Below are 109,729 nucleotides of genomic sequence, written 5' to 3'. Positions count from 1 at the left end.
AGAAAGAGAGAGAGAGCGAGAGAGCGGGCTTGTCTTAGGGATTGAACTCAGGGCCTGGATGTCCTTTAGTCTGTCTGCTACCTCTCTCTGCTAATTCGTGGTGGTCAGCTGATAGGGTTTCTAGGAAGTGACTGGACCCTGAAGTATATCTAGTGAATGTATTAATTCTTTGATGGGTACAACTTTGTACAGATTTGAGAGGTGGTGGAACTGAGGTAGGTGGGACCCGGCTGGAGGAAGTGGGTCTCTGGAAGCCTGCCTTTGAAGGCTATATCTCTCCTCTGCTGTCCTTATTTGCCGCTTGCCCATCTTGAAGTGAGAAACTCTGGTCCTCAACAGCCTCCCCTACCAAGGTGTTCTGCCTCACCTCAGAAGGTGCTAGGCACAATGGAGCCAACTGATCATGGACAGAAATCTCTGAAAGCCTGAGCCAAAGTAAATACTTCCTCCATTAAGTTGCTTACTCAGGTATTTTGTCACAACAATGAAAAATGATTTACACAGTACTTGGAATGTTTTGTTGCTCTCTCCCCCCAATGCTTAGAGAATTAAACCCAGCATCTTGCATTTTGTACATTCTACCACTGAGTCATTTCTCTTGCTTTCATCCAATTTTTCTGCTACTAAAAACCTGGTAAATAATAGCTATCCACTCATCTAAATAGCTGCGTGTGCGAGCATACACACATGTAAAAACACATATACAAGCATTCAGAAAACAGTGCTGTAACTGTGTATGTGTGTGAGAGAAAGAGGGGAAAGTATGATTCAAAATATTTTAAATACACCAGCAAAAATACACCTTATAGCATACATTCTTTAGAAAAAAGAAAGCCCTTCTGGTTTGCTCAGAAAGCCTTAGAATAGTAACAATTGAAACAAACACTTCTGATTATGAAGTACTAGCATGTATTTTGTCACCTTGAACAAACGTGAAACTAAATATGACCCCCAAAACCTATACATGCAAAAGGCACAATGAAAATGAGAACAATAATAAAAACAAGTAGCATGGTAGCACACCTGTAGTCCCAGGCACACAGGAAGATGGGTAAGGTGCAAGGATCACTTGAACCTAGGAGTTTAAGACCAGCCTGGACAATTTAATGGGACATTTTTTTTCTTACCCCAAAGAAAGTAATACTTCATTTAGCCTTCCCTAGATTTATAATTGCTTTTCCAATAACATAGAAGTATGGTTCTTCTGGATTCCCCATTCATTATACTTATTCCAAATTCCCTTGTAATGTTCACCAAATGCAGAATACTTTTTTACATTCTCAATCTTTTATATACTTGACTTTGTCACTGGATGAAGTGAAGGTTTGTGAAGTTTCCGTTGAAATTAGGGATTCTTCACATACAGTCCTTGACTTCTGGACCAGCTGGGCACTCGTAACTCATGCCTATAATTATAGCTACTCAAGAGGCTGAGATCTGAGGATTGCTATTCAAAACCAGCTAAGGCAGAAAGTCCATGAGACTCTAATCTCCAACTAAACATCAGAAAATCGAAATGGAACTGTGGCTGGCACTCCAGCTCGTCTGCCCCAGTGTGCACCTGGTCGCCTCTCCACTCCTGCCGCAGCCCTGGGTGGGGGGGAGGGGCCTCACCACCGCCACCATGGACGCCATCAAGAAGAAAATGCAGATGCTGAAGCTCGACAAGGAGAATGCCTTAGATCAAGCCCAGCATGCTGAGGCCAACAAAAAGGCGGTGGAAAACCGCAGTAAACAGCTGGAAGATGAGCTGGTGTGGTTACAAAAGAAACTCAAGGGCATTGAAGATGAACTGGATAAATACTCTGAGTCTCTCGAAGATGCCCAGGAGAAATTGGAGCTGGCAGAGAAAAAGGCCACTGATGCTGAGGCCAATGTGGCTTCTCTGAACAGACACATCCAGCTAGTTGAGGAGGAGCTGGATCGTGCTCAAGAGCGACTAGTAACGGCTCTGCAGAAGCTGGAGGAGGCCAAGAAGGCAGCAGATGAGAGCTAGAGATGCATTGAAGGTCATTGAAAGTCGAGCCCATAAAGATGAAGAAAAAATGGAAATTCAGGAGATCCAGCTCAAAGAGGCGAAGCACATTGCTGAAGATGCCAACTGCAAATATGGAGAGGTGGCCCGTAAGCTGGTCATCATTGAGAGTGAGCTGGAACGTGCAGAGGAGTGGCTAAGCCACTCACAAAAGGAAGATAAATATGAAGAAGAAATCAAGGTCCTTTCTGACAAGCTGAAGGAGGCTGAGGCTCGGGCTGAATTTGCAGAGAGGGCTGTAACTAAGTTGGAGAAAAGCATTGATGACTTAGAAGAGAAAGTGGCTCATGCCAAAGAAGAGAACCTTAGTATGCATCAGATGCTGGATCAGACTTTACTGGAGCTAAACAACATGTGAGAACTTCCCTAGCCACAGCCACATCGCTCTATTTTGTTCTTGTGTTGTGTTTGGGGGTTTTGTTTTGTTTTTAAGCATCTGCTTAGTGCAAAAGTCCCTGAATGCATCTTAATTTAATTTACTGTACACCCATGTCCTCCAAGAGCCTTCTAGGGTGGTGGGGAACCACTGGCAGGAGTCATGGTAGGTGAGGAGGCCTCCATGTGCCATTGCCCAAGTCCATTTTGCCACACTTTGTAGACTACAGACATGCAGGGTGCTTAAGTCAGTACCAGAGTCCTCACTAATGCACAAAGACTTTATTTAAGTGCCAACCATCTGGTCAGCTGGAGGGTGGAGACCATCAGGTGTGGATTGGTGCCACTTTCAATGAAGGTCCCCTGTGGGCCTTCTGTTGAATATTGTACAATTTTGAGTTGTGTCCAACACTAATTTATTGAAGGTTTTACTCCAAGATGAGACTACGGATCCCAAATGCCTGTGGCACTAAGGCCATAGGTTTGAAACACATGCCCGCTCTCTACTCTTCTGTGTTTAAGGACTCCGTTCCTTTCTGACTGGCCCACACTTGGCCCTGCACCACTCTTAAGTTAGCCCTGAATTGGGTTCACATGCTTCCAGTTCTCCCTGCTAAAGTGAAAAGTCTTAGGCACTCACACAAATGGATCAAGAAAATCATGTTTTCGAAGGGTTGTAACTGTATGTAAACATTGTATAATGGAATGGAATAAAATGCACATTGTAAGACATTTTCTTAAAAAAAATGGTAGAGTACTAGACTTGAGTGAAAAAGTTCAGGGACAGTGTCCAGGCCCTAAGTTCAAGCCCCACAACCAACAAAAAGAAAAGAAAATATTTCCTGAAATAGAAGCAGAGGGATTGATACCAAGCTCTTTCTTTGAAGTCATTCCAAAAACAGAGATACAACAAAAAAAAAAAAGAAAGAAAGAATTACAAACCAATAGCGGGTATTCATACAAAAATAGAATGCAATGATGTAGAAGAAAAATAGATGCAATTGGAGAACAAATAAAATATATCTAGTTTCACTTCTAGACATATATATTCATGGCATGTACATATACATTCATTTACATAACTATTTACGGATAATTACAGACATAAATCTAACTAGGGGATTCTGTAGGAAGAGATAGGGAAGGGAGAAACGGGAAAGAAAAATCATGAGCAGTTTTGAAATGCATTTTTGAAAGATTAATTTGGTCAAATAGATCATTTGTAAACTGGCACTGGTGGCTCATGCTTGTAATTCTAAATTAGTCAGGAGGCTGAGATCTGAGGCTCACAGTTGGTAGCCAGCTGGGGCAAAGTAGTTCATAGGACTTTTATCTCCCATGAACTACCACAAAGATCTATTCAGCAAGCTGAACAAAGCTGTGACTTGAGTGATAGAGTGTTAGCCTTGAACAAAAGAAGCTCAAGGATAGTGCCCCAGCCCTGAATTCAAACACACACACACAAAGATAGTTTGTAACTATAAACATTGAATAAAGAAACTTGTTAAAATTGTTTTGGGAAGGGAGTAGAGTGACAGAGGGGTAAGATTGATTGCAATCCTATATGGAAATGTGATAAATCCTTTTCTTTAGAACTAAAGTAAGCTAATTAAAACACAAAAACAACAGACAAGCTGGGAACGGTGGTGCACACCTGTAATCCTAGCCAGTCAGGAGGCTGAGATCTCAGGATCAGGGTTCAAAGCCAGCCCAGGCACAAAAGGACCTATTTCCAATTAACCTCTAGAAAAAGGGAAGTAGGACTTAGCTCAAGAGTAGGGTGGGAACCTTGAGCTGAAGAGCTAGGGAACAGCACCCAGGTGGAGTTCAAGCCCCATATTCCACCCACAAAAGCAAATACCCCCCCCAAACAAAAACAAACAAAAAGCATGCAAAACAGGATAAAGTATGAAAAAGAAAGGGAAAAAAGGGGCCGGGAGTTTGGCCTAGTGGTTAAAGTGCTTGCTTAGCATGCATGAAGACCCAGGTTCGATTCCTCGGTACCACACCGGAAGTGGTGCTGAGGCTCAAGTGGTAGAGCTCTAGCCTTGAGAAAGTCCAAGGACAGTGCTCAGGCCCTGAGCTCAAGCCCAGGACTGGCAAAAAAAAAAAAAAAAAGAAAAGAAAGGGAAACAAAAAAGGAGATTTCCTTGTATGATCGTCCAGTGTGAGCTAAAGAGGCATCACGTTGCACTCTTTGTCAAGGTGTATTTATGCTTTCTGGACTGAATTTTAGGTGGGCTTAGAATCCCATCTCCATGTTTTAGAATAATGAGTAACACTCATGTAGCTACCCACAACTGTTTAAGGATTAGGAATGCCAAATACAATGATCATGTATATTTCCCCAGCTCAGAAAGCATCAAGACCACACATAAGAGCCAGCATTTGGAGCCTCTGCTCACCTTTTCTGCTCAGGGAAATGTTTCTGTTTGGGCTCTATTCTATTAAATTAAAATAAATCCTTACTAAAACTTCTACCTTGTGGTCCTCTCCTTGTGAGACCCCTTGAAATTATTTGCATGTGTGAAACTCAAGTAATTTTTATGTGTGTTTTGTAGAAAACGGATAGCTGAGTGAACCTGCTAATATCTCTGAATGAAGGAGAGACAGACAGAGACAGAGCAACAGACAGACAAACAGAGGGTAGAAAGGAAAGAAAGAGAGAAAGAAAGAAAGGAAAACAAGCAAACAAGCTTAGGGAATTAGTCCTCAGGTATTTGGGTATCAAATTACCACATATTTTTTTCTATCCTATTATAGTTCTCAAAACTATTGAATTGAAATTATACCTCAGGAGCAGGAAAAACTAGTTTCATGTCCCAAGAGCCAAGTTATTGAATCTGTCTTGCTCTGGTTAGGTTGGTTTTGTTTCTGCTTTTTTTTTTTTAATGAGAAAAGAAACAATTTGTAAATACACCTGAAAAATATGGCCCCAAATTATCTATCTGAACATCATTTTCCTCTACAAAGATTTGCATCAGGTCCCTTCAGTATCTGTCCATTATATTATCCTTCAATTTTTGTGAGGTTCTGTAGTGTTTGAAATGGATTTGATTTTCATTTCCTCGCTTGACTATGTGGAAACACACTGACCAGTCCAAGCTGTAAGAATGTATACTTTAGAAATGCGGCAAAAGTGAAACATTATTGGTTACTGTTAGGAAAATGGAGAAGAAATGAAAGAATAGGACAGACTCAATCTCAACAGGCTAGGACTATTTATTGCCAGGGACACAAACCTTCTCATTGGTATGGAGGTTTGTGTCAGGAAATGGGCTCAGGATGGAGGGGTTTTATGAGGTCTAGCAGGGAAGCAGAGGTCAATGCGGAAACACTACATTAAGGGAGGTGGAGGGCTTCTCTGCTGGATTCACGATGTACTATTTACAGCTGAGGGGAGGGAGGAATGGGGGGGGAGCATCAATCCTTCCATTACCTTGCAAGATCAAGTGTCTGGTGGTAGTTAGGCAAGTATTTTATCCTTCATGTACACAGGTTCTTCCCCCAGGTTCCTCACTGGCTAAGTACTGTGGTGTGAATTGAAGAAAAGCACATACTATGTACTTGCACTGTTATAGCAGATTAGAGGCCTTTTGAGCCCAGGGAAGGGATGGATGAGTTTCAGCTTTAGCCAGTGTAGCCTACTACACATTAGACTCAAGGTGCCTCTGGCTTCGATGACTTGGTCAGTGCCTCCAAGATGGCAGGGTTGGCATCACATTCAAGGAATATTTCCTATACCCAGGATACCAGGACAGTGGAACCTTGCATTATCTTGCTATTGACCAATATCTGGTCTGTTCATTTGTTTCCCTCCATTATTTTCAATGGCTCCCACTTATCCCTTTGTCCCTGTAATCATTTCTTTCTTTTTCTTTTTTCTTCTCAAGGAGCTTGGATCAAGGGTCTGGGCACTGTCCAGATTTTTTTGCTCAAGACTAGTGTTTTGCCACTTCAAGCCACAGCTCCACTTCTGGTTTTCTGGTGATTGATTAGAAATAAGAGTGTCATAGTTTCTTACCCACGCTGACTTTGAACCATGATCCACAGATTTGAACCTCCTGAGTGCTAGGATAACAGGCGTGAGCCAACATTGCCAGGCTGCCTTATAATCATTTTGGGGGCTGATTAATATTTCATGTATGTAACATTTATTTATCCATCTATTTGGCAATAGAAATTTGAGTTGCTTTCAACTTCTGACCACTTGGAATAATGCTGCTGTCAAATTTATGGGCTAATATCTGTTTGAGTCTTCATATTTAATTTTTCTGAACGTATTTCTAGGAGTAGAATTATTGAGCCATATCAAAAAAAAACTCTAATTTTCTAACAATTTCCAAACTATCTCCCAAAATGAATACATTATTTTACAGTTTCATTGTGAGAAAAGCTTCTTTTCTATCAAATTGGTCCATTTGGTGAGGATTGTTTTTCTGAAAAGTTCCTGCTTTGGCCAGGTGGTTTGGCCCAACATTTTAGTTGGATACTTTTGCTATGATTCTTTAATTGAGGCATCCTTTAACAAGCTCATTGAATTTTAGTTACATCCTATTAATTTTGCAGATTATGAATCTGAGCTCAGCCATTCTGCTCAGTGGGTTAGGTATGAAGAAGGAGCAGCCTCTGCCTGCTCTGTGTGCTTGCTTGCCGGATGGTGACAACACTCTTCTGCAAGAGTACAAGTGAGCCTTGTCAGATTCCTTTCGAATGATGTCCTTATTCCCATGTGACACTCTGCATCCAGATGGCATATCTATTGCCATCAACAATGGACAAAACTTTCAATTTCTCTGTACCCTCAACACCTCTTATTTTATCTTTTTTTTATGCTGTGTTTTCATGCCAATACTGGGGCTTGAACTCAGGTCTCACACTCTTGCTTAGGTTTTTTGCTCTAAGCAGTCATGCCACTTGAGCCACACCTCCACTTCAGCTTTTTTTTTTGCCAGTCCTGGGCTTGAACTCAGGGCCTGAGCATTGTCCTTGGGTTTTTTTTTCAAGGTTAGAGCTCTACCACTTGAACCACAGTACCACTTCTGGCTTTTTTTTAATGTATGTGGTACCAAAGAATCGAACCTGGGTCTTCGTGTATGCTAGGCAAACACTCTACCACTAGGTCAAACTCCAACCCCCCACTTCTGTCTTTTTGTTGTTTAATTGGTGGTAAGAATCTCATAGGCTTTTCTGCCCAGTCTGGCTTTGAAGCATAACCCTCAGATCTCAGCCTCCTGAGTAGGTAAGATTACAGACATGAACCACCAGCACCCAGCTTCTAAAAAATTATCTCGAACTTATCTTTAAATAGCTATTTTCAATTATAGGTACATAGTACACGGTTTTAATTCAATAGGTCCATGGGTGTGTACAGTACTTGCTTGCCAGTATTTTTCTTTGTGTTAACACCATCTAGTAAGTATGGTGTAGATATCTCATGGTTTGATCTGGTCTGGGAGAAAGGAGGGGAGTCCATAATATCACCTGTGCTAAACATGTGCTCAGTCACTGACCCACACTCCAGCCCTTTGGTAAAGCTGAATGCTTTTCATGTGCTTATTGATTACCTTTCATCATCTCTGGAAGATTTATTCAAAGCCTTTGCTCATTCTTGAGGTGGGTTGTCTTTTTGTTGTTGATTTGTACATGTTCCCTATTTATTCTAGATAATCTTGGAAAGCCTTATGGTAAAATCCAGAATCATGATTATCCTTTGCTCTTAAACTAGGCTAATTTTCATGGCATCATTCCACCTACACAAAGGTTTATGAACTCTTTAATATCAATAGTTGGCCTCACTAGTGTTTAGAATCAAAGAGAATTATTTATTACTCAATTAACTAGACTGGCTTGAAAGCTACCCAAATACTTGCACAGAATTTCAATAAACAGAAATTTAGAATACAGTTAAGACTTTCATTTTTTTTTCTTTACCAGTCCTAGGGCTTAAAATTGGGGCCTGCACACTGTCCTTGGGCTTTCTCAAGGCAAGAGCACTACCACTTGAGCCACACCACACTTCCGGCCTTTTCTATGTATGTGGTACCAAGGAATTGAACCCAGGTCTTCATGCACACTAAGCAAGCACTCTACCACTAGATCAAATTCCTGGCCCTACAGTTAAGGTTTTAAATATTCTTCCTTTCTTCTCTCTGTTAATGTTAGCAAGTGGAGGGAAGTAAAGTCAGTGAAAGTTAGTTTTATATAAAGCTTGCTAAATTTCAAGTGAGACCAAACCAAAATACAAAGAATCCTATTTTGTAGCATATGTGTAAAAGGTTTTAGTCTAGGAGGAAGTGCTGAAATCTGAACTCAGGGCTTCATGCTAGGTACTCTGCCACACTTGAGACATGCTTCCAGCTCAGAACTCTCAATCACAAATCCACATAATGAAGGTGATAAAAGATGTAATTGAGCTAAGACTGGTGGCCTGTGCTGATGTCCCAACTACTTGGAAGGCTGAGGCAGGAGGATTGCTTGATCCCAGGAGTTTAAGGCCAGGATGAGTAAAATAGCAAAATTATGTCAAAAAGAAAATTAAAAACAAAATCGGGGGCCCGGAGTTTGGCCTAGTGGTAGAGTGCTTGCCTAGCATGCACGAAGACCCCAGTTCGATAACTTGGTACCACATACATAGAAAAAAGCCAAAAGTGGTGCTGAGGCTCAAGTGGTAGAGCTCTACCTTTGAGAAAACCCAAGGACAGTGCTCAGGCCTTGAGTTAAAGCCCAGGACTGGCAAAAAAAAAAAAAAAAAATCAGGCACTGATGGCTCATACCTATAAATCCTAGCTACTCAGAAGGCTGAGATTGGAAGATTGAAGGTCAACGCCAGCCCAGACAGGAAAGTCTATGAAACTTGAACTCTGGGGCCTGGGTGTTGTCCCTGAACTCTTCAGCTCAAGGCTACTGCCCTGCCAGTTTTCTAGTGGCTAATTGGAGATAAGAATCTCACAGTCTTTAATGCCTGGCTGGCTTTGAACTGTGATCTTCAGATCTCAGCCTCCTGAGTAGTTAGGGTTACAGGTGTGAGCCACCATACCCACCTTAAGTACGTGAGACTCTTATCATCAATTAACCACCTAAAAACTGGAAGTGGAGCTGTGGCTCAAGTGACAGAGAGCTAACCTTGAGCATAAAAGCCCAGGTACCTTGCCCAGGCCCTGAATTCAAGACCCAGAACTGGCACCGTGTGTGTGTGTGTGTGTGTGTACATATATGGCAAGATTGGAGTTGTTGTTCAATGCTAGAGCATTTGCTTAACATGCTCAAGGTCCTGGGTTTGATCCTTTGTACTGCAAAAAGAAAAGAATGATAAAAATAGATATATATCAGCATCCAAATTGAAATAGTGATATATTACAATGCTCAGTGTGTTCTCTGCTCTTCCTGGAAACTTAAAACACCACCTCTCTCTATCCATCATCCTTGTCAGGCAATGCAGTTAAACGTATTTACATAGAGAAACAATACTTTATACTCCTAAGGTTAAGGTCAGCTATTTTTTTTTTATTGTTGGGATAATGTATAGAAGAGTTACAGTTACATTCATCAAGTAGTAGGCGTATTACTTCTCGAACATTGATACCCCTTTTCATGTATTTGTCTCCTTTTTCCTTTCTCCACCCCCAAGGTCAGCTATTTTGAACTGAAGAACAGGATGATTTTTTTTTTCTGCTGCTTTGTACCTCAACTTCAATCTACAGTAGAAAGCAGAGAGGGGAAGAACTATTCCTTTGACAGTAAGCATTGCCATAATTTGTGGAGACTCTAAGTTGTTTTTCAAAAGTCTGAGAATAAAGGAAGTGCCTATTAGCAGAGGCTATTTACTCTAAGCTAAGCGAACGCTGACTCAGATAAAGCCTACAGAACATAAAACCTGCAGTACAGTTTCAGTAAGTCACACCCATGGGGTAAGGTTTCTTTATTGCAGGGTGTGGTGGCTTTCACCTGTGGTGCTAGCTGTTCCAGAGGCCAGCAGGGAGGAACAGCTTTAGCCTAGCCTTGTGAGAGGAGCCTGAGACACATAGTGAGAACTTCCCCGGCTCCAAGCACAGAACCAGTCAAATCAAAACAGAAGCCTAGTAGTTTCTACCTCTAGCTAAGAGAATCTTTTTGTGGCTACAACAATAATGACAAAACAAAACAAAATGGGCAGAATACATTAAACAAATAACCCAGGACTGTGAAAAAGCAAACATTGTCAAACAAATTAAAGAGAGGAAATCAGAGCTTACAGAAAGGCCAACAGAGTGCTATTGCATCATATCTTTGTTCTCTGTTATTTCCTGGTTTATTCTCAAGGCAGCTCAAACTCTGGAACATTACAAAAAGCACAACCGAGAAAAAACTTCTCTCCTCTCTACTAAGAAGTTTGACACGACCTGAAGAATGGAGAGAATGGAGCTGGGCAAAATCCTGTAACTGCAGCATTTGGAAGCCTAGGCAAAAAGATTATGAACTGGAGGTCAACCCAAGTTACATAATGAGAACTGTCCTCTTCCCTGGTTGGGTTGTTCTACCTTTCCCTTTACTCTTAGGTTTGCCCGCTAGGCCTACAAAATAAATAAGCAGGCAACGTAACAGAAGAAAACATACACAGACTTGTTATATTCATGAGGGCATTATAGCGAAAAGTAGAAGTGAATACAAAAATGTATGGTAATGGAGAGTTTTGAAATCATCTTTACAGGGGAAAGAGATGTACGGATATAGGCAACTTAGGAAAGCCAGAAAACAGTTTGAACTATGGCTTAGATTTTTGGCTGGAACCTTACTGGGAGAATTATCAGCTAAAACAGGAGAAAAGAGAATAAAAGAAAAGAAGTGAGGGCCGGGAGTTTGGCCTAGTGGTAGAGTGCTTGCCTAGCATGCATGAAGACCCAGGTTCGATTCCTCGGTACCACATACATAGAAAAAAGCTGGAAGTGGTGCTGAGGCTCAAGTGGTAGAGCTCTAGCCTTGAGAAAGTCCAAGGACAGTGCTCAGGCCCTGAGCTCAAGCCCAGGACTGGCAAAAAAAAAAAAAAGAAAAGAAGTGAAAGAAAGAAAAAGAGGGAGAAGGAGGGGAGGAAGGAAGGAAGACAGAGAGGGAGGGAGGAAGGGAGAAAAGAAGGAGGGAGGAAAGGAAGAAAGGAAAAGGAAAGGAAAAAAGAAAGGAAGGAAAGAGGTCCTGGGGCTTGACCTCTGGGCCTGAGCACTGTTCCTGAGTTTCTTTGGACACTTTTTGAACAAGGCTAGTGCTCTAGCACTTGAGCCACAGCACCACTACCAGCCTTTTTTTGAGTAGTTAATTGGAGATAAGAGTTTTGTGGAAGGCCAGGAGTGTGGTCTAGTGGTAGAGTGCTTGCCTAGCATGCACAAAGTCCTGGGTTCCATTCCTTGGTACCACATACACAGAAAAAGAAATGGCGCTGTGTCTCAAGTGGCAGAGCACTAGCCTTGTGCAAAAAGTGTCCAAATACAAGCCCCAGAATTGGTAAACTACACACACACGCACGTGCACACACGTCTCATGGAGTTTCTTGCTCAGTTCACTTCATACCACAATTCTCAGGTCTCAGCCTCCTGAGTAGCTAGGACTATGGGTGTGAGTCACCAGTAACCGGCTATGTGAAAATCTTATTTATTTATTTATTTATTTTTTGTGGGGGTCATGGGGCTTGAACTCAGCCTGGGCACTGTCCCTGAGCTTTTCAGCTCAAGGATACCACCCTACCCTGGGCTGGGTGTTGTCCCTGAGCTCTTCAGCTAAGGGTACCACCCTACCCTTGAGCCAAGCCCCACTTTCCATTTTCTAAGGGTTAATTGGAGATAAGAATCTCAGGTCCTTTTGTGCCTGGGCTGGCTTTGAACCTAGGATTCCAGGCTTGAGCCACTGTGCCCGACTACTTTAAAATTTTCTGAGTGGCCACTCTGGATCATGACCGGGTGTATGCATCTCCTTATGTAGCTAGAATTACAGGTAAGCATGACTGTATCCAGCTATTGACTGAGGTAAGGTCTCTTGTGTATGCCAAGGCTGGTCTGACCTTCAGTTTTCCTGAACTCTGCCTCATAAGTAGCTATTTATGAACCACATGGTTTTAACTGAACTTTATAGCCTCATAAAATAGCAATGAAAACATCTAGGATAGCTGGGTTCCAGTGGCTCACACCTGCAATCCTAGTTACTCAAGAGGCTGAGATATGAGGATTGCCTTTCAAAGCCAGACCAGGCTAGAAACTCCATGAGCCACAGTGGCAGGGATTAAGGTTTTTGTAAGCAAGGTCTGCAAGATGGAGTTTTGTTAAAGAAGAAGTATCTCTGTGTTAAAATAAGAAGAGCTTTTGCTTCCCTACGGGGCAAGAAATTATAAGGAAAATGTGGGTGGACACAGAAAGCTGTAGAAGATTCATAAAAATGAAATTTTGTGATAGGTTAGAAATGACTCATTTATTATTATTATTATTATTATTATTATTATTATTATTATTATATCATTCGAAGGAGATTTAAAGGCCAAGTGTGATGGTAATCCCAGCTATTCAGGAGATGGAAATAGGAAGACCAAGGCTTAAAATCCAGCCCAAGTAAAAAGTTGATCTCTCAGCGGGCCAGGTATGGTGGCAGGTGCTGTTGATTCCAGCAACTTGGGAGGTGAAGACAGGAGGATCTAAGTTCACTGTCAGCCTGGGAAGAGTTAGGAGGACACTAACTAATAGACAAAGTAAAAACAAAATGGATTGGAGACTTGGCTTCAATTGCAGACTGCTTGTTGAGTCAGAGTGAGGTCCTGAGATGAATTCCCAGTGCCAAAGGAAAAGCAAATAGTTTTAGCATTTAGTATTATACTGATAGAAAACTAGAATTCAGTTTGTCCTTGTTAAAATGATGAAATCTAGGCTCGATGTGCATCTCAAGTGGGAAAGCCAGAGACCCTGAATACAAGTACTGTCAAAACAAGTTTTTAAAAAGTCACAAGATTGGGGGCCGGGAGTTTGGCCTAGTGGTAGAGTGCTTGCCTAGCATGCACGAAGACCCGGGTTCGATTCCTCGGTACCCCACATACATAGCAAGAAGCCGGAAGTGGTGCTGAGGCTCAAGTGGTAGAGTGCTAGCCTTGAGAAAGTCCAAGGACAGTGCTCAGGCCCTGAGTTCAAGCCCAGGACTGGCAAAAAAAAAAAAAAGTCACAAGATCTTGGTTAGTTTTTTTGTAAGTTTATAAGCAATCTTTTCTCCTCATAAGTAATATGTCTACATAACAAAGGTGCTTTGTGTATACTTTGCTGTGCTTTCTGTTGACTTTCTTATGTCCTTAGCTATTTACGAGGACAAAGCCTTCTTACTTCTGAAAGAATCAAGGCTCTTTACAGTTCTGTGACTACCTGGTTATACCTTTATCTTTATTTTTATTGGCACCTGATTAAATAAGTACCTGAATGTAGTTTTCTGGGAACCCAGGGCCCTTTAAAAACTGTTGGACATCTTTGGATAACTGCCTTTCCAACCTCAAGTCCTACATGAAGCTTTGCCCCTAAAACAGATCTTCTAAAAAGCCTAGAAAAAAAAAACAAAGAAATTGTGTTCTTTCATATATGTGTGTATGTATGGTATATTTATATACTATAAACATATATGCGTGTACATGTAAGTAAATTGTATGTGTACACATATGCACACACATATGGATATACATATGAACACACACATACACATACACACTTATATCCATATCATATCCATATATACATGTATTGTATACTTACATGCACGTATATGATATACATATAGAGCATATAGATATCACTAAGATGAGTTTTACATGTAATTGTAAAAAATATTTATGGAAATGAATTCCAGTAAAATTCTTTGTTGGTTTTGTTTTGTTTTGGACTTGTTTGCCTATCTGTCTTTGGGGGGTAAGGAGGGACAGAGGTGAACAAATGCTCACTAGACACTGTGTTGAAAATGAGCTCTATACCCTGTGGGTGGGGACAGGAGGGAAAAGCTGGGAGAGAGTGAGGGAAGGCATAACATAGTCCAGAAAAGAAAGAAATGTACTAATTTCTCCTGATTTATGCAACTATAACCCCTCTGCAATTACCTTTTTTTTTTTTTGCCAGTCCTGGGCTTGAGCTCAGGGCCTGAGCACTGTCCTTGGACTTTCTCAAGGCTAGAGCTCTACCACTTGGGCCTCAGCACCACTTCCGGCTTTTTTCTATGTATGTGGTACCGAGGAATCGAACCCGGGTCTTCGTGCATGCTAGGCAAGCTCTTTAACCACTAGGCCAAACTCCCGGCCCTGCAATTACTTTTTTTAAATATATTTTTTATTGTAATTAATAGAAGGGTTACATGATATTTGCCAGATCCTTTTTTTTTTTTTTTTGCCAGTCCTGGGCTTGAGCTCAAGGCCTGAGCACTGTCCTTGGACTTTTTCAAGGCTACAGCTCTACCACTTGAGCCTCAGCACCACTTCTGGCTTTTTTCTATGTATGTGGTACTGAGGAATCAAACCTGGGTCTTCATGCATGCTAGGCAAACACTCTACCAGTAGGCCAAACTCCCTGCCCTGTAATTACCTTTATAGTAACAATACAGCTTTTTAAAAAAGAATTTATTAACATTGATTTTTACATCATATTTCAAATGACATGTTTAACAAGTATTCAAGAAGGGAATCTCTATATACAATCACTGGCACTTAGTTTTTAGAACATAATCAAAATTAGACTAAGGGTTTGTATATCATAGATATATATTAATCTATGTAATAAAACATTGTGTCTAAAGAGTCATAGTTTTTATGTCTATGTAGTTGTGCCAGGTCCATAGCATTGGGTGTGCAAATATTGAGTCCTCGCTCTAAGACTTTAAAAAAAAGTCTTCTTTCATGCTGGCATTCGTGAATTTTGTATTTAATCAGAATGGGTGTGCATGGGTACAATGATATTAATATAAATATCTCAGAAATTATAGACTGTATGAAAAGTTCCTAGAGATTTGTCAGCATCCTCCAAGGCATGGTTCATACCTTATGATTGCAATTCCATGTTGCTTTGCCTGATAACAACAGCAAATGTTTAATGGTATGAGTCACAATTTCAGGAATATTTGTTCATTTGGTTTGTTTTGTAATGCTGAGAATCAAACCCAAGGCCTTGCACATGCCGAGCAAGTCCTCTACTACCCAGCCCTTACCTGTTTTAAAGAACGGTAAATTGGCAGGTGCTGGTGGCTCACACCTGTAATCCTAGGTACTCAGGAAGCTCATATCCAAGGATTGTGGTTCCTGGGTCTTGAACTCAGAGCCTGAGTGCTGTCCCTGAGTTAACTTTGCTCAAGGCTAGTGCCCTACCACTTGAGTATCAGCTCCAGTTCTGGCTTTCTTTTTTGGAGGATGGTTAGTTTATTGGGGATAGGAGTCTCATTGACTTTCCTGCCCAGGCTGGCTTTGAATTGTGATCTTCAGATCTCAGTCTCCTAAATATGAAGGATTACAGGTGTGAGCTACCAGTGTCCATTGGAGAGTAGAATATTTGTATGTAGACAATAGTGGGGATTGTTTTACACAAAAGAAATTCGATCGTTGTAAATGGATCTGATTATTGGGTCATTGTTTTGGCCAAGGTCTTTTTTTTAATTAAAGAATTATTAACATTGATTTTTACATCATATTTCAAATGACATGTTTAACAAACAAGTGTTCAATAAGGGAATCTCTATATACAATCACTGATATATAGATTTTAGAACATAATTAAAATTAAGCTGAAGATTTATATGTCATAGATATATATTGATATATGTAATAAAACATTATGTCTATAGAGCATGTAGCCCATCATAGATTGGCCAAGAGGTCTTATGGGATGGTGTTGACATGTGAGTCATCAGTGATTTTACATGCAGAAACAGAGAGCTGTGACACTGGCTGAACAGATCTTTCTAAGGATGGGATTCAGATAAGGAGAAGCCAGAAAAGGCAAGGAAGAAGAGAAGCAGGAAGTCATGTTAAAGATTAATAGAGGGGCTGGGTGCTGGTGGCTTACACCTGTAATCCTAATTCCTCAGAAGGCTGAGTTCTGAGGATCATGGTTTGAAGCCAGCCTGGGCAAAAAGTCTCCAAAATGCTTATCTTCAATTAGCCAGCAATAAGTCAGAAGTGGAAGTATGGTTGGAGTAATAGAGTGCCAGAGTGAAAAAGCCAAGGAAGAGAGACCCTGAGCTCAAGTTGCAGTACTGGTGCATACACACATACACACACCCCCCCCCTTCATTTGAAGGATATATGTTGGCCTAATCTAGGTTCTTGAGGCAATAATCCACCTCAGATCTTGTCTGCTTCTCTTCCTTGTAGTTAGATTCTGGTTAACTTGGTCTAAGTATTATAAGCCAATCCCCTTAGCAGGCAAGTCAGGAGCTGGTCATAAAGAACTGTGAATCCACTAGTCCACACCCCTTCATTTAGCTGCATGTGGGTTGTTAGTTAAGGACACATACTAATGTCCTTTCCAGCAGGGCTAGAGGGAGTTTTTGAGCTGTCCTCTTCAGTAATAGTCACCATCTCCAGGCTTTACATTATGAGAGTGGTCCAGAGCACGTTGCCAAAGGTGCCTTTAACAGAAGAAATACACTAGTGTGGGAAGTGAATGAGCATCTTCTTAAGTGGAAGGAGGTCTTTTTATGTTAACACAGCTAGCTGAAGTCTTATTTTTTTCCCCAGTTGTGGGGCTTGAACTCAGGACCTGGGCCCTATCCCTAAGCTTCTGTGCTCAAGGCTAGCACTCTACCGCTTGAGCCACAGCACTATTTCCAGCTTTTTCTGTTTATGTGGTATTGAGGAATCGAACCCAAGGCTTCATGCATGCTAGGCAAGCACTCTACCACTAAGCCACATTCCCAGCCTCTGAAGTCTAGTGTATGTGTGCATGGACCAGTCCTACGATTTGAACTCAGGTCCTGGGTGCTATCCATTAGCTTTAACTCTTGAGCCACAGCTTCACTTCTGGCTCTTTGGTGTTTAATTAGACACGTCTCATGGACTTTTGGGCCTGGGCTGGATTTGAAATGTGATCCTCAGATCTCAGCCTCCTAAGTAGTTAGAATTACAGGCATGAGCCCCAGTGCTTGGCTTTGCCTTGGTTCTGGATGAACAGGGGAGTACCTAATCAGCCTCAGATCACACATCCTGTTTCCCCATCTAAAATAGTCCACTGTGATTTGTGTTCTAACATAGCTAAACTCTAATATATCATGACTGAATAAGTCGAATATGTCATTATTCATGGAGACCTTTCATGAATTCTTACTATGCAAGAGAGATATCGCTATTATCCTTGTTCCTACAGATGTAAAAATAAAGGTTCAGAGCAGCAGGTAATCAGCATTGATGGGAGAAAACGAACCACTTGCAGCAATCAGACTGGAAAGAGATTCAGGCCAGGATTGAAGTCCTTTCAGCAGTGATGTGTATAGTCAGTGTTCTAGAAAGGCTCTCCTCATAGTTTTGTCTGTGAGCAATGACATACATTTAATCCCTACTGTGAGGTATAAAAAGGGTGGAAACTTAACTGATATTTAGACAGTAGCAGGGACCTTTAATATCTTGGTTTTCACAGAGATGCCAGATAGACTGTGGTAGTTGTGTGCCCAGGTATGTCTGAGGATAAATACACAGATCTGTGTAAGGTAAAATCTAAATAGATCAACTTTAGTCTTTAACTATTATTCTATATGTGATATCTGGCTACTTTCCAGGAGGTGTGTGAACACATTTAATCTATCCTGGTCTGTAGAGTTTGCCTTGTTAAGTACATGAAAGGGAAAAATTTAAAAACCATGCTGTGTAACAGACGTATTTATAGATCAAAAGCTTATTTTGCCTTCCCTACGATCCCGCCATACCAATTCTGGGCATCTATACTAAACAGCATGACCCAAGATATGATAAGGACACCTGCTCAGCTATGTTCATCTCTGCACTATTCACAATAGCCAGGTGATGGAAACAATCCAGATGCCCTACTGCAGATGAATGGATACAGAAAATGTGGTATATATACACAATGGAATTCTACATAGTCAACAGACAAGATAAAATAATGGCATTCACAGGGAAATGGATGAATCTAGAGCGAATCATGTTGAGTGAGACAAGTCAAGACCTAAGGAACAAAAGGCACATGGTATCCTTAATATGTGGCTATTAAATCCAAAGAGTACAAGAGCGAGAACTCAGTAACTGCATACCCAAAGCTATGGACATGGTAATGAAAATATAAACATTACTATATAGACATAAAAACCTATGACTCTATAGACATAATGTTTTATTTCATAAATTAATGTTTCTATGACATACAAACCCTTAGCCTAATTTTGATTAAGTTCTAAATACTAAGTCCCAGTGATTGTAAATAGAGATTCCCACCTTGAACACTTGTTAAAATTGTCATTTAAAATATGATGTAAAAATCAACATTAATAAACTCTTTTAAAAAAGCTTATTTTGATTTAATTTTAATATGGCTAATAACAGCCTAAGAGTCTTCCTCCTCTCTTTCCCTCCCCCAACCATCCTGCAAAAATAACTTAATAAATGGTAAACTAATTGGTAAGTAGGTAAATAAAATGAACAGTAAGCAATGAATGAAAGAAAAGTAAAGTCCTTTAGAAAAGATTTTTATTGTTTTACACACAGATATATAAAGGACATATGCTCGCCAGAGAACAGTTTAGGATAGATGAGAAGTGGATTCCAATAAACATGTTTATGAGAGGTTTCATGTTTCTTCAATTATTTTTGAAAATTACAGCATACAGGTTAAATTGGCAAGTGGCTTCCTCATTTTCAAGAGTAAGACTGAGCTGGATAGTGAAACACACAGGCACACATAACCACTGCCGAAATGTCATAATGTAACGAATACAACTGGCATCACTCAGAAAGGAAGCATTCTACCTACACAAAATTCCTTGGTCTAATGGCCTTTATCCTTTAATGACCATGGACGGGGAAACACATGACATGCCTCTTACACTTTACTTTTTTTTTTTTTTTGCCAGTCCTGGGCCTTGAACTCAGGGCCTGGGCACTGTCCTTGGGCTTTCTCAAAGCTAGAGCTCTACCACTTGAGCCACAGTGTCACCTCTGGCTTTTTCAGTGTATGTGGTACCGAGGAATTGAACCCGGGTCCTGGCGCATGTAGGCAAGTACTCTACCACTAGGCTAAACTCTTACACTTTAAAACAGACCATGCAGAGATCAGCAGTTTCCTTTCATTATGGTCCTCAGTAGGAACCGGATATCCTCAAGATACAGACAGGTATTGTGTGTGTGCTGGTCCTGAGGCTTTGAACTAAGGCCTGGCTACTATCTTTCCAGCTTTTGTGGTGCTTAGAGAAAAAGACTCTCAACAACTTTCATTGCTGGGCTGGCTTCAAACTGCAATCCTCAGATTTCTTCCTCCTGAATAGCTAGGATCACGCACATGTAGTCTACATGATAGCCTACAATGGCTATTGCTTTAAAAATTATGATTATGAATTATTTATTAAATTAAAAGTAATTTAGTCACTTTATCCATAAGCTTTGTTTAAATACACTGGTTTTCTGTGACCATTCTTTTCTTCTTGTCATACAGAAGTTAAGGAAGAGTAACAAAACTACACAAAGTTTTGATCAAGTATTAGTATCCTCATGGAAGATTTTTCCTTTTACCTGCAGTTTAGAGGAAGTCATTTACTACTGAAAGAAGGAACTGAAGAAGGGAGCAACATCTGGAAATCTGTGTTTAAAAATCTTTGTCTGATAGTTTTCATACTGTCCTTGAAGCTCTATGACATAATCTGCTCTAGGTGAGGAAACTAGAAAATGAAGCTAGTCAAGGCGATTTTTAAAATGGGGTTTTAAAGAAGGATACTGCTCTTGAGACTGTACTATTATTCATTAATGATATGTACCTTAAAACTAAATAGAAATGGGTTTTTGCAATTACTTTCTTCTATACTGAAAAGTAATTATTAAACTCTCTTGAAACAAAAACAATAAAATAGTTGTAAAAATCCCATCTAGGAAATAAGTACTATTCAAAATTGTGAACTCATATAATTGTTCACAAGTTTTCCTTTCATAACTTTAAAGTATCTGTTAAAACTATTTTTTAAATTTTTAAAAATTTCAATTGGTTCTTGAACACTCGTTTGTTAAACATGTCATTTGAAATATGATGTAAAAATCAATGTTAATAAATTCTTGAATAAAAAAATTTCAATCGGTTGTGCAAAGGGATTATAATTTAACATATCCAGTTATATGTGTAGTGCTTACTGATCATCAGAGGAAATTTAGAGAATCTTAACATCAAAATCTTTTCAAATTATTTTATTGAATTCAAGATAATAACAAATTCATATCTAAAACTTTATGTTAACACTGTTGTCAATATTGCACTATTGTAGGTTTAAAAAACAAAATCAGTATCTACTATGACCTAAAAGCTTTCTGCACTAAAGAAAGACGTTTTTAGAAAACTCTCTGTGTGTGTGTGTGTGTGTGTGTGTGTGTGTGTGTGTATTTGTAGAGATTGAATCTGAGCTTTGCATATACTAGGCAAGTGCTTTACAGTGAGCACTTTTCCTTTTTTTCTGCTAGCCTTCTATTTTTTATTTTTTTTGCCAGCCCTGGGGTTTGAACTCAGGGGCTGAGCACTTGCCTTGGTCTTTCTCAAGGCTAGCACTCTATCACTTGAGCCACAGCACCACTTCTGGCATTTTCTATGTATGTAGTACCAAGGAATTGAACCTGGGTCTTCCTGCATGCTAGGCAAGCACTCAACACTAGGCCAGATTCCCAGGCCCTCTATTTTTAAATTTTATTTTAATTAATTAATTAATTGTTGCTAGTCCTAATACTTTGTTTTTTAAAAAATGTATCAGATACATCTTCAGTCTGTTATATTGTCATCCATTATATGAAAAATATCACTGTATCAGTGAAAAAGTGCATTTTTGAACATCTGGGTTCTCTTTAGGAACTTATTCTGTAGGTGCAAGCCTTATCTTTATTCAAGAAATACTAATGAAATGTGCAGAAAATGCACTGCCAGGTATCAAGAATGCTATAGTAAAAGGTGAGGGCATTCACAAACCACAGCCTGTTTAGTATACATATTCTTGAACAGAATACACATTACAATTTAAAGATGGCTTCCTACTTTTTCCATTTTATTTTCACATACGTGTAACTTAAGTATCTTTAAGTTACACATTTTTCTTTCAATGGATTCTGGATTTCTAGGCGAGCACTCTACCACTAGGCTATGCTGCCCAGCCCTTGATTCTGTATTTCTATGCATTTAAAGAACATTTACTGAACTCAAGGAATCTTTCTGATTCAAACTGAGAGGTATGTTAAAAAAAGAAAAGAAAAGAAAGAAAAACAGGAGCTGGGCTTGGTGGTGCATTTCTATAATCCGAGCACTCAGATCCTAAGGCAGGAGGAGGATCATGACCTCAAGATCAGACTGGGCTACATAGTGAGACTATTTCAGAAAGAAAGAAAGAAAGAAAGAAAGAAAGGAAGGAAGGAAGGAAGGAAGGAAGGAAGGAAGGAAGGAAGGAAGGAAGGAAGGAACAAAGAGAAAAGAAAGAAGGAAATAAAAAAACAAAGGGAGGGAGAAAGAGAGAAAGAAAGAGAGAAAGAAAGAAAGAACAATGTGTTTGTAATTTACCTAACAGGGTATCAAAATTATATTTGTGAGACTTGAAGAAAGTATGACAAGCTTGTGCACGTAAGGCATTCATATTGTATGTTGACCTTAATTCATTATTCCATAAGTGGTAACATACTTATTAAATCTTTTCATATTAACTATAAATCATAAAGTGTTTCAAGAACAGTAGCAATTGACCAGGCTTGTGTCTCACAACTGAAAGGACAGTACTGGCCATTCTCATTGGTTAGTTCTGGAAGTCCTTTCCAAGGGGATCTATAAAAAAAGAGAACATTTTAAGAGACATAATCTCACACACACACGCATACACTTAAACAGACAAGAACCAGTTGTATCTGTCCTCTATTACAAGAAACAACAATCATTTGTAGTCATATGATACAGACTGAAACGATGTCCTGCACTGATCAAGAGGCATTGTATTTATAAACTGACATGCTGAATTGAAACCCCTTTGTACAAATACTTAAAGATAATAATAATACAAAAAAGAACATATATCACTGTTATCTGCTATTAAGACAAAAGAGGTAAGAGTTTGTGAAGTAACAGTTAAAACATCAACTCGATTATTTTTTAAGTATAATCAAAACATTTCCAAAAAATTAGTTTGTTTGTTTGATTGACTGATTGATTTATGCCAGTCTTGGGGCTTGAAATCAGGGCCTAGGCACTGCCCTTGGGCTTTCTTAAGGCTAGAGAGTTCTACCACTTGAGTACTAGCACTATTCCTGATGTTTTCTGTGAATGTGGTACCAAGGAATTAAACCCAGGGCTTTCAAGCACTCTATCATTAGGCCACACTCTGTGGTTTTTGTTTTTTGTTTTTTTGTTTTTTTTTTTTTGCCAGTCCTGGAGCTTGAACTCAGGGCCTGAGCACAGTGCTTGGGCTTTCTCAAGTTTAGCACTCTACCATTTGAGCCAAAGTGCCACTCCCGCCTTTTTCTGTGTATCTGGCACAGAGGAACTGAACCTGGGTCTTCATGCAAGCTAGGCAAGCACTCTACCACTAGGCCAAACTCCTGGCCCCCAGACTCTCAGTTCTTGATTATTATTAAATCAGTTAACTCTGGCCGGGAGTTTGGCCTAGTGGTTAAAGTGCTTGCCTAGCATGCACGAAGACCCGGGTTCGATTCCTCGGTACCACATACATAGAAAAAAGCCAGAAGTGGTGCTGAGGCTCAAGTGGTAGAGCTCTAACCTTGAGAAAGTCCAAGGACAGTGCTTAGGCCCTGAGCTGAAGCCCAGGACTGGCAAAAAAAAAAAAAAAAAAGAAAGAAAGAAAGAAAGAAAAAGGAAACTAAGAAAGAAAATCCCCCAAGGGGCCGGGAGTTTGGCCTAGTGGTAGAGTGCTTGCCTAGCATGCACGAAGGCCCAGGTTCGATTCCTCAGTACCACATACATAGAAAAAAAAATAAATCAGTTAACTCAAAAGACAGAGGCTTAATACCTTAATTAATTAATTAATTTATAGGTTGGAACTAATGAATGCTTAGAATGCTTGCTTGCTTGGCAGGCATTCTACTTACTTGAGCCATGCCTCTAGCCTTTTAAAACTATAATTATTTTTGAGATAGGGTCTTGCTTTTTTCCCTAGCCCTGCCTGGGACTAGGGAAGTTCAGGGACAGAGCTGAGACTGAGTTCAAGACAAAGAAGAAGAAGAAAAAGGAGTAAAAATTTTAAGCTACATTGCGATACTTCAGGCATATAAAAATATTAGATAGTAGTCACCTACTATTTAACAAACTGAGCAGACATTAGTTGTGGAAATTACATGCTTACCTCTCTAGGTGAACATAATGTCGAGAAAGAACATTTTTAACCAAATACATAGTTTTTGCGGTAGTCTCTGGACCCAACAACTTGGAAAAATGTAACTTTGCACGAAGAAAGTACCCAATAGGCCAAAGCCACTCCTAAAAAAAGGTATGATACAAATATATGATTTAAATAACTGAAATAACTGAATACCTAACATTACTTGAAAAATAACTCAAATAGAATTCAGAGAAGAGAAACAAAATCCTTACAGGTCCTTGGTGATAATTGAAACCTCGAGCAAGATTGTAGTTATCATTGTCTAAGGCATTGTCATAAGTTCCGCAGTAGACCATATCACTGAAAAACAATTGACATTGAGTTATGTAAGTGGTCAGGTATGATGGAGGAAGCATAAGAGAAATTGCAACTCCAAAAGAACTGGAGGGGGCCGGGAGTTTTGCCTAGTGGTTAAAGTGCTTGCTTAGCATGCATGAAGACCCGGGTTCGATTCCTTGGTACCACATACATACAAAAAAGCTGGAAGTGATGCTGAGGCTCACGTGGTAGAGCTCTAGCCTTGAGAAAGTCCAAGGACAGTGCTCAGGCCCTGAGCTCAAGCCCAGGACCGGCAAAAAAAAAAAAAAAAAAAAAACAACAAGCAAAAAAAAAAAACCGAGAGAACTGAAGAACTAGTTAAATAAGACATAAGAGAAATAGATAAAAGTCCTTGCTTACAAGGATTGAACTGAGTTTAATATGAACTATTTTACTAGGTCTCTGATCTACGTAGAATCATTAAAAAAATTCAGACAGTAATTTAAGTTAGTAAAAATTAAAGTGCTGGGCAGTGGTGGCTCATGCTTATAATCCTAGCTTCTTTATGGGGTTAGGATCTGAAGATCACAGTTCAAAGCCGGCTCAAGCAGGAATGTCTGTGAGACTCTTATCATCTCTAAACTACCAAAAAACCAGAAGTGCCTTTTGGCTGAAGAGGTAGAACAAGGAAGGAAAAAGTTAAGGGATAAAGTCCAGAACTTGAGTTTAAGTCCTAAGAACAACACACACATACAAAAAATTTTACAGTAAAGCTAAAAAGATTTTAAAAATTTAAAGGTTTTATTGGTAACAGAGAAGTTATTATAATAATATTTATTATTATTTCTTTTTGTGTGCTGGTACTGGGTGTGACTCAGAGTTCATGTTCTCCAATGGCTGTTTTGCTCATGTGGATGCTATAACAGTTGAGCCGCATCTCCACAGTCAGCCTTTTGCTGTCTAATTGTAGGTGAGTCTGCCTAGGCTGGCTTTGAACTTGGATCCTTAGATCTTAACCTCTTGAGTAGTTAGGATTATAGGCATGAGCCACTGGAGCCAGATAGTTCTTTTTTAATTTTATTATCAGAGTGACGTACAGAAGGGTTACAGTTACACTCGGAAGGTAGTGAGTACATTACTTCTTGAACAGTTGTTACCAGTTCCTATGTTTTGCTCCCACTTTCCCTACCCATACTCCCTTTCCAAGTTGTAGAGTACATTTCCAACATACTATCTTGTGAAAATCGCTGTTACACTGTTTCATCCTTTGTCCTTTGTCTCATCATCTTGTTTTCCCCCATTTCCTTCCCTGATTCAAATAAACAAAGAATACACCTAGGGCTTTCGTAGCCCTACTTTCAGCTTTTTTTTAGTTAATTGGAGAAAGAGTTTCACTGACTTTATCTGTTCAGGCTGGCTTCAAACTGCAGTCCTCAGATCTCAGACTCTTGATTAGGTAGGCATGTGCCACAGACATGAAAAAGCTAAGGGCTAACACCTATGACCCGAGTTCAAGCCTGAGTACTGGCATATACAGGGGAAAAAAAAAACGATAGGAATTACTAAAAACTCTTTAACTGAGGAATGAATATAGGATAAGCATTACATCCCTGATGCTCAATAAAGACATCCAAACACATTTTCACAAACTCAGCTTGAATGTAACTTCAGAGATGTTCTTGGTAAGAAAAGGTGAATCGCTAAAGTCCATGCTTTCAGATTAGATACAATATCAATAACTTACCTTTCTTTCTCTCTCTCCCCTTCCTTCCTTCCTTCCTTCCTTCCTTCCTTCCTTCCTTCCTTCCTTCCTTCCTTCCTTCCTTCCTTCCTTCCTTCTTCTCCTTCCATTTCCCTTTTCCTTTCCCTTTCTCTTTCTCTTTCTTTCTTTGCCAGTCCTGGGGCTTGCACTCAGGACATGGACACTGTCCTGGGTTTTCTCAAGGCTGGCGCTCTATTATTACTCGAGCCACAGCACCAGTTTTGGCTTTTTCTGTGTATCTGAGGAATTGAATCCAGGGCTTCATGTGTGCTAGGCAAGCACTCTACTACTAGGCCACACTCCTGGCCCTCAATAGCATTTTTTTTTTTTGCCAGTTCTGGGGCTTGAACTTAGGGGCTGGGCACTGTCTTTGAACTTCTTTTGCTGAAGGCTGGCATTCTACCACATGAACCACAGCACACCTGGCATTTTCTGTGTATGTGGTGCTGAGGAATCAAACCCAGGGCTTCATGTACACTAGGCAAGCACTCCACCACTAAGCTACATTCCCAGCCCTAAACATTCTTAATACTAATATTCCAACTTACTCTGGATCTAAAGTTTTCATGCCAAGGGGACCAAGTAACTTCTTTTCTGCAATTTCCAAAGCTTTCCATGCTTTTTCTGTAGTGAAGAGCTCAGGGGCCTAAAGGAGGTCAGAAATAAATATGCAAACACTTTAAGATCACAGAAGAATTAGCTCTCACCCATATAAGCCAAGAATAAACTTAGAAAAGAATACTTATGGGGCTGGGAGTTTGGCCTAGTGGTTAAAGTGCTTGCCTAGCATGCATGAAGACCCGGGTTTGATTCCTCGGTACCACATACATAGAAAAAAAAGCCGGAAGTGGTGCTGAGGCTCAAGTGGTAGAGCTCTAGCCTTGAGAAAGTCCAAGGACAGTGCTCAGGCCCTGAGCTCAAGCCCAGGACTGGCAAAAAAAAAAAAAAAAAAAGAATACACTTATTTGAACATGCAGTGTGGGTCAGACTTTGTACGGGACACTTATGCAGGTCAAATCCTTGGGTCTGACATGGAGGTCAAAGTGCGTGGAAATGATTATGATCTCTCAGCACTCAGGTGTCAAAGAAGTTACAGTGAAGGCAAAACTCACACCCATCTAATTTATTCTTCAATAGATTGATGAGAGTTTCCAGCAATCCATCTCTTCTAGTTCTGGGGTCATATGAAAATACAGAACAATGTGTCCTCAAACAGCATGAATAAAATCACTTGTGATATGCACAAGGAAGAGAGAGAAGTCTGCATCAATTTCAATGATCAACTTTAGTTAAATGCAACTGAACAAAGCTGCCTTGTGTATCTTTAAGCATTCCACTCTATACTACATTTAGTAATCTTTTTCTTTTTTTCCAGTATTGAAGATTCCCACCCCTCTCCCCCACCCCATGGGGCTTAAACTCTGGGCCTAGGCACTGTCTCTGGGCTTTTTGCTCAAGACTAATGCTCTACTACCTGAGCAATAGCACCATTTCTGGCCTTTTCTGAATAGTTTATTAGAGATAAAAGTTTCATGAATTTTCCTGCCCCAATTGGCTTCAAACAGTGATCCTGAGATCTCAGCCTCCTGAACAGCTAGGATTATAGGTGTGAGCCACCAGTGCTCAGCAGTACTGAAGACTGACGGACTGCTAAGTAAACATTCTACCACTTGAGCTACACCCTAAACCCTTTGCTTTGGGTTGGTTTTTCATATTGGGTCTTTGTAAGGGTAGGCTTCAGATCAAAATCCTCTTGTCCAAGCCACATGAATACCTGGCCTGAGAAGTTGGGATTGCAGGCATATACTACCGTACCAGGTCAAGACATCTTTTTTGCCAAAGCAGACATAGCTAACTAAGCAGGCCTAGACAAACATAAACCTCTATTTTAGTGCTCCTTATAGCTTATAGTTGATCTTTACGGTATTTAAAGAATAGGAGGATTGTGGATTTTTGATAAGAGTAAACTAATTAGAACAATACAACAATAAGAACAAAAAAGAATGTGAGTTTAAACTTTATATGGCTATTCACTAATTAAGAGCTTTCCATACAGTGCTCTGAGGTTGTACACTGTGTGTAGAAGTACAGATCCCTCAACTTTCAGGGCAGAGGGGCAGAGTGAGTCTGGGCTCACTAAATGGTTCAGGTTAAAGTGACATGCATGTTTTATGTTTTGCTAATTATAGAAGACTATATAAAACTAGTAAGGAGCTGTTTTTTTTTTTTTTCTTTCCAGTCCTGGGGGCTCAGGGCCTGGCCCTGTCCTTGGGCTTTCTCAAGGCTAATAATGCTCTACCACTTGAGCCACAGCACCACTTCCAGCATTTTCTATGTATGTGGTATTGAGGAATCAACCTGGGTCTTTGTGCATGTCATGGGGCTTGAACTCGGCCTGGGTGCTGTTCCCTGAGCTCTTCAGCTCAAGGCTACGGCCCTACCCTTCAGCCAAATCCTACTTCCCATTTTCTAGAGGTTAATTGGAGATAAGAATCTCAGGTTCTTTTGTGCCTGGGCTGGCTTTGAACCTTGATCTGTTTTTTTGTGTGTTTTTTTTTAAACAGCTAAATGAAACTGAAAACAAATAGGGAAAATTTGATCACCACAATGCTTGAGGTTTGAAAGTAACCAGGAAATCACTGACCACGACCATGGCTATGGTGAAATTTGGCCTGAGCTGGTAGTCACACCAGGGGCTTGATGCGCCATAGCTGTCTTTGTATATACCACGCTTGTGAACTAGGTTTGGATGCTTCTCATTAGGATCTGAGGGGTCTTCTGAAACATGAAACAGCTTTTCAAAGTTGTTTTGTATTTTTCTGTTCCATTCATCATAGGAGACTGTTATAAATTTCCCTGGAAGAGGATAAAAGACATAGTTTTAGACATTCAGAGCATTTTTTTTTTTTTTTGCCAGTCCTGGGCTTGGACTTTCTCAAGGCTAGAGCTCTACCACTTGAGCCTTAGCACCACTTCTGGCTTTTTTCTATGTATGTGATACCAAGGAATTGAACCCAGGTCTTCGTGCATGCTAGGCAAGCACTCTACCACTAGGCCAAACTCCTGGCACACATTCAGAGCATTTTAAGCATCTAGTCATATTTAGTTTATTTATAGATGTCTACTTTTTAAAGATCTATCTGACTGGTCTAAGTTTGAGATGTGCTATGTATGTAATATAGTCATGGAATTTCAAAGATTTAGTACATCCCAGAAAAGAGTGAAAAATAATTTTCATGCAATGATTTTACGTTGATTATATATCAAACAATATTTTACCCACACTGAGTTAAAGGTCTTATAATTACTTTCATCTTTTTCTTTTTACTTTTTCCAAATGTGAGTTCTAGAAAATTTCATATTACATATGTGATTTATAAAAACATATGAAGACTTCAGAAGTTCATATACACTTTGCCTTGTAATTGAAAGAAGAAAGAAAAGCACAATATGGAAATACTAACTACATTGTTTCTCTTATCTGAATTGAGAGGTACTATAAAAAGTTTGTGGTGGAAGTGGCACTGTGGTTCAAGTGGTGGAGCACTAGCTTTGAGCTGAAGAGCTCAGGGACAGCATCCAGGTCCAAAGTTCAAGCCCTACAACAGACCAAAAAAAAAAAAAAAAGTGTGTGGCTGCTGGGTGCTGGTGGCTCACTGGCTCACACCTGCAATCCTAGTTAAACAAGAGGCTGAGGTTTGATGATTGTGGTTTGAAACAAGCCTGGACAACAAAGTCTGTGAGACTCCTATCTCCAAATAACTACCAAAAGGCTCAAGTGGATCTGTGGCTCAAGTGGTAGAGTGAGTGCTAGCTTTGAGCACAAAAGCTCAGAGAAGAGTGCCCAGACCCTGAGTTGAAGATCCAGCACACGCACACACACATACATACACACACACATACACACGCATGCGTGTGTACGCAATGTAGTTAGTAATCAGGTTTGTTACAATTTCTATACTAGGAAATTGGTGATTTTTATTTTCTCTTGAGGAAACAAAATAGTTAACTGGATCAAATGGTAGTTATACAGTACATTAGAAGTTTCTTGGTAAACAAGATAAATGGCTTACCATGTCTTTTTATTCTGACTTCATGATAAGGGAAAATATTCTTTTTGGATAATTCCAGCAACCAACGAACAGTAGATTTACACAGGCCAACTATTTCCACAGCAGACCCATCTCTAAATTGAAAATGAATTTTATTTTTCTAAGTTGGATTCATTAAAACACTATTTAGAAGAGCATTTGAGAAATAGAATGAGCTGAATGTGTGTCTCAATGGTAGAGTTTGAGCTGCAACACTAAAACAAACCCAACCAACCAGCATGTCAAGTAAAGACTCCCAAACAAGAAAATAATTAATATTATGACTAATAATCAATACTGATTTTTATAAAATTATGACATTAATAAAATCAAGTATTTTATATTAATTATTACACATGTCATATTTAATATTGTGACTAATGTGCAACTATGTACTAAAAATGTCCTCATTAGTAATTTGCATTACATCATGATTACTATTTTGACATTATTTTTGTAACATGTATAAATAATCATTCCAAGGAAATAACAAAGAAAATATAAGATCTAATAATGTTGGTCTGGGTTGGGAGAGGTGGGGTGGAGAAGTATGGAAATGGGGACATTCATCAAGATGCATTATACTCATAAATTGACATGTTGGATTGACATTTTTTGTACAACTACTGGAAGATAAGTTTTTTTTTGTTTTGTTTTGTTTTTGTTTTTGTTTTTTTTTGCCAGTCCTGGGCTTGAGCTCAGGGCTTAAGCACTGTCCGTGGACTTTCTCAAGGCTAGCACTCTACCACTTGAGCCTCAGCACCACTTCCGGCTTTTTGCTATGTATGTGGGGTACCGAGGAATCGAACCCGGGTCTTCGTGCATGCTAGGCAAGCACTCTACCACTAGGCCAAACTCCCCGCCCCAAGTTGTTGTTTTTTTTTTTTTTTTTTTTTAAAGACAATACAAATAATAGGATTTTAAAAGAACTTGTAAGCATGTAAAGACAGAAATTTTCTTTTTTCTATTTTCTTGTGCTAGAAATTAAACCCAAGGCCTCCGGCTAAGGAAATGCTTTACCTTTAAGTAATCCAGTTCAAAAGAAGCTAGTAGATGATTAGTTTTGGGGATAGCTCTGATGAAAGATAGAATCTTGAGTAAGAAAACAAATTCTCAATTTTATATAGTATCAGGAGCTATTTGCTAAATAGCTATAGATACCACACTATAGACTATATAAAACATAAAAAAGAAAAATTCTTAAATGACCAATTCTAGGATAAAAGGAAAAAAATTAGAGAAGAAAGAAAAAGATTCAGAAAAAAGTTTCCTGAAAATGAACGGCTTGTTACTTTCTATATTTTCAGTAGATAAAATAGTTACACTGATGGCAGTTTAGGTACAAAAAATGTTTTAACCATGTGAGAACGCAACATGAAAGTTTTCCTTGGAATTGCTTGCAGGGATGCACACCAGCACACCATGAAAGCTTCCAGAGAGAAAAGATAGCTCTGTGAAATGACTTACTCTAAGGAGATTGTATACTTCAGCAAAGGACAAAGGGATGAGTGGCAAAGGAAGGGCAGGAGAGGGATACTGACTGATGAAATGGGAAGACTGAATTTGATATAATCTTGAATTTCCTGTATGTGTTAGTAGCATTAAAAAAAAAGGAAATGGTAGATTAAAGGGCATACTCAAGCCAGGTGATGATGGCTTGTGCCTGTAATACTAGATTTCAGGAGGCTGAGATCTGAGGATTGTGCTTTGAAGCCAGCCAGGGCAGAAAAATTTCTGAGACTCTCATTTCTAATTAACCTTCAAAAGACTAGAAGTGGAGCTATGGCTCAAGTGGGAGAATGCCAACCTTTACTGAAAAAGTTAAGGCCCTGAGTTCAAAACAGCATAATCACATAGCAGTATAAACAACACTACCGTGGTGTGGCTGGGATTCCTCTGTTTCTAGCTCTGTCACTTTCTCCCATTTTATCCATCCATGTGCCACAATTTAAGCGATTTCCTCCATAAACAAACCCTGTTTCTTCATCAATCCCGGCAGTTATATTAAAACCTCAAAAAGCAAAATAGAACATTTATAAAATAAGATAATTTAAAACAATTATACATTATGAATAGCATTTGGACATAAACATTTAAAACACCTGTAAAATTTTAAAGGAATAAACTAGGACAATTACTCTGAAGATCAATTTGGTATTATCACACAAGTTCAAGATATGCATAGCCAACCACATCGAACATTCAGTTCTCTCTCTATATATACTCTAGAGAGTCTTAACCATGTGCATATAGAAATGTATATCAGGATATTAAGTATAACAATGGTTGAATTAGCAAATACATAAACTATCACTCAGCAGGGGAATAGCTAGACTTTGTTGCATATATAGTGGGATACATGACTGGATTTACACTTATGCAAGAGGATAAGTTCCCAAGATAAAAGTGATTGAACAAACAGGGTGCAAAAAGATATACATAGTAAGAAAGTTTTCTGTTAAAGTGCATAATACAGATACCACTAACATATATAACTTTGTATGTCTAGTGCAATGCTCACGTAAAACTTAAAACAAAGTTGTATATAGTATATACTATAGCATATTGAATGTATACTACATGAAAGGGACTTCCCCAATTCTTCCCCACCTTACCCCCCTTGGCCTGCCAGGAAACTCTCTCCCTTTCCTTGTCAGAGCAGTGTGCCAGAAGCCCACCAAGATGATAGGCCCCTTCAAACAGCAAAGGTGTCAGTGGTTGCCCAGCCATCAATCAACTATGTTGAATTCCATTGGCCACCTGTATATGGCCAGCCCAGCCACATGGCTGGAGGTCTATAAAGGTGGCCTGTAAGATTAGGCGGGGTCGCTCTCTCACATCTTAAGAGATGGCCCTGACCGGTCAGAATGATTCTCAATGCTGGGCGTGGAATAAAACTGTTTAATTTAACTTCCAACTTCCGCTTTTGTGTCAGACTCATTCCTTTGATCACGGACCCTAACATTTGGGGGCTCGTCCGGAATCAAAAGATGAGGACTGAGCCAGCATCAGAATTTTGAACAAAACCTCCGGAGGTAAGAACTTGAGCGCTAGTTTTGTCTTTCGTCTTTATGTTTTGTCCTTTCTGTTGGGGAGCTTCAGGGGAGTGGCCCACCGGGGAGAAACTGGACGCAGTATAGCTCCCGAGGGCCAGAGTGGATGTGGGGATGCCTCATCACTGACCACCTTGTTGCTTCTAATTGGAGTAAAGTAGCCTTTTGTAGGACTCATTGATCTGAAAGCCGCAGTTTTGAGACAGTCCGGGCAAAGCAAAGTCCCTGTGAGACTGTGGTGTCTAATCTGGGAGCAGAGTGCTATTGAGGCAGAGTTGCTTTGGAGCTCAAAGTGGCAGAGGGATAGCCTTGAGCTGGAGAGCTGAGGGACAGTGCCCAGGCCCTGAGTTCAAGCCCAGCAACCAACAGAGTGAAATGCCAATGGGATGCTTATCCTTGTGTGGAGAGACACTACTGGGACAAAAGAAATAAAGCATCCAGATGCAGTAAGCCACTGCTTGGATGGCAGAGATGGTGACAGACCCTAGAGTCATTTGTGCTTGGCCATTCAAAATTATTCAGAGCCAGGAGGTCTTAGAATAGTTTGTAAGCATGCCTTACTAATGTCCATGTTCATTTACTCCATAACTGGGCAGGAACTTGTCAGTCATCTGTAATAGTGGGTAGTTTACAATCCTGAACCCCATGGTTGCTCAAAGCCCTAACTGAGCGAATTTTGAATTGATACCAGCCACAAATTCAGGAAAGAAGTTTGTGGACCTGAGGCTGTGTCCCTATTGATCTGTCTAGGCCTACAGTGGCAACTGAAGCATAGCTAAGCTCCCCAGAAAATCAGGAAAATGCCTTTGCAAATGGGTGCTAAGTAAGCTAAACTATTGTAGCCAAAGAAGATTTGTGCTGTTGTTAAATGTCAAATATGATCTCTAGTTTGGAGTAAATCGTTGTTCCTGATAGCTAATCCTGGCAACCCCTTGGTAAAATAAAATAGGCTAAGCTTTTTTTTTTTTTTTTTTTTTGCCAGTCCTGGGCTTAAGCTCAGGGCCTGAGCACTGTGCTTGGACTTTCTCAAGGCTAGAGCTCTACCACTTGAGCCTCAGCACCACTTCTGGCTTTTTTCTATGTATGTGGTACCGAGGAATTGAACCCGAGTCTTCGTGCATGCTAGGCAAGCACTCTACCAGTAGGCCAAACTCCCAGCCCCTAGGCTAAGCTTTTTAAGGTCCCTAGTCAAGTACAGAGACAACGCCCCTGAGTCAGCTTGAAGAAGTTATAGAAGATGGATCTTCACCCATCAACTCCCCTTAAGATGAAGGGACCAGAGTCATTTTTTGGAAAGTCAGACAGGATAAATTAGAGGTTTGGGAAAGAGTAGTAACAGATGTGCAAGAGTGGAGACTGCACTTATGGGGAATGGCAATGACCACAGGTTCAAGTCTTCTATACCTGTCTAGAGAATCCTAGCCTCATTTAAAGGAAATCTGGTTACTAAAAGTTGTCACCCTGGTATTACTTTGAAATCTCAACCTTATACTGCCCTGAAAACCAATGGGGTGCCAGCCTGCAAAAACAAGTGTGCTCAGGAAAAGCAACTAGGAAACCATAGGGAGAATTCACCAAAGTCAGGCCTTAGGTTAAGCTTCTTTATCCAGCATGCAGGAATGTGGAGGCAACTCAGCAGGAGGTGTGACTTTCCATTGGGGCTGCAGAAAGACAAGGCTGCTGCTATACCTGTCCAGCCTGACTCCACAACTCTACAGCCGCTTCCTGACTGGAACTAAACCCTTGGTGGTGGGACACTGTATCTGTGCTAAGTTCAAAGTCCCCTAGGTCATGGGAGAGAAAATGAAGTGAGGCTGCACCTAGCCTTCTGCAGCCATAGCCATCTTGGTGCCTATGGCTTCGTGAGGGAAATTCTCCACCCAGTGATGAGAAGTCTAGGGGTGAGAGGTGTTAAATGTGAATGAGGGCTATGGTCAAATGAAAAGAGAGAAAGGACAGTAAAGAAACCTTGGGAAAGGAATTTTTAAAGAAATGGTTTATTCTAGAAAAGAAAGGATCTGAAAGGAATTGTCTTAAATGTTCTAAAAAGGGAGGACGACAGAGCCCAGAGAGTATGAGTATGTAGCAGATGGTATGAAGCATGTCCTAATAATGGGAACTCTCCACATGTAAAGTTCTCCCCATTGGAGGGAGACCTTCCCCTAAAACTTGAGGAAGTTGAACTAGCTGATAGTGTTAACCATGATTCAACCCAGTTCTTACAGGCCTTACAAGTTGATTGGGGGACATGTTCATCCACTGGTTTCTAACATCAAGTGTACCTGCACCGTGATACCCAGGACTCCAACCACTGTGAAAGGAGCAGGAAAGAGCTACTGGATTCATCACTCCCAGATGGAGACAGCATGAGAATGTCACTTTGGACAAACCATGATGGAGTGATGAAAGATAACCTGGCAGATATAAAAAGGAGACTTGAGCACGAGGGAAGCAGGGGTCCCAAGGATGGTGTATAAAAGCTTATCCAGCTGGTCTCCATGAAGACATCCCGAATATCTGCAATTGCAGAATCCTTAGCTTTACTAATGTTGCTCTTGGCCACTGCATTGTAAACAGCATAATGATCATTTGTACAAAGGAGAATTGGAGTGGTTAAAAGGCCAGTGCTGAGGACTCAATATGGCCCTTAGGACAGGAGGATATAGGGTGGGAGGAAGAGTCAAAGATCTGACTCATTTTCCAAAATGAGGGGGGAATGAAAGGGACTGCCCCAATTCCTCCCCACCTTACCCCCCTTGGCCTGTCAGGAAACTCCCTCCCTTTCCTTGTCAGAGCAGTGAGCCAGAAGCCCACAAGATGATAGGCCCCTTCAAACAGCAAAGGTGTCAGTGGTTGCCCAGCCATCAATCAACTATGTTGAATTCCATTGGCCACCTGTGTATGGCCAGCCCAGCAACATGGCTGGCGGCAGTCTGTAAAGGTGGCCTGTAAGATTAGGCGGGGTCGCTCTCTCACATCTTAAGAGATGGCCCTGACTGATCAGTATGATTCTCGATGCTGGGCGTGGAATAAAACTTAACTTCCAACTTCCGCTTTTGTGTCAGACTCATTCCTTTGATCTCGGACCCTAAAACTACATAAAGAATATCATACCTAATTTACATACACATACAAACGCATAACATATGCAAGCATACATAGAAATAGCATACCCTGATTATTATGGGTTAATCGTTAATTCTAGAGAGGAAAGAAAGAAAAAGAAATGAAGTGTTGGATATATCTGAAATGGTTTTTTTTCAAGGTAAAACAGGTAATCTGAAGACAATAACCAAATATTAATATCTGTTTAAACTCAGTGATAGGTGCAGAACGAAAAGAAATTACCTTCTATTTAGGTAAAATGTTTCAGAAAATGAAACTAAAATAATTTAAAGAAATCACAAAAAGTGTTCCTTAAATATATAAAATCTGTTTCCATTGACTTCTCTTAGCGAGGAGAATATTATGTGATTGTTACCAAGCAATTTGGAGAATAACTGTGTTACCACTACATAAAGTAATTTTTTTTTGCCAGACCTGGGGCTTGAACTTAGGGCTTGAGCACTGTCCCTGGGCTTTATCAAGGCTAGAGATCTACCACTTGAGTTACTGCACCACTTCCAGCTTTTTCTATATATATGGTACTGAGGAATCAAACCTGGGTCTTCGTGCATGCTAGGCGAGCATTCTACCACTAAGGCCAAACTCCAGGTCCCTAAATGAGTATTTGTAAATTTATACAATGTAATTCAAAACACAGAAAGAATTAAGCTAAGTGTGTATCAATATTAACCAATGAGTTAGTGAGTTATTTGGAACAGTCATAATAGATCCATTCAAAAGCTTGTTACTATATGTTAAAAAAGCTACTATAGGGTACCAAGACATGTGAAAGGGTATCAATGTATGTGAATTAACGCACCTTCTATCTGGCAAAGATCATGTAACCCTTTTACTAATTACAATTTTAAAAAAAGGAAAAAAAAGCTACTATATCAATATAGAGATAAAACAGTTCATAATCCTATTCAAAAAACAATATACTTACATATTTCCTTCTAGTTGTTTCATATAGTAATTTTTCGGAAGGGTTTTTTTCAGAGCATCATGATCATGGTTTGAGAGAGGATTATGGTTTGAAGCCATTCTGGGCAGAAACTTATAAGTCCCCTTCTCAACCAGAAGCTAGATATGGTAGCATGTGCCCATTTTCCTATTCATATATTCATGAATATTTCTTTCTGATAAAATACATTCCTAAATTGCTTTAAAAACGTAATGAATTGGGGCAGGGAGTTTGGCCTAGTGGTAAAGTGCTTGCCTACCATTCATGAAGCCCTGGGTGCAATTCCTGGGTACCACATATACAGAAAAAGCTGGAAGTGGTGCTGTGGCTCAAGTGGTAGAATGCTAGCCTTGAGAAAGCCCAAGGACAGTGTGCCCAGGCCCTGAGTCCAAGTACTAGAACAGGCATAAAAAAACCCCCAAAAAATAACAAAAAAAGAAGAAAGAAAGAAAAAGAAATGAATCAGCCAGGTGCTAGTGGCTCAAGCTTGTAATCCTAGTTACTAATGAGGTTGGGATCTGAGGATTGTGGTTCAAAGCCAGCCCAGACAGGAAAATCCCTGTGAGACTCTTTTGTACAATTACCCACAAGAAAACTGTAAGTTGTATTGTGGCTCTAAGTGGTAGAGCACTAACTAGCCTTGAGCAAAAAGAGCTCAGAGACAGCAACCAAAACCTGAGGTCAATGGCCCAGAGCATGGCTTAGGGGGTAGAGTGCTTGACTAGCATGCACTAAGCCCTGGTTTTGATTCTTGGTACCACATACACAGAAAAAGCTGGAAACGGTGCTGTGGCTCAAGTGGCAGAGCCCTAGGTTTGAGCAAAAAGTGGCAGAGCCCTAGGTTTGAGCAAAAAGTATCTAATGAGGGGCCAGGAGTTTGGCCTAGTGGTAGAGTGCTTGCCTAGTATGCATGAAGACCCAGGTTAGATTCCTCAGTACCACATACATAGAAAAAGCTGGAAGTGATGCTGTGGCTCAAGTGGTAGAGTGCTAGCCTTGAGAAAAGTTCAAGGACATGCTCAGGCCCCGAATCCAAGCCCTAGGACTGGCAAAACAAAACAAGAACAAAAACAAAAGAAATAACAACAACAAAAATCCCGAGTTCAAGCACCATGATGGACAAAAAAAACCCCCAACAAATCAATTTCCAATACTATCAATAATATATGGACACTTCTCAAAACTAAAACCTGTTAATTCCCTACTACTATGGGTTACATGGGTCTCCTCCCTCAACTTAGGTTGAAATTCCAGTATGAATGTAACCTGCTTTGAAACAAGACTTTATAAAAGTAATCAAATTAAAATGCAGTCCTAAGAGTGGGTTCTAATGTTATCTGAATGGTGTCCTTATTAGAGGAAATTTGGATGTAGACATGCACAGAAAGAAGATGCTGAGATGTGAACATGAGGAGTTTTATCTTCCTGCAAGTCAGAGTGGGAGTTCTGGGGCAGGTCCTTCCCTCACAACCTCCAGATATGAGATAATACAGTTCTGACATTTAAGTTGTCCGATTTGTAGTAGTTGACATAGCAAACCAATATGTCTGTCTTTCTCCCTTCATCCCTCCCTTTTCTTTTTTTTTTTTTGTGCCTGTCCTGGGGCTCTTCGTGCATACTAGGCAAGCATTCTACCACTAGGCTAAATTCCTGGCTTCCCTTTTCTTTTTCACTATTATAGGTAGCACTATTAATAGCCATATTAATTAGATAACATTAGATTCTGTGACATGCAGGGGAAAGATTTCTGGGTTTTCAGGGGAAGGAAAAAAATATGGCAAAGTTAATTTGGAACCACATGCTAGTGGCTCATGCATATAATCCTAGATACTCAGGAGGCTGAGATCTGAGGATCACCATTTAAAGCCATCCTGGGCAGAAAAGTCCATTAGACTTTTATCTCCAATTAATTACCAAAATGTCAGAAATGGAGGTGTGGCTCAAGTAGTAGAGTAATAAGCTTGAGCAAAAAAAGCTCAAGGGAAGGCCAGGAGTTTGGCCTAGTTGGTAGAGTGCTTGCCTAGCAGGCACGAAGACCAGGGTTCAATTCCTTGGTACCACATACATAGAAAAAAAGCTGGAAGTGGTATTGAGGCTCAAGTGGTAGGGCTCTAGTCTTGAGAAAGTCCAAGGACAGTGCTCAGGCCCTGAGCTCAAGCCCAGGACTGACAAAAAATAAAAAAAAAAAAAAGACAAAAAAAAGCTCAAGGGAGAGTGTCTAGGACATGAGTTCTAGGATTGGCATCAAGAAAATGCAAAAAACAAACAACAAGTACATAAGAGGGTTGCAGGTGTAGCTCAGGGATAGAGCACCTGCCTAGTAAGCACAAGACCCTGTCAAAATCAGTCTCTCTCTCTCTCTCCTTCCCCCCTCCTCTCTCTCCCTCCCTCCCTCCCTCCCTCCCCCTCTCCTCCTTCTGTCTCCCCCCTCCCCCCCACTCCCATCCCCACTCAGAAATAAAATTGTATCTTTCCTCTAGAAACTAAAAATCATGGTGAACTCAAGAACTATGTTAATCCTGCTAATACTTAGATTCTGGAGGCTTTGCCTGGAAATACTTGCAAAGTTAACAACTGGGTGCAAGGTTTACTTTCACCACGCAAGTGAATCTAGATGGTGGAGTTAGTGATTACCTTCGTCCTTCATGTTTCGATCTATCTGTGGTCCAGCATTCCTCTCCCGGAACTGAATGCCCTGCATGTGCCTCTGCATGGCCTCCTGTATGACTTCACACAGCGGCTGGTCCTGTGGCAGACATGAGGTGTTACCTCCATTAGAAAGGGATATGTTCTTGTCCTCACCAACATCCTCAACTATGCAATGGGAAGAGACATGGGGAATGGTGAGGATATGGGAAAAAAAGAAAAGGCAAAACCATCTCCTATACACCAAAGGATACAGCTGACATGAGAGTATTTGACATTACTAGTTTATTCAGGACAGTGATATTAAATTTTGTAGATATATGTAAATGAATCTAGTGAACATACATAGTTTCTATTAGCATAATATATAATGATGTATCTATAATCTCCATTTTAAATTGGCATAGCCTTTTTACTTATAAAAGTAGGTAATATGTATCTTATATGTAAATAATATACATAAAAATATAATGTTATTGGTGGGTGGGGGGAGGGTGATGGGTACCAAGACATGTGAAAAGGTATCAATGTATGTGAATTAATGCACCTTATATCTGGCAAATATCATGTAACCCTTTTATTAATTACAATAAAAAATTATAAATTAAAAATATGTTATATATTATCATATTTATTTACCTAATAATATTTATCATTTATTTACCTAATGTATATTAGGTAGTAGAAATAAATTGATGCTAAAGTGTTATCTTCAAAATCAGAGCTCTACTACAAATCTAGAAAATACCCTACCACCAGCCATGAGCTAGTAGCTCAGGCATCTAATCTCAGATGCTCAGGAGGTGGAAATTTGGAGGATTACATTTCAGGTCCAGCCAGGGCTGAAAAGTCTGTGAGGCTCCGCCTCCAATTAGCCACAAAAGCCAGGCTGGAGGTGTGGCTCCAGTCCAGGCAGTGCGATTGGTTAAGACTTGAATCTCTAACCAGCAAAATGCCAGAAATGAAGCTGTGGCTCAAGTGGTAGCCTTGACTGAAAAAAACCAAGAGAGTCGGGCATGGTGGCTCACCTCTGAACAAGGCTATTATGTAAAAATCCTGGAAATAATAATAATAATAATAATAATAATAATAATAAACAACTATGAGGTACTTTAAAAATGCTATGGAATTTAATTATTATTGTTGTTATTTTTAATGAACTTTGGGAAAACAATGTTACTATCTAAATACTGGCCTGCCTGATAAAGTAAGCCTACAGTCACCAAACTTAAATAGGTCAACTGACAACAGATTATCAATGGAGCTAATTTTGGAACAAGCATTCAAGTAGTTCATGATGTAAAGATCATGGTGGGACAAATAAACCTATTCGAGGCCAGAAGTAGCTCTGACCCACAGCACATCATATATCAACAAATGGTGAGAGCAGATTAGAAGGGGTGTGCTATTTCTGAGTGAGAAAAGAACTGCTCCCACATCAATTCCCTGGACTGGGGGTTGAAGCCCTTACAACCTGGTTCCCCACTCCACAGTGTCTCATCATGGCTCACACTAGACTGAGCTGCAGGTCCTAAACTGTCTCAATCAATAAGTTTTATTATTTTTGCCATCCTCTGTGTATGCAGGTGGGGATGGAGCCCAAGGTCTCATGAACACCAATAAGCACTCACCATTCTGAGACCCCCTGCAATGTGTCCTCACAACTCCCATCTCTTTTGAAATCCTACTCAGCTTTTAGGTTCAGAGAAGACGAAAGTTAGCTACTTTCAGAAATGCTCCCTGAAACCTACATCTAGCTTTCCCACTCCCCTTTCATAAGACTTCATATTTCCATGTCTTTCTGCAAAGGCATTTCTGCACACATCCCCACTTCTATCATGGTGTAAGGAGAAAGTCACTACAGCTCCTCATAGCACAGACTGGGCCTAAATAAATAACGATGACGAATAGTTCCTAAGATTTGGATCCTTAGCTATATTTTAGGTTAAACAACAATAACAACAACAACAATAGTAGTTATATTTGAGACTGGTGCTAGTGACTCACACCTGTCATCTTATCTATTGAGGAGTCTGTGATTTGAGGATTGTGGTTCAAAGCCAGCCCAGGAAGAAAAGACCATGAGCATTTTATCTCCAATCAACCACCCAAAAGCCAGAAATGGAGGTGTGGCTCAAGTGGTAGAGCACTAGCCTTGAGCAAAAAGGCTAAAAGAGACGTACCAATGTGCCAGCAGGCAAAGGAGCAGAGTCATCAGTGGGATACATTCTGGACACAGGGCACTTGAGGATGTCAACACCATTGGGAACCATTGAACAGTAGTCCTGGATGCACTGCAGCCACCACCACACAGCATCCCGGCAATTGTACCGGGCGTACGTTCCTTCACCAAGGAGGTTGGGTATGAGTCCATGTCGCAGGGTGCCAGCAAATGCTAAAATAATGTTCCTAAAACAACCAGGTAAGTAGGTCATTTGAAATGAAAACACACACGTAAAAAATTGAAGACAAAAATGGCCACTTTTGGTGACTCAGTTTTAAGTGCATTTTCTCATTTGCCCTCATTACTTTATCTGTTTTATAAAGTGATATTACAGAACAAACACTTGATTTTTTTTTTTAGTCTAGGGTTTGAATTCAGAGCCTTGGGCTTACTAAGTATGCCACCACTTGAGCCTCATTCCTAATTTTGCTTTTGTGGTTTTTCAGAGAGGGTCTTATACTACTGCTCAGGGTAGCCAACCACCACACTGTGCTTATCTAAATCTCCTGTAGAGTCTTAAGAATCAACCACCACATATGATTTGTTTGTTGAGATAAGGGTATTATTGACTTTTCATCCTAAGGACATAAAATGGCTATAAAATTTAATTTATTGGAATACATCTACAAATGCTAAAGATGAAACATGGCAGACTAGAACTTAGTAACTTTTTCTTCCATTGAAATTCTGAGGTCCTGGTTCTATTCAATAAATAGATGAGAGGCTGGGAGTTTGGCCTAGTGGTAGAGTGCTTGTCTAGCATGCACGAAGACCCAAGTTCAATTCCTTGGTACCACATACATAGAAAAAAAGCCAAAAGTGGTGCTGAGGCTCAAGTGGAAGAACTCTGGCCTTAAAAAAGTTCAAGGACAGTGCTCAGGCCCTGAGCTCAAGCCTAGGACTGGCAATAAATAAATAAACAAATAAAATTAAATAAATAGATGAGAAATGAAAAGTGTGAAATATATGCAAAACCAACCACTGAAATGCTGGGAACAGATGGACATAAAGGGAAATTGGACAAGCACATAAGACACTGAGAAACTTATAAATCTGTATTGCAACTTTTATAGAATCTCATACCTGGCCTCTAAATAGCGTCCAGTAACCAGTAGTAGACCTCTAAACGCAATGAATGTATCCCTGCCCCAGCAGCGGAAAAGACCAGAAGAAAAATGAGGTAAGCCTAACAAGAAAGATGACAAAGCAATATACATCAATCATAATAATACATGCAAAACCATCAGCTGCATTACTTCTTAATGTGAAACCTAGGCAAGTGACAAGAAGCCTGCCAATGCTTTAAAATTATCTGCAGAATATACTTCTACACTTATGTCAACTTTGATGGAATGAGGTTCTGCAGTCTTATGAGGTTCTTCAAGGCACCAATAGCTCAGAGAAGATAAAGAACCAGAGCCAGGCAAGCTCTACCACTGGACTACACCTCCAGCCCCAGGAACCACAACCAGAGGATTCCCTACTGAATTCATTTGAATGTGTTCTCAAATACAGAGCAGCCTTCTTTTAATAAATCAAAAGCATGGGGCCGGGAGTTTGGCCTAGTGGTTAAAGTGCTTGCCTAGCATGCATGAAGACCCGGGTTCGATTCCTCGGTACCACATACATAGAAAAAAGCCGGAAGTGGTGCTGAGGCTCAAGTGGTAGAGCTCTAGTCTTGAGAAAGTCCAAGGACAGTGCTCAGGCCCTGAGCTCAAGCCCAGGACTGGCAAAAAAAAAAAAAAAAAATAAATCAAAAGCTTAAAATCAGAGCTCGAATTTTAATATGTAATATAATGTGGTATAATATGAATTATATAATGTTAAAAAGATTCTCCCTTGTTATTTAAGGACACGAAATCCATCTCAGTATGGAACCATGACCTGGAGGACACTTAGCAAAATGTGTTTATTAAGCTATCATTCCTCAGCCAAAATTTATTACAATTTTTTTTTGCTAGTCCTGGGTCTTGAACCCAGGGTGTGAGCAGTGTCCTTGGGCTTTCCTAAAGGCTAGGGCTCTACCACTTGAGCCACAGCACCACTTTCAGTCTTTTCTATGTATGTGGTACTGAGGAATTGAATCTGGGTCTTTGTGCATGCTAGGCAAGCACTCTATCACTAGGCCAAACTCCCAGCCCCTTATTACAAAACTTGAAGGTATAGTGCTATACTTTACACAAAATAGATATATGCACATTTTTCAATGGATTTTATGGTATTATATTTTTAAGGTAGTATATTATATGGAAAGGCTCTTTCTTTTTGGTGCTGGTCCTAGGGCTTAAAATTGGCCTGGGTGCTATCCCTGAACTTCCCCACCCTCAAGACTAGCACTCTACCACTTGAGTGATAGGTTCACTTCTGGCTTTTTAGTGTTCAATTGGAGGTAAGAGTCTCATGGACCTTCCTGACCAGGCTGGCTTTGAACCATGATCCTCATATCTGAACAGCGAGGATTACATGCATGAGCCACCAGCACCTGGCTTCATGGGAGCATACAGTAATTAAATGGGAGGAGGTAATCCCATTGTGACACTTCTATGTCTGTACAGAATGTATGCCAATGAATATTCCCTCCTCTTTCGTTATCCTTATCCTCCTGTCCTTATCTTCTTGCAGCATCTGTCCCCTTTCTAATATAATTTCAGCAGGTTTCATTGTTTTAACTTTTTTTTTAATCATAGGGCTTTAATTCAGGACCTAGGCGATGTCCCCAAGCTCTTTTGCTTAAGACCACTTTGAGCCACAATGCTATTTCTGATATTCTGGTGGTTAACTGGAAATAAGCCAGCATGGGCTGGCTTTGAACCATGATCCTCAGATCTCCACTTCCTGAGTAGTTAGGATTACAGGCATGAGCCACTATTGCTCAGCTAGTGGTAGGATTATGGTTTATAGCCAGCCTGGGCAGAAAAGTCCATGAGATTTTTTTTTTTGCCAGTCCTGGGTTTGAGCTCAGGGCCTGAGCACTGTCCTTGGACTTTCTCAAGGCTAGAGCTCTACCACTTGAGCCTCAGCACCACTTCCGGCTTTTTTGTATGTATGTGGTACCGAGGAATCGAACCCGGGTCTTCATGCATGCTAGGCAAGCACTTTAACCACTAGGCCAAATTCCCGGCCCCAGTCAATGAGATTTTTATCTTTGAGAAACTACGCAGAGAGATATGGAAGTGGCACTGCAGCTGAGTGCTAGCCTTAAGCAAAAGAAGCTTAGGAACAGTATTGAGGCCCTGAGTTCAAGCCCCAGGACCTGAACCAAAAAAAAAGAGAAGAGAAAAGAAAAGAAAAAAGAAAAGCTTCTGCCCGTTGAGGGGCTCACATCTATAATAAAAACTACTTAGGAGCCTGAGATCTGGGGATTGTCTGAGTTAGCCCAAGCAGGGAAGTCTTATCACTAATTAGCCACACAAAAAAAGCCAAAAATAAAGCTGTGATTCAAGTGGTAAGAACACAAGCTGTAAGCAAAAACGTTCAGGGACAGAGTCTAGGTCCTGAGTTTAAGCCCCACTGGTACACACAGACAAAAAAGTAAAAGCTAGGTGAACTAAGTGGCACATGCTGTAATATCAGCACTCAGGAGGATCACAAATTTGAAGGCATTTTGGGTTACACCGCAAGATCCTGTCCCTACCCTCTCACAAAGAAAAAAGCTATAAAAATCTTCAGCATGGGGACTGGGTAGAGTGGTAGAGTGCTTGGCTAGCATGCATGAAGCCCTGGGTTTGATTTCTCAGTACCACATGACCAGAAAAAGCATTGATACAAGAAAATGTAGCACTTTTTTGACCTTTAAGAGTTTAAAACTTATCAATCACCTTGTCAATTATTGTAAAAATTTACAGTTACAATTGCTTTGGAATAATATTACCACAGAAAGGCATTCTCAGTGTTTAAGCTCGTTCAAGACTTGTTTGTGAGTTTGAGTAGAGTTCTATATTTTGCCAGTATGGATCGGGCAAAAGAGACCATCAGGATGCTAGAAGCAATCAGAATTTCTGTTTATATTTATTGATTCAATTTCTACTTATTGATATGTTACATCCCTGAAGTACTGTATAAATTTTTACAATTGTCCTAAATAAAATGGAATTTCTATTTCAATTGTTGAGTATTGCATCCGATCTGAGCCGGTGCATAAAGAAATTTCATCAACAGAGTTAATAGGCAATATATAGATACAAAGATGGCAGAACTACTTTTCTCCTATGGTTTTATGTATTTCAGGTTCACTTGGGGAGTTCTAAACTTCAATGGCTTCAAATACTAAGTACGTTCCAGAAATCTGATGGAAATTATTAAAAAGAAAAAAACCCCTGCCTTTTGGTGGATTTTTGCTTATTTGGATTTGTGACTCTTGAAATTGCAAAGTTGGGTTTATTTTAAAACAATGAAGACGAAAATCAGTTGAAAAAAACAGAAACATGCAGAAGAAAAGTACAGCTACATATAACAACAAATAAACATTTGGCGTATAGTTATAAATAAATAGTAAGTATTGTTACAAGTGGACATCTATGAAACTTTCCTAAGCAATAAAACAAAAGTCTTGTATAAAATGATGAACTTAAAAGACCTCATGGATTTTTCTTCTTAAACATTATCGACTTGCATGTTTTGACTTCTCCCAGACTCCTTACCTGCGGCCAAGGAAACACAGCATTGCTCCTTCTCCCTGGTGATCTCGTTCAGCCTGTATGGCACATCCCCAAGTGAGGGGGAGAGGTGGGGCAGGGAGGGAATTCTCCCCACTCCACACATTTGCACAGACCCCAGAGAAAGGTGCTTCACAAAGGTTGAGCCATTCTGAACAAAGCTGTAACAAAAAGCAGTTTTTTTGGGGGGGGTCAGTTATTTTAATTATGAAAGTACATCTTGAATACAAAATATATTAAATTGCTAATAGAATCTTAATAGGATCTAGCAGCTATATTCCAGAGTTAAAAATCAGAAATCTGCACCCTGTCATTCACTGTGGAATTACTGGCAAGAGTCAAAAGGAGGGAACAATGTAAATGTCCAATTATAGATGAATGGACAAAGAAAATGTCACATATACATACAAGGGAATATCATTCTGCTTTATGAAAGAAGGAATTTCTTACCATTTGGGACAACACAGATAAATCTGGAGGACATTGTGCTAAATGAAATAAGCCAGTGACAGAAAGGCCAAAAACAAAAACAAAAACAAAAAATACTGGTTGCTTGGGTGTAGGTGAGGACAAAGGTGAATTGTCTAATGAGTAGAGTATGGGCATGGTGAAATCAGAGAAGTAGAGTCTATAATACTTGTTGCTTGGGTATAGGTGAGGACAAAGGTAAATTGTCTAATGAGCAGGGAGTTTGGCCTAGTGGTAGAGTGCTTGCCAAGCATGCACGAAGACCCAGGTTCGATTCCTTGGTACCACATACACAGAATAAGCCAGAAGTGGAGCTATGGTTCAGGTGGTAGAGTTCTAGCCTTGGGAAAGCCCAAGAACAATGCTCAGGCCCTGCGTTCAAGCCCTGTGACTGGCAAAAAAAACCACATTCAACTATTTTGAATAACTAAGCAAATAATATAAGACTATTTTGGTGGGTTTACAGAAAAGATTTTTAGTATCTAAATTTGCTTTGATATACTATGGACTAAAGGGTGCTAATAAACTTACTGTCTACTTAAAGACTTCCTCAACTCTGAGTCTATGGCAATTGCTTTAGTTTTGGTCTTTTCTTTCTTTCTTCCTTTTTCTTAAATTTTGTGCTGGTACAGTTGTACTCCAGGCTATTTGCTCATGGCGGGTACTCTACCACTTAAGCCTTGTCTCTATTTTCAATGTTTTGCTTGTTGATTGGACATATAAATCTCATAAATTTGTCAGCTAACCTCACTTTGAACCTTAATTCTCACATCTCCACCTCTTTTGGAGCAAGGTACGGCCACTGGTACCCAGTTATGTTTTGGTCTTTTAGGTTTTTTTTGTCAGTTGTGGGACTTGAACTCTGGGCCTAGGTATTGTCCCTGAGCTCTTTGGTTCAAGGCTGCTGCCCTACCCCTTGAGCTATAGCACTACTTCCGATTTTCTGATGGTTAATTGGAGATAATGGTCTCACGGACTTTTTAGTGCCGAGGTTGGATGGCTTTGAACTGTGATCTTCAGCTCTCAGCCTCCTGAGTAGCTAGGATCACAGGAATAAGCCACCGTTCCAGGCTGTTTTTGTTTGTTTGTTTGTTTTTTGTTTTTTCAGTACTGGGGCTTGAACTCAGAGCCTGGGCACTGGCCTTGGACACATTTTACTCAAGGCTAGTGCCCTGCGATTTGAGCCAGAGCATTACTTCTGGCTTTTTCTGTGAATGTGGTACTGAGGAATCGAACCCAGAGCTTTGTGCATGCTAGTCAAGAACTCTACCAGTAGGCCACACTCCTGGCCCCTGTTTTGGTCTTAAGCAGTGCTATGGCTCAAGTGGTAGAGTATTAGCCTTGAGAAAGCTCAGGACAGTGTCCAGGCCCTGAGTTCTAGCCCCAGGACTGACAAAATAAAATAAAATAAAAAAAACATGTATCAAGTAACTAGATTCTACATATATATATATTTTTTTGCCAGTCCTGGGCTTGAGCTCAGGGCTTGAGCACTGTCCTTGGACTTTCTCAAGGCTATAGTTCTACCACTTGAGCCACAGCACCACTTCCAGCTTTTTCTATGTATGTGGTACCGAGGAATTGAACCCGGGTCTTCGTGCATGCTAGGCAAGCATTCTACTACTAGGCCAAACTCCCGGCTCCTACATATAGTTTTTATAAAACATTTCTATTACCACAGTTCTGTTGTCTATACCTTGACATCTGCTTCCATGCTGTATCTAGCAGAGTGGTATATGCCCCAATTAAAATAGCATCGAAGTAACATGGGATGAGGTATCGTGGGATTTGCTTCAGGTAGAAGAACATAGCCTGGAACCATTTACCAACCTGTTATAAAAACAATTTAAAAAGTTAATTTGTTGTGCTTGCAGGATAAGTATATGTTAAGAGGCAAATCTAGCAGCTTCACTATCCAGTTATCAGTGAACTAGATTTCCATTTTTAGAACTTAAAGATAATGAAAGGAAGAGAAAGCTCTTTCATGTGCCCTTGATTTTTTTTGGATGGCAATATAGTGCTACTTACCTCAGCAATATTTCCTGATCGAGAAACAAGCCGGCCACTGACATAGTCAATCATCCAATCTCCAGATCGCAAATTATCACAGAAAGGATGCCCCAAGTCATTCTTTGGTCTTATTTCTGCCAGTACGGACATTAATCCTGAAAATTCAGACATTTTTCCATTACTAGCAGAGTTGAAATGTTCCCTACTCTTTAATGAATTGGGGTAAACAGACAGGGGAAGACAGAAGGGCAGCTTGGTCCACAACGGTTTTATTGTGGTGGCAGGTCAAGGCAGTCCAGGACAGACCAGGATACCAAGACAATGGACAGTGACCACTGCCACAGGAGCCACACAGAGCTTTCCAAGTGTCAGAACTCCTGGAACTGTTTTCTTCAAAGACACCAGTCCTGATGTCAAGAATACATCTGTATGTATTGATGTTAGGGCATAGTAGATTCAGTACTATACAGGTAGGTTTAAGGGAATCATGGAACTGGTTTCAGAGGGAACAGAAAATCCAATGTAATATATAGACAGAGCCAGCTTTGGAAAGAATCTTTGAAATATAATAGGAGACACTCAGAACTAACTGAAGCATCAAAATGCAGTATTAGGCATCTAAGGATTAGGCTGAGTTCTGAATCAGGAGTGTTTGAATTCCTATGACCACACAGTGGATTCTGTCATTTACATGAAATAACAATTGTACTTCTTTCATCACTCAAAAACAGACATTTGTACTGGGCGCAGTGGCTCATGTCTGTAATCCTAGTTATTCAGGAGGCTGAGATCTGAGGATCAAGGTTAAAGCCAGTCTGGGCACCACAGTCTGTGAAACTCTTATCTCCAATTAACCACCAGAAAACCAGAAGTGGTGCTGTGGCTCAAGGGGTAGGTGGTAGCCTTGAGCTGAAGACCTCAGGGACAATGCCCAGGCACAGAGTTCAAGTCCCACGTCTGATAAAAAAAAAATAGACTCGCGTGGCTCATGCCTATAATTGTAACTTCTTAAGAGGCTGAGATCAGCAGTTCAAAACCAGCAGAGACAGAATAATCTGTGAGATTCTTATTTCCAAATAACTAGCAAAAAGGGGAGGTGTGGTTCAAGTGGTAGAGCACTATCCTTGAGAAAAAAGCCAACTGAGAGGATAAGCCCCTGTATTTTTTTTCATATATTTTTTTATTGTAATTAATAGAAGGGTTACATTATATTTGCCAGATAGAAGGTACATTAATTCACGTACATTGATACCCTTTCTCATGTCTTGGTCCTCATTTCCCTCCCCCCACCCCCACCCCTCATCTTGTTTCCCCCCCTTCCCTATCCAATTTCAAATAACCAAATACAAATATATCCAATATATCAGATAACAAAGTAAGATACTGTAACAATATGAGATAATCAAGGGATAGCAAAGGAGATGAGAGATAACATAGTACGTTAAGGACAATAATCACTCATTATATGGCTTTTGCGTCTATATCCTAGAGGTCCTTTCATTTAGTGTCATACTATATGGCCTTATGTATCTAGGTTTTGCTCTATTGCAAATCTCTGCTAGGAGAAACCAAGGTTTCTACTGATTATGACAAATGAGGGAAACCTTTGAGCCTATCTTCTTTTGAGTCTGGCTTACTTCACTTAATAGGATTTTTTCTAAGTCTTTCCATTTCCTAACAAATGGGGCAATGTCATTCTTTCTGACAGCAGCATAGAATTCCATTGTGTACAAATACCACATCTTGTTGATCCACTCATCAACTGAGGGACATCTGGGTTGGTTCCATATCTTTTTTTTTTATTGTAATTAGTAAAAGGGTTACATGATATTTGCCAGATAGAAGGTGCATTAATTCACATACATTGATACCCTTTCACATGTCTTGGTACCCATTTCCCTCCCCCCCCACCCCCCACCCTTGGCTCCATATCTTTGCTATGATAAATAGTGCTGCAATGAACATCGTTGTGATAAACCCCTGTATTAAAGCCCCAATACTGTCACAAAATAATTATTCTGGCATTCCTGTGTCCATTCTTACTAAATTCATTTAGTTACAATTTTATTATGTAACGTTTCCAGAAATTAAAAAATGAATATATTTAAGATAGATTTAAGATAGAGCGTCCTCCCTCCCTTTATCTTCTCTGGGAAATAAGTTTTAAAATACAGACAGGTTAGGCAACAAGATAGTATAAAACACTGTTCTACGCATGTCCTAGCACTTTCAGGGAAGATAAACATTGCTCAGAAATGCTGGCAGCATGGTGACTAAGCAAATGGCATGATGGAAGCACTGTTTCAGAAAACAGATCAGACAGAGACCATGGGCAATGATTTGTGTGGGGGGTAACAAAGGTTGGAAAACTAGTTAGTTCATCTGAATAGGGTGGTAACTGCAGAAAGAGGAGATGGTCTGCAAAAAAGAATTTGAGAAATTGTCCACACATCATAACTTCTGATTACTGAAGATGAAACCTGACAATATCGAGTATTACAAGAAGCAGGGAAGGAGGCAATGGAATGTTGCTTAGGAGAAAGGTCAGGTTTGATTTTTGTTTTAGGATGCTATTAACCATTTGTTAGATACCCAGTGTGTTGCTGAAATAATCAAGCTATTAAAGATAGCCAGGTGCTGGTGATTCACACCTATAATCCTAAGTATTTAGGAGGCTTAGATCTCAGGACTGAGGTTCAAAGCTAGCCTAAGCAAACAAATCCACAAATTCATCTTCAAAATTGTCCAGTAAAAAGCTGAAAGTTGCTCAAGTAGTAGTACAGTATCAGCCTTAAGTAAAAAAGCTAAGAGACAGTGCTGGGCCCTAAGTTCAAGCCCCAATACCAACACAAAATCATCACCATCAACAAAAACAAAACAACAACATTAGATGGAAGAAGGGTTGCTTGGAAAATAAGAAGTAAATCAGCTGAGAGCAATATATTTGGAAAAGGTAAGCATGGACACTTCGTAAGACAGAATTAATAAAGAAAAAAAAAAACTTGAAGAAAGAGAAAGGCCTGAAAAGGAGCTTACAAAAGTGTAATATTTTAAATCAAGTAGAAGGACTTCAATAGTTTACAGCAGAAGAGTAGTAATTATTTGATTAAAACTTGTACATACATACTTCTTTATTACTCATGCACAAAGTATTTTGTATCACACCAAGAATATTTTTTAAAAATTACCTAAGTACAAAAGGTCTCAGAAAATGTCACTCAAGTATTATAGGTGGTGGTTGGCTTTGTAGAAAATATAAGAGCTCCAGAAAACAACTATAATGAAAAAGATAAAACTTCTGGGTGTGGTAGCTCATGAGCAATTCTAGTTACCCAGGAGGCAGAGATTTGGAAGACTGTATTCAATATCAGCCTAGAAAAAAAAGTTCGTGAAAATACATCTCAATAAAAATCTGGGAGTGGTGTGGTTCTGGCCTGTCATCCTAGCTAAGTAGGAGGATCCTAGACCAGGCTGGCTAGAACGAAAAGTGTGAGGTACTATGGGAAAATTAACTACAGTAAAAAGGACTAGGGGTGAGGAGGCATGTATAAAGGTGTAGAGGGTTCGCCTAGTAAACTCTGATATCAGAAAAACACCAAGTATGTAAATAAAACAAACTTACACTCTACTTTCTCGAGGTACACTCTGTACAGTGGAATTTTATATCTTAGGCTTTCCAAGTACTTACCTTGAACTAAGCCTAAGTACTTTATAAGTATTAAACTCTAAACCCTAAGCACAGTTCCCACTGCAGTCACTTACACTATCTCCAGTGTACAAAAGCAAGCACTAAACCATACAGTCTAACTCTCTACTTCATGTTTTTCCAGCTAATCAATGAAATCCAGAAATGTCTATTGCTTCTCACACACTTACACCCACACGTTAATTCCTCAAATAAAGGCATATATTCCCAGGCTCAAGTATGGTTACAGTAGCACAGAATTGAACTGGGTACCAGTCAGGAAATAAAGAAATCACTATGAAAAGAAAGCACAATCACTAGGAAAGCATAGAACCAAGAATATAGTTTCTATGGAAAAAAAATAATATCAAGCAGGAAGATTAAAGTGGTAGCTAAATACGTAATTAACCCATCTTACAGCTATAAAATATTTTGTTATTCTTTCTCTTTATACAATGAAACAAACATGTAAAAAAATTTCCAATAAGATAAAAAAGAATGTATTATATTTACAACCTAGACCTATTTGGTGCTCTATTGGGCAAGTTCTGTACTTGATTACATGATAAATCAAGTCAAGAAATAATAAAGGTTAACATATTTAAGAAGCATAAATGACCTAAAGAAAAGACACAGAAACCACAATTATAGTTTAATACTTATTACTGAGTACTTTGTGCCATATGCTGTTTTTAGTGTTTTATGTGAACAATCTCCAGAGTCTTCTGATTTATAAAATATTATCCAACATTATTATTCTCAATTGAGACAGGGTCTTGCTATGTAGATCAGTCTGGCCTTGATCTTCCTACCTCAGCCTCTGTGCTGAGATCATAGCTGTGAACAACATACCCAGCTACTGGGCAATTTGTTGAGGCAGAAATTGTGGTTTAGAGCTGTTATGTGCCAAAAGACAATCAATTAGTAGGGGGCAAAGTCATAATTTGAACCCAGATGTTGTGCTCTAAGCCCATTCTTTTATCCCTATAAAGAAGACAGTTAAAAGAAGTTTAACCACCTTAGCTGAGAGTGTGGCCTAATGATAGAGAGCTCGCCTACCATGCACAAAGTCCTAGGTTCGATTCCTCAGTATCACATACACAGAAAAAGCCAGAAGTGGTGCTGTGGCACACATGGTACAGCACTAGCCTTGAGAAAGCCCAAGGACAGTGTCCAGGCCCTGAGTTCAAGCCCCAGAATTGGAAAAAACGAAAAAAAAGAAAAGAAGTTTAACCACCTTATACTGGCTTACCTTGGAGACCAGCATACTTAAGTGATGACCAGTTTGGTATGTCATAACAACCTCCACCATCTTCTTGTTCTTCTGACTCACATCGATAAAGTATCTGGTTTAGCTCAGCCAAGGTTAATTTAGAGGCAATACTAAGAATTAGAACAAAAAGACAACTAAGTAAAAATACTGTAGTTTTACCTTTTATAAATAAAAACAAAAGGAGAAAAACCTAATTCTGAACAATAGTCTATGTATGTGTACATCTCCATTAATATAACATGTCAGAACACACATGGGCAAAGATTAGAAAGCAACAGTTAGCAAACGTCCCCAGTTGTAGATGCTGACAGTGCGGATCCTGAGCATTACATAGCAGGGCTATGGAGGCTACTTAAAATCAGTTAAGTCAGGCCAGTCACTAACTCAACACATATCTACAGTATAAAGCACACTTACGAAGCAAAAGGGATTTTTAATATAGGATCTGAGTTCTCAACAGCCAGGCTTCCAGATTTAAAGTGAGGACTGAACTGAGTCAGGTGATTTCGAAGAATTCCAACGGCGACTTGGGCATGTGGGTCAAGGCTAACTCTGAATAATGTGAATAAAAAAAAAAAACAACCAAAAAACAAACAGTTAATTTTTAGGAGCAACCTACTCAAAATGAACAGTCTATAAACAATTTTAAATATAAGTAAGGTCAACAGTGTGCACTCTACCTGAATATAATAACACTTCCTGGAGATAAATTTTCAAATTCTATTTCTTGAATAAATTCATTGGGTCCTTTTGTGGCAACTCCAGCTTGTTTAACAATTTTACTTTCATTCAACTTGGAAAAAATACATAAAACAATTTATTCAACAAAAAATTCTAATGTTCTTAAAAATATTAAACAGAGTAGAAATAAGTACATCCCAATACCTGAATATGTTCTCTAATTTCTACTGTGATATTTGGTAATCCATTGATTGACTTCTCATCCTTCTTATAAGGGTTTGTGCTTCTCTCAATAGTTCTAGCTTCAAGAACTACCTCTTCAATTTTGCCTAGGAAATACATAAATTTCTTAATGAAAAATCATTCTCAGCATATACTCAAAATTAAATAGGAACACTACAAAGCATAATATTAAAAATTAAATACTAATGTAACAGTACATAAAACAGTGAAAAATCAGCCCTCAAACTGAGGGCTGGGAGTACAGGTCTGTAGCGGACTATGCCCAAACTCATGAAATCCTAGGTTGAATTTCCAGCACTAAAAAATACAAACAACTAAAAAAGCATAACCATAAATATTAACTATAAACCAGACAGACTACTGAATATAAATTTAGGTACAAAGAAGCTAATGATTATTAATGCATAAAACATTTCAGATTGCAATTTAAAAAAGTCACAAAAACAACAAAAAATTATTTCAGGTTGGCCATTTTTAAAAATTGGAGTTTTGCATATTTAGAAACTAGCAACACATCCGGAATGTGATTTTATGTGTGTGTGTGCCAGTCCTGGGGCTTTTTCTCAGAGCCTGAACACTGTCCTTGAGCTTTCTCAAGGCTAGAGCTCTACCACTTGAGCCCCAGCACCACTTCTGGCTTTTTTCTATGTATGTGGTACCGAGGAATCAAACCCACGTGTTCGTGTATCTCTAGGCCAAACTCCTGGCCCAAAGCACTTTTTTTTTTTTGCCAGTTCTGGGACTTGAACTCAGTGCCAGAGCACTCTGTCCTTAGGCTTTCTTAAGAATAGAGCTCTACTACTTGAGCCATAGCACCATCACTGACTTTCTATGAATGTGGTACTGAGGAATTGAACCTGGGTCTTCATGCATGCTAGGCAAACAACTCTACCACTAGGCCAAACTCCCAGCCCCCAGAATGTGATTATTTTCATGGGATAGTAGTTGATGCTTGCACAGAATTATGCCGTGCTATATAAAACACCATCCATAACATTAAATAAATAGAATACACACTTCTAGAACTAATTCTCTCAGTAAAAAAGACAGTTTAGGGACATGCTTTATAGTGATGTCAGAAAAGAAACAGAAATTATAACTGCTATATGTTTAGGGTAGACAGTGATTATTCAAAGACAGTAGAACTTTAGTTCTTAAAGAATATAAAGAGCCAGGCTCAGGTAGCTCATGCCTGCAATCTTAGCTACTTGGAGGCTGAGATCTGAGAATCATGGTTCCAAGTTAGCCCAGACAGGAAAGTCTTTGTGAGACTATTATCTACAATTAACTCAAAAACAGGAAGTGGCACTGTGGCTCAAGTGGTACAGCACAGAGACTTAGGGACAGTGTCAAGGCCCTGAGTTCAAGCCTCACAACTGACAAAAAATAAAAAAGAATATAAACAATTTATGTATAGGTAGGGGTAAGACTATTTAAAGACCAGCAAAAATATATATGTAGCTAAAATAGCGGTATGATACAGTGCTGGGAGGTTAAAGATGGGCTTTTGTGAAGAATCTTAAATAGTAAGTTAAAATAGTTTCCTTTTTTTTTGATGAGAGGGGGCTGGTCATGGGACTTGAACTATGGGTCTGGGGGTTGTCCCTGAGCTCTGCAGCTCAAGGCTACCGCCCTATTCCTTGAGCCACAGCACCACTTCCAATAGTTTCTATTTTATATGTGTACATATACATACATTTTCTTACACAATATATAATTACATATACATATGAATATGTACATGGGTGATGTGTGCAAATATGTATTATATAAATATACTTAGGCATACATACATCATATACACACAAATATATGAATAGATTGTCTAGGACATGAGATATATGTCTACTTTATATCTATTAGGCCAGGAGTTTGGCCTAGTGGTACAGTGCTTGTTTAGCATGCACCAAGACCTGGGTTTGATTCCTCAGTACCACATACATAGAAAAAAGCCAGAAGTGGTGCTGTGGCTCAAGTGGTAGAATGCTAGCCTTGAGAAAACCCAAGGACAATGCTCAGGTCCTGAGCCTAAGCCCAGGACTGGCAAGAAAAAAAAAAAACAAACAAAAATGGTTTACAACTCAAAAGCTTAACATTTGAGAGTATTTCTGTCCAGAGTTTGATCTACACAGAAAAACATGTTATGCAAGTGAGGCACTGGTGGCTCTCATCTGTAATCTTAAGGACTAAGGATGCTGAGATCTAAGGATTGTAGTACAAACTTGGTTTTGGCAGAAGAGTCTGTGAGACTCTTATCCTCAACTAATTATCAAAAATATGGGAGTGGAAGCCAGGCGGTGGCTCATGCCCATAATCCTAGCTACTCAGGAGGCTGAGATATGAGGATCAAGGTTCAAAGCCAGCCTGGGCACAAAAGGACTTGAGACTCTTATCTCGTTAACCTTTAGAAAAGGGAAGTGGGGCGTGGCTCAAGGGCAGGGTGGTAGCTTTGAGCTGAAGAGCTCAGGGACAGTGCCCAGGCCGAGTTCAAGCCCCATGACCCACACACAAAAAAAATTGAAGTGGATTGTGGCTCAAATGGTAGAGCAACAACCCTGAGTCAAAGACAAGTGAGGAAGGGAAATGGTGACAAAAACATGAAAAAGGGTATCAATGCGTGAGGAGTAATGTGCCTTCTATCTGGAGAATATAACTGTAACCCCTCTATTAATTACAACAATAATAAAAAAAAGACAAGTGAGAGTGTGAGGCCCTGAGTCCAAACCCTAGTACTGGCACCCAAGGTATCAGCCAAAATTCTAATTCCTTTTCTCCACAACATTTACAGATGTCTTGTGATGCAAATGGCATACAAAGACAAAGGCACAAAACAGCCAAATACAGTTGGATGAATGACAACAGTTCTCAGGCTACCTTACCAGGGATGCACATTTGAGGCACTTCCTTGCTGTAAAAAGAAGTTTTGGGATTCCTGAATGCGGTTCTGGATACAGCCACAACTGACTGGTGGGTACTGGGTGAGTGTCTGGTGACTGCCACTATGTCTTCGTCAACCTGGTCAACATACACCTGAGGAGGGGGAGGAGCAGCGAGGTTAGCACTCTAACTGGAAGCTGGTGGTCCTTCAGAATGAAATGCAGAAAACTCAAGTTTCTTGCCTGAATGAAACCTTTAGCCCCAAGCTCTTGATGAAGTTTATTGATAGCACCCCTGGCTGCAATAATTCCACTCTGGAAATTGACATCACCCGTGTTAGACGGCGAGGCTCCAGGATTCCAAGAAGTATAAAATCGTTCTTCAGAAACCACTGAAATCTGGAGAAAGGTACAACTTGGCCATGTTTACATTACAGTTACAATGACAGCTCTGAATGAAAGTGATCAAAGTTGGGAGCCATGTGGCTAGTAAGGAGCAGCATGTGAACGAACCTGGTGAGGCACGAGTTCGTCATAGCCTCGAGTACTTCCACTAGCACAGCATGCCATAGAAACGATAGTGGTGCTTGGGAGAGCGTCATAGGCAGATCTGTGCTAGAAAATGAGAAGGCAAAAGTTTCTTTCAAATGCAAAGTGCCATTGTATGGCACAAAGAAATAAAAGCACCATTACCTAAATACGAGTGTGTGTGTGTGTGTGTGTGTGTGTGTGTGTGTGTGTGTGTGTGTGTGTGTGTGTGTGTGTGTGTGAATAATGGGATTTGAATTCAAGGCCTAGTTACTGTCCCTTAGCTTTTTTTGCTCAAGGTTAGCACTCTACCACTCAAGGCACATCGACACTTCTAGTTTTTCTGTTGGTTAATTAAGAATGGGTCTCATGTACTTTCTTGTTCTGGTAGGCTTTGGACAGTGACCCTCAGATTTAAACCTTCTGAATAGCCAGGATTACATGTATGATGTCCAGCTTAAATACATTCTATTACATATGTTCATTTAAAACATACCACAAAACATCCTAAAAAACATACAGTACAATCTAAGTCTAAGCTACTATGTTGGAGTATGTGGGTATTACAGACACTAAATATCAGATAATTAAGTGCCAAACATTTAGTAAAATGAATCCATAAAAGGGGCTGGTGCTTACCACAATAGGACATTCGTTATCATGGGTAATATCCATAAACAGAGCATGGGCAATAGCTGGCATCAAAGGCCTCAGACAGGGCTGAACAAAGGATCCTACGGGCTCTCCTCCATACCGGTAGACCAGCCTGCCCTCTTCATGACTGTTATATGCACTCATTGCCTCTGTCCAGCAAAACAGAAGAGTTTAACAATCATTATTAAAAACACAGACCCCATCAACCTGATCACAAACAAAACTTCTTTAAGTAATTAAATGTTTAAAAATGTTAAGAAGTCTAAAAAAAGAGAATAAGGGATGGATGCATGGCTTAGTGGTATTTTGCCACTCTATCAAGCGCTAGGCTCTGAGTTCAAATGTCAGTATCACGAAAAGAATAGAGAGGGAGAAAAAGAAAAAATGGGAACTGTGGTTTCACTTATGCACAGTTACATCATTCATACCAAATCAATGGGAGAAAAGCATCAAATCTAGGTAGGAGATAATATGGCTCTAGGCTAGGAGTTTGGCCTAGTGGGGGAGTGCTTGCTTAGCATCAACAAAGACTCAAGTTAGATTTCTTGCTACCACATACATAGAAAAAGCTGGAAGTGATGCTGTGGCTCAAGTGGTAGAACTATAGCCTTGAGAAAGACCAAGGACAGGGCTCAGGCCTGAGTTCAAGCTGAGGGACTGGCAAAAAAAAAAAAAAAAAAAGCATGGTATGCATAAACTGACATTTTGAACAGAAACTCCCTTGTACAACTACTAAGAAAATTAAGAAATGATTAAACTTCAAGACATAAAGTAAGGAGTTAAAAACAAAATATCATATAGACAATTTAATAGAATAATAGCAGCTATGCTAAAATTACTAAGTAAGGTATATAAAGATTTACATGACATTTCATTCACTGAAAGAAAAGCTGAAGTTTTAGATAGGAAATAGACTTCACCAAGCTTACCTCTTATCAAGGAACTAATGCCAAGTCTAGTCACAAAGATATTATCTAGCTCTTCACTTCCCGTGAACAGTTCAGCCACTACATATAAATTGGGTTGCAATTTCCTAGCAGCATCCAACATGTACTGCAAAAAGTACAGTCACATATGTAAAAGAGAGAGGAGGGCAAGGTGGACAGAAAGAGAGGAGGCACAGCTAGGTGTGGATTTGACACAAATTGTATAGTAAGACAAAAATGGAAATTCACAAAGAATTTCCAAGCAGATTTTGTTGAACACACATGAGAAAACATCAACAGACCAGGACACATATGTAACATGAAAATTTTTACAGTACAATAGTAAAAAAAAAAAAAGGAAAGGTTAGATTTTGCAAAGACAAAGATAGGAACACAAGGGGGTAAAAAGGAAGAAGAAAAAAATGTTAGTGTCAGTAAAAAATGTAAAGTGAAACATTACAATTCTGTGTCTACTTTTTAAAAAATGTCTTTATTAACACTGTTAACTAAATGGGGACCAAGACAGGTGGAAGGGTATCAATGTATGTGAATTAATGCACCTTCTATCTGGCAAATATCATGTAACCCTTCTATTAATTACAATAAAAATATATGAAAAAAAAAGACTGTTAACTTCCAGGTGGGTGACTAAGTTTTAACTGGTGATTTACTTAGATGTTATAAAGATTAGATCTGAATGACCAAACTAAAACCAGCAATAAACTCTTAACACATTAACAATTTCCACACCGGTGCTTACTTTCAAGCTGAGACTCACAGTAAGATTCTCTTACAATAAGAAATCAGGAGGCTGGGAGTTTGGCCTAGTGGTAGAGTGCTTTCCTAGCATGCACGAAGACCCAGGTCAATTCCTCAGTACCATATATATAGAAAAAAACTGGAAGTGGTGCTGAGGCTCAAGTGGTAGAGCTCTAGCTTTGAGAAAGTCCAAGGACAGTGCCCAGGCACTGACTTCAAGCCCAGGACTGGAAAAATAAATAAACAAAAACTGAAGCACGCATTGAAAATAAGATAATATGAGTCTTTAAAAATAAAAAAAAGAAATCTAGTTGGTTCTGATTGTTTTTGGTGTAACATCTGCACAAAGGTTAATAAAAAATATCTGAAATTCTATCAGGTAAAAAAGTAGAATCCTAGTGTTTTTAGCTTTGTTTTTCTTTTCTGTTGCTAAAGGAACATTAAAAAAAACATACTCCAGCAGCGTGCTGGTGGCTCATGCCTATAATCCTAGCTATCCAGGTAGCTGAATTCTGAGGATGAAGATTTGAAACTAGTCTGTGAAGGAAAGCCAAAGAGATTATCTCCAATTAATCACCAAAAAGCTGGAAGTAGAGCTGTGTGGCTCATGTGTTTGTATTAGCCTTAAGCAAAAAGCTCAGAAACAGCACCTAGGCCCTGAGTTCAAGTCCCAGGACTGACACAAAAAACAATAACAAAGAAACACCCTTCATTTTTTTTTTTTGCCAGTCCTGGGCCTTGAACTCAGGGCCTGGGCACTGTCCTTAGGTTTTCTCAAGGCTAGCATTCTTCCACTTGAGCTACAGTACCATTTCTGGCTCTTTTCTATGTATATGGTACCGATGAATCGAACCGTGGTCTTTGTACATGCTAGGCAAACACTCTACCATTAGGCTAAACTCCCGGCCAATCCTTCAATATTTTTCAGAGCTAGAGTATCCTCTAGAAACTTAACTAATATTTATTACTAAATCATTCCAAATGAAAAAACTAGATTTTTTTTATCACAGGGCTAGAAATACATGTAATACTTAAAGGATGAAAGTAGGTATTTTCAGATAAGCACATATTTTAAAGAACATTCAACTATCACTAGCTATTACAGATCTTATAAGCAGGATGAAAAATGTGTTCATTTGCAAACTTATTTTAGGTTTAAGATAATATTATCAATATTGGTATTGTTAACATTTGCTTTAAAAAATCCACCAAATGAATAGACAATATGTTTATGCTTTTGTTTTTATGCATAAGTGATGCAAAATTGAATCAATGAAGTTAAAACTAGCTTTAAATTCCATAGGTTAATCTTGAATAATCACTGAGGGCTAGGGGATACAGTTCAATGGTAGAACACTTGCCGAGCATATAAAAAGATTTGGGCTTTAATCTCCAGTGCCACACCCTCAAAAATTAAAACAAAAACTACATCAAAAGATTATTAAGAGTTTGGTAAATTATGCAAGGTATAAAGTGAACATTCTGAATGGAGATGAACTATGACTGCTGTTTCTGTACCTCAGCTACATGGAGTGGTGTTGAATGGCAGTTGTCCAGACGTACTCCCTGGAAATAGGTTGCAGTTATTTCTGTGTATTTCTTCATGTGTTCCCAGAGATAAGGGCAATCCTCTGGTTTATTCCCATAACGTAATTTAACACTGTCTCCCCAGCAAATAAGTTCTCTCCTTAAATACACATCTGATCCTGTTAAAAGAAGCTTGCTTTTAATGGTTCAAAAACAAAAATGAAAATAATTACACAATGTCATTTTAAATTGCATTATTATTATCATTATTATTATTACTACTTTTTTATACCACAAATGATATATTGGTTAAAATGTTATCTAAAATGGGGTGAGGATGTAGCTCAGGGGTGAAGTACTTGTCATATATGTCTAAAGCCCTGGTTTAATACTGAAGAATAAAATAAAAAGATGCTAAAATGCTATGGGAGATAAAGATTTTAAACATTATGGACCAGGAGTTTGGTCTGGTGATAGAGTACTTGCCTAAAATGTACAAAGACCCGGGTTCAATTCCCCGGTATTACATACATATAAAAAGCCGAAAGTGGTGCTGTGGCTCAAGTGGTAGAGCTCTAGCCTTGCAAAGTTCCCAGGCTCTGAGTTCAAAGCTCAGGACTGGCAAAAAAAAGGGGGGGGGGCGGGAAATTAATATTAACTTAAATGTCATGAAAATTCTGCAAGAATTCTATACTAGTTTTTTCTAGAAACATAGGTTCAGTTTCTAAAACTCAAGTTGCTTCTTTTTTTTTTTTTTTTTTTGCCAGTCCTGGGCTTGAGCTCAGGGCCTGAGCACTGTCCTTGGACTTTCTCAAGGCTAGAGCTCTACCACTTGAGCCTCAGCACCACTTCCGGCTTTTTTCTATGTACGTGGTACCGAGGAATCGAACCCGGGTCTTCATGCATGCTAGGCAAGCACTTTAACTACTAGGCCAAACTCCCAGCCAAAAAAACTCAACTTGCTTCTTAAGGAAAAATGGTAATAATAATATAGAAATAACAGTATACATAAAAACTTTAAAGTGTATACACATACACACACGCACACACACAGACTTTTTTTTTTTTTTTTTTTGAGATAGTCTTGTCCTGGGTTTAACCCAGGCTGGCCTTGAAGTCTCACTCCTATGTCTATATAAAACAGAAACATAAAATCTATTTAGAAGCTGGGTACCAATGGCTCATGCCTGTACTCCAAGTTATTTAAGGAGGCTAAGATCTGAGAACCACACTCTGAAGTTAGCCTAGGCAGAATTAACTAGCAAAAAAAAAAAAGCCAAAAGTAGAGCTGTAGTTCAGTGGTAGACTACTACCCTAGAGCAAAAAACAAAACAAACAAACAACTCAGGGACAATGCCTAGGTTCTGAGTTTTAGCCCCAGGACCAACACACACACACACACACACACACACACACACACAGAGTTCAGTTTGGGAAAATGAGAGGTAGGAAGACAAGAAAGGAAAAAGTCCTATCTCTTTTTTTTGCAAACTGATGCATTTCTGATACCTCTGGTGAAAACTTAAAAACCATGAGCATAGTGAGAGGAAAGTAAGCTAATGAGGCTGATCATATTGTAAGCTTTCCATGATGTCTTCTTTGCCTGTCCATACAGAAATCAAAATGATGTACCTGGCTCAGCAAAGTTTCTAAGAGGATCGTCTCCCATTACCCATCCATTATGTGCCATCAGGAAACAAGCTTGGTTTGGGAGGTGGATCATAGATTCTTCTGCTGATAAGGTCATTTCTCCAAATGGGAAAGTAAAATACCTGGAGAGAGATAATTAAACTTGAATCTATACAGACAAACTCTTTGGAGAGAATTTTAATTAGCAACATTAAAAAAAAAAGAAACTTCTTCACCAATGAATAAAATAGTTTGGTACTGTTTATAATACAGATGTAAGATCATGAATAGACTTTTTCAGTAAATCTAGTAGGATCTGAAGAATGGAGTATCAATATTGTAGCATACATGACTAACACTGTAAATAATTTTTGAAACCTCAAAAAATGATAAGAAAAGCACTGAGGAACTGATATTACATTGTAAAAACTTGTTAATCCTCTAATACCCACCCTATGCTACATGTTTACATTAGTGTAAAGATCGGAAAACTTGTTCTATTTAATTAACAGTGAATTTACTAGAGATAGAGTTTGAATATGTCCTCCAAAAGCGCATATGTTGGAACTTTAATGTGTGTGTGTGTGTGTGTGTGTGTGTGTGTGTGTGTGTGTGTGTGTGTTAAGGCAAGGTTTTACTACATAGCCAGGCTGTTTCAAACTCTTAATCCTGCCCCAGCCTCCTGAGTGCTGGGATCACAAGAGTGTACTATCATGCGTGGCTTGGAACCTTAATTCCTTAACATTGCAATGGTGGGGCATTATGATAGTTACTAGGTCATGGGAGTGAGCCCTCATGAAGGAACTAACACCCTTGTCTGTCCTGTGAATGAGTTCTTGCTCTCAAAGGACTGAATTGGTTATCCTAACAGTGAGTCTTTAGGAAGTGAGGCTGACCTGCTGTTTTCTCTCTTCCACATGACCTTCTACTTTCTACCATGAACTCAGGAAACACAAGGATCTTTCTAGAAGCTGAGCAGAGTCTGGTATTATGCTCTTAAGTCTTTTCAATCTCTAAAACCCTGAGTCAAATTAAACTTTAGTTCTTTGAAAACTATCCATCTCAGGTATTCTATTTAACAACAGAAAACAGAACAAAATACTAAATACTTATCCTCTAGAAACATAAACAGAAATAATAAAAATAAGTATAAACTAGTCTATATTGATGTTAGTTTTTCTAACTAAACATTTTCCTACCAAAATTAATAGTAACTCTAATTATGAAACAAAACTTCTATTTCACTTGAAGAAGGGTCTTGAAATCACAGCACTAAGGAAGGTGTTAAGGTTAATTTGGAAAGTTAAATACAGTTTTCAATTTTTAACCATCAATGAGAAGAAAACTGAAATGAAATACCTGGTAACTAAGGGATGCTTTCTGGTGACTGGTCCTAGTTTAGGACCATGGCCAGCCAATCGTTCATAAAACACATTTCCCAGAAGGCAATTGACTGCCTGGGGAAAAAAAAAAGATCATTCGATTATGTTACATAGTCATTATCGACAACAGCACGCAGACTTAAACAAAAGGCAAAAATAAGAAAAATTCAAAAATAGGTAAAACCTGCTCCTGGTGAGAGTTGATCAGTTGACGCTTCTCTGAATTCAAGTCCTCAATTCTCTTTTGGAACCAGTTACAGCACTCCTCCACTGCAGCTGGCCCACTGCTAGAGCAGAGAGTACAATTCAAACTCAGTGAGTGGTTTCAAACAAACTTCATTCAAAACTTTTTGAGTCATAGAAGCATTACTAATCATCTGGATCTTAATTATGACCGGAAAACTTTTCCAATTGTAAAAATGTTTACACACCTGTATAGGAAGGTGGCCTAGTGCACAGAAAAAGCAGGAAAACGTTGAGTGGTCAAATAGTAGAAATACTATGCATTACTTTATTTTACTTTAGATGGAGGGCTTTAATAAATAGTATGAAAATCCTACTACTCATAAAGGTTTCTAAGAGGATTATTCTTTACTTCACAGGGTGAGTATATAACGTACTCATGTGGTATGAAAGTTGTCAGTGCAATGTTCATATCTACTGTGCAGCCAAGCCGTCGGTATTCAGGATCCTGAATGATCTTAAGATGTTGTCCTGGACCCGACTTGTTTATTCTCCGATTTTCTGAGTGAGAGAGAGGTGGGGGGGAGGAGAACGAGAGAGTTTGATTTTGATGTTACTGTGACTGAACTCAGAATACTGTACTTGTTAGGCAAGTACGCCATTCTTTTTATTTTATTGGATAGAGTCTCATGCTTTTGCCCAGGGCTGGAATCAGTCCTCAATCTTCCCACCTATCCTTTTCTAATAGCTAGGATTTCAAGTATATGTCATCATGCCAGGCTATAAAAGATTGTGTATTAAATGTGATTATCCATAAGGGGACTCTGATTTAAAACTTTGGCATATGATTTTGTTCTTAGGAACAGAGGCATCTTGTAAAAATCTCCTCTCCCTATGTTAAGAGCAGTAAGGATAATAAGATGTATATTCTTTACTTTGAGTGGACGAATAGGGATGACTAGGTATACATCATTACCTTGTGTGAGAAGTCTTCTAAATTGCTCCACTAATTTGTTCACATCTACTTGGAAAAATTCCCAGAGCTGAATCCTTGGAAATATATCCTCCCACATTATTTGCCGAATACACTGAAAGACATCAATATTAAAATACAGAAAATGTATTAAAATGTTTTCATTGAATATTATTGCAACCATATATTTAATCTGTACTTTAGAAACATTACTCTGAACTGGTGCAGTGTTCCTCTAGACATACTTACATTCAAATGTTGATCATTCTCAATCAAAGCAGGGACTCCCTTTTCTCTGTATTTCCCTTCTGCGACATCACAGGAGAAATGCCAAAGGGCTCTATCTAAGACCCAGGCAGGTTTTAAGTGTGGAGAATTCACAAGATTATATGCAGATTCTGGATGTTCCTGTATCCATTTACTATTAGTAGCTTAAAGAAAAGAGGAACACACATATTGTAATTAAAATGCTTTAACTAAACTGAAGATAGTATCTGCCCATTGAAGAGAGTAATTAAAGGGGAAATAAAATATCAACACCTACCACTCATTTCATATTAGATATTGATCCTTTATGAATGTCATAGAAAATTCTTAGCACAAATAGTTGTACAAATAGTTTCCAATTCAATGTGTCAATTTATATGCACAGTGCATCTTGATCAATGTCACTCCTTCCATAATTAATAATCTATTCCCCCTTCATTTCTCTGGTAGTAATGAAGTTTGCTAGGCAGGTACTTTAATATGAAGTTATGCCTTCAGCTCATCTAGGTTTTTTTCCATCTACTTTTAAACTTTAATATTTCTTAGAAAATCTAGATGAAAGAAAAATCAAGTTTTCTCCTAGAAAATTGCTTTGCACGGTTAATCCTGAACGGTTAATAAAGTATTGTGCTTTCAAAAGACTGATAGAACAGAGGCTAAGAAATTGCTGAAAGAAATATTCAAGGAGGTAGAGGGGAGGGAAATGGGGACCAAGACATGTGAAAGGGTATCAATGTATGGGAATTAATGCACCATCTATCTGGCAAATATCATGTAACCCTTCTATTAATTACAATAAAAAATATATGAAAAAAAGGAAATATTCAAGGACTAAGGGTGTGCTTTGTATTTTATTATTCATTTGTGTCTAAGATCATATCAGAATCAGGTGTTCAGAAAGCTAATACAATTTCTGTATGTATGTGCCCATACAGAGGTTGAACTCAGGGCCTTATGCTCTTCCTTAGTTTTTCATGTAAGGCTAGCATTCTACTACTTGAGCCATAGCTCCTTGAGCTACAGCTCCACTTGTAGGTATTTTTTTTTGTGTGTGTGTGTGGTTAACTGGAGATAACAGTCTTGCAATTTTTTGTCTCTAGGCTGTCTTTGAATTGATATCCATAGATCTGAGCCTCATTAGCAGCAAGGATTGTAGGGTAAGTCACCAAGACCTGGCCACAATTTGTGTGATTTTTAAGTTCTGATGGTCCATCACTTCATGCTGAGGAGCATGAGTGGTTAGTAAAATAAATAATAACTACTGAATACTTGTTACATAGGATGAATGATTTTAAATAAATATAATTTACTATTCCCATTTCATGCTCTATGACACAAGACACAGCATTATGTCCCTTCAACAGATGTTCCTTCATAGAGATGAATAACAGCAAAGTCAAACAGTCATTAGTGAGCCTGGGCACATCTCTATTCAGAATCTGCCACTGTAACCATTTTGCTCTGTTGCTCAGATCTTGTGCTCATGCCTCATTTACTCAGTTTCAGCACTCACTGTTTCAGAAGGATTATTTCTAGCTTGTCTTTTAGTGAGTAAATAAATAATATGGGGTGAACTACAACGTACAACTAGTTGATGCCAAAAACATAAAAATAATAAAATGATGATAAAGAGAAAATAAAGAAATAGTATAGTGCAGGAAAGAACTCTGTAAGCACAATTTAACTGGTGAAAAATATTTTTAAAAATTCTTTAAAGTCTTTGGAACTTGTCCTAAGGGCAATTAGCACGTGGAGAAACATCCGTTATAATTACAGCCAGGGGCCAGGCACAGTGGCTCACACGTGTAATCCTAGCTCAGATCTCAGAAGGCTGAGATCTGAGGATCATGGTTTAAAGACAGCCCAAGCGCTAAAGACTAAGAGACTCTCATCTCCAATTAATCACTAGAAAACAGGAAGTGGGGCTGTGGCTCCAGGGGTAGGGCAGTGGCCTTGAGCTGTAGAGCTCAGGGACAGCACCCAGGCCCAGAGGGTAAGGTAAGTAGCTTTGAGCTGAAGAGCTCAGGGACAGTGCTCAGGCCTCGAGTTTAGGCTCCAATGACCCACCAAAAAATAAATGAACAAATAAAAAATAATTACATCCAGGGTCTATGGTATTGGAGCCAAGATTTGCTGGAATTTGGAAGGAATCCCAGAACTCTTGGCCTGCCTCTCCTAAGGTAAGCTATTCACCCATAAATGGCAGCTGGGTAGAAGGGTGCTGCTGGGAAATGAGAAACAGGAGCCTGCCCTGATGCTATTACCATAGACTAGAAAAGTTAGGGAGAGATCCAGGAGTACAGTGCATGAGAGGGGGTTCTCTATCAAGACATATGGGCAGGATGGGGGGCAAAATCTTGGCTCTGATGTCATGACTCACTGCTCTTACCAAGATTTAGAATATTTTACTTAATTAGCTTTTATGTTTTACCATATGCCAAACATTCTTTGGGAGAAATTCTAGGAACTTTGAATGATTTGTTTGGAAAAAAAACGCATTTTCATCAATTAGGGCTGTTGTGCTGAATAGTGGATATGTGAAACTCTCATGTAACCAGTTCTACAAGTTGTCTCCCTATAGTAACTTGGAGGATTTTTGTTTTGTTTTGTTTTGTGGGGAGTAGTACTGGAGTTTTAAGTCAGAGCCTTGCCATAATAACTTTTTACACGAAATTCTGTTTCATTATGATATAAAACACTTTCTAAATGGCAGAATTCACTTTTCTTACAGTGTACAGAATTTCTGAAATGTCCAGAAACGTAGGCTGTGGCAAAGATACAATGTGACTAGAAGTTATATACACACACACATAGTATGCCCTTAAAAGACATGACTCCCTTTACCTGTTTCTACTTGTAAGATATGACCCAGGAACCAGAAATAGCCACATTTAATTAAAAGTTGGAAGCAAAGTGTTGAAAATGGCTCAGCCACATGACAGAAAGAATATTAGTTCTCCACTACTATTGTACTACTAAAACAACTACCTGCCTAAAAATACAAATCTTTTGTAGGGGAAAACATAATTTTCACCTTGAGTCTGTATATTTTTCTGGTGCTTTGTGATAGCTCTCTAACCTATACTCTATCGCCTATAATTTGTAGAAGCATTATTGTATTTGTAACCTAACATCCTCATGTTATTTCATAAATTTGATATGAGTTAATATTACAGAAGCCTAAGAAATAGTCAATATGGTCAGTTTTCCAAATGACAGACAATGAGTTGCTGCATTACAGTTTGCAGTGTAGACTTTGAAGCTTGATTTCTAGGTTCATGGAGGAACACCAAATTTTACAGTATATCTAGGTTTATTTGTTTATTTTGAAGGTCCTGGGGCTTGAACTCTGGGCCTGAGTGCTGTTCCTGACCTTTTGTACTCAAGGATTGTGCTCAACCACTTGCGCTGTGGCTCAAGTCTCAACTACTTGAGCTGTGGCTCAAGTGGTTCTGGCTTTTTGTGGTTAATTACAGATAAAAGTCTTATGATCTTTCCTGGGGTTGGCTTTGAACATCAATCCTCAGATCTCAGCCTTCTGAGTAGCTAGGATTATAGATGTGAGCTACCAGCACATGTTATAGTTTTATTTTTAACTTAACTTTGTCTGCCATTATGATCAGAGATTATTGTCTATCTTAAGCCAGCTGTACAAACTTTTATTAAAATTTATTATTTAAGTACTTGTACAAAGAGGTTTCAACATGTCAGTTTATAAGTACAATGCATCATTCTCCCTCCTAAAAAAAGTTCTTAAAAAATCTTTATATTTTCTATGATACTCAAAAAATACTTTATTGAATCAGCAGGTATTTCTTTTAAAAATTCTGTGCTAACTGAATTCATGTTCTTTACACATATATATTGGTAGTTTCCAGACGTTCTGCACTGTGACATAACTAAGATATGCATACGGTACACCGGGTTACCCTGGCAGGCTTCATCAGGCTAGGCCCAGCAGTTCTCACAAATCAATAATCATGTTCTTGATGATCACCATTTGGGAACATCTGATATGTTCTATTGAATTAGATATAGCTAATGTACTTTGGGAACCACAATAGTCTAATTTGATTCATTTTGGGGGCTAGGGATACTGAGCTCAGACTGTACTCTGAGAGTTTACCAATAATTTTTTCTCTAATAAGGGAAATCCTTCAATTTTGTTCATGTATGCTATGCCAAAAGGATACTCCTGCTATATAATTCATTTGTTGGAAAGTATTAATACTCAAACTGAAATATATAATTATATCCTCTTATGATCACTCTCTTGTTTTTTATAAATATCACATGTAAAGTACTTCACTATATGCTCAACTAATAATATTTTCTTTGAAAGAGAGTGATGCTATATAATAAAATGATTTTTAAAACTGAAGGACACATTTGTTCCAGTCCTAGGGCTTGAACTGAGGAACTGGGTGTTGTCTCTGAGCTTTTCTTCTCAAGGCTAGCACTCTACCACTTGAGTCATAGCTTCATTTGTGGCTTTTTTGGTGCATTAAGCTCTTAGAAATTAATGGAGATAAGAGTGTCACAGGCTTTCTGCTCAGGCCACCTTTAACCAAGGTCCTGAGATCTCAGCTTCCGGAGTTATTAGGATTACAGGCATGAGCTACCAGCACCCAGCTTGTGTCTTTAAATATGCTATATAATATTATAGAAAGGCTGGGGATATGTCTTAGTGGTACAGTACTTGCTTAACATTTATGAGGTCCTGAGTTTGATTTCTTCTAACAAAGGGAAAAAAATAATAAAATTAAACCATTAAAGAAAGAAACAAAATTTAACATTAAAAATTAGTGAAGTTCATACCAGTATGATTGTAGACAACATCTGTAATACAAAGAATATTCCACTCTCTTTTCAGTTTTTGTACCAGCTGTCCAACATCATCCCAGGTATATTTTTTATTAGGTCTTGAAAAGTCAGGATTTAATTCTAACTGATTAGCAAGGGAGTAACATGACCTAGATAATCCAAGAGTCTGTAATGGAGTGAAATGAATCATGTTATAACCTGCAAAGAGAAAAACAAAGGCCACTATAAAAAAATGAACAAGAACAACCAAGAGCTAAACAAAGTATAAATGTTAACTAAGTACAGGAAGGAAGATAAACATGCTAGTGGAAAAAGAGCCAAAGACCTGGATTCAAATCCCAGCTGCTCCACGAGACTTCAAGAAAATCTATTGAATTCTAGCTATCAATGTCCTCAACTATAAGACAAGGATAATGAGAAGTACTTGGAAGCAATTACAAACATTGCCTAGTCATTAACGGGTTCATTTATAATTGCTGAGTGGTAACTCTGCCTGTGGAAAACAGAGCCAACTCAAATACATCTCAAGCAGAGCGCTTGCCTAACAAGTATAGGTGTCTTTCCTACTTTTAATATTCTATGGTGCGTATTCCAATTTGTGTATTTATTCATAGTACTTAGTTATGCCACTCAACTTTTCATTCTTTTTCCATATACTATTCAACTCAGGAGCAGAAAATTAATGTCATTTATATTCTTAAGTAAAATATGAGTGACAATTTTCTGCTCCTAAGGTTTGATAATACATGCCTTCCACAAGGAAACTGGCTAATCAATGTTTGTTAATTGAAATTAAACATGATAATGCATTTTGTTTCATTTTAAAATATTTTACTACTGGGCCGGGAGTTTGGCCTAGTGGTAGAGTGTTTGCCTACTATGCACGAAGACTCAGGTTCGATTCCTTGGTACCACATAAATAGAAAAAAGCCAGAAATGGTGCTGAGGTTCAAGTGGTAGAGCTCTAGCCTTGAGAAAGTCCAAGGACAGTGCTCAGGCCCTGAGTTCATGTCCAAGACTGGCAAAAAAAAAAAAAATATATATATATATATATACATACATATATATATTACTACTAATTTTCATGTCAATTAAAATTATAGTAATAACTAAGTTTTTTCATCAGAGTTCCTCCATTTACTATGTTGAGCTATATTAACTTATTTTCATAGATTAAAAATAGTCAAGTATAAAAAATTTCAGGGCCAGAAGTTTGGCTTAGTGGTAGAGTGCTTGCCTTGCATGCACGAAGACCCAGGTTCTATTCCTCGGTACCACATACACAGAAAAAACCTGGAAGTGGTGCTGAGGCTCAAGTGGTCGAGCTCTAGCCTTGAGAAAGTCCAAGGACAGTGCTCAGGCCCTGAGCTCAAGCCCAGGACTGGCAAAAAAAAAAAAAAAATTCATACCCAAGTACTTAGGGAGTTCATGCCTGTCATCCTAGTTATTCAGGAAGCTGAGATGTGAGGATTGTGGTTTGAAGTCGGCTTGGGCACAAAAGTCTGTGGGACTCTTATCTCTAATTAACCACCAAAAATGCAGAAGTGAAGCTGTGGCCCAAGTGGTAGAGCATCAGCCTTGAACAGAAAAAAAAAAAGCCCAGGAACAGCTCTAAGCCCTTATAGTTCAGGCCCCAGGACACACACACACACACACACACACACACACACACACACACACACACACTGTTGCCTACTTACATTAGTAAATATATTAATAATGTTAATCTGTCACAGGGATAATTACATGATGTTTAAAAAGAAGAAAAGAAGAAAGCAAGTTGACACTACCTGATTCTTTTGCAACCCTGAGTCTGCTTTCCCATTCGTCAAAGGGTCCCAAACACTTAGCTAAAAAGGTCTGGAGAGTAACACAGTCCAAGGGCAATATGTGATTGTCAGCCCCAACACGTAAAACGGGGTCCACCACTATGTAACCTCCACCGCTTCTCTCCTTCCTAAAGACGTAAGAGGAAAACCTTTTGGTTAATGACAGGAAAAGAAGTTCTTCATCTAAAGTCAGCCTGAAAGTTATTTGTCCCTCCCTCCCTGCCTTCTTTTTGGTGCTGATTCCAGGGCTTGAACTCAGGGCATGGGCGCTATCCCTGAACATTTTTCTCAAGGCTAGCACTCTAACTCTGCAGCCACAGCTCCTATTCTGTCTTTTTTTTTGAACCTCAATCCTCAGATCTCAGCCTCCTAAGTAGCTAGGGTTACAGGAGTGAGCCACCAGCACCTGGCTTAAAGTCTTTCTTTTTCTTTTTCTTTCTTGGGCTTTGTCTTTCTTGTCCTTGGGCTTTCCTCAAGACTAGTGTTCAACCACTTGAGCCACAGCATTTCCGGCTTTTTCTGTATATGTGGTACCAAGGAATTGAACCTAGGCTTTATGTGTGCTAGGCAAGCACTGTACCACTAGACCATGCTCCTGGCCCCTAAAATGTTTATTTCTGAGCACATAAGATCATTTTCAAAGTTGCAACAAAACAATTGAAAAACTTATAACCTTTTCCTAATAATTATTATATAATACAATATACATGATTTCCAATACTGCTGTTTTAATGAAAAATAAATATACTGAAGTCTATCAGTAACACAAAGGCACTCGAGTTAATAGTTTCCTATCATCAGCTTATAGGAGAAGAATATTGTATTAAAATTATTGAATTATTGAGTCTGTAATGCCAAATAATAATTTAGAAGAACTATATTATGCTATTCTATTTCTCAAGAAAGCCCTATAAAAACTTCAATGAAATACAGTAACTTCTACAAATTATGTAGCCTCAGGTTGCCTAAAATAAAAAAAAAGAGGGACTTACCCTTGGAGGAAGTGATACTGAAAGGACCCTGACTGTTGCAGGTTAAGTTTGCAGTATTTGTCAGAATCATCTTCTCTTTCTGTTGGATTTTCCCAATCCAGTGAATAGAACTTTTCTCGATTAAATGCTTCTCCAGGAAATGGGTAATTTGTATACACAGTAACTGCTTTCCCCTGCAAAGTTGGGCCCAATCGGAACTGCAGTTCAAACCCTTAAAAAAATAACGTATCTTAATGAATTCATTATATGACTTCAGTTAAAAAGTTGTTTAATTAGAATTACAAAATGGATTTTTTTAACATGAGAAGGGGTATCAATGTTCAATAAGTAATGTACCCACTACCTGATTAATTGTAACTATAACCTCTCTAAACGACAATAAGATACAACTTTAAAAATATGAGTAGTTATGTTTAAAATAAAGCATTAAATGCTGTTTTAGAACTACTCTGAATTTTGATTTTGCTAATTTTTATGTTTTAGCAACAGCACAGAACTGTCTGCTTTGTGTGTGTGTGTGTGTGTGTGTGTGTGCTCACACGTGTGTGCATACCTGCTGGTACTGGAGCTTGAACTCAGAGCCAGAATGTTCTGCTAGTTTTCTTGCTCTAAGCTAGAGCTCTACCAGTTGAGCCACACCTTTACTTAAGGGTTTTTCTTTTTTTTTTGCTAGAAGTAACTGGACATAAGAGTCTCTCATAAGAATCTCTCTGATCAGGCTTGCTTCAAATCTCAATCCTGAGTTCTCAACGTGTTGAGTAGCTAAGATTACAGGTGTGAACCACCAGTGCCCAGCAACCTTCAATTTTTTTTGGGGGGGGGGGCGGGTCCTGGGTTTTGAGCTCAGAATCTGAGCACTGTTCCTGAGCTTTCTCAAGGTAGAGCTCTATCACTTGAGCCACAGCACCACTTCTGGCTTTTTCTATGTATGTGGTACTGAGGAATTGAACACTGGCCTTTGTGCATGCTAGGCAAGCACACTACCACTAGGCCAAACTCCTGGCCCCAATTGTCAACTTTTTAATGCCCATTTTGCTTTCCTTGGAAACAATTCTAAAGGGGATAAAGAGAGAGATACCTAGCTGTCATAGTGAGAGAACTTTCTAGACAGTTGTACTCTGAGTAGAAGTGTTGGTTATACTGAGGTGAAAGGACAGATCAGAATTTGGAGAGCTTGGAGAGACTGAATTGGAGTAAGAGTAAAAGAAGACAACAAAGAGAAGTACACAAAAGTGCTGTAGAAATTTACCTAAGGCGTCTCTGAGTGCATTTAATACTAAGCTATACAGGACCAAAAGTTGCCTTCATGAAGCAAAGCACAACTACTGAAAGTTGAATAATTCACAGAATTCACCTAGGCCTAGAAACCATTCTATTTCTGACCTCCAGAGAGACAAGATCTTGTTAAACCCTTGGAGTATTCATTAGAGATCTAGAAGACTCATGGCTTAAGTAGAAGGGCTGGGATAAGCCAAGAGACCTTTTCTTTACTTTTTTTTTTTTTTAATCAGTCATGGGGCTTGAACTCTAAGCGTAGGCATTGTCCCTGAGTTCTCCGGCTCAAGGCTACCGCCCTACCCCTTGAGCCACAGTGCCACTTCCTAGCTAAGAAACCTTTTCTATCAAGGCTCAAAAAGATCAAGATGATCCAGAGATAAACAATCGCTAAAATAAAACTCACCAGTTTTTCAAAGCAAGAACCACAAGATCCTGAAATATCAAAAGAATATTCACAATGTCCAATATCCAATGAAATCTAAACAGAAATAGTAGTGAGACAGTTACCACACTGACATCTAGGAAAGAGGAAACAGGATAGAAAAAACCTGAGCGGCAGGGGCTTGTTTCACAGACTCATTTCAAGAACCTCAGGAGGCAAGAAATCTAAGTTCTACTCTCAGCTCTGTTACATAACCAGCAATGGGACTTGAGTAGCTCATCATTTTACTTCTCATGGTCCTAGCTTCTTCACCTTGCAGTCAAGAAGATCCTGAAACCTCACTCCAGGTGCCCCAAGAGCAGAGCTATATAAAACCACAGAGAAAACCACCAGGCAATCAATGCCTTTTTTGAAGGGAGAAAATATTTATTTTGGCTCAGTTTCAGAGAGGTTATTACATCAGGACATGGATACTTAGGGGAGCTAGTAGTGCCATTTTTTTCTAACAGCACATGTTTATTCTCTAAGTTTCTGGATCGTATTTGGCAGTTATTTCAAACTTTTTCATTATAATCATTTTCATCTAGTCGTTTTGTGATCAGTGACATTTTGGTGTATGTGTGTGGGGGGGAACACAGTGAAGTGTATCCATATAAGCTAGAGAACTTAGCTGTGTTTTAACTGCTCTAGCCATAATAGCTAACCCTCCCATATTTCTCCCTCCTGACCTCTCTATTTCTAGAGATTAAACAATACAGATAGGCCAATTAATGATCCTACTCTAACATTTCACATACAAAAAGAGTTGGGTATGTTTTACTTTAAATCAAAGGTTAGAAATTAAGCTCAATGAGGTTGGTATGCTGAAGACTGAGATAAGAAAATAAAGAATCAAAACACACAAAGCCTGGCATGGTGGCTCAGGCCTGTAATCCTAGCTAATCAGGAGGCTGAGATCTGAGAATCAAGGTTCAAAGCCAGCCAAGTCACAAAGGGACCTGAGACTCCTATCTCCAATTAACCTCCAGAAAACAGGAAGTGGAGCTTGGCTCAAGGGTAGGATGGAAGCCTTGAGCTGCAGAGCTCAGGGACAGTGCCCAGGCTGTTCAAATTCCACGACCCACCCCCCCCCCCAAAAAAAAAAACAAACAAAACCAACCACATGGTAAGAGTGTGAACTCGTTCAACCACTATGGAAAGCAGTATGGCAGTTCCTCAAATGACTAAACATAGAACTCCCTTATGACCCAGCAATTCCACTACTTAGCATTTACCCAATCGTCCAGAAACAAGGACATAGCTAAATCTACTAGCACAATGATGTTCACTGCAGCACTATTTACCATAGCAAAGATATGGAACCAACTTAGATGCCCCTCAGTTGATGAGTGGATCAACAAGATGTGGTATTTATACACAATGGAATTCTATGCTGCTGTCAGAAAGAACAACATTGCCCCATTTGTAAGGAAATGGACTTAGAAAAAATCATATTAAGTGAAGTAAGCCAGACTCAAAAGAACATAGGCTCAATGGTTTCCCTCATTTGTCATAATCAGTAGAAACCTTGGGCTCTCCTAGCAGACATTTACAATAGAACAAAACCTAGACACACAAGGCCATATAGTATGACGCTACATGAAAGGACCTCCAGGATATAGAAAAGCCATATAATAAGTGGTTGTTGTCCTTAATGTACTATGTTATCTCTCATCTTTTTTGCTGTCCCTTGGTTATCTCATATTGTTACAGCATTTCACCTTGTTATCTGATATATTGTATATATGTGTATTTGGTTATTTGAAATCGGATAGGAGAGGGGGAGAAAGCAAGATGGGGGGGTGAGGGGAGGGAAATGGGGAACAAGACATGAGAAAAGGTATCAATGTATGTGAAGTAATGCACCTTCTATATGGTGAATATAATGTAACCCTTCTATTAATTACAATAAAAATATATGGAAAAAGAATTAAACATAGAAAAAAAAAACCCAATCACAAAAAAAAAAAAACAACACACAAAAAGCTGAGTTAAGTTAAAAGCTAGGATTCTAGCCAGGTCCAGGAGGTTGAGATCTGAGGATCTTGGTTCAAAGCCAGCCGGGGCACTAAAGACTATGAGACTCTTACCTCCAGTTAATCACTAGAAAATGAGAAGTGGTGTTGTGGCTCAGGGATAGGGTGGTAGCCTTGAGCTGAAGAGCTCAGGGACAGCGCCCAGGCCCAGAGTTCAAGACCCATCACACACACACACACACACACACACACACGCTAAAACTCTTTCACCAAATAGCTCTAGTCAAGCTGTGAATGTAAAGAAAAAGTTTTTAAGGGAATTGGAAGTGTTCCTCCTCTGAACACATGCATAAGAAAGCAAAACACATTTATTGTTGACATGAAGAAAGCTTTGGTGATCTGGACAGATTAAATCAGCCATAACACTCCCTTGAACAAGAGCCTTCTCTAGAGCAAAGCCTTAACTCTGTTCAATTCTATTAAATCTGACATGAGGAAGCCATAGAAGCTAGAGGAGCTTGATTCATGACACATATAATTCTAACATAAAGTTCTCAGTTGAAACAGCAGGTGCCAAAGTAGAAGAAGATGAAGTGGTTATTCAATTTAAACTGATGAAAGTAGTTACACTTAACAACCTGTGTTCAATGTAAACAAAACAGCCTGATATTGGAATAGGATGCCATCTGGAAGAAGGCAATGCCTGGCTTCAAGGACAGGATACCTATCTTATTAGTGGATAATGTAGATGGTGATTTTAGGTTGAAACCCATGCTGAATGCCATTCTGAGAATCTGGGGGTCCATAGGAGTTACAGGAAGTCAACTCTGACCATTTACAATATAATTTACTGAATATTTTAGGCTCATGGATGAGACCTACTTCTTGGAAAAAAGAAAGTTCCTTTTAAAAAGTATTGCTCATGGGCAATGTACCTGGTCATCCAAAAATGCTAGGGGAGATGTCTAATGTGATTAATATTATTTTCAAACACAACACAGCATCCATTTTGCAGTTCATTCTACAAGAGGTTTTCTGGCTTTATTATTTTAGAAGGAATCACTGGCAGTCATTCCTCCATTAGCTCTAGGCACAGCAAACAGAAAATCTTCTGGAAAAGATCCACTACTTTACATCATTATTAACAATCATTATTAAGGGAAGGAAGTCAAAATATTCACACAAATAGGAGTTGAGAGAAGTTGATTTCAATCCTCATGGATTGAACCTCCAAAAGGTTAAAGACTTCGTTGGAAGAAATCACTGCAGAAGCAACAGAAACAGGAAGAGGACTAGGATTAGAAATGGAAGCTGAAGAAGATGTAACTGAATTGGTACAATCCCATGACAAAATATTAGTGGCTGAAGAACTGTTTGTAAGGGATGAGCAAAGAAAGTAGTTTCTTGATAGAGAATCTATTCCAATCTTTGTTGAAACAAAGGATTTAAAATATGACATAAACGTCATGGATTGCCAAATACCTGTAATCCTAGCCCCTTAGGAGGCTTAGATATATAAGGATGGTAATTCAAAAACAGCCCTATCAGAAAAGTCCATGAGACTCATCTCCAATAAGCACCAAAAATTCAGAAGTGGCTTAAGTTGGAGATGTCTAGCCTTGAGCAAAAAAACTAAAGGCACCCTGGCCCTGAGTTCAAGCACCAGTACTAGTGTGTATGTACACACACACACACACACACACACACACACACACACACACACACACCCTTCTTGACAAAGCAGTGATGGGATTTGAAAGGAAAGAAGTTCTACTGTGGGTTAAATGCTGTCAAATAGCATCGCAAGCTACAGAGAAATCATTTATGAAAGGAAGTCAATTTGTACAGAAAAGGTCATTATTGTCTTATTTCAAGAAATTGCCAGTCACCCCTATCTTCAGCAACATCAACCCTGAACAGTCAGCAGCCATCAACATCAAGACAAGACCCTCTTCCATTCACATTAAATTATGTTATGACTTACTCAAGACTCAGCTGACCATGAACATTTTTAGCTATAAATTCTTTAATAAGGTACATACATTCTTTAAAGGCATAATTTTACTGCACAAATAACCGACTAGAATAGATATAAATCTGTTATTCATTGAGAAATTAAAAATTTTGTGCACTTTGCTTTATTGGAATATTCTGGGACCCAGGCTCTGCAATAGCTACATTGTTTGCCTCAGACTAGAACTTTATACCTGGTATAAATAACTTCCAAATCAAAGGTTAAGAGAGCTGGTTTTTACTTCCAGAAGATGTTGTAAATAAGTAAGGGGAAAGCTACAGTGATTTCTGTTGTGCTGGATATGATTTAGAGAGAGTTCAGTATAAATGGACGTTTATTTATACATTTTAAAAGTCTGTGTGGCTGGGTGGCAGGGATTCAGGCCTATAATCCTAGCTACTCAGGATTCATGGTTCAAAACCAGACTGGGCAGTAAAGTCCATGAGACTCTTATCTTATCAACTATCAAAAATAAAAAAGGGGGAGTTCAGAAGTGAAGCTGTGGCTCAAGTGGTAGAGTGCTAGTATTGAACATAAAAAACTCAGGGTCTTTCCCTAGGCCCTGAGATCAAGCCTCTCGACTGGCAAAAAAGAAAAAGGAAAAAAAAGTCAGTTTGACACAAGGCAAACCCTGCAGCTGAGCTTATTTATGTATCAGTAAGGTTCACAATTGTTCTTTTATAATTAAATCCTCAGAATGATGCTTGACAGGTGGCAAATTCTTCCACATCACAGTATTAATTATTAAGTGGATAAGATGCTCTGTGAGCAAAAGGCAATAAAAAGACTGTGGGATGCACCCAATTTTCTCAAATCCTGTTAAATGCTTCAATAATCACCAAGGGAAATATAAACTGTTTTCATACTGTAATATGAATAATCCTCATAGAAGTTCTAACATTCCTGGAAAAGGTTATCATGCTGTGACAAGTACTGTTAGCTGTATTTCTAAATTGGGCCAAAATGTGGATGTAAATTTCTTCACAGGAAATAGTTTTAACAAGAAATAAAACATCAAATGATGTTACTAAGTAGCTTTGCAAAAATCTAGAGGCTCATATTTCATACTACCAGTAAACTGAGAATTTCTTTTCCATCTAACGACATATACAAAATCTTTTATAAAAATAATTTAGCATTACTAATGTTTTTCAGCCACTGGGGAAGCAGAGATCAGGAAGATCACAGTTCAAGGCTAGCCCAAGCAAAAAGTTATCAATGCCTGATCTCAATCAATAAGATAGGGTTGTGGTATGGGTCTGTGCTCTCTGAAGCTATAGAGAGAAGGATCGTGGCTGAGTCTCTTGGGCAGAAACAAAAGACCATGCCTGAAATAAAACTCAGGCAGAAAAGAGCTGGAAAAAGCATAAGACCTTGAGTACAACCTAAAAAAAGGGGGGAAATGATGTGTTTGTGCCTATATATATATTTGATAACCTAATTTATGTAGGAATATTTATTATGAAAATAAAACCAGTGATATATAGCCTATATAGAAAGGAAATATATATATATATATATGGATTTTGCCATCACCATATTTATAACAACTAAATAAACTGACCACACCCAATATCTCATAATAGAGAATAATGAAGTAAACTGCAGTACAGCTACAAGCTAGAATACAGTAGAACTTGGTAAACAAGGGTATACAACAGTTCCAAGGAGGGCTACACTGAGGACAAACTGGTTATGACCAGATGCTCAGAGATGAGCATTGTACTACTGTAGATGCAGGATTTGTTTTTCTCATATTACCATTTTTCTACAAATATAAAAATTTTAATTGATCACTTAAATTAAGCACATTGACTTTTACTTGCTTTTTGGGTACCATGTGAGAATACAAACTGTTATATTTGAGCTACCTTATGTTGAGATAGATTGAAAAATAACTGTATAATTAAAACATGAGCTAAAATAGTGACAATCCTGAGTTCAAGCCCCACGACCAACAACAACAAAAAAGTAACAATCCAAGTCATAAATACTTATATCATTATAAGCACAGTTAAATTTATTACTAGGAATAATGGTAACATTTTGAATATGTACAAATGTGAGAAATGATCTGACATTTAAACTGTTCAGTTTACACAAACATTGCTTTTATAATTGCACAAGAACTCAGAGAACTTGTTGTACAAAGGTTAAAACATCTAAAATCTCTAACAGTATTTAGGTCAACAGTTCTTAGCTTTATAAAAAAAAATGTCAATCTCTCAAAGGAACATAGGCTCAATGGTTTCCCTCGTTTGTCATAATCAGTAGAAACCTTGGGCTCTCCCAGCAGAGACTTGCAATAGAACAAAACCCACATACATAAGGCCATATAGTATGACGCTAAATGAAAGGACCTCTAGGATATAGAAACAAAAGCCATATAATGAGTGATTGTTGTCCTTAATGTACTATGTTATCTCTCATCTCTTTTGCTGTCCCTTGGTTATCTCATATTGTTACAGTATCTCACTTTGTTATCTGATTTATTGGATATATTTGTATTTGGTTATTTGAAATTGGATAGGGAAGGGGGGAAAACAAGATGAGGGGTGGGGGTGGGGGGGAGGGAAATGGGGACCAAGACATGAGAGAGGGTATCAATGTATGTGAATTAATGTACCTTCTATCTGGCAAATATAATGTAACCCTTCTATTAATTACAATAAAAATATATGAAAAAAATGACAATCTCAAAATAAATATTTATATAAATATATATGAAATATGTTATATGAATAATGAGACACCAAACTTAAAGTGATAAGATTAAATAGACTATATTTTAATAACTATTTGTATTTATTAATAACTAGGAAAGGTCTTTTACCTCTCATTAAAAGCTAATCCTAATACTGTCAGTGGAAATAAAGTACTTAAATAAATTTTTCTTTTGTTCTGTGACCAGGACTTGAACTCAGTACCTGATACTTTTGCTTATCAACTAGTACTCTACCAACTGAGCCATGACTCCAACTCTAATTCCATTATTTTTTAAAACCATTTTGATTTAATATTTTTTGACAAAGTGATTCAAAGAGTCCAAGTTCTGGTTATTTAAGTAATTGGTTTTAAGTTTCAAAGATACAAAAATACCACACAAAAACAACCAAGTCTAAATGAAAGAAGTTTTTAGTGAGTATATTTATTAAATCATAGCATTAATTTTTCAACCCCATTAAATTATGTAAAGACTTTTTGGCTGAAATGTGCCTAGTTAAATGTCTACTTTCTTGACATGAAACAGGTTTTAACAAGTTAATAAGAAGATGTTTTATATTTATACATTAAACTAATTATTTCTAAACCAACAAAAATCTTTACATTGAAGATTTCATACAAATTAGAACGTCCTTTCTAACTTTCTAAAGTGATGTGATTCACTTGGATATAAAATCATATGATAGGGCTGGCAGAGTGGCCTAGTGGTAGAGTGTCTGTCTAGCATGCACAAAGCCCTAGGTTTGATTCCTCAGTATCACATACCAAAAAAAGCCAGAAGAGGTGCTGTGGCTCAAGTGGTAGGGCTCTAGTTTTGAGAAAGCCCAAGGACAGTGCTCAGGCCCTGAGTTTAAGCCTCAGGGTTGGAAAAAAAATCATATAATAATAAAAATACATTAAAAAAAACTTTTAAGCCTTTGCAAAGGAAACTATATCCAGATGACAGCTGTTGCTGCAAACAAGCTTTTGTTAGAATATAGTCACATTTCCGAATTCATGCTGCAATGACAATTCATGATGCAACAATGGCAATGAGCAACAACAGTGCATGGCCTACAAATCTCCAAAAATCTCCTATCTGAAATCTTCTAAACAAGCAAACACTATGCCAAACTCTGTTCTGCAGCACCAGTTTCCTTCAAGGAAACACATCACAATGTCAAATCACCTTTAGTTCAAAGAGTAAAATAAAGTGTGTTTTATTTTACTGACAGTATTTTCTGAGTATCACAGTATGGAAGGGTTACTTGTTACTCTTGAGAGAGGACAAATCGTGAAGGTCAAATCTCCAAGAGCACATTCCCACTCAACTTTTAAGTTGAACAGTTTTGAAGAAGTGAAAGAGATGTGTGTGGTTATTCTTTCAGTGGTCACAAGGTTTTAGATTCTATGTTGCAAATATTTATATTTTTCTGTGGTACTAGGGCCCTTTGCAGGCTAAGCAGATGCCTTCTCACTTATCTATGCCCCCAGCCTCTATTGTTTAATGTAACTTGTGCCTCTACTTAACCTGGCTTAGGGAAAGGTGCAAACATGACAACTTTGTGCCAGCAAACAAGTGAGGCTTGGATTCCACATCTAAACTTCCATTCCCCCACTCACGAAGTTCACTCTTATTGCTTTTAATGTATCTGCCACAAGCATCAAGTCCATTCATACAGCAGTAAAACTGAATTATTTAAAACCCAAACCAAAACAATATAAAAGTCTGTATTTCCTACCTTCATTTCCAGTATGGATAGCATCATTTTAGATCTCTAATTTAGTGCACAGAAATTTAAAGTTTTATATGCAGTAAATAAAATGTCAGAACATCTAGAATATGTCAGATTTCTACAATTAGCCAGTTAGTCTGCTAAAATTAGCTTAGGTCATAGCGTGGTCATGGCGTGGCTATCCTATTCCTCTAGCTAACACTAGGAGGATGAGCAGAACGTCTTATAGACAACTGTAAATTATAGTTCTTCTTACTGCTCAATTTATAGAAACTCACGCTCTTAGTTAAAGACAGTATTTTAGTTAAACAATTACAAGTCTGACACCTATAAAAGACTGAAGAATTCTAAATTTATTTTTTATTATTCTGGCATGTAATGAGACATAGAACAATGAACACTGATTTTGTCAGAAAAAAAATCTAGTCTTCTACTCATTGAATTAGAAAAGTCTATAGAGATATCACTCTTGATAAAGAATTCTTTCAGAGGATAAAAGGAAAAGAAAGAGAGGCATTCCTGATCAATTGCATATAAAGAACCCAAAATTACTTGAATTTTTTCATTTAATTGATCACTAATTCCCATGAATTATGTCCCATTTTCCAACTCAGCTATCATTACTTATCCTTAATCAGATCTTTGTGTGCACACACGCATGCATGTGTGTGTGTGTGTGTGTTTGTGCCATGCCAGACTGGGGCTCGAACTTAGGGTCTTGAGCTCTTGTGGCTTTTTTACTGAAGGCTGGCCCTTTATCACTTGAAGCACATCTCCTACCCTGCTTTTTGCTGTACATTAGAGATTCTAGAGTCTCACTGATTTGTCTGCCTGGACTGACTCTGAACTGCAATTCTCAGATTACAGGCTCCAGAGTAGCTAGGATTACAGGTTGAAACCAATGGCACCTAGCTCATTTTAAAAGAATAGTCTCAATGATTTACTGTCTCATCATTGTCTTCACTCTCCAATTTATTATAACTTATTCCATAATATATAATTTATAGATGTATATATTTTAAATAACTACAAATTACCTTCTAAAATAATATGATCACTTCATTACTATATAAAAAGTGACATCCCTATTTATAGCACTTGGATGGACTAACACCTAGCCAGTGTCCTCTTCAAGCATATGAAATCTTTATATCTTTGAGTTTCACACAGCTTAGATGAATTTACAATTTTGGCTAGTTTTACAGGAGTTTCAGGAGTCAATCAGCAAATATAGACTAACTGGTGCACATTGTACTCAGTTTGTAAGACTGTCCCTGTCTTTAGAGATCTTAAACTACATTTGAGACAAGGTAGCACTGACACGCTTTAGACACTGCTCACTGGAAATCAAAGAAAGGATATAATGAAAAGGAAGGAGAGACTTCAAGCAAGTTCAGTTGGAAGTTTAACACACAGAATGGTAAAAGGATTTAACAAATACAGAAGACTCTGACAAAAGTTGGTAGTAAGGACAAGCACAAGGAAAATCAGCAGGGAAGGAATTAGCAGGAATGACTAAGGGAACCTAAGGATAACGATTTAACATACTAAAGAACAATAAAATTCAGTCTTGGCTAGGGAAGATGGAGACCCATTACAACATCTAAAAAGCCAAGCAGACATGTGAAATGCAATTTTATAAATACCAAACAATAAAAGGAAAGAAATTGTACAAAAAATTATTTGGGGGACCGGGAGCATAGCCTAGTGGTAGAGTGCTTTTCTCGCATGCACAAAGCCCTGGGTTCAATTTTTCTGTCTCATATACACAGAAAAAGCTGGAAGTAGTGCTGTGGCTCAAGTGGCAGAGCACTAGCTTTGAGCAAAAAGTGTCCAAGGACAGTGCCTAAGCCCTGAGTTCAAGCCCCAGAACAAAAAACAAATTATTTGGGCATCTGTGTTTGATCTTATAGAAAAGATGGAGATACTCAGGAAGAAATTATAGAGTTTAGAAAGATGACAAAGAAAATAAATTCCAAAAGACTAAGCAATGATGAAGATAGAGACTCACTAAAATAAACAGGAAGCTTGGAAAGCATTAAAGCTTAGGATAGTTTTGAACATGGTAGATTTATGCATAATCAAACAGAACTAAGCCAAGGCCATCCTACTACACAGTGTCAAAAGGAAGCAAAGATCCTGGGTGGGACTAGAAGTCAGAGTAATCTGTCAACCAGTGCCTTGTATTGAAGGCTTTATCACTAGGAAGCTATACATTTTTAATTTTGAGCCTCAAAATTAAATTTATAGAAGAGCAGAATACTTTCACATTATAATGTGAATATACATATATATGTATATATACACTATACAAACAGACACACACACATTATATGTATGTATGTATCTCCAATTAACCTCTAGAAAATGGGATATAGGGATTGGTTCAAGGGTAGGGTGGTAGCCTTGAGCTGAAGAGCTCAAGGACAGTGCCTAGGCTGAGTTCAAGCCCCAGGATCCACCAAAAAAAAAAAAAAAAAAGAAAGAAAGTGAAGTTCAAAGCTCCTCTTCCCCTTTCTTAAAATTCCTTAGCATAGAAGCAACAGCAGAGGTCAGGAGAATGCATTATTCTCTAAGAGTAAGAAAGGAATTCCTAGCAGATACTCACAATGAATTAAAATGGGAAGAACGCCTAGTGAGAAACAGCAAGCTGACCAGAATACTCCAGAAGGTAGGTGGAGAAAAAATCAAAACCCCGGAAGTGTAGAGTCAGGAAAGCCAAAAATGGAATTAGTACTTAGTAATCTCAAATGCTCAAGTTAGAAGAGGAAGCGATGGGCTGGTGATAACACATTAGATTAAATGGCTGAAATTTCTTTAAAAATTTCACTTTTAGCTAGGGATCAGTAGCTGACTCCTGTAATCCTACTGGCTATTCTTGAGATGTGAGGGTTGTGCTTTGAAGCCAGCCCAGGCAGAAAAGTTCATGAGACTTTTATCTCTAATTCAACCAGCAAGAATGCCAGAAATGGATCTATGACTCAAGTGGTAATTTCTAGCCTTGAGCCACCTAAAAAAGTTAAGACATAGTATCCAAGCCCCGAATTCGAGCCCCAGGAATGTGACAAAAAAAAAGAAAAAAAATTAAAAAACAACCCTTTTAAAACATTAGAACAATCACACCTACAATCCTAGCTACTCGGGAGGCTGATGTCTGAGGATCTCAGTTCAAAGTCAGCCTGGGCACTAAAGTCCATGAGACTCTTTATCTCCAGTTACCCACTTGAAAAGAGGAAGTGGGGCTGTGGCTCAAGGGTAGGGCAGTAGCCTAGAGCTGAATAGGTCAGGGACAGCACTCAGGCCCAGAGTTCAAGCCCCATGACCCCACCCCCTAAAAAAATTAAAGCAATAAAAAAAAAAAACTTGCCAGCCGGGTGCAGTGGCTGTAATCCTAGCTACTCAAGAGGCTGAGATCTGAGGATCAAGATTCAAAGCTAGCCTTGGCACAAAAGGACCTGAGACTCTTATCTCCAACTAACCCCTAGAAAATGGGAAGTGGGGCTTGGCTCAAGGGTAGGGTAGTAGCCTTGAGCAGAAAAGCTCAGGGACAGCACCTAGGCCCAGGGGTAGGGTGGTAGCCTTGGGCGGAAGAGCTCAAGGACAGTGCCTAGGCCAAGTTTAAGCCCCAAGAACCACAAAAACAAAAAAACAAAACTTTCCTTCAAAATATTCATCAATATACATTTGGTACATACATAAGGGTAACTGCATTTTGCTTTTCCTATATTAAACTTTGATTTCACAAGTTATATTTACATAAATGTGAAATGTTTTTCAGCACTGAAAATGACAAAGCTTAAGAATATGAAGCATCTACTAATTTGTCTTATAAGAGTACAGTTCCCAAAGCCAGGTGTGGTGGCTCACATAACTGGATCAGTGTTTTGTATTTCTTTTCTGTAATCTTTTTTTTTTTACTGATTCATAGTCCAATAGGAAAAAAATGTGCTATAAAGGCAGTACTAGCCAGATGCCATGGCTTACGCCTGTAATCCTAGCTACTCAGGAGGCAGAGATCTGGGATGATCAAGGTTCAATGCCAGCCCAGGCACAAAAGGACCAGAGACTCTTATCTCCAACTAACCTCTAGAAAATGGGATGTGGGGCTTGGTTCAAGGGTAGGGCAGTAGGCTTGAGCTGAAGAGCTCAGGGACAGTGTCCAGGCCGAGTTCAAACCCCATGGCCCACACAAAAAAAGGCAGTACTTCAAAACAAATTATATATATATGATCTATGAGCTATGTTAATTTTACATAAAATGGCCAGCCTCCTGATTACATATGTTGTTTGTAGGTTCTCTTTATTTGTTTTTTTCATTGGGAGTGGAATTCAGGGTTTTTCTGTACAGATGTTCTACAACTGAGCCCCTAGCTTGTAGCTTCTGTCTTTTTTTGTGTGATTGTGTATTTCTGTGTGTGTGTGTGTATGTGTGTGTGTGTAGTCACTGGGTCTTGAACTCAGGATCTATGCACTGTCTCTTGGCTTTTTCACTCAAAACTAGGACTTTAGGGGCCGGGAGTTTGGCCTAGTGGTAGAGTGCTTGCCTAGCATGCACTAAGACTTGGGTTCGATTCCTCGGTACCACATACATAGAAAAAAAAAAAACTAGGACTTTGTCACTTGAGTGACAGTTCTATTTGTGGCTTTTTCGTGGTTAACTGGACATGAGTCTCATAGATGTTCCTGCTTTGGCTGGCTTTGAACTATGGTTTCCGATCTCAGCCTACTAAGTAGCTAGAATTACAGGCTTGAGCCACCAGTACCCAGGGCAGGTTCTATCTTCAGAGGTAGTTAGCACTCAAAGAAAAATGAATTATAATTTATCCTTGTTCTAACATAACAGATAGAAACTATTTTTTAACTAAAATCAGTCTTCATTAATAATACTGTGGAACACAGGACTGTCTTGGCACAGATCAAGTTTCAGAAAGATCCTAGGAACTTTTAGCACTGTCCTTGGGCTTTTTGCTCAAGGCTAGCACTCTACCATTTGAGCCACAGCACCACTTCTGGCCTTTTTTATGTAAGTGGTACCCAGGAATAAGCACTCTACCACTATACCAAACTCCTGATTCCAGATTCTAGGAACTTTTTTTTTGTGGGTCATGGGGCTTGAACTCAGCCTGGGCACTGTCCCTGAACTCTTCAGCGCAAGGCTACCACCCTACCCTTGAGCCGAGCCCCACTTCCCTTTTTCTTGAGGTTAATTGGAGTCTCAGGTCCTTTTGTGCCTGGGGTGGCTTTAAACCTTGATCATCAGATCTCAGCCTCCTGAGTAGCTAGGATTACAGGAGCCGCCTTGCCGGCTCCTAGGAGCTTTTATCTAACTTTTTACAAAATGGTTTTTGTTTGTTTTTGGTAATGGTTTGGGGGCTTAATTCAGGACCTCACTCACCTTAGGCACATACCCTTATTATCCCAGTGTCAAATAAAAAAATATAACTGCCTATCACAGGATTAAAAAAAAAATTAAGACACAAATGAGTGAAGAACTTGCTACTGACCTTGCTCAAGCCTGAAGAGCGTCTTCTCCAGCTTTTCCATGTCGTTCAGTATTAAAATGCGAATCTGTTTACTGTGTCCCATTTTGGCTTCTGGAAGGCTTGAACTCTTTCTGGAGAATTAACAGAACTTCAGAATCGAATGACTTACCCCTGTGAAACAACAACAACAACAAAAATTGCAGAAGAAAAGAAAAGAATGTTTAAGCTCAATTTTCCAGGGCTGACTGAGAGGCACTTACATGTTCAAGACAGGCTTTTGTTTTTGTTTTTTAACCTAACAGAGCAATGACAAAGAATGACTTAAAAAATAAGATCCGAGAAGGAAAATGAATAGTCGTTTCCCTCCACTTGGAACCCAATAAAGAAGGATGAAACACACACACACAAAAATATACATGTATACGCATTCAGATAGCTGTGTATAGAACTGTCGATTCTTATACTCAAGGCAGAACCGCCCGTCAAGAGGCTAAAGCATTCTCGGAGAAAAGCAAGGCATTCGGGAAAGCCTGGAGCCGGGGATGGGAAAATTCCCCGGTCCCAAGCCAAATGGCGCTGCCGTCTCCAAGTGGCATTTCTGCTTACGGAGGATAACAGGTGGGAGGTCGCCCCGTTCCCAAATTCGGGTGTACGCCGCCCGCGGGGAGCGGCGGGCGCGGGGAGGCAGCTGTTGCCCGGGGACGGACGTGGGGCGCCCTGGACGAGCTATACATAGCCAGAGGCATTCCCGGCACTTACGGCGGGACGCGGCACGGGGACCGGGCCCCTCAGCTCCGAGGCCGCAGCGCTGGGCCCGAAGGAGGCGAACCACGGCTGGCTGGCCGCCGCTCCAGCAAGGGCCGGGGGAGGGCGGGTGGGACACGGCCGTGAAGGGCAAAGGGCGGGCCGACCGTCCCGGCGGCGGATGAGTGACAGCCAGGGAACACCCTCGAGGCCCCGCCCAGTGCGGGTCCCGGAAGTAGGCCCGGAACTCTCCGGGCGGCGCTCGCTCGCGCCCTAGGGGACGTGAACTGTGTCTCTTGCCCCACTTCCGGCTCGCGGGGGGGGGGGGGGGGGGGGGGGGGGGCGTCCACTAAAGTGTCGCGAGAGTGTGGTCACCGTGGAGTTGTACGGTGGGCTGTTCTGCCCCGGGGGCGGGGAGGAGGCGGCGGCTGCCAATGGAGTCAGGGGCTGTCCTCGACCCCAGGGCCTGTCCGGCATCCCGGAGGAATATTACCATCCCGGGGCTCCTGAGTTAGGTCGAGCTGCTTAATGGGATCATTTTGTAGGAAAAGTGCATGGTGGGAGGCAACAACCTGGCTCCGGGGCCTCGTCTGTGACAGTGTGCTTTGTTTTTGTTATTGTTGTTGTTATGATTATTACTGTCATCATTATTATTTTGTGTGTGCCGGTACTGGGGCTTGAACTCAACACCTTGAGCCCTTTCTTGCCTCACCCCCCCCCCCTTTTTCTTCCCCTCAAAGCTGGTGCCGACCCCTGGAGCCACAACTCCACTTCTGGAGTTTTGCTGGTGGCTTTGGACCTCCATCCTCAGATTTCAGTTCTCAGTGACTCGGATTGCAGGCTCGTTTTGATTCCTATTTAGGTGTGCCACAAGGTTTTTGAAACTTCATTTTCCCAGAGTCTAAACTAAGGGGCCTGGCCCAAGCTCTGACAGACTGTCCCACAGGAGTTCACTTTCTGCGGAAGGATCGGGGCACATCTTGCTGCAGGTGACACAGTTACACGAATGGGTGAGGTATGCGCAGTCTCCACCCAATAGGCAGTGCAAGTGCCACTAGTATCACCGAAGGATAGACCCCTACCCTATTTCCCCCCACCCCCGTGCATACCATGTCAGGCAAAACCCCAGATAGGCACAGACATACTTGACACAGAGAGGGCAATACTCCCCAGCCTAACTGTAGACATTCCATAGTGGCCTACCGTCTAGGGAACTGTGAGGCCCAGCTGTGAGACCAGGAAAGGAATAAGAGGTTACAAGACTGAGAACTGGACCCTGAGAAGGCCAAACCGGCAAAACAGACGTAGAGCTGTTTGAACATTGAAAAGACCCTGGATAAAGGAATCAGTTGTCATTATACTTACCTAGTTCTCTGCCTACCTCTGCAGTCACCTCCCCTGTTTCTAACTCAACATGTCTCCTTGCTCAGACCCCCATAAAAAACCTAACCAGTCCAATCCCTTGCACAACCTCCAGTTCCATAGGAAGGTTCCCCACCTGCCCTCCCCCTTCCCGCTGTTCTTCAATCAACACTCCTCCCCTATGGAAGATCATGTCCAGCCTGTTTCCTTCCTTTCTCCTCTATTTTCCTAATACAATGTCCAATTGTACCTGGCCAGACCTAAAGATTGTCTGAGACTAAGCTTGGGTGCATCTGAGGCCAGATAGGCAGGATAGTGTAGAAGCCTAAGAAGCTTTAATACCTGAGGGAAAAGGAACCTCTCCATTTTTTTTTCAGGCTAGTTGAAGTACCTTAAATAGTCATAATAGATTGGATGGAAGGGTCTAGGTTAAATTATTGGAGTGTAGGGAAGTTTGTGGAATTGCAGGTAGGTCAAAGAAGGTTGATAGGTTAAACACAAAACAGTAGATTCCTGAAAATGGTTAGATGCCAGTGATCCAAAACTGAGTTGGAGAACCCACAGCGCCTACAGACGTATCGGGACAGAGGCTGTAGCAACCGGCAGCCAATGCCCTCAAGGAGTCCCTGTGTTTCATTAGTGGTGAGAGACAGATAAGCACAGTAGAGAATAATAAGTTGTAAGAAGTAAAGCAGGGAAGTATGGGGAAAAAAGGGAGAAAGAGTGATTTGTAATTCTAAATACAATGATCAGCAGAACTAGGAGAAAGCAGATGCCAGCATAGAGGGTATATGCAGGTATAGGAAGTGCACAGGCCCCTGTGGCCTGGCCTCCATAGTGAATTGAAGAAGGCCACTGTGGCGGGTGACGAGATGGGTAAAAGATGAGACAGGCTGGGTGGTCAAGTCTTGTAAGGTTTTGGACATTACAGGATCTGGACTTTGACTCTGGGGAGAAGAAAGCTGTTAGATTTTGGATTTAAAACAATTCCTCTCAAGTCTATGAGGAACAATTGGACAGAGTAGAAGGTGTGTCAAGGAAGGGGCAAGAAGCCCATTTAGAAAGAAAAAGAAGTGTGTATTGTGGACCTGAGCACGTGAAGGGACCATATAGCTGTGGAGTGGTGAGAAGGTAGTGCATCCTGCGTGTCTTTTGAAGCTGCTGCCTATAGAATTTACTCCTGGGGAGAAGAGAATGGAGGATGATTTCAAGGTGTTAATCCTGAAGGACTGCCCAAGCACTGCTCAGTGGAAATATTAAGAGTCATGTTGTGAAAAAAAGATTATATGTATGCCTGCCTTGGGCCTGTCCCATTCCACAGCCCCTTCCAGTCTCAGTCTCTCTGTGGCCCTCCAGTTGATTGCTCCTCTTCAGAGCATCCAAACTGATCACTTCCAGAGGTCCTACCCCCAAGTGACACTTTCAACTAAACCTAAAGTGTAAAATAGACTGAGGACACACATTTCTTTAGTAGTGCTTGATTTCATTAAGATGTGTGTAGCGACTGGTCTTCATTTTGGAAATTTCATGTGAAATTAAATGAAGAACTGTAAGTATAGAATCATGATGTAATAGGGCTTGTCTCTACCCTTTACAAGCAATATGGCAGGTGGCTTTTGTTTTGGTGGGGGGGATAAGGGATGATGTACAGAGGGTTACAGTTACAGAAGTAACTACATTTCTTGTTGAACTTCGTTATTTCCCACCTCCTTGTTTCCTGGTGGGTGGCTTTAAAAAAAAAAAAAAGCAAAGTCACCTAACTGTGCTATCTGTAAAGTTCTTAGAAAGTGAATACATTTGCAGTCAAGAGCGTGTGTATGTTTTCTGAAAGGATAGGATATAAGTTCTTTTCCTGTGATACTGATATATGGATCTGAAATGGTTGGGACTGCCTTATGTAACTTTTATACTCTTCAGTGTTTTCTGGTTTTGTGTTTTGGGAGTTTTTTCTGCCTACCCTGCAACTTGAGCTCAGAGCCTAAGCTGCTTTTTGCTCAATGAAAACTAGCACTCTACTACTTGAACCACAGCTCCACTTCCAGATTTTTTTTGGTAGTTTTTAGTGGAGATTAAAGTCTCAGATACCAACCTCAGATCTCAGCTTCCTGAGTAGCCAAAAGGCATTAGCTGTTGATGCCTGGCTTGTTTGTTAATTAATTAATTTTTATTTATTTATTGTGGGTCATGGGGCTTGAGCTCAGCCTGGGTACTGTCCTTCAGCTCTTCAGCTCAAGGCTACCACCCTACCACTGGGCCTGGGCACTGTCCCTGAGCACTTTAGCTCATGACTACCACCCTACCCTTGAGCCAAGCCCCACTTCCCGTTTTCTAGTGGTTAATTGGAGATAAGAATCTCAGGTCCTTTTGTGCCCAGGCTGGCGTTGAACCTTGATCCTCAGATCTCAACCTCCTGAGTAGCTAGGATTACAGGTGTGAGCCACCGCTCCCGGCTTGTTTGTTATTTTAGAGATATAGTCTTGCTAAGTCTCAAAAGCAGTAACTGGAAGTGCTCTTGAATTGGCTTCTGTACTGTTGGGATTACAGGTATGTTCTACCATGACTGACTTCACTCTTGTGTATTTTCTGTGTCTTTTATTCTGTAGTGACATAAACGAATATAACACTCTACTTTTGTTTTTACAGAAGCTTATGCTCTCAAAGTCCCTTTTAAACTTAGTATTTTGTTCTGCTTTGTTGTAATCTCCAGACAGAGCCAATAAAAAGAAAAAGGAAAGATAGGAAAAAAGAATACAGTTGAAGTCAGAGAAATAGAAGAACCTAAATACAGTTGTAAAATATACAGGAAATGAGAGACAGGCTTTCTGAAATGGACATAGTTTACTTTTTTCCATATATTTTTTATTGTAATTAATAGAAGGGTTACATTATATTCACCAGATAGAAGGTGCATTACTTCACAAATATTTATACCCTTTCTCATGTTTTGGTCCCCATTTCCCTCCCTCCATCCCCCCCTTTTTTTTGTAATGAACTTTAGAGGCAAATGTTATCACCTGTCTGAACTACAGTACACAGATTCATTCATAAGAGAGAACACAAATCAGGAGCATGTGAAGGGCCAAGGTATGAAAGTCAGATGAATTGGTCTGCAGAATAGCACTTAGCTTTTAATAAATAATAGCTTAATAAATGAGTGACCTCTAGCTTTCTCTGTGGGCTCAAAGATTGTGTCCAGAAAAAAGACAATGAGGAGGGGGCCCAAAGGTTTAATCTGTGAAGAAGGGATGAAAGGATAAATTCAGAGTCTCCTCTCATGTCACAGAAAACAGAAAGGACCATGGACCTGTGGGAGAAAGGCTCTAGGCTGAAGAAATAAGACTGAAAGGGTCAGTCAGCATATAACGAATATTGATTAGAAAATGCACTGAGATGTACAGATAAAGATGATTGCATTTCTATTCAAAACAAAGCTCCAGGCAGGTCTGGCTGGCAGGGATGGCAGGCGGAAACTGAGTGCCCTGGGTGTGCAAGGGTAGAGAAGCTGGTGGGGTTTAATGGCCCATTGTGAGGGCTTGGGTGGTGAGGACGATGGTGTGGAGAGTGCAACAGGCAGGAAAGATGAAAAGGCCCATTATTCTGGGAGATGTGATACCACACAATACTAAACAGTTGAAGATTCTGAACCCAGTCATCTTCCCGGTCAGCTACAAGGACAAGTTCTACAGGGATGTGGTGGAGGTTGGTGAGCTAGCAAAACTTGCCCTTTTCAATGATAGAGCTGTCAGTGCAGCATGCTGAAGCGTGGATCATTCACAGAATCAGAAGAGACTTTACACCATGACACTAGTATGTCTTGACCTTACCAAAGACTAGGAATAGGAACAAAAATGTTAAATCATGTCTTAAACATCTGTGAAAAAGGCAGCCCTTTCGACAATATCTAGCTGTGTGTCCAGATCTGTAATGAATCAGGAAGTTTGGCTTTGAGATTACTGAGACAAAGAAGAACTATAAGAGGATAGAGTGTGCAGATGCTCACAGGCTTCAGAAAAAACCTCCAAGTCCCCTCTCTTCAGAACGCAGATATGCACAAGACAACTAAACAAACTTTATATGGACTTTCTTGCACTTGCTTGTCGCCAAATGAAAGAGGCCCATTGATTCCCCCCTTCTTAAGTTTCTCCCTCATTCTTGTTTTTCTTGCTTTTCTTTCTTCTAAAAGTTGAATACTTTCACAGACTTTTTTTTTTAAATCACCTTTGGATTGGTTCAGTTCTCTTATTGTTGGTGAAGGAAGAAGGTAGATCTGTTTTGTTTCAGTTAATAAGATATACTGTCCTCAAAATTTGAGTATCAGATGACTTGAAAATTGTTAGCTGATTTTATGTTCTGCTTTCATTTTGAAGGGTAGAGCCTACAAATATTGTTGATCTCAAAAGATAAAATGAAGCAGTAACAACATCTTATTTGTGAATTCATAGACAAATATAGTGTATTTTGGGTACTTTGGGTTTGTAAAGACTTGACTTGGTGGGGCTGGGAATTTGGCCTAGTGGTAGAGTGCTTGCGTAGCATGCACAAAGACCGGGGTTCGATTCCTCGGTTCCACATACATAGAAAAAAAGCTAAAAGTAGTGCTGAGGCTCAAGTGGTAGAGCTCTAACCTTCAGAAATCCCAAGGACAGTTCTCAGGCCATGAGTTCAAACCCCAGGACTGGCAAAAAAAAAAAAAGTTCATTTGGGGGGATGCTAATCCCTAGATGTTGCCTTCATTCCATCTTTAGTCCTTCTGAGCACTCTCAGGAGTTGGACCAGTTGTAATCCTTGTCAGAGATAATAAACTTACTTAGGGTTTTTTGTTTTTTGTTGTTGTTGGTGGTGGTCTTGAGGCTTGAACCTGGCCTGGGCATTGTCCCTGAGCTCTTCAGCTCAAAGCTACCACCTACCCCTTGAGCCAAGCCCCACTTTCTGTTTTTCTAGGGGTTAATTGGAGTCTCAGGTCCTTTTGTGCCTGGGCTGGCTTTGAACCTTGATCCTCAGATCTCAGCCTCCTGAGTAGCTAGGATTACAGGTGTGAGCCACCTCACTTGGCTTACTTAGGTTTTTAAAACATTTTTTTTTAACCTCTCTAGTGGGTGGGACAGTTTAGGGTAGGTATTGTTATATTTTTCTCTAAGTATTTGATTAAATTGCTTTTTATTTATTGCAGTTTATTTTTCTTGCTGCTGATGGTTCCTAGAGGCACTAACTTTTGAAGTGTAGGCTGGTGAGATTAATTTTTTTAATATGCCCACAAGAGGTACAGCCTTTAACCTGAAGAAATTTCATTGTGATTGAATTTTTTTTTATAATTTTTGTTTCAGTAGTCTAACCTTAAAAGTTGATGTCATTATAGGTCAGTAACTCTTGGACATATTGAAAAATCCCTAAATAAAGCTTAGACAGACTTGTTGCACAACCAAATGCATTTATTGTCACCTAATGTGGGCTGTTAAAAGTGTGGCTACTGAGTGCTTGATTATAAAGAAAAAAATATCTAAACAGTGTTTTTTAAGAATAACATGGCTGTGCTGTTGCATTTCTGTTGGAGCGAATCCCAGATTTGCTTTACTCTTATGTCTATAATATTGAGTTTAAGAATTTGGAATAAGAGGAATGGTTAAACTAGTTGCTTTTATCCTTGGAGAAAGGTTAGAAGTATAAAGTGTTAATAATGCAAATATCCCTGTGCTCTTCTGTATCGACAATTCTGGTTTGTGCCAGACCGTTTTTCTGGCATATAGGGAATCTCTGACAAATTGATAACTCTTTTTGTTCGTTTGTTTGTTTGCCAGTCCTGGGCTTGAGCTCAGGGCCTGAGCACTGTCCTTGGACTTTCTCAAGGCTAGAGTTGTAGCCTCAGCACCACTTCTGGCTTTTTTCTATGTATGTGTTACTGAGGAATCGAACCCGGGTCTTTGTACATGCTAGGCAAGGACTCTACCACTAGGCCAAACTCCTGGCCCCTAAAGCAGTTTTTACTCATCAATTAAAGTCCTCTAAATAAAATTATTGGGAAACTACAGTGTGTGGTGGTAGAAAAGAAAAGCTCCCTCTGTTTTTGGAGGAAATAACTTAAAAAATACTTAAATGGCTAAGTTTACTTGGTATAGTTAAACTTGTCAATTTTAACATTGCTCTTATGTCTGAAATAAACTTATGTGATGTTCTGATAAACAAACAGAAAAAAACAAAACAAAACAAAAACAAAGCTCCTCAGACTGCTTGGCTGTGAATCTGTGGCATACAGGAATCTAAGCAAACATGCCTGCACACAAGTCCTGTGGAGGAATGCAACTTGTTGACATAGTAATGTAGCAGTGTGCCAACTTTCTCTCTGAAGCCCACAGGATGGAGAGGTTGTGCTTGCTGCATATTCTCTCCTCTCAGGATGGACAGACCAACAGGATCCAAGCTCACAGATATCCTTCCCAAGTTTACTAATCAATTAATTCACTGCCTCCCCAGGAAGGAGTTGCAGAGCAAAGGGAAGCTAGGAAGCATTAAAAAAAAAAAAAGTCAGGCTGGTGGCTTACTTCTATAATCCTAACTACTCAGGAGGCTGAGATCTGAGGATTGAGGTTCAAAGTCAGCCCTGGCAGGTATATGATTTTACTCAGTTTCCCCAAATATTATTCTCTTCCCCCTCCCCCACCCCACACACTTTTATTTCTTACTGGGGATTGAATTCAAGGTCTAGAGCCAAATCACCACTGATTGAAAGAGAAGGAAGCTGAGTTCCCAATGCTAGACAACTTGTTTAAAGTCACATAAGACAGCAAGGAGAAAGATGTGGATCTACCCGGTAAACCCTGTAGCTGAGCTCACTGATGTCAAGTCCCATGCTAGCTAGCAGTAAAGACTTTATAACTCAAATTAGGGCTGCCAGCTTTACAGATGACTGTGTCACAGTGAGTTTATTTTCTTGCTTGATGAGCTATTCTGGCTCTCCCATGACCTAGTTTCCTTAGGGCTTTACCTTTAGGAAGCCTTCGCCTGCCTTGCCCTCCCTCCCCTGAGGCCTCTGTGTTCTTTCCTGGTGTGGTTTATTGTATCAGGGTATGTGAGGATTGCCTATTTCAATTTTCTACCTTTCCCACTGTCTTCGAGACAGTGTTCTGTCTCTGGATGGTAGTTAGAAAACTGGTTACACTACTTAGATACAGTAATAGAAATATATCTTGTTCTTAGAAACATCTACAGGGTTGAGTTCATAACTCAGTGGTATTGCACTTGCATAATATATGTGATGCCCTGGGTTCAATCCCCAGTGCCACACACACACACACACACACACACACACACACACACACAAAAGATTGCATTCCTTTTACCATTAGCCACTTCCCAGGCAGGTACAGGGAAACAAAAATAATCTTAGCCAAAGGTGTTTTAAATGAATAATGTTGAGAAATGAGTAATGAGTCTGTTTCTTTGAAAAGAAAAGACAACTCCCTTTTTATGTCTTATAACCAACAAAAGAAGCCAGAAGTGAATCTGTAGCTAAAGTGGTAAAGCACTAACTTTGAGTAGGGGAAAGAAAAACCTAGGGATAATGCTTAGGCTCTGAGTTCAAGCCCCATGATGAGCAAACACACAAAAAGTAATACAGTTATCTCATTTATACAGTAATATGATGCTGTATTTGAAAAAGAAAGGTATTTTGATTAATCGCTCAAAGTATCTTTTATGCAGGTTATTACCATAGCACACTCTAAAAAGAAATGAGAAATAATGTATCAGTATAACTGTATTTAGATTCTCAGTTTGATGAGAAGAACAACACAATTTAGGAGAGAACTGGCCGGAAGTATGTCACTGCCAGTCAAGTAAACTCAGGAAAGGTCAAAGGTATAACCACAAAGGCCAATCTATTTTCATTGCCTAATGTTTATAAAAAGCCCTCTTCTCAGTTTACTGTGATGGAAGGAGTTGTTTTCCTGCTTACCCAGTGGTAAAGTGCTTGTATATCTTGAATGTAGCATGCTAGAAAATCAGCAAAACACTAAGCTAATCAGCACTTTGGATAGTTTATTTCATAAGTAGGTTCTTTGTCTTACCAAGGCAAATGATTGTTCATTGATTGCATAGAAAAATCTTTCTTTACCAAGAAAGTTTCAATGGGGTTCTGGTTCCAGCCTTAAGCAAAAAAAAAATACTAAAAGACAGAGCCTAGGTCTTGAGTTTAAGTCCCAGTACTGATATATGCATGCGCACAAAAGAAATAGAAAATCTTCCTTGGGAGTAGAATGCACAGTGAGATACTACCAATGTTTCAGAAAATAGGAGACATTTTTTCTAGACACACTGTGATGGTACTGTGTTTTAGCAGACTTGGAGGGAGAAGGTAGTTCATGAGAGAACTGCTTTCTGGACGGGACGTCAAGGAACAAGGCATACAGGCACAGCATGAAGAACACTTGAGGATGCTGACATTTGCACCAAGGGCCCTTACATATGAAAGCTAGATCTGGCTTATAAACTAATGAATAAATATTTTGGGTGGCATGCAAATATATTAACTGACATACAGTAGATTCAGGGGAGAACTCAAATTGTGTAATTCCTTAGAAAGGCAAAGTTATCATTTGGCAAAATACAAAAAGTAGAAAAGAATAGACAAATGAAGAGGGGGAGGGGACACAGTCAAGAATCCAATGTGTCTGCTACAGAATCAAGAAGAGTGGGGAAGAGGTATATACAAATGTTGAATGGGGTGACATACATTGATCAAGATACATTGTATTCATACTTGAAGTGGCAACCTCCTTGTAAACAACTATGTGCCCTAAATTGTAATTGTCCCTCATATATTTTGTCAGGCTTGGGAGACTTTTATGTAATTATTTTATTTAAGATTCTCATATTTCCCTTTCTCTTCTGGATGAACTTTTTTGTGGGTCATGGAGCTTGAACTTTGGGCTTGGGCACTGTCCCTGAACTCTTTAGCTCAAGGCTACCATCCTACCCCTGGGCCTGGGCCTGGTGTGTTTTCCCTGAGCTCTTCAGCTCAAGGCTATTGCTCTATGCTTGAGCCACAGCCCCACTTCCCATTTTCTGGTGGTTAATTGAAGATAAGAGTCTCTGGATCTTTAGTGCCTGGGCTGGCTTAGAACCATGATCCTCAGATCTCAGCCTCCTAAGTAGCTAGGATTTCAGGTGTGAGCCACTGTGCAGCTTGATGGACTTTTTTTTTTTTTTTTTAAGTTTTGGAGGCAAAGCGTTATCTTTAGCTTTTAAGCAACAGATTTGTTCCCTGGTCAAACTGAAGGCTTATTTCTCCTATGCCTTTCACAACATGGATGTTCTGTGTTGTGCTTACTGTTACTGTTGAGTCCTAGCCAGAAATTTAAGTTACTGTTCATTTCTATATGGTACCTTTTATGTAGCTTTGGAGTCTCCCACATCCCCCTTTTTACATTGCTATAAACAGCCTTTATTGAGTGCAATAATAAATGAAGGAAGGAAATAACTCTCTGTTGTGGGACAGTGATTGCAGACCAAGTCAGGTCTTTGGAAAAGCTCAAGTTCTTTTTAAGTGAGAAATTTCACACACAGGGAATGGGATGTAGCATCTTCTTTGTTCTGATTTTTACATCTCTCCCAGCAGGTGCTATAATTCATGTGTGTCTTAGCCATAATTTTTTTTGTTATTTTATTCTGCAAGCAGGGGAAATCCTTCCTCTGTTTTTGTTTGATTTCCTTCATCCTTTTCTCTCTGTCTCTCATCTTTATCACAAAATGTGCTACCATTTTGAAATCTGGTATTTATATTCTACTCTACATGTACTATTTTTGTGTATGTATTAGGAATCACATTTAAAAATGTTATCTGTAAACTCAGCTTATTTGGTAACAACATTATGGCTTATTTCCTAAGAGTCTTCACTTTGAGACCGTATCCTGTTTCTTCATTCTCTCTAAAAACCACAGAGAATGATGAAGAAATGAAGTGAGAAGAAGAGTCTGGAGTCTACGGAAATATAGTTACAGCAAGCTAGTCTCAGTTTATTGGATACTATAGAGACTTTTAATTTTTAGTCTTTCCTTTCTTTTTTCTTTTATTTCCTTTTATTTGATTATATATATGATATATATATCATGCCCAAGGTTTCACATAAGAGTTCTCTACCTCAGAGCTGTCTCAGCCTTGGTACTATATAGAATTTCACAGTGCATTCAGTGGCACTGTCTGGAAGCAATGCCTTTGGTCCAGAGAGCTTACTCTTGGTTTGCTGACCCTCCCCCCACAGGAGGAGCCACACCTGAACTCATCTTCCTATAGGTCTGAAGAGGTTGCTGGCATGTAAGAAAGCAATGATGGCTGATGTGTTTTCTAAAACATAGGACTGAATGGTCCCATGCATACCTTTCATGGGAGCAGAGAATGTATGAGTTTTCATTTCTTGATTCCCTAATTGTGATAGTGTAAAATCCACTCTAACCTCTCATTAGCTAACACATAGATAACCATTGTGCATAATACATTTACTGATTCCACTGTTGACCCAGCTTCCAGGGACCCTAGTGATGCTAAATTTCATTTCTTGCATCACTTGACAGCTCAGTGACACGGCTCACCATTAACCCCTTTGGGAAGCACTTTTCTTTTTTCCTTCCTTCCTTCCTTCCTTCTTTCCTTCCTTCCTTCCTTCCTTCCTTCCTTCTTTTTTTTTTTTTTGCCAGTCCTGGAGCTTGGACTCAGGGCCTGAGCTCTACCTTTGAGCTCTCTCAAGGCTAGTGCTCTACCACTTGAACCACAGCACCACTTTTGACTTTTTCTGTGTATGTGGTAGCAGGGAATCGAACCCAGGGCTTTGTTCATGCTGGGCAAGCACCGTACCACTAGGACATGCTCCTGGCCCAGCACTTGAAGGTAAAAGTGCCTTCAGTGACTTATCATTTGGAGAAGGGGTTACCTCCCCTTAGACCCCTACCTTCTATTTCTCCCTAAAATCTCTTTTGCAGGTTTAGCCTCTGCCAATTGACTTGGAAATGATGGCATTTTCTTCTTCCTCTGTTGTTTTCCAGGGGAATCTCATCCACACCCAAGGCTTTAGTTTTCATCTTTATATATCTGCTTCTGAGCATGTTGGCTTGTCTCTGTATGGCTGGGAGCAGGCCAGTTCCTGCTATCCAGAGCAATGAAACAACTAGAGACAGTAGTTCATCCATATCTTGTGAGCCTGTCTCTTGCTGTCTGTTTTCCCATTCGATAGGCAATCTTTCATTCTCTCTCATATTCATTCATTTGTCCAGTCAGTTGTGGCACTGGGGATGCAAATACTGTAGCACTGACCCCTTTGCCTAGCCTTCTCTTTCTGTAGGGGGAAAAATGCTTTTTTTCTCCTCCCATGTAGCTTTGTATTATGAAGTAGAATACTAGCTCTTGATCAGAAAAATGTAGATTTAATATTTTTTTTGTGCCAATTCTGGGGTTTTGACTAAGGGCTTGGGTGCTGTCCTTGAATTTTTGTGCTCACAGTTAGTGAGCTTTTGTGGTGGTTAGTAGACAATAAGAGCCTCTTGGATTTTCTTGTCCAGGCTAGCTTTGAACTATGATCTTTAGATTTCGGCCATCTGAGTAGGTATGATTATAGTCATGAGATACACATGCCCAGCTGGATTGAATATTTCTTCAATTCGCCCCAAAGGCCCACTGCCCACTCCACCGTCCCTAGTCTTGCTCACCATCCCTCTGTCAAAGGTTTTTCACTTGGTGAGAAATGTATTAGGACTGAGAGACATGGCAGGCAACTGAGCATAGCTGTGTGGTACTGTGCTTGCTGTATGAGGGATGGGCAGGTTTATTTATGTAGTAGTAGGAATAGGAGACCTTTTTACTGCCAAGGGCCATTTGGATATTTATAACATCATTTGATGGTCTAGACGGATCCGATTTCCCTTTGCAAAGAGTTCCTGGATTTATTGAATTTCAACTTCCACCTGCAGTTGCTTTGGCAGGCCCAGACCCAGACCCAATAATTTCACGGACCATAAAAGGGCCTTGGACTAGACATTCCCCACCAGTGCGGGGGGAGGAGGGTAAGGGTGGCCAGAGCCTACAAAGGGGCGCTGTGAGGACAATTTCAACACCTGTTATTGTTCTATTTTCATACATGCAAAGGAACGTTTTTTTAATATTCATCCTCTCCCTCCATCTTCATTAGCCACCCCTCTCTCACTGCTACCTCCTCCCCCAAATGGGGGGGAGGGTACCGGTTTCACTTACCTTTCATTCTTTTTTTAAAATTTAGTATGTATTAGTTGTACCAGAAGGTTTCACCATGGTATACTGGCATATGTAATTCTGCTCAGAGTTACCCTTTCTTACAGTTTTCTCCTCTTCTTCCCCTTCCCCCATAACTCTCTGTTGATCAATAAGATTCCTTATGCTTTGTTCATCATAGCCAGTAGCAATGTGTTTTGGAATTATTCATCATCTTTCCTTCTACCTCATCCTTCTAAACAGTGCTATCACAATTAGATGCATGTTCTAGGTGGCATCACATCACACCTGGAAAATGGGGTTGTGTGTTATTAACTTTCAGGACCAGGATGGTGTGTTATCTAGTACTTCCAAGTTGGACAATGGAGGTGACTTTGACCTTGGCTAGTCTGACTTGGGTTGTTATTATCTGTGGGTCCCAGAGGGTCAGCAAGGCCCAGCCTGTAGTGACAAGTCATTCTGTAAACACCATCCATCTAGGCTGTGATTCTTTTTTGTTTTGTTTTGCTGTTTGCAAATGAATTAATTTATGTATTTTAATTTTTGTATTCTCTCTTATATTTTTATTTTATTATTGGGGTAATGTACAGAGGGATTACAGTTATATTTGTCAGGGAGTGGGTGCATTGCTTCTCGCACATTGATACCTTTTGTTTTTGTCCCCGTTTCCCACTCCTCATCCCCTCCCAACCATCTTGTTTTCCCCCCTTCCCTTACCTATTTCAAAGAAACAAATAAACGTATATACAATATACCAGGAAACAAAGTCAGATACAGTAACCACATGAGATTAACTACAAGGGGGAAATAACATAGTACATTAAGTGCAGTCACAAAGGTAAACCTCTCATTTCCATACCCTAGTGTTCATTTTAGGCCGTGATTCTTTTTCAACATCTGATCCATATTTCTCAGCCTTCAGGTTTCCTCACTCCTAGCCCAGCTCCCATCAACTCTTGGTCAGTCCTTTGAACTCACCAGGCTCTACCACAGGGCTTTTTGACCCTCTAGTGCCTCGCTAGAGTGCCATTCTTACCCTCCCAGCATGCCTAACTCATCTTTCATATGACCACTCTGGAGGGTGCGTTACCTGTACCAGTCCTCCACAATACACACAGCGTGGTGGTGGCTTTGCTCGTGTGATTGGTGAAGTACAGTTAAGCAATTACATACTAGGAGTTTGGGGCCAAGACTTCTTGAATTAGAATCCTGCCCAGGCTAACTTGAAATTTGATCCTCAGATCTTAAGTTCCTAAGGAGGCAGGATTGCAGGTGTGAGCTACCAGAACCTGGCTTAAGACATTTTTGGGGGGGACAGTTGACTACTGTGATCTTTGTCATTTAACTTTATGGTGGCAGGTGTGGTGGCTCATAGCTTTAATCCTGGTCACTCCGAAGGCTGGAACCTGAGGATCAGAGTTCCTAGCAGGTCAGGACAGAAAATTCTGAGAGATTCACCTGCAATTATTCTATAAATGTCAGGTTGGAGGCATGACTCAAGTGGTAGAATGCCTTGAGTGAAAAAACTAAGAAAGGGTGAGAGGCACTGAGTTCAAGACCTAGGACACACACACACACACACACACACACACACACACACACACACACACACACGAAAGGAGTGATGGTATTGGTAAAAACAACTGTCATAGCCACATATACATATGAACAAAGTTTTCTAGTGCTGGAAATACAAGTGGGAAGAGGAATAGTAAATCCTCATTCATTCTTGCTATGAGGCTATTAACCTATGAATAAATAAACTTTCAACCATCTAAACATTAAAAAATATTAAATGCTGGGGCCGGGAGTTTGGTAAGAGTGTTTGCCTAGCATGCAGGAAGACCCAGGTTTGATTCCTTGGTACCACATACATAGAAAAGCCAGAAGTGGTGCTGTGACTCAGGGCTCAGGCCCTGAGTTCAGTCCCCAGGATTGGCAAAAAAGAAAGTGCTCAACTTCAAAAAATAGGTGAAGGCTTTTGAACTTAAATGAACATATGCAAAATATTTGAGGACAACTCTTCTAGGCAAATAGAGGTCATGTAAATTAATCATGCAATACCCTTACTGGAGGATAGCTGGCTATTTTTAACTGTCCTGTTGGCTGATTTCTTTGGACAGCTGTATCACCTGCTTGGAGCTGCATGGGTGGGAAAGAACATGGTGTAGGTTCAGTTATTTGTAGTTGTGACATCTTCTCTTCAAAGTCTAATACAAAAAAGAAGAAAAACTGAGTGCCAGTGGCTCATGCCTTTCTGTGATTCTTATCTCTACATAACCATAAAAGAGCTGGAAGGGGAGCTGTGGCTTAAATAATAAAGTGCTAGCTTTGAAGGGAAAAAAAAAGCTTAGAAGCTGGCACAGACGGTGGCTCACGCCTGTAATCCTAGCTACGCAGGAGGTTGAGATCTGAGGATTAAGGTTCAAAGCCAGCCTGAGCACAAAAGGATCTGAGACTCTTATCTCCAATTAACCTCTAGAAAATGGGAAGTGGGGCTTGGCTCAAGGGTAGGGTGGTAGACAGCGCCCAGGCCAAGTGCAAGCCCCATGACCCACAAAAAAAAAAAAAAAGCTCAGAGAGACAGTCCAGGCTCTGAGTTCATGCCCCAGGACTAGCAGAAAGAAAGAAAGAAAGAAAGAAAGAAAGAAAGAAAGAAAGAAAGAAAGAAAGAAAGAAAGACTGAGGAAGAGAGAAGGAGAAAGGAAGAAAGGGAAGAAGGGAGGAAGGGTGGAAGGAAGGAAGGAAACAAGACAAAATAAAATAAAATACTGTATCTCAGACACTGGATTCAATCTCTAGCACCAAAAGTAAAATTAATCAAAAGTTGAGGTACACTCTGGAGTTAGCCCATGGTGGCATTTGCATGGGTCAGGGCTGCCTTGCATGGAGTGCTGAGATCTGGGCACCTCACACACTGCAAAGGCACGCTACGACTCGGGCTTCACCTCTACCCCCATTTTTACTTCAGTTACTTTTCAAGTAAGGTATCCTTACTTGACTGGGGCTGACCTTAATCTTTCCACTACGGTTTCTGAGTAGCTAGAATCACAGGTGTACCACCCACTGGCAGGTCTGTCTTATTGATTAGGATGGAGGGACTCTCATTTTTTGGAGGGTCATTTGTGGGGCTGGAACCCTGGGCCTGGATGCTGTCCCTGAGCTCTTCAGCTCAAGGCTACCACCCTACCCTTGAGCCATAGCACCACTGCCAGTTTTCTAGTGGTTAATTGGAGATAAGAGCCTCATGGACTTTAGTGTACATGCTGGCTTTGAACTACGATCCTCTGATCTCAGCCTCCTGAGTAGCTAGGATTACAGGTGTGAACCTGTGGCACCCAGCCTCACAAACGTTTTACCTGTCTGACTTCAAACTTTGATCCTTCTGATCTCCTCCTGAATGGCTGAAATGGCAGGTGTAGATTACTATGCCTGTCCAATAATGGTTATTTTGAAAAATTTAGTTAAATAAGATGTTATAATGGTTGTGAACCATATGCAGTCATTTAATATAAACCAGCTATTCTCAATGCTGGTTGTATCGGTTATGATCAATTGGATAAACGCTGTAGGCTTAGGCATCAAGCAGAGATGGCAAGCTCAAGAAACATTTGGCTGAATATTTTTATCCTTCTCTCCTTGCTAACTCCAGCCTGTCTGGTCATCAAGTTCTAAAATGACTCCACAGATTGGGTGTCGGGAACATCATCAGTCCTTGCCCTGCTCTCTGACATGCTCGTTCCTGTCTCACTTATCTTTTCATGCCAACCAAAGATCATAAACCAGTTGGCACACATGCAGCACCTTGGGGATGGGTGGGTAGGAAGGTACCAGTTACTGCTTTTCTTTTTCAAGTACCAAGGGTAAACCTGGGAAGCTGCCACCTCAGGAAATAAACATGACTTTTTGCATACTCTGAGCTGCACAAAACACTTAGAATTTCCTGGTGTCTGCTGCCATCTAGAGGACACTGGCATTTATTGAATGTAATTAAACTGGCGTGACCGTGGTAAGGCTGATCTTCCAAGAACTTAAGCAAAAAAGAGACAAGACACGGAGAATTTGAAAGTTTATCTGCCCTCCTGAATCATCCCCTAATTCTCTCTAAGTTTCTGGTGCTCTTTGATTTCATATATAGGAAGTCTTAAGTCGGAACATTTGGAAGACAGGTCTAAAATAATTGTGACTGCCTCTTTGTTCTAAAAAGCAAGTTAGTGATCTAAATAGGTCACAAGAGTGAAGAGCAGGTCAGTTTTGGGTGATCTGGCCGGGTGACACCTTTGTTTCATATATGCTTCTGGGGGAGTTAAATTAGAATCATTAACACTTAGAAAAGTGGGCCTTAGGACAAACTACAGATTGGGGGGAAAAAAGGTAGATTTGCTACCTTATGTACTGTGTAGATGACTTAGCTGAGTGGCTCCCTTGGATCAAACTTGTTTGTCTTGCAGGACAGGATGCTTGGATGGCAGATGTTTCTCCTCCGATGAGCTAACTGAGTGGGGCTGGATCTAACATGCCTGTCAGAGTGATCCCCAGACAACACGTAGCTTCATCTATCCCCTGTAGTAAATAACACACTCCCCAGTGGCCTGCCAGCTCCATGGAAACAGTTGCAGGGGGAGGCATCGGTTGTGGGGCTTGAACTCTGGGCCTGGGTGCTGTCCCAGAGCTCTTCAACTCAAGACTACCACCTTATCTCTGGAGCCACAGCCTCACTTCCAGCTTTCTGGTGGTTAATTGGAAATAGGAGTCTCACAGACTTTAGTGCCAAGGGTGACTTTGAACCTTGATCATCAGACCTTAGTCTCCTGATTATAGGCTGGCTCATGGAAACAGTTTGTAGGAATCCTAAGAGAAGCAAAATGAGGTAGTGTTTCAATTGCTGGAAAATTCCTAGGAAAGCTGTGTTTGTTCTTCCCTTTTATTTTCTTCCCTCTGTCCTATCCCACCCCTCATTGATAAGTTAATTTTCCAAGTTTTTTTCCCTTTTTAATTGGTAATGGGGCTTGAACTCATCTCCTGGGCCCTGCCCCTGAGCTCTTTTGTCAAGACTAGTGCTCTACCATTTGGAGCCATAGTACCACTTCTGATTTTCTGATAGTTTTTTGGAGATACGAATCCCCTAGACTTTCCTCCCTGGTCTGGCTTTGAACCAGAATCCTCAGATCTCACCTTCCTAAGTAGGATTATGGGACTGAGCCACTCATACCTGGCTCAACATTGTTCCTCACTTTTCCTATTTTTTTTTTTGCCAGTCCTGGGCTTAAATTCAGGGCCTGAGTGCAATCCTTGGGCCTTATCAAGGTTAGAGCTCTACTACTTGAGCCACAGCATCATTTCTGGCCTTTTTTCTATGTATGTGGTTCCGA

General features: G+C 39.7%; 1 protein-coding gene and 2 pseudogenes across 1 annotated transcript; 2 read left to right on the top strand and 1 right to left on the bottom strand.

Moving 5' to 3' along the window:
- Nucleotides 1–1,624: 1,624 nt before the first annotated feature.
- On the top strand, nucleotides 1,625–2,438 carry LOC150061380 (uncharacterized; annotated as a pseudogene).
- A 19,157-nt stretch (nucleotides 2,439–21,595) lies between these two features.
- Nucleotides 21,596–90,868, bottom strand: Agl (amylo-alpha-1,6-glucosidase and 4-alpha-glucanotransferase). Its single transcript, XM_090334257.1, has 34 exons — nucleotides 90,782–90,868; nucleotides 90,044–90,193; nucleotides 74,412–74,622; nucleotides 73,381–73,547; nucleotides 71,585–71,788; nucleotides 66,749–66,930; nucleotides 66,503–66,614; nucleotides 65,964–66,087; nucleotides 65,528–65,630; nucleotides 65,321–65,418; nucleotides 63,965–64,104; nucleotides 62,324–62,511; nucleotides 60,050–60,173; nucleotides 59,106–59,269; nucleotides 58,452–58,553; nucleotides 58,182–58,337; nucleotides 57,942–58,092; nucleotides 55,024–55,148; nucleotides 54,819–54,931; nucleotides 54,556–54,690; nucleotides 54,118–54,248; nucleotides 49,199–49,335; nucleotides 48,867–49,000; nucleotides 46,688–46,863; nucleotides 43,131–43,233; nucleotides 42,007–42,232; nucleotides 39,812–39,923; nucleotides 31,931–32,066; nucleotides 30,038–30,150; nucleotides 28,609–28,820; nucleotides 26,513–26,610; nucleotides 24,157–24,244; nucleotides 23,909–24,042; nucleotides 21,596–22,380 (listed from the first exon to the last, which is right to left on the bottom strand). Exons 2-34 carry the CDS (start codon nucleotides 90,123–90,125, stop codon nucleotides 22,263–22,265), a joined length of 4,599 nt encoding a protein of 1,532 aa, XP_090190383.1. The 5' UTR covers nucleotides 90,126–90,193; nucleotides 90,782–90,868; the 3' UTR covers nucleotides 21,596–22,262.
- A 4,839-nt stretch (nucleotides 90,869–95,707) lies between these two features.
- LOC150061378 (N-alpha-acetyltransferase 50 pseudogene) lies at nucleotides 95,708–96,315 on the top strand (annotated as a pseudogene).
- The last annotated feature ends 13,414 nt before the right edge of the window (nucleotides 96,316–109,729 follow it).

This window comes from Megascapheus bottae, chromosome 6, assembly GCF_031878675.1.
Source record: "Megascapheus bottae isolate mThoBot1 chromosome 6, mThoBot2.hap1, whole genome shotgun sequence".
Classification (NCBI taxonomy): domain Eukaryota; kingdom Metazoa; phylum Chordata; class Mammalia; order Rodentia; family Geomyidae; genus Megascapheus; species Megascapheus bottae.
This window is presented reverse-complemented; position numbering and strand designations above follow the sequence as displayed.

What these genes read in the sequence shown, in the direction of transcription:
- Agl (XM_090334257.1), bottom strand. Translation starts at nt 90,125, where the DNA reads ATGGGACACAGTAAACAGATTCGCATTTTAATACTGAACGACATGGAA. An exon ending in TAAGTATGCTGGTCTCCAAG is followed by an intron (nt 49,336 to 54,117) that starts GTAAGCCAGTAT and finishes CTGAATTTTCAG; the next exon opens with GATTAATGTCCGTACTGGCA. An exon ending in CTGTGTTTCCTTGGCCGCAG is followed by an intron (nt 43,234 to 46,687) that starts GTAAGGAGTCTG and finishes CTTTCTTGTTAG; the next exon opens with GCTTACCTCATTTTTCTTCT.